The 121896-nt window shown below is 40.7% G+C and overlaps 1 protein-coding gene across 1 annotated transcript; it reads right to left on the bottom strand.

The window, feature by feature from the left end:
* Window positions 1-8446: 8446 nt before the first annotated feature.
* Window positions 8447-97604, bottom strand: MEOX2 (mesenchyme homeobox 2). The gene is made up of 3 exons (XM_084860454.1): window positions 96797-97604; window positions 28686-28858; window positions 8447-10276 (listed from the first exon to the last, which is right to left on the bottom strand). The coding sequence occupies exons 1-3, from the start codon at window positions 97332-97334 to the stop codon at window positions 10052-10054; spliced, it is 936 nt and encodes a 311-aa protein (XP_084716580.1). The 5' UTR covers window positions 97335-97604; the 3' UTR covers window positions 8447-10051.
* Window positions 97605-121896: the final 24292 nt, after the last annotated feature.

Raw genomic sequence — 121896 nt, 5'->3', positions numbered from 1 at the left:
CATTATTTGGCTAAGGGCACAATCCTATGCAGGTTTAGACAGAGAAAAGGCCTACAACTCCCAGCATTCCCCAGCCAGCATGGCTGGCTGGGGAAAGCTGGGAGTTGTAGGCCTTTTCTCTGTCTAAACCTGCATAGGATTGCGCCCTAAGGCAGTCTTTACAAAAAGTAATGGGGCTTGCCCCTCTGCCCCCTGTGGTTACAACAGTGGTCCAATTTAATAAGTCCAATTGGGCTTACTTTTGAGTAAAACATGTACAGGGAGATTTGCACTGTGATGCTATGCCTCTGAGCACACTTACACACTTATGTGATCATCACCTTATTTGCTCAGAATAATTATATTTTAATGCTGAGGATTACAGCCTTATTTAGAAGTATGATCTTTTGAAACTAGTAGGATGTACCTCCAAGGAAATGTGTTTAGAACTGCAATCCTATGGACACTTGTATAGATGGCAACCCCACTGAGCTCTGAACTCAATTAACGTTTCCGAATAAGCATGCATACAATTAGATAGGACGTCTGGATTATAAGACAAGGAATACCCTTACCTCCACATTCCTACACACCCATCTACATATATGCTCCAATGAATACACCAAGAGACTGTGCGAACAGCTTCGCCATTCACTTGCATGGCTGGGGTGCCTCTATGTGAACAACATCTCTCTGCAGCTCCCTCCATAGCAATTAATGGGTAACTGTTGAATATATGGGAGCTCTTTGCGTTTGTGCTATGTGTTCCTTCTCCTGAAAGGAATGGCAAGATAGGGGCAAATAAGCATAAACTCAAGTATCCCATTTGTGCCAGACTCAAAGTACTCTGAAGTCTATTTTGAATTGCAAATTCTTGCAAAGAAATACGTCTGGGAGTCTTGTGAGCATGGTACAATCAAACAGCTTAGGCAACTATGTTAGCGTAAAGCAATAAGAGTAATGTAATGTTTTGACTTCCAGCTGGAATGCTTTATGAATTAAAAGGTCATGCAAACATTTCCTCTCTAAATTGCTTATGTGTAAGCATTCATAAGAATCACAGAAATATCATATTCTGTTTCTTAGGGGTCATATTTAGGTTTGGCTTCTTTCCTCACTGGAATGCATGTACTCCTGTGCATTTTTTATGGAGGTAATTTGAAAGATAAAATATATCTTGGCAACCACATATTTCAATGTTTTGTCAGCTGCATGTGTGCAAATAAAGTTATATGTGTTTAGAAAGGTCCTTTAAAAAAGAGAAGAAAAAACAGCCCACAGGTAAACACAAATAAGAAATGATATAGTAAATTGTTTAACAGGTTTTTCACAGTAACACATGTGTTAATGCTGTGGTAAAAATGGCCAATGAAGATATATATTTATAGACGTTGAAAAATGTTTAGAACACCAATTATTGTTCAGCTAGAGTGCTTAGTACAGCATAAAAACGAAATGTTGAGAACTGGCCTCCAGGGGGCAGGTAAATCTCGCCAATGCATTTAATACTAAGAAAGCTTCATCCCCCCCCCCCAGAACTTTTACATACATAATTCTTATGCCTACTATAGCCCTTCAAAGTAGGCCATCACTATATTTTGAGGTATTCCCACCCACCAACCCAAAACTGGAAATCATAGTAGCTAATTATATTGCACAGAGTTAGGTTGTTGTCAGTAGTGATGGTGTCCTGAAAAAGAAAGACACTCAACCCTGTGTCCACAGATCTTTTTACTCATTTAAATGGAGAACATGCAAGAAAAGAGTTACGGGACGCACATACATCATTGTTGCCAAGTCTTTAAACCAAATTGTTATAATTAGGGTTGGCACAATAGAAAATGCTTGGATATCAAACTTATCGAACTCACACATGGCCGAGACTGGCTTGACTCTAATGCAGAAGGAAGTGACAGAGTGAAATACTGGCTCTGGACTTCCTAAAACAGTAATGCCATATTTTAACAGTTCGGCATGTCATTTGAGGTACTGTTTATTCATACAAAGGGGCCTCTCTTTTCTGCAACTAGCAAACACCAACACTATTTTTGAAAATATTACTAAGGCTGATATAATAGGTTATATCCAAAGTTCTTTGAGTGGAAGTCTGCTCATGCAAGTGGGCTTTTCTGCTCCTCCCCCTACAGCAGTCCTCTGAAATAGGAGACCCCCAGAAAGGCCTACTGACACAAACTGGCTCTTCCTGATTTTCACCGATTACCTCTTAAAACTGCAGCTTCCCATGCCACATTCCAGGTGTTTTCTGAGGGTCCCTGTATCTCATGAGATAATCTTGTGAGAAGGGGACTTGGGATGCAGTCAGGAGGAGGTAAAGATGGATGAATCTGTCAATTTCTGTTTCTTTCCATATTTCATTTTTCCAGTCTTAAGTTTGGTCTGTCCCAAACATTGAGAATGTGTTGTGTTTTGTTTTTGAGTTCACATGAACTTTTGAGAGCATTTTTGTGTGCAATTCTCCTAACACATGCATTGTTGTAAACAATTTTGCCTAATACATACTTTTTGCAAGTAATTTCCTAATACAATTCATTTTTTAGCATTAGTTTCACAAATATGGATTTTTGTGTGGAACTTTTCGTCTGACACAGAGTGGTAGGGGCAGTATTGCAACCGAAAGTCCCCACGACCTGAGTTCGATCCCAGCGGAAGCTGGGTCCCTGGTAGCTGGCTCAGGTCGACTCAGCCTTCCATCCTTCCGAGGTTGGTATAATGAGTACCCAGCTTGCTGGAGGAAAGGTAGTCACGACTGGGGAAGGCAATGGCAAACTACCCCACTACAGCCTGCCATGAAAATGCCAGCAAAAGCAGCGTCCCTCTAGGAGTCAGCAATGACTTAGTGCTTGCACAGGAGGAACCTTTCCTTTCCATAATGTACACATTTTGTATGAATGTTTGGATGGGACAACTCCATTGCCAAACGTGGAGAAGTGTGAATTTTGAAGGACAACTGAATTTCAGTTTGAACCTTGGTTTGAAAGAGCAAACTTAAATGAAAATCCCATCCCCTTTCCCTAGGACGAAGGGGTAGGAAACCCAATTGCACATACAGACTTCAACTTATAAAACTTTGGATACAACCCAATATTGCTAATGTACTATTATTTTGTATTTAGTAGCTTAAAACAAGGGTTAATGTTTGCTTGTTTATACAAAATATTTCTATCCCACTTCTCCACAATCCCATTTCCGAAGTGGCTATCATTACTTTTTAAATAAAACAATAACAATATTAAAAAAACGATGAAAAACCCTGGTAAATGGTTCTGGCTTTAACAGCTATATTAGAAAGAAAAAAAAATATATTAAGGCACTTTTGTAAATACTTATGTGACAGTAATTCTGTCTCCAGATGGAAAACTTCCTGTAAATAAGGAGACTTATCACCCATGGGGATGGATTTCTTTTTGTGGTTCTCCCTGAGATTGCAGTGAAGCACGTGGAGTTTGCCTATAAACTTAGTAGGTCCCCTGAGATGTACAAGGCAATTGAAGGAACAACAAAGGGGAAAGGTCATCCAGATGGAAGCCTTGTGCCTTTGTGCAGTAACTGTGTCTCGGATCACACCTTCCCTCCCCCCTCGCCTCATTCTCTGTTTTAAGTCCACTGGAAACATCCTTGCCAGGGCTTCTGAAATTAGTAGCTACTTTAAGGGCCTCGTTGTGTATTTATCCTCAGCAAAGCCTGGAAATGCATTTGTGTGTCAATACATATTAGTGCATTTACCATTTATGAACAGAATTCATCCAGAAGTGTTCCTTAAGTAAGTTACAGCAAAAAAGTGGTTAAACTTTATTCCCAGCATCTCGAGCTGATCCCAAATTCTATATACATGTTGTTTGCAGAGACCCAAAATACGCATCAACCCAAGAGAGAGAATTGGATAAAACCCAGGAAATCCAACACAAAGGCTGGGACTAATGTTTTGTTCTTAGCTTGTACTGTTTTTCTTCCTCACAAACACTGCATGAGTTCAAAGTCTAAATCCTGAAAAATCAAAGCAGTTTCAGCTCGTGATGGGGCAGAATTTATGTATGTATGTATGTATGTATTTATTTATTTTATTACATTTTTATCCTGCCCAATAGCCGAGGCTCTCTGGGCAGTGCACAATTAAAGCCATAAAATACAACTTGAAGAAACATAATATAAAACTGTTAAAAGTTTAAAAGTACCACATAAAACTAAAGTAAAACCTAGCAGCAGTTACAGCCCAGGGAAAGCCTGTGTAAAAAGGTGTTTTCAGGAGGCGTTTAAAAGATGTTACATTTTCTGCCTACCGAACTGCACGAAGGAGGGTTTTCCAGAGGGTTAGGGTGCCACTACAGAGAAGGCCTGCCGTCGAGGTTCTTCATGGCAATATTCTGTTCATTTTGAAATGACCAGCAAGGCCTCCTCTGAAGATTTTAAATGTCATCTGGGTATATATAAGGGAAAGCTGCTAGGTATCCTGGTCCCAAGTTGTTTATGGCTTTATATGGTAACAACATAACTTTGTATGTGGCTCAGTAGCTAATAGGCAGCCAGAATCCAAAATACATTTGGGTATCTGGTGCCCCTGGAATTCCTTCCCCACAATCCAATTAAGATTGGGCATAGACCCCTTTATCAAGGGGGTATCAAGGACTAATACTAATGGGATATATTTTGGCTGTCCCCTACTAATTCAGCACTCAAAATGAGCTCTCTCTCCCCCACTAATTTATCAAGGCAGTGGGAAGAGTTTGAGCCAGGTGCTGTGATAGGAACTAAACCTGCTCCAAACCCAATTTGGAGGCCAGATTACTTTGCTGCAGGGCTGGTGGACACGCAGGAAAATCATCTGGATTCTTCACATTATTTCATCACTAGTCTCAATTCAGTGTTCACCAAAGCCAATAAGAGACAAAGGACCAAAACAGACATGATATCATGCAATCAGATGTCATGCAATTAGGAACTGAGTGATTCTGCAGGGTGTCCATTTTGATTTAGAATGTGATGTGGGGAAGACGGGCTTTAGCCCTTTGCTGCAACTGTAGTCCCAATCTGCCCCCTCCCTGTAGCTGCTATTGGCATCATGTTATAACATAAGAAGATGCCTTACTGAGGCTGAATCTACACATAGTAGTTATACCGTTATCAGACCATTATCATAACTATTGGTACACATGACATCAATGGGCATCAATAGTTAGAATGGTGTGATCCGGTATAACTGCCATGTGTAGATTCAGCCTGAGTCAGACAAGTGGTCCATCAGGCCCAGCATTGTCAACAATATTGTCACTGACCGGCAGTGGCTCTCCAGGGTTTCAGGCAGGATTTTTTCCAGCTCTACCTGGAGATGCTGGGGATTGAACCTGGGACCTTCTGCATGCAAAGCAGGTGCTCTACCACTGAGCCACGGCCCCTCCCTTGAATGGGAGGCACCAATGGGAGCTTATTTCCTGATGCAAATACTGTGGTGGAGGCAAAGGATTGACTCCTTCCTTCCTCACACAATAGTCCTAGTCTGGATCAGCTCCCCTCCCCTCCACACACACACACAGCTATTTACTTTAAAAACAAACAATTATAGAATTGCTACTTGTGTGAATAATGACACATATGTCATATAATGTTAAAGAAATACTTTCCCAAATGAAAAGGAGTAAAGGATATAACCCAGGAAATGTCTTTCAACCCTGTTTAAAATAGCCCCCTCTCTCTTACCATGAGGCCAGCATGTTTAATTTTCAGAAGTTTAACTTTTGAGGATGGGAATGTTTTCTGTAAGGTATTAATAATTCCTTCTGAATGAGCATTTTTCATGGACAAAGGGATCATGCAACAATTCAGATAATTAACATTCAAGGCACAGGGAATTTTCCACCTTGACAGAATACAGCTGAATGTATATTAAAGTCACACTAAAGATCTTAAGACAATGTGACTCTCTCAATTAGTAACGGTTCAATAGGAGCCATTTGATATATTGGATCTCACCCTCCGAGGGCAGAGAGACCCACCTTCGGAGAGGAGACCCAACCTTAGATAAATGGAACTAGGAGACCCAACCTCTCAACCCTCATGGAAACATCCCTGTCCTTTCCTTCTTCAACGGCCAAACTCTGATGTTGGACATGGGGAACAGGGGGCCTGCTGGCAAGAGTGTCAGGGGGAGGCCTAGAAGAAGTTGTGGATCCAAAGGATTCAGAGCTTTCCTGGCCCCTGGCCATGCCCCCAAACTAGCCAGCAATCTACACCAACCCTGGAGCTGGTGTAGATGAATTCCCTCTTATGGGGAGGAAAGAAAGAAAACCTCTGCCTAGAGAGGTTTTTGTTGTTGTTGTTGTTGTTTAAAGCGCAAAAATGCTGCTCCTCTCTCACTTGTGCCCTGCTGGCATGAGCCTGGCAGGGCTTTGGGAAATCTCAGAGACTCTGACATTAGAGCTTTCTGAGATTAGGGTTAGGATTGCCTTGCCCGGTTATCTTGCAGTCTAGTGGTCTATGTATGTTATACTTTAGCAGTACAGAGCTCAGCTGGTAATGATGCTCTCACTAAAATCTATGCACTTCCATACCCCGAAAATACTATTTAACATCAGAGATCCCCATTAGTCTTAATCGGGTGGACTCTGATTTCCCATAAGGAGGCAATGCCATTTAAGGTTTAACTCCATTCTCCCTTACCTGTTGGTAGAGTGGCAGTGGATTTTTGTAGTAGAGAAGGCATGGGACTGATGGCTCAGTCATGCCATGAGTGGCATGGCCAGCCAGCCACTGAGGTGGGGCGGGGGGAGCAAGAAGCTGTCAAACAGCTGCTATTCCATCCCTTTTAAGCCTCAGTGTGAGACAGAGTAGTAACTCACCCACATGCTCTGGTGATTAATGACTTGGTCATCCGGTAGGCGGCAGTATTGCAACCAAAACTCTCCCCATGACCTGAGTTCGATCCCAGCGGAAGCTGGGTCCCAGGTAGCCGGCTCAGGTTGACTCAGCCTTCCATCCTTCCAAGGTCGGTAAAATGAGTACCCAGCTTACTGGGAGAAAGGTAGTCATGACTGGGGAAGGCAATGGCAAACCACCCCGCTACAGTCTGCCATGAAAATGCCAGCGAAAGCGGCGTCCCTCTAGGAGTCAGCAATGACTCGGTGCTTGCACAGGAGGAACCTTTCTTTCCTTTCCATCCTTGATGGGAACTAAGTAGGAATTGCTTCCACCCTGACTGGTCAATGTTGGGGTGGGTTTCCCCCTGCTATTTTGCACTGTTGGTCAAGGGTTGAGGGCTGAAATAGCTAAGAAATCCTGATGGTCACAACTGGCAGATACAGTGCTGGTAAGGGGAACAATAGCAGCAAGAGATTGGTGAGCACTGAGGTGAAGGGAAGAATACCCAGACCAATCTTAGAGGCTGACTACCATAAGAAAAGAGGAAGGGGGTGGGGCTCCTTAGAGCACAGATGGCCTTGTTGACCCCAAAGGCTGGATGACTTGAGGTTGTTGATGATGATGCCAATAGCTAATTCAAAAGCTTGAAGGGTTGGCTGTGATGAGCAAGGATCATCTAGTGGCTGATCTCAAACCTGGAGCCAAGGTGCAGCTGCCCAGCTAGGATGATGGACAGATCTTGGAGAAGTATCCACACTGTAAGGAATTTTCCCATTGCAGTTAAGTTGTATTGATAAACTTGTTCATTCCACATATTGCTTCTTGTCTCTTCATTTGGGTATGGGGGCAATGACTGTTCAGTGGAAGCGATATAACAAGGCAACTGGCCAAAGAATTTATGTATGTATGTATGTATGTATGTATGACATTTGTATCCCACCTTTCTTCCATCATGGAACCACAATACTCACTGGGTGACCTTAGACCAGTCACACACTTTCAGCTTGACCCTCATGGGGTTATTGTGTGCACAAAATGAGGTGGTGGTGGTGAGAACCTACTTGTTTTTCATATGGGCTTTTTCACATCTTTTTTTGTTACTCCTAGATCATGATGGAGCTAGGTCTTATTATTACAGCACTTTAAGGATATTAAGATGCTCTCTCAAATGGTAGAAATTGTTTCTTGTAAATCAAATGAATTATAATCCTATTTATCTCCAACCTACCTTATATTCCCAAGATATGTAGTTTATTTACCTAATATTAAAATAAGAACAAACTTTTCTTGGATGGAGTTAAAATTTTCTCCCAGGCAATTTGAGAAGGCTATCTTAAAGGCATCCCTAATCTAAGGGTAAAAAATTCTAAGGGCAGAATTTTTCTCTGTAATCTTATGTATATAGAAAACAGTATGCATTTTTTTCATCGGTGTAAGATTTATAATGATCTTCGAACTAAATACATCTTCCCATTGTTGGATCAGGTGAAGGGAAGATCCTCCTTTGAAAAACTGTATGGTTTACTGACTGGATGCCACCTCACTTTCCTTGGCAGGATATACATGTAGTAAAGAAACAAAGAAACAGAGAAATATTACCATTGCATAATGTATTTGTTTATTTAAATATATTTACCTTATCTTATACGTGTTAGATGGCTTAGGTATCTTAAATATCTTTAAATTGTGATAAGCTTAGCTTACAGCACATTTTATGAACACTTGCCATTTTCTTCTCCATTTCCACAAGGTAGGTGCAACAAAAATACCCATTAAATATTTGCCTGAGATCTGGGGAAACAGTTTAGTATGATTTTTGTTGTTCTTGGCTGAAGACTTTTTTAGCTGTGGGTTGCTTTTTCCTGCTAGAGGAAAGAATTTCCCCAATGTATCAAGGTAAAAGCCTCATCCAACACGGAAAACTCCATTTGTACTATCTAAAGCAACATGGATTCAGTTTTAGAGCTCGTTACATTTCTGACATTTTGAGTATGCCTATGCAAACGCCAAAAGAGAACAAGAATTATTTCAAAAGGATCATTTATTAAACATTTCCTTTACAAAGTACAATCCATGTTTTGTGTAAATTTTGGCTTTATTATTTCACTGTATGTACACAAAAGCTTGAAAGAGAGGGGGAAATGCCTAGACCCTGTGTTTTGTATTCAGAGCTATTTTTAATAAATGTTGACCATTAATGGAGACAACTCCACCTTATTCAGTTTTTAAACTTCTGGCATTAATACCTAATAATAAATGACATTACTGAAAATAAAAACAGTTTCCAATTTATAACACAAACTACTATTCACAACCCAACTGCGTTGAGGCAGCTTTACTGAACTTATCAGGGTTCCTGTGGAGTAAATGGATTGTGATTAGGAGCTAAAGTCATATGCATGTTAAATGTTCATGATAACAAATTCTAAATATGGATGGATAGTTGGCTTCTTTCTTGACAGGTATGATCCTATTTTTTTTTTTTAAATGTTGCTGTTATAAGGTAAGAAAATCTGAGGAGCAGGATTTAATAATTTCCTATTAGCAGCAGTTGATAGTAAATGCAACATAAGATTTGTTTTGTCTATGGTATAAGAATTTTCCCTAGCAGACCCTTCAGTATCATCAGCTTTCTGAACACAATTGTCTGCATGTATTATATATCTCTGGAACACAAAACAAAAATAGAGAGAGAGACAAAAAAAGCCATTTATTCTCACGAGTGACTATTGCCATCAGCTAATATGAATGCATTGCTAAAAATGAGTGAAAAGTAAAAAGGCTGTAAAGTAGATATATACAGAGTTAAAATACATTTCTTATCTGCTAGATAGTGTTTCTGTTGGCACTGTGTTGTGGTTTTGTTTTCTTCAAAATATTAAATTTGTTGAGAGCAATGGCATTTTTCAGTGCAAGCTAAAGCAAAAAAATACCTGCCCGTTGTCATTGAAATGACACACAAATCTGGAATGTTCAAAAGCAACTTTGTCTTCTACTTCTGCTCACAAGGCACGTTTAAAGTGAATACTGAATTCATGTATTAAAATAAAAATGAAAATCAAGAGTAGCAGAAGCCATAAGTCCAAGATATATTTTTTTTAATTGCCAGAGAGTCGCTTGCATACATGAGTGATGTCCGTGTAAGGCTTGCTATGTTAGCATGTCTTTCCTGAGAAAAGAACTGTGACTTCTTCATGTTTTATCATAAGTGTGCATGCTCGGAGCTGTGGTCACTGTCATGGCTGTCGTCATTTGCTAGTGAGTCCCCTGTGTGCTGGAGGCTGGCTGCACCAATACCAGAAAGCTCCGAGGGGAGCAGGGTGCCCTTTTTCACGTTCACCAGTTCCTTTTCTCGGGCCGCGGCTCCTTGCTGACCTCCTTTTACCCGCTTCCATTTCATCCGTCTGTTCTGGAACCAAACTTTGACCTTTGAATCAAAGCAAACAAACAATAAAACAGAGCTACTGGTGTCACAGTTCAATCAGTGGTTACAGAACACAACTAATAATGAGCCGCAGAGGACCACCACTCACAAGGAGAGAAAATAATGGCTGGTGGTCACTTCTCATATTTTAATTCATTTAAATATATCCCTTAATATTAAATATACATCTTAATATCAGAACACTGAATGTCAGTACAATTAGCAGAGACAAAAAACGGGGTCGGTTCCAAGTTTGGGGGCCCCTGTTGCAAAGTGCTCTCTATGTGGGCTGCCTCCTAACATTGGTGGGCTCCCAACGTTGGGCTTACCAGGCAGTGGTGCACAGCAGCCATTTTAATTTACCACAATGCCCCCTGACACAGTGTCACTCCATGGAACTGTGGTAAACTGAAATGGTGCCTGCTGCTATCATGACCAGGTAAGACCAAGTATACTGCTCAGGATCAGGGCCAACACCACCTGTCAAAGGTGCGGGATTCTATTGCTGGGCATGACGAAAGGGATGTGTATTTTTAATAGAATGAAGTGCTGAGAAGCAGGGCTTTGCCCCACCCCCTCATGAAGGCATTAACCACCTCCATCAATTTTCCATTCTCATTTTTTAAAAAAAGTTAACCCCCCTTTTGCTTGTGGAGGTGTACAGAAAAGTGTGCAGGCAGTATTCTATCAAACAGCTGATTAACAGGTCCAGCTAGTCCTGCCTTTCATTATTGTGGCTAGTGGGTTGGAACCAGATGTAGTCATACTTTGAGTAGACCCATTGAAATCAATGAAACTGAAGTTGGTCATGGCCAACTTAAGTCCCACTGATTTCAATGGGTCTAGTCTCTAAGTATGACTATGTTTGTCATCCAATCCAATGTTTGCAAAGGCATCGGGATAACTGATAAGGCCAAGGCTCTTGGCTTAAATGTTATATTTTGTTGTTAATATTTGATAAAATATTTGATACAATAACAAACATATCAGGCAACCTGTTTTTATGTTCCGATCCAAAACAGGACTGCGGAGATGTGAGAAAGGCTTATTCAAGAGAGAGGGGAGATCCAGTGCCAGGCCCAGACTTTGGGGAAGCTTTACACAAGAGGTTCTCAGTGCAGGCCCTTCCCTAAGTGAGTCCACCTTTTCCTATTCCTTGTTGCTCCCCAATTGCTTGCCACTCTTCTGGGCCCAAACTGCACCACCTTCCAGAGGGAGCAGAGAAGACATGTGGAGGATACTGCTCCTTCTCTCCTCTCCTCTCACTTCCTTGAAGAGGGCAGGTGAACAGGTAGCAGCAGGCCAAGAAGCTCAAGGGATTGGCAGTGAACCCTATCCTAGGGTAGGGGCCTCGACAAGTGCATGATAATGCCAACCCCTGATACCACCCCAAGGTTGATCATAAGCTGGGCCCCTGATATTCCAGTAGTACAGCCATTTTTTCCTTGTACGGAGCATCCAACATCAGAGGTAGCGTGAGAGAATTCTTAATCTGCATGTCTGACCTCTTCCACTGTGGCCCCACTGTGAGTATTTTGTCCCAAATCCTAGAGCTGGCACTGAAGACTGAATTGAGAATAAACCAATCTGAACAAATCTTTATGTGAATTTGTGTGGGCTTCCATTTGTATGTTTATAATTTCCAAGTGATTATCTGACGTTCTTTTTCTTCAACAGCAGATATTTAAAAAACACATGCGAGTCATTTTTAGACTTGAAAAAAAAAAGTTCCAAGAAGCTATAGAGCCTTCTGCCAGTGGTAACCAATGTGCCATTATTAATATTAGTTTCACCAATGTTCAGGAAGTGACATATTGGCTCACCAGTGCTATAAAGTCCTGGAACACAGACATTCATTTGCACAATTGAAAGGAGAGGATGTTGTTTTTCTTTAATACATATTATGCTTACTGTGGTCCTGGAATATCGAAAATGTGGCTTTCTAAAAGGAAAGCTGGATAGAGAAGTCTACATTGTGGAAAGCTGGGGAAAGGGGGAAGTTGCTGTCTCCTTGGCTATGGTTAATAATATTTGTTTCAGGGCTTTAAAAAGAAACAACATGATGCTGGCACAATACATTATACTGCATTAGTAACACAGCCATCATATTTCTGTATGCTTAACTTATATTGTACGTTCGTAAAACTTCATAGGGCAAGAAGAAGCTTTGGAAATTAAGTTAAATTCTACTGCAAATAGTGGTGTGTATTTTTTATTATTATTTAAACCTCCATTTTCAAACTCTATTCTTGCTCTGTGAGATTATACAAAGTTCAAACTGATGGCTTGTTTTGTTTTCATGTTGCTACTGTAACTAAACTAAACTTAAATATCTAGAAATAGGGACAAGGTGATTCCGGATTAGTTAGAAGCTTCTAAACCTTGCCCAGGACATCCTTTTTTTAGACAGCTCACTGAAGCCAAAGAAGGCGGCTAATAAAATAAACCTAATATAAGGAGGAAAGTATTTATTGGTAGTTGCTCTGATGTTAGGAAATACTGTTACGCCATCTGTCAAAAGCTTTCACAAAAACAATGTCAAAGGGCTCATATTGTTTGTATTCTTCATGCAGTTCCTTGTGGTAAATTATATATGTCACTTTTCACAATGAATTTCCCCTAGTAAAATAGTGATGTGTTGCTAATGACAAACACTGTACTAAGCTATAATGCTCGGGATAATCATTCTGATACAAATCCAGTGAGTTCAATGATTTTCAGACTGGTCTATCTGTCTGTAAAATATTATCACATTTTTTCCATGTAAGGATTATTTACCCACACATGCCCATGTATAAAACATAAGGGGAAAATGATGAGATTAAATGCTTTCTGTATATATATGAGAAGAGCTCATGGGAAAACATAGGACAAGCCTTTTAATCATCAGTTGATCAACATAGCACTGGACATATAATTGGAACCTGAGAGGAAGCTGGACCAGGAACCCTGTGAATGTATTCATTGCACCTTCCTAAAACCACATACATCTCTATCCAAACTGAGCTCTTGCATGCTTTATTCAAATTGTCTGGTATACAAACGATGCCATTTGAGATGTACATTAATTACAAACGGCTATCTCATTTAGCTCAGGTGTACATGAATGTATCCTCTTTAATCTTTGCAAAAACCCTGTGGAGACAGGCCGGTCAAGATTTACATTTTCATGTAACTATACCCTACTCTCATTATTGTAAATAACAACCTTATTACCTTGTTCAGGCCGAAGAAGCAAGTAAAGAGGAAGCAAGTAATGGGAAAAAACAGTGATTCTGAACAAAGTACAGCAGAGGGATTATCTACAATAGTTATGAAGGAAAGGAATAGGAGGAGTCAACCATTATGTCAATAATGATGGTAGGATATAGTAAGCTAAATGGAGTTTTCCCCTAGATCAATCAATCTAGGAGGAAAGTGCCCCAAACATGAGGGCCATAAAACCTTAGTAAAATTAAGTAGAAAGAAATCAAGGAGTGACCTAGACCAGCAAGGTTTAAGTATGCTGCACTGGAACTGAAATATACATGACAGGTAATATGCACCTATTTTTGGTGTGGTGAAGCTGGAGCCAGTGCAGATGGACAGGATGACTGGACTGATACCGATTTTGCTCTAACTACTTTAGGTGAACTGGTTTGTGAACTTCAGTTCAATAGTAGTTAGTCAGGATCTGTTTATAAAGACAAATGGAGGAGGCAAATGTGTTCCATTTGGCTTAAAAAAAATGACTTGGTGATGAGGGGACATCCATATATCTAAGAAGTGCAGTCACAAGATGAAGGAATAAAAATGATATAGGATAGCACGTGGAAATGGAACTAGCACGAGGAAACCAAAAATAATGCCAAAGAAAAAAATGAATTGAAACACGTAAAGTATCATGTGCTATTCACTTTTAATATGTACTTTTAACTTTCAGTGTAGGGTGCTGCTATAATGTCCAGGCTGATTTGTAATGCCTGGCAACCACAGAGTAGCTAAAGGTAGGATAGCTGAATTCATTCTGCAAGGCAAAAAAAAAAAAGCATCAACACAAAGAACCTCTAAGGATCTAAGGACAGGGAAATGGGATAGCAGTCTAGACAAATCTTTAGGAAAGATACGTTTGTGGAAATATCCTACAGAAGAAAAAACATTGGGCTGGTCAATTCTAATAACACTCTTATTTTCTTTCTGCCTATAAGAGTACAAATGTGTTTGAATAATTGTATTTTTATTTTAGATTGCAGAGGAATGGCAATGAGAATGGAAAAATAGATAAAACTGCTTGAAACATAATAGGCCCAAATTGCAAAGGTCATATGTAAAAAGAGGTGTAAATTGGCAAGTGCCTGTGAGTCTAAGGAAGTGAGTAAGCCTGAGGGAGTCTAAGTCAATCTAAGGGAATCTACATTGGCTAGCACATACATGCAAGGCCTGGACGAAAGCATAAGTTAAACCATCTGAGCCTCCCTCTAAATTTAGATGCCTTCTGGCAAAATTAAGAAGTGGCCTGTGCAAGATGAAACAACCCCTTTCTCCCTGAATCCTTCTCTTCACTTTTATTTCCACTAGGCCTCGGCTGTGAATAAGAGATGTCAGTTAGTCTATTTTTCCTTTACGGTAGCTTTCGGTACAGTAGGGTGAACTGAAGGCAACTTAAATGTAAGTGAACAGGCATCAAGAGTTTGAACAGGTTGTCCTGTTCATTTGATCCATTAGTGGATGGCTAAAACATAGTGATGGAAAGAGAAAAGCTATGGCTCACTAGTTGACCACATGCTCCACACGCATAAGGGTTCAGGATTCAAGTCCCAAATCTCAGGTAACAGGACTGGGAAAGATCTCTGCCTGGGATCTCAGAGAATTGCTGCCAGTCAAAGTAGACAACACTGGACTAGATAGATCAATAGTCTGGTTCAGTATAAGGCACGTTCATATGTACGTTCGAGGTAGCTGAATGATGTATGCTGATTCCTGGAAATGAATATACATCACTAAAGCACATATGAATCCTAATAATAGCCTTGCCAACTCAATTTGTATGTAGATAGGGTATTAAGAAATACATCAAGTTCACACAAACTTATTTACAGAATCAGACTAAATAAAGATGCATTTATTCTGCAGATCTGAAACAATTTTTCTTCAGTTCACTGAAATGGCCCTGTATGTGCAAATTGTGACCATACCCAATTGAGGCAAACTTAGAGACTAATCGTTCCAGGGTAGACTCTAAGCTAGCAGCTGTCATGTCAGTTGGGGCCATGAAAGAGGAGAAGGAAGCCGGCTTCTAGGCAGAATCCTATGAGAAGAAATTACCCCAGAGAGAAAGGATCAAAGCAACAGTCATGAGGAAAGCACTCCAGTAGCATGTTACAGGTACCAACCCACAGGTGGAAGGAACAGAAAAAAGGATCATAGGCAATAAACAACTCCAGTTGGTAAGGAAGACATGGGATGAAACTACAGCCAGGCCTCCTAGTCCAGTTCAAAGTGAATAGAAAAGCCCAAAATGAAGTCAACACTTAAATAATTCAGAGCCAGACTAGGGTCCTAAAAAAAGCAATGAGGTTCCCTTATGCATCTGAGAAGCTGCCTGGCCCCTATATTCGACAGAAGACTTTAAAGATGTTCTCCACAGGAACTTGAAGATGTTAGGCAGGACCTGGCATCTTTAACAGGTATAGTAACTACATGCTGATCTTCTGAACCACCTTCTTTAGCCACTGGCCCAAATATTTTCCATGATTTCTTATGGGTTTGAACTTCTTTAGCCCTATTAGTAAGGACTGGGCCCAATAATTTCCACAGAATCATTTCTTAAGGCAATTTAAAAAGTTGTATTTGGAAATCACTTTGTTATATCATTTTTTTTTTTACAATATGGAGGCATAACCATTTGAGACCATTGAAGTTTTGAGATCATTCAGCCCAACCTCCATTTATTATCATATTCCATGGGCTGCCCCCTAATTTTGTCCCATTATTTTAAACCATTTCGTGTATCTAATGTTAAAAAAGCATAATACTAAATTTAAAAGAAGCAGGGCAGGGACCTTTATGAAGTAAAGGGTGAAAAACCCATATTTTCCGTTGAGTTTCCTTTCTTTTACTTTTAGAGAGCAATCCTATGTCCCCTAGACAGTGTCTGGGGGAGATAGGATTTTTTGGTTTCTCAGCTCCAAGCTCGTAGACAACTGTGCTCCCCGCCCCCTTCCCCTCATAGCCGCGGCAGAGAGAACCATGGCAGCTGCCCCTCCATGCCTGTCTGCTCATAACACAGAGCACAGACAGGGCAAAAAGGGGGTGTTCCTGGGGAGGGGAGGAGATGGCAGAAGCTGTTTTAGACAGCTTCTCCAGCCCGGTTCCTGCCCCCTCCCCAAGCCATGCTCAGACACCCAAACTCAGGCATCTGAGGAAAACTGCACAGCAGCCAGAGCATGGAAGGAATCCTCTCCTCTGTGTTTCAGCCTTGCATTAGATAGGTGGTCACCTCCGACTTCAGAGGAAGTTGGAGGCAACCATCTATCTCAGTAGGACTGTGCCCTTAAAGTGCTGGTTAACAGGTTTTAAAATGCATATTTTAGTACAGATGGCTTAACCCACCCATTAAAAATCTAGCCTCCGTGTAGTTCAATTAGTACCATTAGACTGAAAATTCCTGCTGCTTGCTTCTTAATAAAGAACAACTTAAAGGGTTATACTTTGGAACAGTAATAGTATTGAACTGCATTTATCACATGTGCTAAATATAACAACCCGTGAAGGATGTTTCATGTGCTATTTCCTCCAGAGATCAAATTCGGAGAGATGAAATCTGAACTTCCTTTGGATTTCATGACGAGTCAATAATGGAACTGATACATGATCCTGTTACATTTTAGAAATAGGAAGGATGTGTGAATTCTGAAAATCAGTTCTCTTACATTCCTGTTAAGTCCACACTTTATAGAGTTCCTGTATAACTGAAACTGTTAAGTGGCTTGCTTGAATGTCAGAATATATGTTAAGAAAAATAATTGTCAGACTCTGAGAAATAAACAGTAGTTCTAGAAAAGCCAGAGTGGGGGCTTATTTTCAAGTCTCCAATCTACATATACGGTGGCTGGGGAATGCTGGGAATTGTAGGCCTTTTTCTGTTTAAACTTGCATAGGATTGCACCCTAAATCATACATTAGTTCCATTGAAATAATTGGGAATTGTTAGTTATGTCTAACTTGTCCCTTAGATTTCAATGGAACTAAAACATGACTAACTTACAGTGTAATCCTATGCATGTCTATTCATAAGTAAGTCCCACTGAGATCAATGGGGCTTACTCCTAGGTACATGTGTGCATAGGGTTGCAGCCTAAGTCTAGATCCAATCCATAATGACTGGGGGCAAGGAGGACCTAACATTGCTAATCTAACATTCTGATCCCCATATTAGCAAATAGAATCTTGACAACTCACATATTTATTTAAATGAACTGTTTTGTCTAAAACTGTTGTGACCAAAAGCAATTCACAGAAATATGAATCACAGCTGTTGTAGGACTTTTTTTCTGTCTAAACATGCATAGGATTGCACCCTAAAAAACTGTAGTTTTAATTGAGACTTAAATGCATGAAGTTCGGCTGTTTGACACTTCACAAATATTTCCAGACCAAACTGCCTGCATTGTCATATGCAATGAATCAGCACACCTGATATCACAAGCTGCACTTGGACTCTGCTGACGGATTGCTCTAAGTTTAAATGGGCCTGCAGGATCAAAATAGGCAGCATAATGGTGGTTGAGCCAAGCCAGATACTGCAGCGCCACCCTGAGGCTGGACGTCCCACGTTGTTGTGATACTTATTCATTAAGACCCTTCATCGTTCTAGATCCGCCTTCCCCATCCTGGTGCTCCCCAGATGTCTTGGACTTCAAGCCCCATCAGCCTCAGTCAGCATGCCCAATGGTCAAGAATGATGGGGGCGTATCTTCTGAAACATCTGGAGAGAACCAGGTTGGGGAAGGCGAACGTAGATGGTTTCCTTCCTGGGTTGGTGCTACTGTTGATCAGGGCAGCTGTGGCCTGAAAGTGCTCCAAGTCCAACACATTTTCTTGTGTTGGATTTCCCATTGTCCAAATCAATCCCATTGGACTTCCCATTGTCCAGATCAATCCCATTGATAAGTACATGTATTTATTCTACTACTTATGTATGGCTGGCTGCAACAAATGCACACACAGTACTGAGCTCATGATAAACCTGTGGTTCTAAAAGTTCATATACATCCCAGTTTGGCATGCTGAGACAAACCCTTCTAAAACAGGTTAAGTGTTGGGGTACCAAATTGGAATCTGTGTGTGGCAAATGATTCAGAGCACCACTTCATCACCATAGCCCCATTTCAGGAAGGAAGGAAGGAAGGAAGGAAGGAAGGAAGGAAGGAAGGAAGGCACAAAGCAATCATGGAACAGGTCTTTCATTTCCAAGTGAGAGCTAAAGTTCTGTACATAGCCAAGCATAACCTATTGACCTAACATGGTGCTGTATTGTGCAAATGCATTTTAGAACTCCATATAAGTTACACTAAATCCAAGTATTTCTGTGTAAGTGGTTTGTGGATTTGACAGAGAAGTAGGTGTTGGATAAATCTAGATATTTGATATACTGTCAGAGCAATCCTATGCCTGTTGGCTCAAAAGTAAGTTGCATTGAGTTCAGTGGGACTTACTCCCAAGTAAGTATGAATAGGGTTGCAGCTTGGAATCTACTTTTTCAAGTTATTTAAATGAGTAGGTGTTTTTATGTTGTTTCAAACATATCTATGTTCTACATAGTATAAGGAAAAAGGGGGCTATGTTAGAGGAGCTATTACAGCATCAGCAACTATTTCTACATCAGCAGTTATGGACGGATCTGTTAGGCACATCTGCTCACTGGTATGAAAGCACGGCTTCCTTTCCCTTAGTCGACAACTTGGTTAACTTAGTATTTAGGTCTCCCAGACTGATGAGTAAGCTGTTGCTTAAATAGGTTGAGGAATAAATGACTTCAGGTCGAACATCTCCTTGGGAGCAGGCACCAAAGAAAAAACTCTAGCCATGACTGTTTTATTCTGAGGAGAGAATAATCACAGTATTCAAAGGGCTAGGAATACAGGCATTGTTTCAACATGTACAGGGCAACAGTAGAAAATTAACAGCCCGATAAAAGCTTTTTCCTCCCACAGTCAAACTCTGCTTCAATGCAGGTGGATCCCTTAAAAATCAGTAAAGTTGCAAGAGATGTCAATCAGTTCAGAATTCACCTCAGTGCTTTAAAATCAAGTCTGACAGATTTTTTTTAAAAGGGAAAGAAATTATGGCAATTTTATTTTCCTCAGAATGATACCTTTCCTTTAGATCTAGAAAAATAATGTGTTTGTGTGTGTGAATATGCAGCTTAAACTGTATTTGACAGTCTCTCTTGCAGGCAGCTCCAGCAGACTTTTCCACCGGGACAAGATCTCACATTCCAAGGCCAGAACTGCAGGAAATGGACACCATTTCAGAAACCAAATAAAACATAAAAACCATACCCCATAATTTTTGTGATCAAATATGGTGGTTTCCTGACCCTCCCAACAACACATTATAAAAAACCTCCTATATAGATGAAGCAGGTGGAGTATCCACATGTTTACCAAAAGACAGGCCTTCCCATTCTAAAGTCCCATAAAATATCAGGTCAGGGATAAAAATGTAGCACTATAATGCTATTAGTTTCTGGGTGTTTTAAAAGTTCATTGCAACTTCATCTTAACTGAAAAACAGCTCTGTGAAATGTTGAAAGCCAATACATTATCCCCAACAGAAAGTGACTTGCACATCAACAAACTGAATAATCTATTGTGTTAATTCCATTATTTTGACCCATTAAAAATGTTTCTTCTCATTATGTCCAAACAGTCATTCTTAATATTCTCTCAGAACTGAACTAGATGCAGCACAGATCTGTGAACAAAATCTTTAGTGTATGTCTGTGGTTTGGGGGGTGTTTTTTTTAAAGAACAAAATTCTGGGGGATGGATGAAAAATTATTTAGATTGTGACTACTTCACTGGGGGTGGGATAATCCTTTTACCAATGCAGCCTTGCTGGTTAAAATGTCCTCCTATCCACCATTTGCGCCAACAAAGAAAATGGGATTGGGGAGGGAGTTTATTCCTGATTTATTAAGTGTCTAACTTAATTCCTTGGATAATGATGGTACTATTTTTGTCTAACAAACTGTGACATATATACATACTGATAATGCAATTTATTTTATTATTTTTTAGTGGTTATTATATGACATTTTCTGACAGGAAGGGCCATGAACAATGCAATCTTATACATGTCTACTCAGAAGCAAGCTCCACGGAACTTACTTCCAGGTAAGTGTGGCTAGCACTGCAGCCTAACAGCACAATCCTATGCATGTCTGCTCAGAAGCAAGCCCCACCATATTCAGTTGGTAAATGTGTCTAGGATTGCAGCCCAAAGGTCCTAGTTTTATAATCATTTTAATATTTTATGGCAGCCTTTGAAACAGGGCATAGTCTTGAATCATGTCAGGAAATTGGATTAATTCATAGAATTATTCTGTAGAAAAAGCACATATTTTTCAGCACCAAGCAGTTTTGCCTCTTTTCTTATTACCAGCTTCTTCCCTTTTATTCTTCCTCTTCTTCTGCTTGCACAGCATCATGGTCATTATCTGAATTGTCCCCTCTCCCCGTGGATGCTTTGATTTTTTTAAAAAGAAAATCCTGCAAGAGATCCTGTTTCTGGATATCCTTCATCACATTTTATTTGACCCTAAATAACTGATGGCTGTAGAATAGTGATAATTAGCATTCATACATAAATAAACTATCACTGCAATTTAATCTGACTAGGTATGATTTTCTGTTCATACCAAATTAAAGAATTATATATTACCTTAGCTAGTATGAAGAGCTGCAACTTTACAATTTTGTATTGACTTTCTTTCATAAAAGGTCTTGTGGACATTTGTCATCTTTCACTATATTTGGGTGGCTTAAATGTCTATTTTGTCATGCCCTTGGTACTCTACAGAAGCAGCTTCCTCTGTTTTTGTCACAATGTAGTACTAGAAGTTTAGATGGAGCTTTCTTTAAGTCTATCTGGGATCCTTACAGACAGATAGACAGTTCCTAGCATCACCAAAAGATATTGTGCGGCTATTCTGTCTTTGCTTCCATAGCAGATTTTCGTGCTAAGAAAAAAGTCGGAAGCAGCACTGGGAAAATACACGATGCTTACAATTGGAAGACAACAATGTTTGGATCTCCATAAAAGTCAATGAATGATTCAGGGCAACTGCACAATAAAAGCCTTGACTGGAAGCATCCATGGAAAAGTTAATAATGGGTATATCAAATTTACAAATGCCTTGGGAGAGTTGCTATTGGGTTGGTGCTGTTAGGTGTGTGCTGTTTCACACATAAAGGTGTGGCCAGCTGAGAAATAAACAACTTCTGCTCCGGTGCTGGAAGATGGACCTGGAACACAATGGACGCAACCCAGCACAAAGTAGTGCACTTAGGGCGTAATCCTAACTAGATAGGTGGCCGCCTCCAAATTCGGAGGTGACTGCCTATCCTAAGCAAGGCAGGAGAGGCGTGGGGAGGATCGTTCCCTCCACGACTCTCCTGCCTTGCTCTTTTTTGCTAGACAGCCATTTTTGGCTGTCTAGCAGCGGGGGGCCTGTCCTGGAGAAGAAGCTGTCATACGACACATAGTATGTGTCGTAGACGTAGCTCCGCTCTCCCCACCCCAGAACACCCCCCAGCCCTTTTCAGTTGCTCCACGCTCATCTTCTGAGCGTGGAGGAGGGGGCTTCTCTGCGCTGCCTCCGAGGCAGCGCAGACAAGGGAGGAAGTCAATTCCCGGAAAGGAGCATATCCTATGGCCCTCTAGACAGCGTCTAGAGACCATAGGATTGCTCCCTCCAGTACTTTGATTTCAGTGGCTTGGATACGGAATACTTACAGTAGACCCATTGAAATAAATGGGACTTAAGTTAGCAATGACTAATTTCAGTTCCACTGATTTCAATGAGTCTACTCTAAGCATGACTAATTCTGGATCCAACCCTGTGTCTTTAAGTATACTTAACTCTCTGTTGGGCTGTGGCCAACATGTAGGCACCTACTTTTCTGCAATCTGTAGCAAGTAATACTATCTTTAAATGTAATAATTCACATTGTCAATTTTTCCTTTCTTGCTGAACTCTAAATTTCTTCAGATAGTAAGCATTTTAGAAGTTTTTGTTGCTCCACTTTTATAGCTCTCAGTTGCTTTTAATTATCAACTAACAACTTGTACATAAAAGCTGAAAGGAAGAAAAAGGATATAGAAATGCTACACTGCACCTTTTTTTACTATATGGGTAGTACAAATCAAATGCCTATTTGTGATCAGGTTTGGAGATACAGAATAATGGCTACTATAGTGCCATCAAAATGGGAAAATGGTTCCTAGATTAAGGGCACAATTCTATGCATGTTTAGACAGAAAAAAGTCCTGCAACTCCCAGCATGTCCCAGCCAGCCATAAGATTGCACCATAAATTGTATTTATATATAGAAATCCACTCTGGAGTTTGGGGGCATTAAGGCGGAAGCAGTGGAGTAAAAGACAAGGAGAAAAGGATGGTAAGTAATAATTAAAGGTGTCCCCAACCAGTCGTGTCCGACTCTAGGGTGCGGTGCTCATCCCCGTTTCTAAGCCGAAGAGCCAGCGCTGTCCGAAGACGCTTCCGTGGTCATGTGGCCGGCATGACTGAACACTGAGGTGCACGGAACGCTGTTACCTTTCCCGCCGAGGCGGTACCTATTTATCTACTTGCAATTTCTTGCTTTCGAACTGCTAGGTTGGCAGGAGCTGGGACTGAAGACAGAAGCTCACTCCGTCACGCAGCACTCGGGTCTCGAACGGCTGTCCTGCCGACCTTCCAGTCTTCAGTTCAGCGTCTTAACCACTAAGCCACCGCGGCCCCTAAGTAATAATTAGGGATGGACAAATCTGTCCATTTCACTTTCTATAATGTTTGCATGTTTTCCAAGCACTAGTTTGCTCCATCCCATTTCCTATTAGTTTGCAAGTGTTTTTTTTCCCCCTCCAAAAAATCCACATGAAAATTCATACCTTTTTTTGTGCAAGCAATTTCCCCTAATATATGCCTTTTTGTGTGCTAGTTTCCCTAGTGTGCACATTTTTATATACTTTTTGTATCAGAGAACTCTGAATTGCAAAATTCAGAGAAGTGAGAAAACCAAAGGATAATTACGTTCTGGTTCATGTATTAGTTCAGGAAGTGCAAATTAGGTTGGTTCATAATAAAATGTGAACCAAACTCATTTCTCCCCCTTCCGTAGTAATAATAGCAGAGGAAGAATAATAGAAGCAGCAGGCAGGAATCAGGAATGTGGCTAGAGTTATACTTTTTTGAACAGATCATAGCAAATAAATACAATGGGGAATATTTGTAGGAATTATGAGAAGGATAAACCCAGATAGAGGACACACTTAGGGTCAAACGTCAAGTTACATTAATTCTATAGTGTGTAGCTGAGCCTGATTGCTTTCTTTAGTGTTACTTGGTGCAGTCCCAGTTAGGATCTGGACTAACATGCACTGAGAGGGGAAGATTAAACCTTCCCTCCCACCCATTATCTTCTTGGTGGCACAAGAGGCTTTCTTTCTTTCTGTCTTTCTTTCTGTCTTTCTGTCTGTCTTTCTTTCTTTTATTTACCCCTCGTGTGTGTGTTGCAGTATCAGTGCAGGTCACTACAATTTACTGCTCTCATTTTTTCTTGAAACCATTCAAAATGTGATCTGTGGAGCCAATTTGTCACTTTCTTCTTTCCCATGGATGGACAGATAGCAATAGCCATGATAAATATCCACATGGGCTATAACCATTTAAAAGTTGTATAAAACAACAAAGGGCCAATTTGCGCCATCACTATCTTTTCTTTTTCTGCTTACACTGTCTGCTTATTTTCTCAGCCCACATTACATTGTGTTTATATTCAGCCCATAATAAAGAGGTCAGGTCACATGAAAGTTCCATCATTGGATCATCCTGTGGTTTTGGTCAAGCTACTGGAAATGTTCCAAATGTCTCTTAAAAAACAGCAAGTCCCAGTGAGATCTAACTCTTCCTCTAGGCACACAAAAACGCATAGTTATGACAATTACACTACACTCACTTGGGATTTTTTAAAAATGGGCAAAACCAATTGGGAGATTTGGCACTGACCCTCAGGACCTATTCCTAGGACTACTTCAAAGCATAATGCCACAGGAAAATCACCACTAGATGCCTACAGTGTTTGGAAAACAATACCTTATTCACAACATGGTGTTATGAATAAGGTGTTGCTATTCATACAACACCCCCTTTCCATGTGTTGTTGCCTCTATTCAGTGCTCATTTAAACCAGATCATCTTGCCTGAAAAGCATTATAGAATGCCAGGGATATGTGGCCCAAAGAAACCAGGGTGGTGTGCCAATGTTCCACCCAGCTTGAGGGTCCACTTTAAACCTGAAGTGAAATGAATGATACTGTGGCTTTCAATACCATTGACCATGGTATCTTTCTGAGGCATCTGTCAGAAATAGGACTGGGAGGCCCTGTTATACAGTGGCTCTGGTCCTTGTTGGAGGTGCGATCTCAGAAGGTGGTGCTGGAGTATTCCTGTATTCTTGCACGCCTGGCTTAATTTTAGTACCAATATATATAGTCCCAATACATGCTGAACTCCAGATTTGCCCATAGTGGCAGGCTTGCATGACTAGCTCACCATGAGTTGAGAGCTACAATAGGAAGACTTTTGACGCAACCACCATGGCTTGAAATGGTCATGAGCCTAGATCCACAGCTTGAATCTAGAGCAGGGGTGGAGAGCCTCTTTCAGTCCTAAGGCCAAATTCCATTTCAGAGAAATTCTCAGGGGTGCATTCCAGTGGAGGCCAGGGCTGAAGGCAAAGGGCTGGGGCCAAAAATATCCCCCCAAAAAGCAAAAAAAAAAGCAGCACCTCACCAGGATATTTTAGCTTAAAGTTGTTCTTACTGCCAGTCACTAAACCTTAGGACACACGTTTTAACCTTTTGGAATGGGGAAAAACTGCACAAAAGCTGGGAAACCACCTAATGATCAATGGTTCGAGGAAAGAGGGCGGAGCCAGTGGAAGGGGGCATGACCCTCTGGGGAACCCCAGAGGGCTGGATTTGGACCCAGAGCCTGAGGTTCCCATCCCTGCCCTAGAGTAGTGATGGGAAGGCTTTAGAGATCTACTTTGGGGGTTTTCTTCTTGTTTTAACTAGAACCTTGAGGTTCACCAATCAGAGCCAGGTGCAAAATAGTGGCTCAAGTAGGGATGGCAGAGAATTCTGCCATGGATTCCAGGTAGACATATTTACCCCCTGTTTTGCCCATGCCCCCACCCCTTGCTACTTTCCCTTCTGCCAATCAGCACTGCTTCCACCAGCCTGTGCTGAAGCAGCTGTTCATGCAGACTCCCGAACAGCACTGAAGCCACTGTGGCCGGAAAATCCGACACAAAATGAGTCTGAAAAAAAAACCCACCCAGATTTAGGGCAAGAAATGCCGGGCTAGCTACGGAGAGCAGCGTGCGTCATCTGACACTATCGATTTGGGGTGGAGTAGAACTGGGGTAAAAGTCCCATGTAGATGTGGCCTATGTCTGCAGTCTTGCTAGGCATGTCCAAAACTCACTTAACTTTTCGCAGAATCTTTCGCGGTGGGGGGGGAGGCGCTCCCTCCCTCCCCCCGGAATCCTCGACGGGGGGGGGGGGGGAGGCGATCTGGTCCTCAAACTCATTTTTTTCAAACTCATTTTGTGTCGGATTTTCCGGCCACAGTGGCTTCAGTGCTGTTTGGGAGTCTGCATGACCCCAGCTACTTCAGCACAGGCTGGTGGAAGCAGCGCTGATTGGCGGAAGGGAAAGTAGCGAGGGGTGGGGGCATGGGCAAAGCAGGGGGTAAATATGTCTACCTGGAAGTAACTCATTGCCTTTAGTTCCATGTCGCTGCCTCTCACTTTAAACAGTCATTCAGCTTGGGAGTGGAGAAGGGACCGAGCCCTGCTGTTTTGAAACTGTGCAGTTACAAAGGAGCACAGCTGAGAAATGGTGGATGCCTGTTGATTTGAAGCTGCGCAGCTAAGAAAGGGCGGATGCCAGGCTGGATGATTTTCATGAACATATACTCAGAAGAACTACATTGAGGCCTTGTTTGGGGCGGGAGCAGATTGGGCAGTTAATATCCATCAAAGAGAACGTGCTAGTCACTCTCCCTCCTCGCCAGTTCCATGCTCTCTGCTCTCAGCATCTCTTGCACTCCTGCGCAGTCTGCTCAGTTTCCAGGAGGCAGTGGCTGCCTGCTTGCCTGCTCACCTCATAAATGTGTGTGTGTATGTGGGGTATACGGGGTTTGTCATGAACATCTACTGGTAAGCAACTCCTGCACTGCACTTCATTGAACACGCGAGGGAGGGGGAGCAAGCCTCCACTCATCGGCTGCCCCATACCTACGTAATTGCTGACGTTGACTTCTACTTGAGGTGGGACTTGCCCACCCCACCCCAACTGTGGCTTCAGTTCCCATATACACTTCAAAAGCGGAGGAATACAGCACCGCGTGTACTGTGGAAAGAGCTAATTTGATTCTGTGAAAATGCAGATTTTGCCCAAATCACTTCACAGTGTTTCCATTTAGCCCATAAATGGAATTCAGCTATTGGCCCATAGCTGAGAATTAAGGGATAGTGTGCCTCTGAGCACATGCTCAACCCAGGAGTTTGTGATCAGAACTAAGCTTATAGCTCCTTTCACACAAAACTCCACCCCTGTCCCCACCCCTGGGGGGGCGGACTACCTTTTTCAACTAACTAATTTAGGAGAGAGAAAAAATAACTGTTGCTTTTGTTATACAGCTGAGAGTCAGAAGCCTTTGCTGATCTACTGCATACCACCAAGAGATCTACCAGCAGATCATGATCTTCTTTCTGCCCACCCCTGCTCTGAGTTAGATGAACTAATGGTCTGGCTGAGTATAAGGTAGCTTCTTATGTTCCTACTGAAATCGTAACTAAAGAAGCTGCCTTAGTCAGACTATAAGTTCATCTAACTCAATATCATCTACTGAGCAGCAGCTCTGAGTGGTTTCACTTCAGGCAAGAATGTTTCCCATCCCTACTTGGAGATGACAGGGATTGAACCTGGGATATTCTCCATGTACCGCATGTGTTCTATCAACTGAGCTATGGCCCTTCCCCAAGTGGGAATCCATGCGCCTGTGTCAGAGTAAGTGGTTTGAGGTGAAACCACTGGAGAAAGAGCATGATTTCCAAGTTTATAGAAGAAATTAGAAAGAGCCATGTACAATAATTTAAACTAATTTAACACAACTCCTACCCCCTTTTTAAAAAAGAATAAAGGAAAATGAAGCAAGCCCTGCTCTTTGCATTCCAGGTTTCCCTGGGGGTTTCTATAGCTATACAGCAAAGAAAATTTGAGAAATATCTTGAGAGCTCTTACGGTTCTGATATATCTCAAATTATGCGGCAGCAGCATGATCAATTACTTCTGTGTCCGATGTATTGAATGAAACCCTTTTGAAGAATTGCCTTTGGGATACAAAAATCATCTCATCACACCATTGCTTCACTCTAGCCCCTAAAAAAAACAACAGACTTGAAGAAGCAACAACAATGTGCTGCATTCAGTGCCAAATCACTGTGGAATGTTCTTGTAATAACAGCAACAGACATGTTCCTTTTCTTGCCATCAGTCAACCAGGTAATTGCCAGATAGCAACTTTTAGTAATATTTCTTTTCGGTTAAAGTTCGGCAAATGTTATTTTTCTTCCTCAGATGAAGCCAGGGCTGTAGAGAGAAAAGGTTTCCCTAGCACTAGAGTAGTTTCCTCCTCCCAATTATTCATGTCCCAGAAGGGCTTATTCCCTGAACACAGACAGTGTGACTAGAGAAGGGAGGGGTTTATCATAAAAGGGATTGGAGAAAGTGATAAATGCATTCATATTGTAAATGCTTACAAAAAATTAGAAAGACACACACACAGAAGACAGCTGTGTTAAATGGACAATACGAAAATGTATTTGTTCTATTCTGGCCGACATGGCGCTGAGCTCATTAACTTTCCATGGCTGTTACAATGTGTGAACTGATTTTATAGTATCTGTTTCAAAGATAATATTGATGCTATCCAGTATATATACACACAATATAAATGTCATGTTAGAATTGTACTTTATTCCACACATTATCATGTTTACTTGTAAATGAGATAGATCTGGCATGAGGTAACTGCCTGCACTTAGAACTCCATGAATTTATTTTCCATTGATACCTGTCTTTCAGTAAGATCCAGGTTTACTGCTATCTCGTATCTCCGCAGTCTGGTGAGGTAGTTGTGGTGGGCAAATTCTGCTTCTAACTCTCTGATTTGTTCTTTGGTGAAAGCCGTTCTTTCCTTCCTTGGTTTACTGTTGACTTCAGATTTATAATTTCCCTCTTGAGAATCTGAAATAAACACAAGATCACATCAGGAGCCATGACAAGCCTATAATTTACTGGGAAGCAAACATTACAAAGAAAAATATCACTACAGATGGAAATATCAACCAAATAATAAGTGTCTTCTGTATTTTAAAAGTATTGCTGTAGACAGGAATCCTCATACAGGAGGTGTTGCACCATAATTATGGTTGCTAACTATAAACTTTTGAAGTCAATGGTGACAGTGCTGTTAACTTTAATGAATCAGGAATACATTCCATGTCTAAATACTGAGGACCTCATCTGGGGATACACATACGCAGCAGTGGGCTGCCTGCCTGGCTTCTCCTGCATGTGCTTATCTATGTTCACCTAGTCATGGAATTGTTAGAGCATCATATCTGCATACACTGTTTCCAAATACCAGAGAGCATTTATGCTCACTCATTTCAATGTGCTGCTCTCTGCACTGTTAAATGGACAAGGTAATAAGATCACGATGAACAAATGCCTACATACGTGAGGAACTGAAGTAATACAGGCTGTTGATCATATATTCCTGTATTGTAATTTGTGTAGAGATTGCAGAGAGAGGCTGATTCTCTTTCTACTAAGAACTCTCCTAGGACTATCTTCTGAAGAACTGGTATTGTTCTGCTTAAGAGATGATTCATCCTATATTACTGAGAAGGTTGCCAAAATGTTGTTGACTTCAATTCAAATTAGGGGAAAAAAGGTCCTTTTAAAACCCACTTGTTTTTATCTATATGTTCTCATTTAACTGTTTCTGTTCTTTGTACTAAAATTCTTATTGCTCTGTGACTGTAATAAATCATATCCACCTAGTCATCCCACACATGGACAGTGCAGTATGCATAGCTCTTATTTTTTACGTTCACTGATCACCAGTTTGAAGTAGTGCATTACCTGATCACTCCCAAACCCTGGAAAGGGGAGGGTTGAGTCCAGATTTTCCCAGAATATGAGTAACCATGAGTTGGATCCAGGCTTAGTCAAGCTTGGAGTAGACCCATTAAAATCAAGGGGACTCAAACTATTTGTGATGTACTTGTCCCATTGATTTCAGTGGGGTCTACTCTAAGCATAATTAAATCTGGATGCAACAGCAGATGTTTCGTTGAACATTGCATGGCTCCCTATGCAATGCTGGGAACTCCAGGTACAGCTTTGACTGCTGGAGGCACAGACCCAAACCTGGGAACCATATGGAAAATTACTTTTACAACTGTATCTCAAATAACCTTCATACAACCGTCATTCATTAATGCTGTCAGTTTCAGAAGTGAATGGTGCTTTTGGGGGGAGAGGCTATATGTTTACATGCCTGGATACTATTTTTCACATTATGCTATTTTATGTAAGCATTATTTGGGATATATCTGTAAGGGCTTTTCTTTTATGCTTACACCATTTTTAATGTAAAGCTTTTATTATTGTTTTTCCAAGAAGTCTTCCAAATGCTTTTTCCAAGCATTCTGAATTAATTTTCAGTGCAATGTTATAGCCTCTTTGTGCATCAATACAGTTACTCTGTACTATAAAATAATTTTCTCAGTGAATTGATAACATAAGACTGAGTCCTGTCTAGGATCCATTTCCCATATCAACATTTAAAATCTAGCTGATTGCTTTCTGATTATTACTTGATTCTTGTTTCTGTTTAAATGTCTCTGTTTGAATGTGTTCTTGCATTATTATTTTCCTTCACAGACATCACTTCCATGTTAGAAAAATGTGACATGGAGGAGACACACTCACCTATTTTGCTGCATTTATGGAATTTCTATCCATGTCAGAAAATCACGATGTGTAAAGTAGCCTTAAATTAAACGATGACCCACTTTAGGTATCAGATTACCCTGCCCAAATTTTATAGTCATTTGTTTCTAATCTTGGCATGTTGTATGCCGTAAATCCAAAATTAGCTAGCGTTCAGCATGAGAATTGCTAGTCAACTTTTGGCTTCATCAACCATCTTAAAAATGTCACAGATAAATTCACACTTCAGCTGCTGATTTAAATAGAAACCTGCATCAACTTCCAAGCAGACAAGCCCATAAGCAGTCTTTTTATGACTTTCGCTGAAGGATGAGTCACTGGCATGCCTGAGATTGCCTCGCTGGCCACAGAGCCCAATAACGACGGCTAGATCTATGAACAGACAATAAGAACTATTTGGATTCAAGTTTACCAGCTGCTTTGAGGGAACAGTCAAAAAGTTTTCATTTCCATTTTAACACTAACCACCGAGACCTTTCAGTCATCATTGCTACTAGCGCTAAAGTCGTTGGAAATGTCTTTGCTGGAAAGCTTGTGGGCCCATATACTTGTGTTGTAACATGTACATTTTTAAAAGAAAGTAATACATGAAGGGAAACAGCATAATAAACTTAGAAATCTAACATACAAAACGCTTAAGATGAAGCCTATAGAATCAAAGGAAGAAGAAAATCTAAAAATCCTTGCCCCCATGACACATACAATAGAAAGCTTACCATACTTTCAGGAAAATGTCTGGTCATAGCCTTTGACAGGCCACCAAGAAAGGCAGTGTAGATCAGCCTCCTCGAATGGCTCCCTATAGGCTTTTGGTGTATAGGTTTGCTTTAGGCATCCTGATCCTCTTCCATCCTGTAACAACTACTATGGCACTCTGTGCGAAACAAGGAAGGTGGAGCTGGAGTGCTCCATCCTTCTTGCTTCTGAAAAGAACCAGTACAAAGCTGTACTTAGCAGCTGACAAACACCTCTGTAGGTCTCAGGTGTTTGCAAAAGGAAAAAAGGTGAGATTTAAAAATAAAATTGAACATATTGACCTGGTTTGTGCAACATAACAACCCATGGTGGGTTGTCACCATTCTTTGTTTCAGGGTGGCTTGTTATGACATCTGAACCTGGGGAGGTTTCCTCAGCATGGTTTGTTAACCACACACAAGCCACCCTGAGAACCTATGGCTTGTTGTTGGGGTGGCTGTTTTTAGGTCAGCTTGTTATGACGTGTGAACCCGGCAGAGTAGCTTATGCATGGCTTGTCAAAAATGGCTACAGAGCCACCTGGCAAGAGTGACAAGAGACCCAGTCATTCCTTGTGATTTTGCTAGAGCCCCTCCGACTTCCATCATCCCTCGCCATCTGTCCTTCCTTCCATACATCGACAAGGAATGACACTTGTCAATTTACTCCTCCACTTTGTCGCCTCCCTAGTCAGCAACACCTTTTCCCCCCACCTTCGGGTAGAGTTGCACAAATGTAACATTATTTTTTTTAGCTTCTGGGAGATTTGTGCAAATTTTACATTTTTTCCACCTTTGGGAAGATTTGCGCAAATTTAACTTACTTTCTTAAAAAAAAAAAAAAAACAACCTTTGGGAAGATTTGTCCAGTAACTACTGGACTTATTCATAGTAACTACTCCACTTTAACAAATTTGTGCAAATCTTCCTGAAGGTGAAAAAAGAAATTCTACCAAAAAATCCCTCTAATCCACTAATTAGTGAAATAATGGAGTAGGCTACTGAGGTTATGCTGCAAAGGCCCACGGGATACATGCCAGGTGCAGCCAGGAGGATTAAGGGGCAAACCACAGATCATCTGTCCTGAGCAATGTGCGTTAGCGATTGAACAACCAACCCACCATGGCTTATTTTCAGTATAGTTTATTGTGACGTGGTCCACTGACTCAGATGGTCACTCCCTCTCAAAAAGGATATTGTAGAGCTGGAAAAACATGCAGAAACATACCATTGGCTATGCTGACTAGGGCTGATGGGAGTTGCTGTCCACCAACTTCTTGAGGGCCACAAGTTTCTCACCTCTGGGGTAGAGAAAGTGGATATAGGTAAATTTTTGTTCCCTCTCTCACAGTACTAGAACTTAGGGTCATCTACTTAAACTGGCTGGCAGGTGATTTGGGACACTCAAAAGGAAGTACTTCTTACCCAGTGTGCAATTAATTTATGGAATTTGCAACCACAAGATGTTGTGGTCCCAATGCCTCAGAGTGCCCTTTCTCAGTTTAGGCTGATATTCCAACTATGACCCTACTGTCAGAATTGGATCGTCCTTTCCTTTCACAATCAACACCACAATAGACAAAACTTCAGGCTAATACGACTTTATTTTGCTAGAGCGTAGTCTCTCTACAAATGCAGATTCAACGAAAGCTCTCAGGCTGCCCCCAAGCTCTAAACAACTAATCAACAAACTCTAAGCAGAGGAGACAAAGCAGAGGGAGAGAAAGTTGCCGGCAGTTTGGAGTATGAACCTCCTGACCAAGCTAGCTTCGCAGTGATGCCCCTCCCTTAGGGTGGCTCCTTCCTACATTGGCTTCCAAGAGTGGCTATCCAGGCAGAGTGTCTGAACCCTGCCCCTGACTTTCCCCATTTTGCTTTGCGTCATGCCCTAGCATCTCTCAAGTCATGCCCCTCTTCCTCCTCCTCCTCGGAAACTTGCCTTCTCACAGTAGAGGGGGGGCAGGAACTCATTCTGGGCCATCTATTAGTCATGGTCTTGAGAAGACTCTCTTCCAGCATTTTGGCTCACTAGAGACTAGAGGGTACCTCCCTCAGCCTCTGATCTAGCTGTTGCTCAAACTCTGATTCATAATTGGAGCTGTCAGACATCTCAAGGCACTTAGACTCATTCCTGACACCTACCTGTCAGGAAGGTGACAGTTATACAACAGTTATTCACACTCAGTTATTCACACATAACTGAGTTATGTGCAACAGTTATTCACACTCTGGTAACTTCGTTTGGATTATTGCAATGTGTTATATGTGAGACTCCAACTGTCCGGAAACTTCAGTAAGCCCAAAAGAGGGCAGTTAAGACTGCTACCTGGGACTGGCTGATATGTTGATATAATGCCAGTTCAAAGTGCTGGTTTTAACCTTTAAAGCCCTAAATTACTTGGGGCCAGCCAGGTTACCTGAAGGACTGTCTCCCCCCATATTTACCTACTCAGACATTAAGATCATTGTCTGAGGCCCTCCTCCTTCCCAAATGAGGAGAGGCAGGTGGCTACAAGAGAGAGGGTCTTTTCAGTGGTGGCACCCCATTTGTAGAACATGCTCTGCAGATAGGCTCACAAGGCACCTATGTTACGGTCCTTCTAGCCCCAGGTGAAGTCCTTTTTATTCTCAAAGGCATTTCAAGAACAATTTTTAGTGCTTTTAGTTAGTGCTGTGCTGAAGTTTTCTCCCCCCACACACACTTTTTTTTTTACCATTCTCATTCAGTGTGGTAGAAATTGCTTTTGAAAAGAGATAGATACAACAGTGAAGCAATTTCAGAGAAATTCTCATAGGTTGGGTTGGGTCTTTTGCACTTATCTTACTTAGGCGGTTGCCAAAGAGTGCGTGCAAGCATCCTGTTTTTCATTGTACAATCATCTCTCCAATAGCCTGTAGTAACCTCTTTGGCTGCCTGCACTTGAATGAAATCCCAAGGGAAGACATCATGAGGTAATTCTCCATTAGGGCTATTTCAGATCAGAAAGCACATGCAGCCTAAGAGGTTGCAGAGCAATGGAGAGATGTGTAATAGAAAGAAATCATGCACACAGCACCCTCAGCTACCTCACAGTGATGAGGTAAGCTCAAAAACATCACAAAATGAATGATAGGACACCCTAAGAATGATGCAGAACAATGGAAGCCTCTTTCATGGGGGGCGGGGACTTTCAGGAAATTGGAGAACAGATTTTGGGTCAGCACTAGCTCAATCTCCTCCATGGAGCTGTACACAACACCCCCACACACACATACACACACACCTGCATTCTGGTGATGCAAATGGCCAACAGAGCTGATGCAGTTGCAGCACAAAAGACCCCAAACCCCCCAGGAAAAAAGAAAGCTGAACTACAAGCCCTGCCAATGGCGAGCCCTACCTGTGAGAAACTGTCGTATATTTCTCCTCCCCCTGAAGGAATTGGATAAAATAAAATTGCCCCCAATTCCTCTGTCCGCAAATAGGGTGGGGAATTTTGAGAGGCCCTTTGTGCACAGCTCTACTTTTAGTGCTCTATTCTGCGGTTGATCTGAATTTGTTTTATGATTTTGTAATGGTTTTATTCTTTTCTGCTGGTTTTATATTGGTTTCATTCCGCACTGTTTTTACTTTGTGTTTTAATATTTCTACATATGGTTTTAATACGTTGTACACTGCCCAGAAAACTGTGGTTCTTGCGTGGTTTAAAAGAACAGTAAAATATAATAATAATAATAATAATAATAATAATAATAATAATAATAATGGCCACTAACTTGAATGGCTTTAAGAGGTGATTAGACAAGTTCATGGAGGATACGTTTATCAGATGGTTACTATCCAAGATGGTTATGGGGTAACGCCATGTTCAGAGGCAATAATCCACTTAATGCCAGTTTCTGGGGACCATGATCAGAAGATTGTTATTGTGCTCATGTCCTGCTTGTGAGCTTCACAGAGGCAGCTGGTTGGCCACTTTGGGATGCTGGCTCTTCTTATGTTCTGGCAGTATGTCAGATTCCTAGAATCTTCCCTAGTTCTTTAGCTGGAACAATTTGTCTCAAGACTGAGCTACTGTGTGACTACTCACCCACTTTATCTGATTTAGGGATATGTGAGAAGTTCATTTGGTTCATGTTTTGATCAGAACTTACCAAAATCCACATTTTTTCCATAAATGTCAGGGCAAAGATTTGAGATTAATATTTGAATGTGGGAGAAACCAAAACTGACATTCGTTCATCCAGGCAGAGCTCTTTAAAGTCTGCATTTGAATCCCTGTGTATTCAGCCACATTTGTGGTGATGCATTTAATAGGGTGGCCACCTCTTTTTTTTCTGACAGGCATCTCATCTTTTAACAGCTACATGGCAGGCAGATATTTTATTTATTTATTTATCGCATTTATCTCCGCCTTTTTTCCTCCAAGGAACCCAAGGTGACTTACATGGTCCTCCTCCTCTCCATTTTATCCTCACAACAGCAACCCTGTGAGGTAGGTTGGGCTGAGAGTGTGTGACTGACCCAAAGTCACCCAGTGAGCTTCCATGGCCGAGTGCAGACTAAAACCCGGATCTCCCAGCTCCCAGTCCGTCACTCTAACCACTACACCACACTGGCTCTATCTGTGTACCTACTGAATTTGGCAAGTGTAGATGGGTGAGAATTTTGTTTGGTTCATTGTTTGACAAGAACTTACCAACATTCACAAATGTCTTCATAAACAGGATAGAAAGAACTTGAGATTTTAAAAAATTCAAATGTGGGGGGAAAGTGCAATGACAGATTCATCCATTCCTAAGCTGCTTGCCCATACAGTATGTCCAATCTGTACCTGCCTTGTTCTACCCTGTGGGCTGCCTACTCAGTTACACCTGCCTTAACCATGTGTTCAGCTTGCCAGCCCTGACCCCTCCCAAGAAAAATGTTAACCAAAACAGTGCTGCGTGTTCTTCTGCATCTTGCACAAAGTGCTTGTTTAGGAAGTAAAGACTGATGACAAGCTTTGCAAGTTTTGAGCATATGCTCAATGATAGGCAGGCTGCTGTTGGACAGTTTCTTCTTTGGGTAGTTTGATTGTCAGTGAAAAATGCACGCCCCTCATTGCAAGCTAAGCTATGAAACTGAATGCATAGAGGGTCACATTTTGTCAGTTCAGAAAGATCCTGCCTGAAGCCTAAGCAACAGGGGAAGACTCACTATTTAGACATTCTTGCCATTACTGGATAGTAACTATGTGAACATTATGCTGTAAAAGTTTTTTTGGCAGCACTACTTCTGTCAGCAGCAGTCGGTTTCATTGGCAGGCTGGCATATGGGTAAAGTCTGGATTGCCATTTTATTGCATATCACTGAATATACGTGTGTCCAAAGGCATCTGTTCTTGGCAAAGACCTCCAGGCTGAACCATGCTGGGCCTGTTCAGCATGGTGCCTTCATCACCACATCGGTTTGTTGGCTTTCTGCTCTCTTTCTCGCCTGTTTATGTGGTGAATTTGAGACACAATGACATCTTTCTATATATAATGAAATATCTTTGCAGAAATCACCCCTTGAATATAGTGGTGGAATCCAAAAGTTATTCATTTTCATAAAATATTTCATCATTACATCGAGGCTGACTATTGCATCTTTTAAAGCTATACACACTCACACAGCAGGAGAGCATTCAATTCCTTTTTTGCAGTCCTTTTTCTAATTCCTTATGCTAGTTTATTTATAAAATAAAAATATTAATTAATTAATACTCATATTATTTTCTCATTACTGGTTTGTCTCAGAAAGTTCTAGGGGGTGGGGTGGGAAGGCCATGCTGGCTAGGGGTGGCATGAGTTGCATCCCAACACATCTGAAAACAACCAATTGGGGAAGGCTGAGATAGATAATTTTTCCATTATACAGTTTAGGAAACTGAGGGTGAAAGATAATGATTTGATGAAAATCACCCAATTTACTACTAAAACTGGGATATCTCTAACTGCTGATCACACTATAAAAAACATTGCTTTCTAAGCCGCTGAGAATTATAGCACACACTGGATGCCCAATTTATTATAACACTGAGCATCATGAACTATAATCTATGCCCCTATTGAAGTAAATCATTCTTACGAATGTTTGGGGTATTAAATTAATTAAAATGTTACACTATATTTGCTTTAATTTAATTTTAAATTTTCTGCCTATTTTAACACATCATAAAATTCAAGACAGCAAGAGAAGAAGGGTATATATAAGGCTAGTGCAAACAAAATAAATTCTAAAATTGGGAAGGTACATAGAAATTTTAGACACTAACCACAAAGTCCTGGTAAAAAGGCTTACGCAACAGATTTATAAAACTTTTAGTGACTGCTTCCACAAATATCTGGCTTGCAGTCAAGTTTCAGCTCCAAAGCTAACCTTCTATTGCTTTACTCAGAACTTCATAGACCTACAGTACTAACAAGGATATGCAAGTTGTCTGTTTCGGACTCACTTAGAGAACCCCAAGGCGCAATGTCTTGTTCCTCCTCTGCCCTGGGTAACCCAAAGGTCTCTGCCTTAAATGGCTCCATTTTGCTGCCCCTACAACTGGGCCCTTTCTGAACACCTACTTATTTATTTATTTATTTATTTATTTATTTAATCCTCACCTTTCTACCAAAAATGGCACTCAAGGCAGCTTACAAAAATGATTTAAAATAGTTTAAAACAATAAAACACATTAAAATCCATCAAAAACATAACAATTGCAGAATAAAACCAGCATCCAAACCAACAGAGCCACTTAACAGATCAAAGGATTTCTCGAATAAACTAGTCTTTGCTTGCCAGTGGAAGGACAGCAGTGAGGGAGTGAATCTAGCCTCCCTTGGGAGGGAGTTCCACAGCCTGGGAGCAGACACTGAAAAGATCCTTTCTTACATCGCCACCAAACGCGCCTCTGATGGTGGCGGTCTCAAAAGAAGAGTCCCTCCAGAAGATCTTAAAGACTGGGCAGGTTCGTATGGGAGAAGGTAGCCTGGTCCCAAGCCATGTAGGGCTTTATAGGTCAAAAGCAGCACTTTGAATTCTGCCCAGAAACAGACTGGTAGCCAGTGAAGCTGCTGTACAAGGGAGGCATGTAATACCTGTAACTGGCCCAGGTCAACGGTCTCGCTGCAGCATTCTGGACCAGCTGAGTTTCTGAACAGTTTTCAAAGGCAGCCCTATGTAGAGAGTGTTACAGTAGTCCAAACAGGATGTAACTAAGGCATGTGTGACCATGGCCGGATCAGACATCTCTAGATATGGGCGCAATTGGCACATGAGCCTCAGCTGTTCAAATGTACTCCTAGCCACTGCCAAAACCTGGGCATCTAGGTTCAGGGCAGAGTCCAAGAGTACACCCAAACTGCGAGCATGAATCTTCAGGGGGAATGTAACCCTGTCTGGCACAGGTTGAATCTCTACTCCCTCATCTGCCGTTTGACTGACCAGGAGCACTTCTGTCTTGTCTAGATTAAGTTTCAATTTGTTTGTCCTCATCCAGTCTATTACTGACATCAGGCACCAATTTAGAACCAGAACAGTTTCCTTGGATTGAGATGGAAAGGAGAGACAGAGTTGGGTGTCATCAGCTTATTGGTGACACTGAACCCTAAAACTGTGGACAATCTCTCCCAGCGGTTTCATGTATATGTTAGATAGCATGGAGGATAAGATGGAACCCTGAGGGACACCACAGGCCAACAGCCAGAGCATTGAACAGGAATACCCCAGCACCACCTTCGGAGATCGCACCTCCAACAAGGACCAGAGCCACTGTATATCAGTGCCTCCCAGTCCTATTTCTGACAGATGCCTCAGAAAGATACCATGGTCAATGGTATTGAAAGCCACTGAAAAGTCCAGCAGAACTAACAGAAACTCACTCCTCCTGTCAAGATCCTGATGTAGATTATCAATCAAAGTGACCAAAGCAATCTCTGTCCCGTAACTAGGCCTGAAGCCAGATTGAAATGGATCTAGATAATTCATCTCATCCAGAAATCCCTGGAGCTGAGAACCCACCACATGCTCCAATCCTTGCCCAAAAATCGAATATTGGAGACCAGCTGGAAATTTTCCAACACAGTGGGATTCAGGGAGGGTTTTTTTTTTTAAACAACGTTCTTACCACCACTTCCTTTAGGCAAGATGGAATTCACCACTGCCCTTACCCACTCAGCCAGTCCCCACCCCCTCAGCTGCTTTTATAAGCCAGGAAGGGGCAGGGTCCAGCACAAAAGTGGTAGGCCTCACTTCTCCAAGGATCCTGTCCACATTCTTGGGCTGTACGACTTGAAAAGTATCCATTGTAACTGGACAAGCCAGAGGCAAAGTTACATCCATCAGACCTGTATCAACTATGGCATTCATTCAAGTTGGCACGGCTATGGTAGATTTTTTCTGCAAAGTGTTGAACATATTGGTCACAGCAGGCTATCGAGTGGTCCACCACTTCTTCTTGTCAGCCAGAGTGTAATAGGCCTCTGACCACATAAAAATGCTCCACTGAGTGACTCTAAACAGACACAATGGTGGCAGAGAAGTACAATTTCTTTGCCACCCTCACTGCCATGGAGTAGGCTTTCAAATGAGCTCTAGCCCATGTTTGATTGGATTCCTTCCATATTTTCCACCAATATCGCTATAACTGATGTCCCACTTGTTTCATCACCTGCAGCATCCTGGAAAACAAGCACCTGGCTCCACTACATGGGAGAGAATGCTGAGGAGAGATCTTGTCAACTGCCTGGGCCATTTCTCCGTTCCAGAAATCAACCAGGGCTTTGACACAACTGCCTGCTGAGGTGACAGGAAAACCCCCAAGATTTTCAGTAAGCCATCCAGATCCATCAGTTTCTTAGAGCAGCTCATCTTAATCAGCCCCCTGACCCTGCAGAGGCTTTGAGTTCCAGAAAATCTAAACGCCACCAGACAGTTATCTGTTCACAACAACAGAACTATAGAAAGCTCCTCCACCCCCAGATCACTATCATTCCACCCTACACTGAAAACCAAATCCAAAGTGTGCCTTGCTGAATGAGTGGGGCCATTGGTATGGACCCATGTTTGCCATGGAGGCCATGAAGTCCCGAGCCACTCCCAACAACACCTACATAGTGCTCCCATTCTTTATTACTTCAGTTCCCTTCCCCAAAAGCTACCTTTTCTGTGAATCCTTTGCTTTAGGCCTTCCTTATGGGGCAGAGCCAAAATGGAGGAAATGTCATTCCATAAGCATTTTTTGTTTCCCTGCCTTTGGTCAATTTTTTTGCTGAAAAAAGAAGCAAACATGTTCACCTCCCAAACACCCTTTCGGAGTGAGGACAGTGCTTCAGTAGACTTTTGTGACATCATATAGCCAAGTCTGACTGACAAGGTAGTGTTATGATATCACCATTACACTGGCTATGTGATCCCTGTTTGTTCGGATCAGAAAGCCAGCAAGAAGTGGCAAAGCGAAAAACGGCACTGAAACAGCTACCAAGAGGGGCGATGAAGAAGCATAAAGAAGCAGAAATGATGTAAACATATGGGAGGGAGAACCCTGCAGTTCTCCTAGGAACCTTCCTTTCAAATCAAAAATGTTTGTTTACAAACATTCAACACAGTTCTGCCCTACTTCAGTCCTCACTCCCTACAGAAACTAAACCCAAATACCTGTTAATTTCATTTGTGCATATCCTCCCCCATTACCCTTGCCTTTTTTCTTTTTTGTACTCTCCCTCTGTTGTCCCTCTGTCTGTTAAAATTTAGATTATAAGCACTTTGGGCAGAGACCTGTCTTTTTTGCTTATGTTAATTTGTAAGGCACTTAGCAAATAAATGGCATAGCAATAACTATTAAGATAGTTATTGTAGAGAATTTCACTTGCATTCATAAATTTTAGTAGCTAAAATATAACCAATTGGGGGGAAGGTATTTAGCAGATGCAGAATTTTTCCCCCCTCATTCCTAATAAGCTACTTTGATTTTTGTGTATTTTAGACTTACTTCCCAGTGAAAATTTTCAGCTGTCCCTCTGGAGACCATGTGCTGTCCCAAGAGCCATTCTACTGGAGTACAGGTGCTATTCCACAGATGCAGATGCTCATCTGCCTAAAAGCCATTAGTGCACTTTGCATTATATGATGGATGTGATTAGTCTGGTCTCTATTCTCTTTGACCTGTCCAGCAGTCTAAGGTCTCACTGGCAAAATCTCTTGATTTTAGAGACTCAAACAGCCAGTTTCCACAATATGGTTCACTTCTCTGACAGAGATGATGGTGGTGGTGGTGATGATGACAACAGAATTTCACTTGCATTCATAGATCTTAGTAGCTAGCTAACAGCAAAGAATACTCTGAAGTTACAAACTATGAACAATATATGGATTTAGCAAACGCAGGCCTTTTAAGATGTCTACATCTGAGTGTTCCCCACCACCCACCCCTTGGTTTGCTGCCTTTTTTGTGCACAACTCTTTCTCTATTGTTTTCTATTAAAACCAAATTAGTTGGGATAGCCTTTAAATTTGCTGCGTCTAAAAGGATTGCTTGTTTTGATTTCTGAAGCAGTAAATTTTGTTTTACTGGAATTTCTTCTCCCCCCTCTCCCCAGCAATTCCTAACAGCCAGGATTAGGGGATTCCATCCCTTTTTGACCTCAGGATCTATATTCAGTATCACCTGAACTGTATTCTCTTTGGTGGAAAATGGGTGGAAAAGCTGGAGGAGAATTCTGGCAGGTTTCATGTCAGCTTCCCATCTGTTTTGCAGCTGTTGCAATTGAGGCAAAACCCCTCAGTTTTTCCTCTACTGCCTATATACTATGCCAAATGGTAGGTGTAGCTGCAGAAGAAGAAAACAAGTCTGCAAGGGCCCCATAATACACTCCCTTTCCCCACATAATACTTTAAGTATTAACATATGGTATATAACACCTGAGGTTAACGGGAAGCATTATGTATAGCATGTATTGTTCTCCACACTCACTCCAACTCATATATATTTTCATAAAATGTAGATGAGTGATCAGGTGATGGTTTGTTTGATAGCTTTTGTTCAGTAAAACTTTTGTTCCCTGTGATTAAGAAAACCCAAGTAGACAACAAATATCAGGAAACATACCAGCTTGCTTCCAAGTATTGTTTTCTCTTTAGACCTTAGAATGCTCAGAGGAGATCTTAAATTTAACTAGTATAGTGAAAGAAAAGATTGTAATTCTTTATAGAAGGACATAAGGCTTCTTTTAAAAAGGGACGTAAAGTCTCTCAATTCCTAGGGAAATATCTAACTTTTTTTTACAGATGACGCATTGAAGAATAGAGAAATTAGACAAATGGCCATGATTGTACTGGGTGACAGGATTCAACCAGAGTACCACAAGCATAATCAGCCCTTCCGCCATTTCAGTTTAGGTATCGAAGTCACAACTTTCACTGAGTCTTGATTCCGTTACCAGTACTTTTAATACAGGTTTCCTCAATTTGATGCCCTCCAGATGTTTTGGATTTCAACTTCCATCAGCCCCAGCTAGCATTGCCAGAGGTCCAGAATGCTGGGAACTGGAGGGCACCAGGTTGGGAAAGGCCTGTTTGGCTGTTTTATTGTCTCATATACCATCACCAGAGACAGCCCTACTACCTACTTTTATCATCTATGCCAGAGGGTGTTTCATCCTATTTCTATTAATACCTTGGATTGAAAACTGACTCCACCTCTGAAACTCTTTAAAACACTATACTCGACTGTTAGTTTAACAAGTAAGGTTAGACGGTATTTCACTTTGTTATTGCTGTTAATGGAATTATTAATCAATTGTTTTTATACTGATGTTTTATTATGCACGTCTTAGAAATTGTTCTGATTTTTCTTTAATATGTATAGGAATGTATATCTATATCTATACCGTTGTGAACTGCTTTGAACATACTGTATGGAAAAAATGGTATACAAATAAGTGATTGTTTGATTGATTTACCTCCATAAAATCAATTTACCTCCATAAAATTTACCTCACATGCATACCTCTCACGTAGAATATGTTACGTATGTGACTCCAGTCTGAAAATAATCTGCTACCTGCACATAGATCACTACACATGATAATACATGCATGAGTATCCTCTGGTGTGTTTCTGCTCCATAGACTGGTCTTCAAGAGCTCTACATTCTTTCCTGCAAGTTTTTCCAGGTCCACATACAAGGTCTCAACCTCTTTTTCCTCCTTGATTTCCTTTATCTAACTCTCTATAGGTTGTGTTCTGCCCTCTAATTTTCCTTCAATTATATCTTCAACTATTCCCCCATTTCTTAGAACCTGCCGTATCATACTTGATACCCCCCTCCACACACACACCCAAAGGGGATTCTTATATGTCACTAATAACTTTGTTTTATTCTAATAATTAAACCATAGCTCAATTCTGTCATATGTACACAATAGCAAAATCGAGACACGTTTCACTCACATAACAATATGTATCATTTTAACTAGCAATTCTTTTTTTATTTTGGTGAAGTTTTATCTATTTTGTTGTTTCTTACTTTGCATTTTGTTCTATTTACATCATTATTGTTAGTCACCTTGAGCACCATCTGGTGGAAAGGCAGGATACAAGTTTAACAAACAAACAAATAACAATATATAGGCTGTACTTTATAATCTAAAACAGAAGTACTTTTGCTTTCCATGCAAAAAATAATTATATATTATATAATTATCCTCAGTGTTGGGGATCAAGTAGTAAGATAACTTGCAAGATCAAACCTGACCAGTAGCCTGCCTAGACCAGCATTTAGTATTCAATCACAGCTACTTATCAGCTGCTCCAAAGAGACCCATGTACTGTCTAACTCCTCCCATATGTTAGTGGCCTGAGCATGGCATAGAAGAGGTATCCTTAGTACTTTCTAGGAAGGAGAGCCTTTTAAGAGGTTGGCAAGCTGCTGAATGAAAAGTTTTATGTGGGCTGAATCTACACATAGCAGTTATACCGTTATCATACTGTTATCATAACTATTGGTTCACATGACACCAATGGGCACCAATAGTTATGATAACAGTATGATAACGGTATAACTGCTATGTGTAGATTCAGCCGTGGTTTAGGAAATGAATGTGGCCCTCATTCCTCCCTGGAAGTAGCACCTAGTGGGGAGCAGCTTAAGTTCTATAAGAGCCTGTAGTCCTGTAGATGGAGGGAGTCAGATAGAATAAAGAAAGGGCAGAGGCAAACAAGTATCTCTAGCAACGGGTGTGGAATCTTCGTTTTGGCTTGGCTGCTATTGTGTCTAGGTTCTTTAGTAAATATGTGTAGAGTTTTCATTGAAAGAGTACAATAAACCCAATTTCTGACTTCTTAATTTCTTGCTGATTTCTGAGTCCATTATAATTGTTAGCCATCCACATTGGGATATAGAGAGAACTGGCCGATGACCTGCATTCACTGTGATCGATATTCATTTTTCTTCTCTCTCTCTCTCTCTCCCTCTCTCTGACAGTCTCGCTATCAACCTGAATACACAGTTGGCATTCACCACATGCTTTCAATAAGCTCCAACAGATAGGGATGGGTGAGAAATTTGTTTGGCTCATTTTTTGATAAGAACTTTAACAAAATGTGCACGAGATTTTTTTAAAAAATGAATGGGGGAGAAAGTGATACTGACAGATTGATCTCTCCAGGCAAATGGCTTTGAGTGCCTAGCTCTTCAAAGTCTGGCTCTGAATCCGCTGAATTAGGGTTGCCACCTCTTTTTTTCTGACGGGGTCCTCCTCTTTAACAGTTATATAGCAGGCAGGTACAACATCAGTTGTACTTTCATACTGAGAATAGCTGTATCTCTTAAACCTGGCTGGTGCAGATGGGTGAGAAATGTATTTTGTTTGGTTTGTTTTTTGATAAGAACTTACCAGAATTTGCAAACTTCTTCATAAAAGGGCCAGAAATGAACTTGAGATTTTTTTTAAAAAAAAAACAACAACAACAACACTACATATGGAAGAAAGCAAAACTGACAGAATTATCTATCCCCATGAAAAGGTGATCATTCAGCAAATAAGAAGTATTTTCTTCAGTGTAAATGAACCTACTCATTTCACCTTATAAAATGGGGAAAGGTAAATTTCATCCCACTATTCACAAGTTATTCAAATCAATAGTTTAAATTGTCTAATGACTGTAGAAGAAACTATGTTTCACAGTAAGTCATACAGCAATCAGCTAAACATCTTATTTTAATCTCTATTTTGATGCTGTATGAATGCAGTTAACTCCATTAAACATCACACCATATCTTTTTTAAAAAATTTATGGTTAATTGTTACACATTATTTATTTAGAATGGAAGAAGATCCACATTCATGTAACCAAGAGTGGAAAACAGTCTTCTAAATTGTCTGTGGGGCAATCCTGTGCATGTTTAGACAGAAAAAATTCCTACAACTCCTAGCATTCTGCAGCCTGCTAGCTGGGGAATGCTGGGAGTTGTAGGATTTTTTTTTTTGTCTAAACATGCATAGGATTGTGCCCTACATTAGCTAGGCCAAAATGCTCATTTCCGGAATTGTGTGTGTGTGTGTGTGTGTGTGTGTGTGTAACTTGCAAAAAGGAGTTCCAGTGACCTGTCCTGTTACGGAAATGAGCATTTTGACTCATTTCCAGGGTTATTTTAAGAAGTGCTTGCTTCCTGTTGCACTCATGATGGGTCCTGTGGGTGCAAGAGAAAGAGTAGAGGGTCAGTGGCAATATTGGATACTGTCCATAGGGTATAGGGCAGGAAGCCACTTCAGGAGATACTATGGAGTGGGGAGTTGTGCAGCTAGGAAAGATATAAGGGCTCAGCTCTCAATCTCTCCCTCATGTGGTAACTTATTTATTTATTTTTTTAAAAGGGCTCCCAGGCTCCCATCACACATTTGCAAGTAATGTATACTTTAGCCTTTGCCGCTATTGAACCAGCTTCTCTTCCAGGTCCTGTAGTTATGCCACTCATGGGACACTGCACAACTTTGGTGCTAACAGTAGCCCTTAGGAAGCACAGAAACGTCCTATGACTAGTTGAGGAAATTGCCCAGAAATGTTGGTTGACTTTGCCCCACTTCCCAGAAATTAGATCATGCTTTAGACAGAATGGTACATGCCACTACTAACATTGCTGCAACTTAAGCTGTTGCATCAAATCAAATAATGCCCCTGTATTCACCAATGAAGAATTCAGAATTCTTCACTGCCAATGGTATCAAAAAAGATTACCCTAGCCCATTCCCATCGACCAAGAAATGGGTTGGAGAAATGGGCAATACATTGGAAATTGTGCTAAAGAAAGTGGTAGGAGTGGTAAACAAAAAATCCCTTTTCCTTGTTGTCTACCCCAGGTAGATCACAAGTTGCACTTGGTTTTCAGGGGGCATATTCATAGCTGATGGGGCTGTTGATGCAGAGGAACTGTTCTATAGGTGAATATGGATGCCTTGCTTAATTTGATGCTTATGTGCCACCTGCTACCAAGCTTCTACAAACCACAAACTTTCAGAGCTGTAGGCATAGAGCTTCACAGGTTGAGGAATGAAGTAAAAATGTCGTAGCTCAACTAGAATACATTTGGTGCTTATACTTTGACATGGAATGAGAATGCACACACGGTTAAGAGGTTGTTCTAACTATTACTTTTATGTACATCCATATCTTTAAGTCCATCCATAAGAATAGTCCTGATTTTATTAACATGTTTCTATAGGCTGTTATGAAAAGTCCTGTCTCCCCCGACACACACACACACACACACACACACGAGTGTGCAAGTTAACTCAGACATTGCTGGCTTTCAAGTTTCTCTTTTTCCTTCCCAAATGCACAAACTCCCATCTGACCAAAAATAATAAATAGCTTGCATGTAAGCCAAGGAATGTAGGATTTAAGTTCTCCATACTTAGCAATAAAACTGAAACACAAAGTTTAAAGCAGGTTGAGTTTCTTTAGGGCGTCTTTATTGCTTTTTTTTCTTCTTCAGTAACTCAGTTCTTCAGGTAGCATTACATTTTTTTATCCATTTATTGATTAATTGAGTTGATTTATATCCGGCCTTTACCAAGAAAAATGGCACTCAAGAAGGCTTGAGGACGATGAAGGATAATGGCAGTTGGTATCAACAATTCAGCTGTGGCTAACAGAAGCAGTGTTTCTGCTTTTGGCCCATAAAGGATGGGATGAAACATTATTCAGGTCAACTCATTTCTGAGCAAGGTCAAACACTCAAAAAGGGAGCAGAAGAGCTGCAGCACCAGGGATTTGGTCTTGTGGCTTTTGTCCAAAGGACATAGAATTCTCTTACTCTTAAGCATTTGCTTAGCACCATTAGTATGTTTTGAAAAGGGGAAAAAAATAGGAAAAAGAAACAAATGAGCCTCATTCATTTCAACTGTAACAACAAATGGGAATGCATATTAATAAGTTCCATTTTCCATTCGGAACTCATTCAATTGAAATGGAACCCTGGAACATCCAGTTCAGGTCAGAAAGGTTAAAGGGAGAGGGCAAGAGTGAGTGAGAGTGAGAGCAATTAAACTGACAGATTGAGGAGTTGTGCAATCTGTACCAAAATCCTTTTAGCAACATCTCCCCCAAAATCTCCAATAAGCCTTTACCTCACTTAGAGCATTTCTTGTTGTTGTTTATTTGTTCAATCACTTCCGACTCTTTGTGACTTCATGGACCAGCCCACGCCAGAGCTTCCTGTCGGCTGTTGCCACCCCCAGCTCCCCCAAGGTCGAGTCCGTCACCTCCAGAATATCATCCATCCATCCTGCCCTTGGTCGGCCCCTCTTCCTTTTGCCTTCCACTTTCCCTAGCATCAGCATCTTCTCCAGAGCATTTCTACACCAGCCTAAAATCCTGCATTTAAAACGGGGCTTTCTGCTTCCATTTTAAATGCAGGATCACAGCTGACTCCCTTTACACGTGCTTCCCCACCCCCCAATTGAGTCTTCCATTATCTTTCATTGATCTCGCTCCTCTTCTTGCCGCTTTAACTCTTTTCACGGAGGAAACTGAAGTGGAACAAAATGGGGTAATTCGATAGCTCATTATCTGCAATCTATTTAAAAACGGAACAAAGGGCATTTAGTGCAGGAGGGTCATGGCAGGGTCATGGCGTCATGTAAAGAGCCCGCAAACTTCCGTGAAGGAGCAATCTCAATCGCAGGATAAAAGCTTCGTGGTATGATGAAGCCCTTAGAATCAGCCAATCACAGGAAATAGGAAGCTGGGGAAGGAAATCTATAAAAGAGAGTGACATGTGCTTAGGAGTGGCGGAGAAATCCACTGTGGACTCAAATAAGGCCGGATTCTCAAGTATCCAACCTGCAAAGTCTGCAGTGGATCAGCTCTACTCACCTCCAGGTCTGCTGGATTCCCCATGGGATGGCTCTCCCCCATTCTACATGTTGCTATAGGCTAATGACAGCTGCCATTAGCCAACCCCAGGGAAATTATGACCATAAATTGCATAGTATATGGCATTTGCGGCCATAAAGCACTTCCTTCTATTTAAATTGTGGCATAAACAGCCGATAGAACAGACTAATTCCTATGGAAATAGAAGCAAGCTTGACCATGAGATTAATTGCTCCTGAAGAAGAGACTTCGTCTTGAAATGCGCAGAGCTCAGCATTTTAGAGATGTGCACATTTTGGACATGTGCAGTCTGTATCTATACAACACTCTTTCTGTGCATGCGCTGAGTTGGTTGGATTAACCGTTTTCTTGCTTAAGGTAAACTGTGATGATGTCACATCTCTCTCTTATTCTCACCTGATCATTGTTGTCCATATAGTATTTGTACTTTACTTACTGCTGCTGGTGGGTGAAGGGTTCCTGTGAGAGTCCACATGAAAACAACCAATCAGGAAGGGGGTACATAATGTGGTGACACATGTTGTCATGACACACCATGCATTTCCAAACTACAGCTTGTAAGATGCACCTTGATATTGTGTGTGCACAAAAGCTCGTTTATGCAGAATGAGCGTTTGTTTTAAGGGACAACTCTCATCCAAGCTTACATAGGTGACTTCATTATTATCCAAGGAAATAATGAATTCACCTGGGATAAGTTCGCACATCACTAGTTCTGAATCAGTAGTGAAATAAATGTAATGCATGAATAATGAAATGAATGAAACTTTTAACAATGAAAATGAATGGAGTAACAAAACAAAAATGTTTTTTCTTGCACACACCTAAGTGCTGAACTTCCTTCTAGCAAAGGGCTCAAAAATAGTAGGAAAAGAGTGAGAAAGGTGATTCTGCTATACATACTATAGCAGAGGCTGTTTCTACATGAAGAAAGAGGTGCACGGTGGGAGTTTCCTATGTAAGCACAAAGTCTGAAAGAATCAACAACACACAGAATGCTCTACCAGCAATTAGGCATTAATGGGCTATTATCCAACATTTCCACATCATATTACTTTCTCCGTCCTTGTTTTAAGGTGACGTGTATTTTTAAAAGCTCATGTTACATGTTAGCAGCATACATAGTAAATAAATTAGGCTGCAATCCCAAAGACACTTCCTAGGAGTAAGTCACAGTGGAACTTACTTCCAAGTAAATATGCATAGGATTGCACTTCATACCATACATTCACAAACCATTTTCTGTTTCATAGTCTAGAGTCAATGTGTTTGCATCTTTACTTTCTTCTTTCACATGTTAATCTTCCTCTCAAATCTGCCTCCTCTCCCATTTATCATGTATGTGTGCATATGCACATACATGTTCTCTATTCACATACTTTAAGTATCTTACTACCCCTCGTAAAGCATTAAAGTAAAACCTAAAAGGGCCAGCTGTGCTCATAAATGTAAGTTAGTAAATACCCAGACGTAATCTGTTTTTTTCTTTTTTCAGAATCCACAGGGTTGCCAATGTGTGCGTATTCTACTATTTCATTCACAGTTTACTTTTACAGCATCGTCCTGAAGTGTAACACTCACCATAAAAGAAAAGGAATGGTGGAAAGTACTTTCCCACATGTAATTAAATGGAATTACCTGTCTTTTAGGAGAAGCCAAAATAAAAAGGGTTGTAAAATATTAATAGTTTAAACATCTGAAAAAGGTTTTATTGTCCAAATTCATGTCAAAGAGTAATACATTTGTTTTCCTCCCCAAAGCCTATTAAGTATCTAAGTATATGACAGATTATTTTCTAATGAACAGACTGGGAATCTAACAGCACAACCCTATAAGAGTCTACTCAAAAGTAAGTCCCACGGAGTGGGTAAAAGTGAGTATAGGATTACAGCCATAACTGCTTGTTTTTCTTTAACATTGAACAACTTGATACTTTAAAGCAAATTACCACTTCTTTGTCCCAAACTGGACAATAACATTCCAAAATTGTCCTTACATACAATGTAGGAGCAAAATAGCCCACTTCCCATGCCCAACCAAGAGGCACTAGCATGCCCAAATGCCTATGTGTGAGCATAATGTTTGAACAGGGTGCATGCTTGTAAAATGCATGATTCATGATCAGAACTGTAAGTGGAATATCATTAAAACCGCAAAGATTTATAGAAAAAAAGAAACAGTCTGTTTAGGACTGTCGCTAGGATTGGGGACTTCTTGGATGGAGGCTAAGCTGTATACGCTGTCTAGTATAATGTTACATTTTCTCCTCCTGGCTCTGCTTGCTCTGTCTCTACACAGGCCTCAAAGGCTTCCCTACCGTCTTCTACCTGGGACTGGGAGGCAGTGAAAGGAAGGTAAATGATCCATCTTTGGCTACGATTAAGGGATCCAAAGAATATTAGTAACTGATCAGTCTTAAATTAATCAATATTTTAAATAAGCAGAACGTTTATTCTGTTAACACTCTCATTTCTACTTTCCCCATAGGGACAGTATTTCAGCACTTTCTACAGCATTATTAAATCCAATCTTTTTTTTTTTTTACATAATATAATGTGACCCAGCAGCATCCCCCATCCTCTCCTTTTCCAGTTGGATAACTGTATAATCTATAGAACAAAGGCAATTTTAAAAATCCTTCCCAGTAACAAAAAGCAAACAAAAACCCTCATCAAGAAATTACACATTCCAATAAAATACAATCAAGCGGATCAGAACTTAAATGGAAAATTTTCTTCTGTACCTTAGTGTTCAATTAACAGTGAAATCCTATGCATGTCTACTCAGATGTATGTCCCAGGTAAGTATGTGGGTCTAGGACTGTGTGGCATCTTTTATATCAGTATATGATCACAAGATATAGAAAACGTAACTAGCATCAAATTCTGCTCACTGCAGACATGTACCAAACCGATCATGTAACAGAGTTGTCAATTTGGCTCTTATAGAATTTCTTAATCTGTTCCATAAAGAGTTTACCTTCTTCTGTAGTACAGGCATGGATGTATTTTTTTTTAATTAAAATACTCAGAGCCATCGGTGTCTTAAAAAAGTTACCTAAAAGCCAATAACAAAAACATTAAACAGAAATAATAGTTTGTGTCCAAGCAAGTGTTCCTTCAGATAAGTACTGTAAGGCTACAATCCTATACATGCTTACATGGAAGAAACGCCCATTGAATACAGTGGAATATACTTCCAAGTAAACATGCATAGGATTGCACTTTAAGCAAATAAGTAAACTGTATCCTGTCTTTCCTCCAAGGAGCTGATACTGGTGCTCATGGGTTTCGCAAATGGTCTCCCATTGTGGTATCGAGTAGTACCAGACTTACTTAGCTTCAAAGATGGACGGCCTTAGGTTCCTTTGTGCCACTTTATGGATGCATCACCATAAATCCCATTTCTAAAAATCCAAACTCTGAAGCCGATATTAATGAATGAGTCAGTCAATTGTACTTTTTAGTTTAGTATCTGTCCAATATCTGATGTTAGTCCAATATCTTGCATCTGTTGAAGTACCTTTAGAGTCCACAAAAGCTTTCACCACAATAAATCTGTTAGTCTTTAAAGTACCATAACACTCTTTGTTGTTTTTCCAATATCTGTGTAAATTTCAACTGTACAGTTTCCTGTTTGGTTAATTGAAAATTCTGTAACTTTAATCTGAGGACCATGCAGGGTTGGCATACCTTCGGTACAGATTTGCACAACGTCTTCTGCCCTTGACTGGCTGCTTTCTCTTTCACCCTAGATTGCACCTTTTATGTGGCAAATAGCTCATCGGAATCACTCATCACAAGCATAAATCATGATTTGGCATAGTACCAACGAACCCACATTAGGGTCATTCAACCCAGATCTTTCCCTTTTTAAACTCACTCCAGCCTTTGATTAAGTACTAAAATATGTCAGCAAATTAGAGCTGAGTGAGTTTTTAAAAGGTTATATCAGGATGACTGATCATGTAAATAAGTCATCAGGCCTGCTGGCCATCTCATTATGCTTGCCAAGAGCTTGCTTAATCTCCAGCCCCCACAGCTTTGCATGCTTAGAGCCTACAGCAAAACTGTCCAGGGTGTTCAAGAACAAGCCATATTACATAGCCTCAACAAGACATTTATTTGACACAGGCTACTCCTGAGTCATATGTAATCTTTAAGGGCCTCTGATCCAAAGGATATACCCTTTGTCTACATTGTAAATAATCAAGCATACCCATTGCCTACAAAATACTGTACCTCTGAATATTAATGCTGCCCTGTGCTTTAGTAGTTAACTAGTTTGGATGCTGGACAGGTTTTATTGATGGAAGGATACCGACATTATACAGGTTTCAATAGTCAAATATCTGATAAATTTATGAATCCTGAGATCAATCACCTGGATTGTATCCCTGGACAAACATGAAGTTGCACTGTTATATGGTGAGAACCGTGAGACACTCGATTTTTTTCCCCTGGTAACTCAAGCATTTATTTCTTACAATCCACTGGAAGGTCCAGGGTAAAAAACTTAGATGGATTAAAGAACAACTTAACTGGGATCGCCTCCAACTGCTGACTTTTCTGGGCCTAATACTGTTCGGGCCCTGAGGAGCTTGTATGTGTCCAATCACTGACATACTCTTGCTGCCAAACTCAAACTCTTTCACTCAGTTCTTTCACATGACCTGGTGTCATGCTGAAGCCTTCTGGGCTTTGCTGTTAAGGAGTCAGCACACAACAGTACTGTGTTCAAAAGTGCACCTTCACTCTGAATGATCCATCTGGCAACCTTGTTGCTGACTTTCTAGCCCCAACCATGCTCAGACCCAAAACACGCCCACTATGTTTTATTTGGATGAAACTCATGCTGCTGTGCTGCCAATCCTCACCCACGTATAAGCATCCATTGACCAAATGGCCTGGTCACAAAGCAGCCAAGACCCATTCTGCCTGAAGCCTGTGTAAAATAATGCAATGGGGTGCTAAGGCATGAGGCCAGATGTGGAATGAAGGAACAGCTTATATACATGCACATGTTCACACATACATTTCAAGGATTTCCTTTCTGTGAATACATATAGGAGCCTAGGAAACTGCCTTACACTGAGTCAGACCATTGGCCCATCTAGCCCAGAACTGTCAACGCTGGCTGGGACCAGCACTCCAGGGTTTCAAGTAGGAGGTCTTCCGGCCCTACCTGGAGATGCTGGGGATCGAACCTGGAACCTTCTGCATGCAAACTATGTGCTCTACCACTGAGCTATGGCCCTTCCCCTATAGGTGTAAATGTTTGTTTGTTTTATCTATATCCCATCTTTCTTCCATGATGGAACTATACCCTGAACTGCTTAGCTTCAGCAAGCTTGCTGCATGATAAATCATTATACCATGTCTTTGGGTCGGTATGCTGAGCTCACATAAGGGCTGTATTCAGAACATTAGACTTAAGCAGTAGCTAGTGCCATCAAGGAAGAAAAATGGGATATAAATATAACAAACAAACAGCCTGGTCAGTGGGCCTCTGTTACCCATGGTCTAATAACATCCAGATTAGACTACCAATGTGTTACTACATGGGGCTGCCTTTGAAGACTGTTGACTGGGACTGCTCAGATGGCACATAACTTCCAGTTTTAAAACAACTTCGCTAGTTTCTGGTCTATTTCCAAGGGCAATTGCAATTCATAGTGCTGGTTTTAACCATTAGAGTCCTATATTCCTTGGGACCTAGAATCATAGAATAATAGAATAGTAGGGTTGGAAGGGGCCTATAAGGCCATCGAGTCCAACCCCCTGCTCAGTGCAGGAATCCAAGTCAGAGCATCCCTGACAGATGGCTGTCCAGCGTCATCTTGAACGCCTCCAGTGTGGGAGAGCCCACCACCTCCCTAGGGAATTGGTTCCATTGTTGTATTGCTCTAACAGGCAGGAAGTTTTCCCTGATGTTCAGCCGGAATCTGGCTTCCTGTAACTTGAGCCCATTATTCTGTGTCCTGCACCCTGGGATGATTGAGAAGAGATCCTGGCCTTCCTCTCTGGGACAACCTTTCAAGTACTTGAAGAGCGCTATCATATCTCCCCTCAGTCTTCTCTTCTCAAGGCTAAACATGCCCAGTTCTTTCAGTCTCTCTTCAGAGGGCTTTGTTTCCAGTCCCCTGATCATCTTTGTTGCCCTCCTCTGAACCCTCTCCAGTTTGTCTGCATCCTTCTTACAGTGTGGTGCCCAGAACTGGACACAGTTCTCCAGATAAGGCCTAACCAGTGCTGAGTAGAGGGGAACTAGTATTTCCCGTGATTTTGAAGCTATGCTTCTATGAATGCAGCACAAAAGAGCATTTGTCTTTTTTGCAGCCACATCACATTGTTGGCTCATATTCAGCTTGTGATTGACAACAATTCCAAGATCCCTCTCGCTTGTAGTGTTGTTGAGCCATGTATCCCCCATCTTGTAACTGTCATTTGGTTTCTTTTTCCTAGGTGCAGAACTTGGCATTTATCCCTATTAAATGTCATTCTGTTGTTTTCTGCCCAGCACTCCAGTCTATCCAGATCACTTTGAATTTTGTTTCTGTCTTCCAAAGTATTAGCTATCCCGCCCAATTTTGTGTCATCTGCAAATCTGATCAGCATTCCCTGCACCTCCTCCTCCAAGTCATTAATACAAATGTTGAAGAGCACTGGGCCCAGGACTGAGCCCTGCGGTACCCCACTCGTTACCTCTCCCCAGTTTGACAAGGTCCCATTGATAAGCACTCTTTGAGTCCGATTCTGTAGCCAACTGTGGATCCACCAGATGGTTGTTTCATCTAGCCCACTTTGAGCTAGTTTGCTCATCAGGAGATCATGGGGCACTTTGTTGAAAGCGTTGCTGAAGTCGAGGTATATGATGTCTACAGCATTCCCACGGTCCACAAGGGAGGTTACTTGATCAAAAAATGAGGTCAGATTCGTCTGGCAGGACTTGTTTCTGACAAATCCATGTTGGCTTCGAGTAATCATGGCATTGTTGTCAAGGTGCTTCCAGATGGATTGCTTTATCATCTGCTCCAGAATTTTCCCAGGGATTGAGGTCAGACTGACTGGTCTGTAGTTCCCAGGTTCTTCCTTTTTACCCTTTTTGAAGATAGGGACAACATTAGCCCTCCTCCAGTCATCTGGCACTTCCCCCGTCCTCCATGATTTCTCAAAGAGAATAGACAGCGGTTCTGAGAGTTCTTCTGCCAGTTCCTTTATGACTCTAGGATGCAGTTCATCTGGCCCTGGAGATTTGAACTCATTCCAAGTCATTAGGTGTTCCTTGACCATATGCCTATCGATCTCAAGCTGCAGTCCTGCCCCTTCAGCCTGTACTTCACCTTTGCCAGGGGGCTCATAGACCCTCTTTTGGGAGAAGACTGAGCCAAAGTAGGAATTGAGCACCTCTGCCTTTTCTTTGTCACCTGTTATCGTTTTGCCATCCTTATTTAATAGCTGAACAACCATTTCTTTCCTCTACAACCATTTCTTTCCTCTGATATCTGAAGGATGAGCTGCTCCAATAGGAGCCTGTCCAATTGTTAAGATTTAAGGCTCTTGATTGGATGCCACACCATTGCAGTCTGTTCTGTTGCACTCTGTTCTACATCAGTCTGTTCTATTGTAATGCCTAGGACTTACACAGGGCATATTCTTAACAGCAGCATACCATGCTGCCTATGCACTACATTTAAACAGCAAGAACATATTGAAATGAGCTTCTCTTAGCTGTGAAACTGCCTTCTCTGGAATTTTATCAAAGCCTGGATTTCAACAGCTTCCAGAAGACCTACAAGAGCCATCTATTTTGATTGGCATTTGGTAACTGGGATAAACGTTAACTGGGATTAAAATATAAGGGACACCATTTATCATATTTCTATTTTATTTTATTTTATTTTATTTTAATAAAAACACATTATTTGCCTGCTCTGAAATAGCATAAACAACATAACATAAACAAAGAAATATACTTGTCTCCTAGGGTGACCTGGTGCCTTACTTTACAGAGGACAGTCCTCTATTTGAAGGTGCCCTCTATTTGATGGGCTGTCCAGTCCAAGTCAGGTTTAAAGTCAAGGAACTATAAGGATTGAGAGCCAGCAGGGGCTTTGAACTTTCCCATCCACAGGTAGTGCCTGGGCAGCAGACTGAGCAGGCACAGAGGTCACCTAGTCAGTCTTCTCCACTATGGTGAGATGTACTGTCTTTCTATTTAAATTACAGTTATAATTTCTAAATGTGTATATGCAAATTTTATCCAAATTAGTGCCCTATATTTTGGCTATACATTTTCTCCTTTTTGGCTTTGTGCAAGTAGCCACCCTATGTAAAACTAGAATGCAACCTGTGTTATGTTAGGTAAGTGTTGGAATTGTCCTGAACAGGTGATGTACCTTGAAATGGACATGAAGCTAAGTGTGGATTGATATTTCAGGTAAACGTGAACTTTCTCTGTATGGCTTCTTTAATTCAGTTGCCTATATTTATTGCCCTGTATTTTATGTTTTTTTAATTGTTGTGAACCACCCAGAGAGCTTTGGCTATTGGGCAGTATAGAAATATAACAAATAAATATAAAGAAATAAAATCTATTCAGAAGCAGACTATAGTCTCATTGTAGAGTATGCTCAAGTGAGGAAAAACTGTGGAGATTCTCTTTTCCTTCTCTCTGTCCCACACCAATCGAATTCAAAATTTTGTTTAGAGCTTTGGTTTTGATTCTAATACTACTTCCATAAAGCAGCTACTTGTTGAATGATTGTACTAGGTTGTTTTCCATTAGTTTTGTACATGATTTATAGGCCTCTAGGGCAATGACAATATGTAGCAACAACTCTTTTTGCAGATGTAAACAAGGCTATGAGTAAACAGATAATCTGTCTTGGTATTCCACCATATATGTGCAATAGTAAGCCAAAACCAACTTTTTGTATTTTTTTTTAGGAATGTTACTTTTTACCCCCATATAATCTCATATCTGTGGAAGAAAAATAAACCTAGATTTTAGTTCGTTCAAAACTGTTGAAAAAGGAAAAGTTAAGAAAGGGAGCTGTCAAATCGAAACCCACTAGTAAAGTCAATCTAAATACAGAAACTATTGTGCTTACAATGTTAAAGTTGTTCCTTGGTTGGGGTTAAGAGAAAAACACTCTTGCATCCAGCAGTGAGAATCCTTGTGAACAGAGATAAAATCTGTGCCTAACTCCCCTAACAGACAGTTGGTAGCCACCTTTGATACCACCAATAATTCTCAGAAACTTTTGCCCCTTTCCAGTAGAGACTGTCACATATTTCAGCCCAGGCTGTTCTTGTTAAATTGCCTAGTTTCTTTGAGAAAACATTGGCTTATTTTAATACATTAGCCACATTTGCACATAATGATAAGCCATGAACCCTGGTTGAATAAACTATGTGAATGAGCTGCATGCTGGTCCATGCAGCCTGTTTACTCCCACTTTGCTCCCCCCTTGATAAGCAAACCAGGAAGGGGAGAGCTTTATATTACAACTGAACCCAATTTATTTTGCTTATGTTTTTCAATGCGGCCTCTAGGAGAGTTGCTACTGAAAATGTATTAGAAGCAAAAGGTGAAGCATATATTGAAGTTCCTCCTCAAACATAACATCTGAGGAAGCCAAAAGTGTTTTGATGAGTCTAGTGCAACCTTTCCCAACCTGGTGCTCAGCAGATGTGCTGGACTACTAGCTAGCCATGTTGTGTGAGGTATGGTGGGAGTTGTAGTTCAACACATCTGGAAGACACCAAGTCGGAGAAGTCTGCTCTAGTGAAATTTCACCAGGGGGTTTCACACATTGAGCCACTACCTGATTTCATCCAGCCTTGAGCCACTACCTGATTTCGTCCAGTACAAATATTTTTATGTATGCGTGTGTTTTAAATTTAGTTTGAAAAATAAGGAATGTTTTAATGGTGGATACTGAACACAGAAAGCATGCATTCTCTTATATATAAATTGTAGCAAACATTGTAAAACAAGCCCTTGTGAAGTCGGAATGTGTGCGATATTCTTGCAAACTCTTGCTTCAGCTTGAAGATCATTCATATTTGATTAACCATGTTGATTAAAGAAAGGATATGAACAAAATAAATAAATGAATTTGGCAGGGTGTTTTTGTTTTTTGTTTAAGTTGTGTAACAATCCAGTACAGAATATTCCTTCTTGGCTTCATGTTCTGACAGTGCAGCTGTTTAAAGACAGAATAATATTCAATCACATGTTGATGATAAAAAGATGAAGAATTGATGTTTGTAGGCCTCAGAATGAGTCAAAAGCAAGCCAAAAAATTCATGTAAAATGTATAGCTATGCAACCTGCTCCATGAGGATTATTTACATAGCTAAGTATACTATGCAATGTGCTGCCCTTCCTCCTTTCCCTTGATACACTGACAAATAGGAATAATTATATTTTGATCCTGATGCTTGCTGAAAGAAGCAACAATTAAAATAAACTTAATTTTTGTTAATAAACTCTCTGTTGTAAGAATTATATTTACTCTATCAGTAAGTTCTGTCCTCAAGAGACATAAGCACAAACACAGAGACCAAACAGAATTCCATTTCAACAAATGGTAGTATGTATTCATGAAAAAAATGTGGCACAGATGTATATTAAGAGCACTTCCAGACAACAGCTTTTGCCAGTGAATCAGGATCAAACAGAGTATGGGGAAACAATTCTGCCTTCACTGAGAGCTGCTGCATCACACAGGCATATATGCACTACTTGTAGCGTCATCATCTCTTGAAGTATTCAACATTTTGGGATGATTCACTCATATATGTTCCATGTTTGATAAATGCAGCATAAGGTGGTGACTGGCATGTATTAATGAGCCATCACAAACAAAACATGCAAATGCAATTCACAGGAAGCTACATTTTGCAACCTTTATTTGTTAGTTGAAAAGACTAGAGTATTCTTTTGTAGAACTGACCAATCAAGTCAATTGAGCCACATATTTATTTCATACAGTATCATGCATAAGGCACAGACAGAGCAAGCCTTAGTGATGGGGAGGAGACGTTCCCAGGAAGAAGATTCGCAACTTCCCGAGGTTCACTGCAGCCAGAGCGGGAGATGAGGGGGAGTGCTTTCCCCTATTTTGTCCTGGCACTTCTGTCTTTTTAATTCCCCCACAATGGGAAACCAGTGATGTACATCAGCTCCAGGCTGATGTAGGTTAGGGGCCCAATTCGGGAGCCCCTAATCTAGCCCCCTTCGTGTTGGGAAGTGAGGAGGCTTCAGATCCAGCAGATCCAAGGCTGCCCTGATACAGCCCAAGCATGCCTCATTTTGGCCCCTACCACTGTGTACCACACGGGGTTTTCCGGGTTCTGCAGGATGGATGTGCCACCCTGCCTGCAGAGCTCCTCTCCACTGGTGGAGCAGCATTTCCACTCCATCCAAAGGCCCTTCAGCTCTTCTTTGGCTGCACTTGGGACCGGTCTTTCAAACAAGTAGTGTAGAATATTCTCATTTTTCTCATCCCCACAGTCACAATACCTTAAATTATCAGGGATATTCCAGTACTTTTCCTCTAAAACTGTGGAGGAGATTTGCTGGAATCAAAGGAAAGTAAAAGTTTCTCTTGGCATGAGCCTAGTCACATTAGTTAAATAATTTCCATAGGGAGGTCAATATTTAAACATGGTGAATCAAGGCTCTATACTAGTATTAGCCAATAGGCTTGTAAATTTTACACATATAATTAATATTTCTAGGCAGAATTTCTGCCCATAGGCCTTTAAAGAGCCAAGCAAAATGTAAATAATTAAAACATAAAACTTGCAATAAAATGCAAAAGTGTGTGTGTGTGTGTGTGTGTGTGTAAAATACCGGTTATATAGTAAAGAAATTAATGACATAAATATTGGGGAGGATATATCTAAATGGGAGGAAAAAGTCTAAAAATTGTCAGGTATTTTTTTCTTCAAGGAAGGTACTGTTCCTACATTTAAATGCCTTAGGAAAAAATTAATGTGCACAATATGAAGTGGAAAGAGATCTTGGGGTTGTGGTGGACAGCTTGATGAAAATTACGACCCAGTGTGCGGCTGCTGTAAAAAACGCAGACTCCATGTTAGGCATAACTAGAAAAGGAATTTAGGTTAAAAATCTCAGGCTGCTCTTAAACAAATCTATGGTGCGACCACACTTAGAATACTGTGTACAGTTCTGGTCACCGCACCTAAAAAAAGATATTGTAGAACTCAAAAAAGTGCAGAAGAGGGCAACTAAAATGATCAAGGGGCTGGTGCATCTCCCCTATGAGGGAAGGTTACAACAGCTGGGGTTTTTTAGCCTGGAAAAAGGGAGGGTAAGGGGAGACATGATAGATGTGTACAAAATTATGCATGGTGTGGAGAATGTGGATAGGGAGACATTTTTCTCCCTCTCTCAAAATAGTAGAACTTGAGGTCATTGCATGAAGCTGATTGGTGGGAGATTCAGGACAGATAAAAGGAAGTACTTCTTCATGCAGTGCATAGATAAACTATGGAATTTGATGCCTCAAGATATAGTGATGGCCATCAATTTGGATGGCTTTAAAAGGGGGGTTAGATACATTCCTGGAGGAGAAGGCTATCAATGGCTACTAGTCCTGATGGCTCTGTGCTACATCCAGTACCAAAGGCAGTAAGCCTCTGTTCACCAGTTGCTGGGGAACATGGCCGGGAGGGTACTGTTGCACTCATTTCCTGGTTATGGGCTCCTGGTCAATAGCTGGTTGGCCATTGTGTGAACAAAATGCTGGACTAGATGGACCCTTGGTCTGATCCAGCATGGCTTTTCTTTCCTATGTGATCAGTTTTTTAAAAAGTTCTCTTTTTTATGAGGAATTATTGTCCTTTCAGGGATTTAACACCAATTGAAAAAATGTTACTTTAACTTTTCTATTAAGGGATTGATAAGGAAAATGTATTATAAAGGAGTTATAGACAGAATGATCGCTAAATTTTCAAAGACCTGATTGCATGTAATGGCAAACCATGGTTTAATTGTGGGTTGTTGTTAAATGCAACAACGCACTGTTGGTTGTGGGAACTATTGGTTAACTATGGAATGTTGAACTATTGGTTAACTATGGTTTGTTAACCATGAACAACCCATGAAGATAACCCATGGTTTGTTGTTGGGTTATGAACTATGGGTTGTTTAAACCATGGGTTGTCATTGCATGCAAACCCAGAATCGTGTTTTGTTACTGGATTGTTTTGCCAGGCTACAGAGGCAGCAGGCAAGAGTGGTTAAAAAAATAAATAAAACAGCTTCTTTACATACTAGTACTGCAGTACCAAAGGCAGTTGGGATACAGGGGGGAGCAGATGAAGGAGAAGGGAAATGAACAACCCAGGGACTTACAAAACATACCATGGATTGTTAGATTGTCTACCACACAAACCCTAGGTAGGGCAAAACATCATGGTTTATATGCATTACATCCAAACCAGGCAAATGGAAGTGGGATAAAGATCTGGGATTGGAATTATCACTAGAAGTTTGGGAATGAATTAGAATTAGCAAAAATATTGCAAAACGTTGAATGAACCTGAAACATATTTTTTTAAAAAAATGTTACATCAGTTCTAACACCATATAAAATTAAGAAGATTTATAATTTAGAACATGATAAATGATGATGTGGCTTCCAAAGCACTTGATTATATGCATATATTTTGTTGTATGAAAATGAGACCTTATTGGAATTGAGTTTTATTTCACATTGAGCAGATAACAGGAGAGCCAGTGTGGTGTAGTGGCAAGAGTGTTGGACTAGGAGCTGGGAGATCCGGGTTCTTGTCCCCACTCGGCCATGGAAGCTCACTGGGTGACTTTGGGCCAGTCACAGACTCTCAGCCCAACCCACCTCACAGGGTTGTTGTTGTGAGGATAAAATGGAGAGGAGGAGGATAATGTAAGCCGCCTTGGGTTCCTTGCAAGAGGGAAAAAGGTGGGGTATGAATGCAATAAATAAATAAATAAATAAATAAATAAAACTTATGAAAGACCTTTTAAGGACCTTCTTAATTATTTAAAGGACTGTGTGGGAAAGAAGGACTTACATCTGGTTATTAATCTCTTCATGGCAGTAAAAATCTCCATTGCTTCATTTTGGAAAAAGGAAATAAACCCTCCCCTGTCTGATTGGTTTTTCAGGATCTGGGATGTTGCAATAATGATGAAACTATTATATAAAAGCAATGATGAAAAATATAAATGATGAAACTTATTATATAAAAGCAAGGAAAAAGGAAAGGTTCCTCCTGTGCAAGCACTGGGTCATTACTGACCCCTAGAGGGATGCCGCTTACGCTGACGTCTTCATGGCAGACTGTAGCGGGGTGGTTTGCCATTGCCTTCCTCAGTCATGACTACCTTTCCCCCAGCAAGCTGGGTACTCATTTTACCGACCTCGGAAGGATGGAGGGCTGAGTCGACCTGAGCTGGCTACCTGAGACCCAGCTTCCGCTGGGATCAAACACAGGTCGTGGGGAGATTTTCAGCTGCAATACTGCCACCTACCACTCTGCGCCACATGAGGCATGCTGGTCCGTGCAGCCTGTTTACTCCCGCTTTGCTCCTCCCTTGGTAAGCAAACCAGGAAGGGGAGAGCTTTATATTACAACTGAACCCAATTTATTTTCCTTAGGTTTTGCAATGCTGCCTCTAGGAAAGTTGCTACTGAAATGTGTTAGAAGCAAAAAGTGAAGCGTATATTGAAGTTCTTCCTCAAACAAAACATCTGAGGAAGCCACGTGTTTTGATGAGACTAGTGCAACCTTTCCCAACCTGGTGCTCAGCAGATGTGCTGGACTACTAGCTAGCCATGTTGTGTGAGATATGGTGGGAGTTGTAGTTCAACACATCTGGAAGACACCAAGTCAGAGAAGTCTGCTCTAGTGAGATTTCACCAAGAGAAGATCAAATATTTTAAAACAGGTTTATTAAGAGATGGAGTGTCCTTGGTTTTTTTTAATGATAAATTTGTGGGAAATGTCTGTCCTTATTCTTTGTTTTCTTTGATTTGAATTACTAGGGCTGTTTGCATAACATGACAGCCCATCGTAGATTATTTAATCCACGGTGAGGCTACAGCATGTGCAGGGTGCATGCGGCCACCATTTGGAATATGCAACCCCCGGTTCTTGTGTCATGCAAACTTGGTGAGTGTGGGTTCTGCGAGGATTAAACAACCCTCACATAACTCATGGTCCACTCTAGGGTTATGTAAGGGTCGTTTAACCCTTGCATAACCCATGCTTCCAGGTTCATATGACATGACTACCCCTGAGCAGGGATGTGTACTTAACCTGGCACCTGTGTTTGCTGCAGCTAGTTTTGGGTTAAATAAACCACAATGAGCTGTGGCATGTTGTCAGAATCCAGGCACTGTCAAAAGACAGGATACTGTGAAAGGGTATCTTTTTTTAATGTTGATCTCTAGTATAATGATGAACCATTTGTAAGTGCATTTATCTTCTGTTGAAATATTTTGCTTATATACATGTTTCTTTCCCACTTGTGTTTTGAGATATTCTGAGTTCTTATTTGCTTTGAAGAAACATAATACAGATTTAAATAAAACACACATAATGTGTTTCAATGTCTGAACCATCTTTCAGTTGCAACTGAGGACATGAACTGCCTCTACTGGAACGATTGTGTTTGAGATGGTGTTAGGTGACAAGAAAACTCTGTGATGTTCGAGTTGCAATGGCAGTTTCACATGCAAATCATAACTTCATGCTGCAGTCAATGGATGGTTCTGGCATCGCTGCAAGAAGATCAGAAGCCTCTGCTTCTATTTTCTATGAACCACAGTTTCTTATTATGTCTGAACCCTGACAAACTGTGGTTAACGTTAACTATGGGTAATGGTGTCAGTTGGAAGTGTGTTAATTATAGTTTCTTGAAACAAGATAACTTCGAACTGTGGTAAATTCTTATGGCCTGTTTCAATAAACTGTAGTTAATAGTAACCACAATTCCCAGTTTGGACAGAATGAGGAATCACAGTTTGTTGAAGAGGGAACGGAAAGCTTCCAGTCTCCCAGTTATGGCCATGGAGGAAAAGAGGGGAGGGGAACACATGTGACAGAGGCTTGTGTACATAATATTAAGCTACAGTTTAGCATTACATGCAAACCAGGCCATCAAGAGGTGAACATGCTTGTGTGAACTCAGCCATAGAGAAGCAGTTTTGTTACAGACATGGTGTTCTGAAACAGAATGTAGGAGTATGCTTTCAAGGAAATCCAGTGGAGAATTCTCCTCTGCTTTCTGTTTCATACTTCTAGGATACAGGAGGAAAGACTGAATTTGAAAATGTCATTCAGATCTGTTTCTTAATTTAGATTGTTTAAAAAAATCTTTATTGATTGCCATCTTTTAATGGCCAACAGCCAAGGTTCTTTTTTATCCAGATTCTGTCCAAGGAATAGTGAAAGAGACTTTGTAGTTCTACTGGATGAAGACCATCTGTATTTCTCCTTATCCCACTTCTTGTAGACACATACTGATCTCATCATTCCAAGAAGCTGCAGGATGAACAGACATATTTGGAAATGCCAAGTCCTTCCTCTCAAGTCTGTCCATGACGAAATTCTAGCTAGCTGAGTCTCACAAACCTTACTCTTCTTCGCCCAAGTTATTCCATTACTGAAGTGCTGGGGATAATTCCGTTGCTACTTAGTTCTTCGTGGCTTTTATATCAAATCCCAACGTGCTCCTGCTCTCAGATTTCTCAACTGGCAGAAATCAGGGGTGGGGGGTGTAGGGGAGGGAACAAGACTGAGAAATGAATGTGGAATCGAAGACTTGACTCTTTGTGCTCTTGAAGCATTCTGGGGTAACTCCAGATTGCTTGATAGTCATGGCATGAAAGAAGGCATTTCCCCCCCAAGCTACTGCACGCCATGCCTCTGGACATATGTCCAGCATCTGTAATTAGGATTTACTATGGGTTGGTTTCATTATTTAAACACACATCTGGAAATGAAGCCACAGATGCTGAAAAAAGTTCCTGCTGATAAAAAGAACAGCAGAGGTCTCTCTGGCAACACTACCAACTCTCAGGTCTGTTCTCTTTCGCCATTTTTCATTGAATGCAGGCTTTAGTTCTTAAGTATCTTGAGGGCCGAATCTGAGCCAGGGCTCATCAGGTCTTTAATTCTAGAACTAGGACTCAGCCCTCAATCATGTGAAGCTGTAATAACAAAGAAGGGAGTGCATTTCCTTCACTAATAAATAACCACATCCAACTTTTGTATATCTTGGATTTGACACAAAAAGACATCTAGATCAGAAAGAGGTTACTTTTCCAGGCACATCCAGACTTCTAGCAATTCCGTTTAGAAAATAAATTACACAGCTCTTCCATTCTTATCTGCATACCCATCATTCAAAGATTATGAGCCTTTGCTGAACAATATATTTGCATGTAATAATTGTGCTATGCACTCCCCGTTTTGCTCATTGTGAAAGGGGTGTGCAGGGTGGGGGCAGTGTTATACCAGCCCTGGAGGGAGGCAGGATGTGAAGAGAATGTGGAGATGAAGGTCATGTCTATGTGTTGGCTGTTGGGGGCAGGGCAAGCAGCTATTTAAGCTGAAGCAGGAGAGTCAATGGTGAGTGATCTGAGGTACTCTTATGATTATAAGAATTCCCTAGACTGGCCCCAGAGGGTTGTGGGAATCCAAGGACTGAGAAAAGGCCTTTTGAGGCTTACCTAGATCATACACCTAAAGCTTTGGGGCTTGGGAGCAGTGCTGGCTCCAGGTTTTTGAGGGCCCTTAGGCAAGACACCCTCAATGGGCTCTTTCCCTCAGTGAGTCTACCTTCTCACCGCCATTGTCACCAGTTGCTATTGTTCCTCATCCTCTTTCTCATCATTGAGATGAGAATCTACAGCTTGCTTGCTCAACAGGCAGAGAGCCAGTGAACAAGTAGGCAGTGGCCTCTCCTCCTCCTCCTTCTCACCACCACTGTTGTCTGGGCTGGAGTGAGAGATGGGTGAACAAGCAGGTTGCAGTGGTGAAATAGAGGAGCCAGTCCAGGGGATATTTCCTGCTGGTGCCCAACTGTGTCTACTCTTGACACCAGCCCTATTTAGGTAGGAAGAGTCTCTCTTGACATCTAAAGGTGTGGTCAGTGGAGCAAGGGACAGGTCATATACTCCCTGCGGTTCAGGAAAGGGCAGGCTCACCCCATTAAGTGGGCATGTGAAGGGGAGGTCGACAGCTGTCTTCTACTTCAGCCAGCTGTTGCACAGCTAGAGTTTGCTACAAATCTCATTTGTAAACTTAATAAAAGCCATGGCCTTAGTTATCCAATACAAAATACAGCAGGGGTGCACAAGTATTTTGGGGTGGAGGGAGCAGACTGCCCCACACCTCATAGGATGGATGACATCAGGGGGTGTGGCCCTGCCCCCAAGGTCACATTGGGGCCATGGCCCCACCCTCTGACATCATCCCTTTTTTTCTTTGTTGGTGGCAGGGGTTGGGACTCACCTGCATGGGGGGAAGAGTACCCGCTCATCCTCACAGGTAGGCTACTTCAAACCCCTGCCACTTCTCATCCCTGCTGCTACCTCCAATCTCAAATGTAGCAGCAGGGATTGCACAGGTAGTGGGAGTCACCCACATGGGGGAGGAGAGCAAGCACTCTTCCCCCTGCCCCATGGGCGGGCAAGTCATCCGAGATTGGAGATAGTGGGGATGAAAGGCAGTGGGACTTGCTTGTGCAGAAGGAAGCGCATCAGTAAGTTCCAACCACATGACTAGGCCTCCCGCTGCTATCTCCAATCTGATATCGGAGATAACAGCAGGGGAAATTTAAGTCCCCTCCCTAGAGGAACCCCAAGAGGCAGTGTGGGCAGTACTGGGGTGCCCCACAGGCCAGATTAGGTCCACAGGCCAGAGGTTCTCCATCCCTGCAAAACATCAGTACAGATCTTATCTCTTCTTTTCATCTGTGGATGCAATAAATTTGACTTCTCTGTGCATGATGAAGACAATATTTTCAAATTTGTATGCCTGATGTATTCATCATGCCTGTGGCTTGAGGGATCAGTAATCAATTTCAGGTATGGACCACAAGCCATAGAGAAAATGTCTTGGACTTTCGGTGATGGGTCATTACTTTGTGTTAAAGTACATGCTTTGCATGCAGAACGTCCATTTGATAGGATCAGGTAGTAGCAGGTAATAGGACAAGACCTCTGGCTGAGACACAGAGACTCACTGCCCATCAAATAGACAATAATGGGCTAGATAAACAGATAGTCCCACCTTGTATGAGACATGATAGGACTTGTAGGCAAAAAACTTCTAGAGTGAATACCTTTGTATACAAACATACCATATGATTTATCACTCAGAATGTTGTAATGTTTGCAGAATTATACAAACACACAAGCTCAAAGTTCGTATGTCCACAAACGTACAACCTCAAAGTTCGTATGTCCATCAATTGCTCTTAGTGAAAATAGGAGAGATACAGATGAACCGATACTTTTGTGAAGGTCCCAGAGAGCTTTGTCTACTGGGCAGTATAGTAACTAAGTGAATAAATAAATAGTAAATAAGAGGAGGCCTGGGACTAGATGTAGAGATGCTGTCCCTGGAAATCAAAGCACACTTTATATGGTTTTCAATCCAGCAATAGATGTGCATGTAGTTGCCTGTTTCTCTGTGTGAATCACCCTAACTGAATCAATGTCTGCAGTTGAAATCTACCAGACCTTAGTCTTGTGCAACATCTCTTCATTTAATTTAATTAAGGGAAGCATAGCCATGCAGTTAGAGTGCCTGGCAGGTTACTTACCCAGTTTATTTTGTTTGGTTCATTTAAACCAACCAGATATTACGTCTTAGACAAAGCCCTCTTCACATGTGTGGCATAGAAGTTGCTTCTGCAGAAGGTGATCCCAAGTGGCTGTGGGCCACATGTGAATGACATGAACATGTGGGCAGAGTGCTTGAAATGAATACATGGGTTGTTCCTACATGAATGATAGCATTGCTCCCAGTGGGGTGCCAGTCAGGAGTGGAAGACCCAAATAATCAGCTCTGCCCACATGGTTGCATCATCCATATGCAGAATCTGTGTAGAATTACAGCAAGTGGATATGGCTCCCACTATGCTCAGCTGTGTGTGTATGTGTCGGACGGCTTCTAGCTGCCTGATTTAGCCAAATTCCTAGCACCATTATTCTAAACATTGCTCTTGGGCTGCAGTCTTCATAATTTCTGAGAGATTGTAAAATAATTTTGTGCTTTGTGATCTACTGGCACAGCAGTGCCTACTCTAGCCCCATGTCATATCTTACACAGAAGCAAATTTGGTTTGCCCCCAGGTATACATTCAACTGGGAGCTGCAGTCCTTGATGACCATATCTAAATGATACCCCTGTTTGCAAAAACATGTTTATGCATTTGCAGTTTATATTTTTTTGGTAAAAATGTATAGCATTGTGCTGTGAAACATATTAAGTATACACTTAAAAATGCAATGTGTAAAATGTTGCTTAAATAGGACTGTGACTCTGAATGGGTCTAATGCCAAATGGCTTGAATGTCTACCCCCCAATACATATTTTTTTCCTTCTTAACATTAGTGCTCCAAGCATTTTTATTCTTATGGCTCATAATTGAAGAATAGCTTCACCTGTAGTATTTAATTATTCCAGTTCCAGCTTGGGAAATGTGATTTTATATATATTATATCTTTAAAGATACTAAGTTGTAAATAAGGGCTATTAAAACAGCTATTGTTCTCTAAGAATCCAGATGTAGCTTAATCATAGTAACAAAATACCCCAATAAGCAAATGAAAAGTTTGATTAAGGAAGTCAGACTTTTTTTCACAGCTGCCAGCTTACAACATTAAAGATGCTTTGCTAAGCACATCAATGGTAAAAAGAAACCACTTATACATTTGGTTTCGTGCAAAGTTGAAACTGTGACTGTCCCTTTGTTGTGGTCATGTGGCCAATACCTTGTGCAGTTCATAAAATGTAATGCTAAGTGTTTAATAGGCCTTACTTTTTCTTCCTTCCTGTAGTAAGGTATTTAAGCTGTTACACAAATAAATCATCCAAGGACATGGTTCAGAACCTTTAAAGGATCTTTTTCATACTTCCTGAGAAGTCCACCTGTGCTTATTTAGATTTCTTTGTTCCCTTTTCTACATTTATTTTCCAACCATTTTAAAGAGCTCTGGAAATATGCATTTAAATAATTTTATTTGTATTTGGAAATGCCCATAGCAATCCCAACAATGTTTAGTGGAAATAAAAATAAATGTAAAGGAACAAAAACTTGCAAACAGATACACTACATCATGCGCAAATGCCAGATCAATGACATCATAGGCATAAAACATTCAGCAACATCCTTCACCGACAGCACAGAAAGCCATATGAAAACAATGAGTATTTCTGTATTTACCTTTCCTAAAACGTCAGGTGAAACATTTATGCTTATGAAGTGTTTGGTTTCTCAATATCAAATGCTTTGGATTCTTTTAAACAAAGGAACATGAACATTTTTAATGATGTCTGTTTTAATTATGACTTCTAGGGGCCTGGGGGCCACTCCTACTGCTGCCATGCCGCCAAATTTGCCAATGGCAAAAATCAGATTTGCTGCCATTTTCGGTGACAAACTACCATGGACAGCTAAAATAAACTAAATTTGGCTGTTTTAGCCTTTCACAGTGGTTAGCCACCAACATTTGGCAGACAACCACAATTGTTGTTGTTGTTGTTATTGCTGATGCTGCTGTGAATTTTGGTGGTGTGACAGCAGTAGTGGTCAGTGGGGAGAGAGTGCACTGGAGGCCTGCAAGGGCTGCATGCGACCTGTGTGTTGCCCACCCCAATGTAGGTAATAAATTGCCATACATGGGTAAATGTATAGTATTCCCCTAACTTCTTTCCCATCTTCTTCCCACACTTCCTCTTCATACATGTTTGGACAGAACTAGGTTGAACCAAATGGCTTTGCTGCCCTCAAGTCTAGTTTTGCCCTAATATTCCATGAACTTGCGGAACTTCTTATAGGTTTATATAATCTTACTATTAAATCATTTTTACATAAACATTTGGAATGTCTTCTGGACCAGTGCATCCTACGTTGCATCGAATGCACTCTGAAATGTTTATCCCCACGCGCCCTCCCAAAGAGTACCCAACATTTTATTTTATCATCTAACAAGGCATTAATTATCTATCTTTCTTTCTGGAGATTTGCCAGGGCCTAACCAATCGATCTAAGTAGAAGGGATAGAATATTTGATGAACCCACAAAAACAACCACTAGTTGCCAGGCCCCTCTGTGCTTAAGGAGTTAAATAAATTGCTTACAAAAGGAAAGCTGCAAAGTCATGTAAGCAGAGATAGCTGTGCAAATAAAAGTGGCTGAAACTAGGAACACTAGCTTTAGTGATATGTGGCTATGCTCCACCCAGTGGACTTCAGTTTAAGGACAAATTCTACTAAACAGGAACATCTGGATGCATTTGCTTTATTTTCTAAATTCATTTCTGTTGAATACTCTAGGTTGTTACTAACTTTTTAATCAGATCATAGAGACCAAACCAAGGAGTAAGGCTTATATCAAAGTAGCAGAATGAAAGAGATTGCAAAAGAAGGACTGTGCATTCCCAGTACTGTGCAGAGTACAGTGTGCAGAGGAGAGCTCTAAAGTGAACAGAGGTCCTACCTCCTGGGCATTACAAACCCTAGTTTCTGAATTTTTACAAGGCTCTGCAGATGGCTAGAAATGCATCCATCAAAATACAAGCTCAGATGTCCTGGACTTTTGCTCATGTGCCTGTAATCTGGCACATATTTCACTAAAGAACTAGATACTATGCTGACTGGTTAAATTGTCAACAAGCAATTTTCAACATTCCCTGCTGTTTACCCTCTACAGCTGTGCAGACTTCGCATACATCTGGGAAGAAAAAGATCCTTCCAATTATTTTTCTGTTTTAGTATTGCATGTATCTGATGATGTATCACCACTAAGTCAATGGTGTTGTATCTTGTCTTTTGTCATGGATCACTGCCACACATTTATGAGATTATTAGCAAGGCTGGGCTGTGTATTCTCTGGATTAAAAAAATAAACTTCTGCATGAAGGTAACCATAATTCTAGGCCAAGAACATTAATTCTGCAACCTAAACAAATTAAGCCAGTTAAACACATTTCTGTTTATTTGCTTCCTTTGAAAAACCTAGTCTGCAAAATCCTCCAGGGAGTAAAGAACTACTGCAGTGCACAGAATACCCAATCTGGCCAGTGGAAGTCCTGTTCAGCTCCCCCAGTGGCTTCTGAGATTTCAGAAAGCACTGTCTTCCCTAAACTTTTTAAATTCTAATCGAACAACCCCAAGGACTAAAGACTTCCTCCTCTACCCCCTGTTAGGGCTGCAATCCAATTAAAGGAATTTTGGTCAATTAATCACTTGAGTTGTAGGATGTGATCCTATAATTACGTACCTGGGAGTGTGTCCCCTTGAACTCAATTGGATTTACTTCTGACTAGACACACTAGTTGCACTATCAATTAATCTACTGGCTACGTTTATCCATTTGCCTAGAGGCAAAAATACTACTTCAGAAGCAAATAAACAGCATATGTCTTTTATAGGAGTAGGCATAAATTTAGAAGAGACTTTCCCTCCTAAGAGAGAAAAAAGTGGAAATACCTCTTTTAAGATGGTGCTTGCCATCTGCAGTTTTTATAAGTACATAGTTTGGCTTTAATAATAGGACTCACTTCTGAATATACAGGCATATGGTTGCACTATAAGGGTCAAAACACACATTACTTGAAAGATGTAACTAGCAGCTTACTCTTTTTTACCCTAGAGTAAGCACAGGTGTTCTAATTTGGATTGGGACCCTTGCATGGTGGGATAGGGGGCTTAAAAAAATTACAGGATACTTATTGCACCATTTGCAACCCATTTTCATTGAGTCAATGGGCTAAATCCAACATTGCACAAGCAGACATCCTCTCATGCAATGAGAGTTCCCATTCCTCTACTTTCCCATGCATGCCCCCTAAATCTTCTCCAGAGGATCTCCCAAACTTCTCAAGCAGAAGGGGGGGGGGTTGCAGAAGGGAAGCAAAATTTAATCCACTAGCAATGTCTATTTTGCAGTTGGAAGGACACCATTGTATATAATCCCAATGATGGTACAGTTTAACCAAAACTGGCACTACTGAATTAATTAACTATACAGAAAACCTGTGTGCAATGTGATAATAACCAATGACAATGGAGATAAATGAAGTATTTAACTGCAGCAGATGTCTGGTAAAAGAGAAAGTGAAACTATCCTGGTTCACATGTAATGCTAACCCATGAGTTAAATGTCAAAGCATGGGTTAACTGATGGCTTGTTTAGCTCCTAAACAACCCAGTGCTTCAGGTTCACATGTCAGACTCAGCAGCCTATGAAAAGGCCAATAGTAGGTGGTTGATTAAAAGTGGAAGTGGCTGGAGCGCTGCAGGCAGCAGCACACCCACGCTTGCATGGCAGCCCTTATGTGAAGGCCCCTAGGAAATTGCCCCCATGCTATTATTATTATGCAGAGAGAACTGTGTACTGTTCTAATATGGGTGGCATAGAAATATATTTGGTGGCTCAAATACAGTTCACAGAAAGCAGCAACTAACTGAATAGAAGTGACAGGCCTAACTGGGTTTCCTTTTGGATTGCTTTCCATTTTCACATTTCCTATGGAACTGGCTTTATTTTAGTCATTTTGAAAGCCCTACAACTCATTCTTTTGGCTAGGCAACTTCACTTTCACCAAGTGCAATGATCTGAGGTCTGCTTGAATTCCTGCTGTGTGGAAATCTACTGTACTTTCCAGCAGGTGTGAGAACACTGAGACTCCTTCAGCTGCAGCTCATTTCCACTTACTGACTATTTTATCTCAATAGATGAAGCAAAAGTGACTTTTGTATTTCCTGGCCGTCTGCTGCTTCAAAGAGTCTAATAGTGATTTGTTTATTTCCAAGGAAATGGAGGCCAGTCAGTGATGACAGATTTATTGGTTATGTGGACATCATGCACACACACACACAAATCATGGAATATATAGGCTGTGTTCTAACCACAGTATAGGGAGCTCATAACAAAGGTGATCTTCTGCATTTCTGAAATCCAGCCATTCTCACTCTTTGCATTTACACAGTAATTTTCGTACTGTTCAGAATTTTATAAAAATGTATCATCCCAAATGCTGAAAAATCAGGGCAGATCCCAAACGCTGAAAAATCAGGGCGGATCTACACAAGCAGTTTATTTCATCATTGTGATGCTTGACTCACTTGCGTAATACACGGCACACACTTCAACATGATATTCTTATCTGTTTCTACCATTATATTCTTGATTACTTGACACTAATTTTATAACATTTTTATCTTCTTGCAGGTTTATTCTGGTATGTATTCAAGTGTGTGCTACCTTGGTATTGTAAATTTCCAGCTGGGAGTGGCCAACAGTGTGTGGAGAAAGGAGAGTGACCCTGGGGGTGTTCTGCAGAGAGGAAGTGATGTGTCCTCCATTTCACATTGTAGTGGCATTGAACATTTTTCCTTCCCTCAGTCTATTTTTTAACCTGTAATGGCCGCTTCACATCTCTGCTGCTGCGTACCGGCACATGTGCAACACCTTAAAAACACACACATGAAAACAGAGTCCTCCATGGGTATATGTGGCACTGCATCTAGCAACTTTGAAGACGAGAACCCTCACACATGGCCAAGCTTACTCCACCCATTTCTCATGCAATTGACACCATACGACTCTTTGAGTATGGCATGCAGTTGTGTAAAACAAATAAAAATCACATACCACATGTTGGCTCCTACAATGTGCCCTATGATTAACAATTGCATGAGTGAAATATAGCAGCAGAGTGATGCCCCGATAATGGAAAGGTGCCCACGGTAGATCTACCCCTGGTTAAGATCCCTTGGCTTTAGATCTCTTGAAGTTGAACTTGTAACACCATCAATAACAACAACAAATCAATAATAACAACAACAACTTTGTGATCCTCTCAGGAGATAAGGAAACTGCTAGGTGTTCTGATAAGTCAGAGGGCTCCTTCACATCGGACTTTTATCCTGCGATTGAGATTGCTCCCTCACGGAAGATTGTGGGCTCTTTACATGAGCTATCAAATTACCCCATTGTGTGCAGTTCCCTCCGTCAAAAGAGTTAAAGCCGCAAGAAGCAGAGCGAGTTCAATGACAGATGATGGAAGACTCAGTTACGGGGAGGGGGGAGAAGGGAGGGGGGGAAAGGAAGCACGTGTAAAGGGAATCAGTTGTGATCCTGCATTTAAAACAGAAGCAGAAAGTCCCGTTTTAAATGCAGGATTTTAGGCTGGTGTAGAGATGCCCTCAGGATGCAAGAACGGTTCTTTATTGTTGGCTAGAATCTTTTGAATATGGCATAACAAATAGTTCATATACTTAAAAGAACTAGAAAGTAGGGAATATTACATAGCAGCAATAAAGCATTAAAATTAATATGAAATCTCTTAGAGAGCCAAGATAAATTGTACACCATAGCTGATCAAATTTAGACTACAGAAAGTGAAGAGCAGAACTGTCAGCTGTTTTGAGGCGTTAAATGGGCAAAGGCCTATTAAAAGGGAGCATCACATTCCATGCATATAAATAACAAGAGTGAAGAAAATCTGCACAGGCATAGTAGTAGTATCTTATTATTACAGCATTCCAAGGAGAACAGAATAACTATTCTGCTAGTTGTATTACTTGAAAAAAACCAAAGAGTTTGCAGGAGCAATGGCCAGGCCTACAGTATTTGGTAACTGTGGGCTTCTGGTATATGTGAAATTGTTGGTTGGACCAGGCAATGAAATCCAGTCAGTGAAATAATCTTTGATCCAGATTAATTGTGTTTTAAAGTGTGGCTTCTCCAGAATGATCTGCAAAACTGGTCACTTGAAATGTATATGCTAGCTCTGTTTATGCAAAAAATCTACATCACATCTACAAAAATAGTTAACTAAATTCCACCAATAACTGATGTACATGGATTAGGATTCTAAGATAGACACAGCATTTTTCATCTGTATTCCTTTCCGACTCTGGGTAGTCTTTTGGGAACCAAAATGCTATGCTGATATCCCTGCTGAATTCAACTGGGACATGCTGCTGCTGGGGCACAAGCATCCATTTTTAGCACTCCAAGGGAGAGGATAAGGCCTACCAACTGAGCGTATAGCTGATTCTGTCGTAACACTGTTGATTCACAGAAGACTAACCAGAAAGGAATACCTATACGTTGTGACTGCCTTTGAGTTCCACCATACTTAGTGAGGACATGAAGGATGCTGCTTCTAGGGATGTCAGAGAATTTCGCCACAAATCTCAGGGAGGCCGAATGCCAGCGCATTTGGCCGCCAGAAATCGGTGGCGAAACGGTCTGACTCCCCCTGCGCCCCCTCCCCAGGACGGGACTTACCTTGGGCGAATCTCCCTGGCGGAGGCGGCGGCGGCCGATCTTCCGACTGGCCGCTGCCGCCACAATTTCCAAGTTTAAAAAAAACAACAACAACAACCATGATAGGCTACGTAAAGATTTACATAGCCTATCACGGCTAGATTTTAAAAAAATACCGTGATAGGCTATGTAAATGTTTACGTAGCCTATCAAGGCTGAGTTAAAAAAAAACAAAAAAAAACGTGCGTATGCAAATGGCAGCGCCCATGGGCACCGCCATTTGCCTTCCTTATTTTGGCACGTCTAGTCTACGCAAACTTTTACGTAGACTATGGCGAAAATAAGGGGAACGCAAATAGCATAGCGTCTACGCTATTTGCGTTCCCCTTATTTTCGCCGTAGTCTATGTAAATGTTTACTTAGACTAGATGTGCCAAAATAAGGAATGCAAATGGTGGCGCCCATGGGCGCCGCCATTTGCATACGGGCGTTTTTTTGGTTTTTTTTCCAACTCAGCCGTGATAGGCTACGTAAACATTTAAGTAGCCTATCACAGCTGACTGCAGGGACGCAAACGGCGGCAGCTATGGCCGCCGCCATTTGCAGACCCGGCCGGCCGGGATTTGCGGCGGGAGGGATGGGGCGCCTCCCCCCCGGCCAGAATTTCAGGGGGAGGGACAGAGCGCCTCCCCCCACCGTGAATCAAATTTCGTAAAAGGTAAGGGACTTTCGTACATCCCTAGCTGCTTCAGCTTTTGTGATGCAACAAGCCTGTATTTGCATCACGGCAGCTAAAGAAGAGGATAGGGCTAGGCTACTCAGCCCGAGTATGGGAAAGTGTTGCAACAACATTGTGACAGCACTGCTAGCTCTTAGGAACCAGGCTATGGTACCAGGGTGTTGCAACAACATTGTGACAGCACTGCTAGCTCTTAGGAACCAGGCTATGGTACCAGGGGCTGCTGGTAGCCCTACCAGTATGTAAAGGCCTACAGGGGCAGGAAACTTACAATGTTACCCCTGAGATCCTAGTTATGAATCCTAAGTCCTGCTTCAGTTGCAGAATGGGACAATAGTGAATTTCATTTCCAGTGCTTCAGCTTTACTGGTTTCTGGATTATCAAGGAAGGAACTGAGTAAATGGCATGGCAGGAGTGAAGTGCTTTTTAAACCTGGCAGAGATCCTTTCCATCTATAACAACCTGAATATTTAGGCTACTTGCTCATTTTCCACTGCTCCTCCATTTTTCTGCCAGCTCTTTCTAGCTTTTCAATTATTTAATATACTGAGGTGAATAAAAACATTATTTCAACAGCATGTCCTTTCAGATATTTCTTTACATTTACTGCTTCTAGCCTGTTAAGCAGACAGCAAGTTCAATAAGTACATAGGCACAGACAATTACAAGCCTTCCAAAATAAGTATTTAAGAGGTGTATAGACTGGTATAAAAAGTCTAAACCCACCTTACTTGGCAAATGACAGGATAAGAAAGTAGGAGGCTGGGTAGACTGAAAATCAACATGTAAGGAAAATGTCATACCTATGAGGCCAGTGAAAAGTCTGCTAACACTGCCAGATCAAAATGTGAAAAATAAGGGGCAGTATAGTTAAAATGTCTGAAATAAAGCCCATGTGGACTTGTGATGCTTTGGAAATATATGCGATAATCTTTTTAATTAAGGGGAAGTGGTCAACCATAAAGACACAATAAAGCCAAAAATGCAGTAATCTTTTAGACCAGATTGTCTTATGAAGGTACAAGGATTTATAGTTGCATGTTCAGCACCTATACATTTATTACAAGGCAAGGGGATCTCCAAAAGCTCTTTTTTAAAAAGGCTGGGGCTACTGTATCTCCTTCAAGCACCATGGAAGAGCACAATGAGAAAAGAAAGAAAGAAAGAGTGGGATGGGAATAAAAGGAAAAGCAAAGAACTGCAATCCTTTTCCCAGCAGGGTTGGGACCTCCAAAGAAGAGGTTCCAGGGTTCAAGGTTGCTAGGAAGCCAAGCCCTCTGGTCTGGGCTGACCTCAGGTATTGGGAAAGGGGAGGGATTTACAGGCAGGAAATCCATGTTTTTTAAGACTATTTTTCACTGTGCATCTATACAGCTGCATAGTTATGAATAACATAACATATTTTAAAACTTGCATTCATGCACAGTTGTGAAGGTGTGCATGTAGTTACCAGACTTTTCAAACAAGCAACCGGAAATGGCAACATAGCCTCCCGATTCTCCCTGCAATTGCAGCACTATACTGCGGTTTATGATATCTTCTCACACTATGGACACAAATGCTAAAACACGTGTGACCTTTCAAACTCCTCCTTCTTTTCCCATAATTACAACACTATGCACAGATGCATAGCACTTGAATGTGTTATAAACATGGTGGATACTGTACCATATTCATTAATGTGTGCCCTTGAAAGCAATTGCCCTTGAAAAAGGTACTGTCACAGCACTGCCTCATAAACAAAATGGGTTTCAATTTCTCTTGTTGAAATTAATTTAAGAAGTTGAATAAGTATGATTATGTAAACACAGGACCTTCCTAGCTAATAGTTACCTTTCAAAATGCTTCCATGTTCTTGCAAATTAGAGGTAATCTGTTCAATTGTGAAAACAAGGCCTAATTATTATTTTACTTACACATATTTTTGGTGTATTTGGACAAATGCCAATCATCATCATATCTGACAAACTTCCCAGTGGATTATACGTTGCATTTTTCTTGATGTTGCTCACTTATTTTCTAATTTTGGTTTAAATCTGTGCTCGTAGCAGGGTTTTGTTGTTCCTTTATTATTTTTAACAGTGCTGTGAGAACAAATAAGAAATGACTAATTTCGGTGTGATGGTGGTGTGGAAGTGTCTAATAAAGGGCAAATGTTCTACATTTTCAAGCAGTGTACTGATTCTAGTGATTGGTTTATATATTGCCTTCTTAATAAAGAAATTTAATAAAATGTTTATGGAGTGTGTGTATGTGTGCGTGCGTGAGAGAGGGAGAGAGAGAGGGAAAGAGAGAGAGAGAAAGAGAGAGAGAGAAAGAGAGTGCACAGACATATAAATGCCCTAATTCCTGCTTTGTGATTCTGAAGAAAAGAACTATTCTCTATTGAACAAATGGCAGGAAAAGGAGAGAACTGAAAGACTGGTTTACGCTGTCCTTCCTCCATGCTTTTAGAGTGGAGAAAGAAGGAGCTTCCTTCACCCCACATGAACCTATTCTTGTCTTCAGCAGCAGCAACGATGGGGCTTTTTAAAGGTAATTTTACTTTTGCTTCCTCCAGCAGCTGCTGCCTTGCTTAGTCAGGGTAGAACATTGTGTGAAATCATCTCCATTAGATTTTTTTTGTACACTGTACAGCTGTTTAAAAGCACAGATGTAAGATAACAGGCAAGAGATAAGATAGTTGATGAGATTCATAACTGATTTGGCAGTAAATCAATTATCACCCAAGATGTGTCTGCTCTGAGTAAGGTTATCCTTGAGTTCTTTCCTTTCTTAGTCCCTCTCGTATGGACAAGGTGCCTATCAGTGCAGGCCTTAACATCTGTGAAATCCTTTTATTGTCTTTTGATAATGTCTTGATTTACTATCTTAGACTGATCCCCATAAGATTATTATTTTACTTCACAAAGGTACCCTGAAGTTTGGCTTTTTATAAGTAAGATTAATTTAGCATTATAAAAATTAGGTGATTTATTCCTGGCTAGAGCCAGGTGTAGCTGAGACAAAAAGCTGTAAAAATGTCTCTGAAAGAACTGTGCAAATACATCTCAATCCTGACACTCAGTTCTCCCTGCTATTTCTGTCCTGGAACAGAAGCCTCTTCAGCTGAGCCTTTAGTTTGTGCCAAACTGTGTAGTGGGTTTGTGAGATGGAAAAATAAGTCCTCTGGGGAGTGGCATTAGACTAGCCAATTTATAACTCATATGATCTCATTCTCATTTCAGTTACACTCTTCAGAGTTGAGACTCTAATACCCTGATCCTAAACAAATTGTCTACCTAAGTCTCATTGAAATCAATGTTGTATATGTATAACTCTGTGCTGGCTTTTGGCCACAAGGTGTAATCTAGAGAAAATTAGGCATGCCTAAATTCTATTGAAATGAATTGGAGTTACAGCCCAGTCTAAATCATGTTTACTTGAAAGTAAGTCCCATCAAACAATGAGACTTACTTCTGAATAAAACTGACAGGATTTGGCTGTTAAGTAGTTTACCCTGGACAACAGTCCTATTAATTTCTATGCCAATCTTGAGAAAGTAAAGCAGATTTATTTGCATTTTGCTGTCTGGAATTCATGCATTACATGGAAGTTACGTTCCATTGATTTCTATGGCACATGCTACACTTAATTAGAATGGAATGACTTAGAATTCAAGTTTACAGATTCTGTCCACCCTACCACCCAGCCCATTCCAAACCTGGCCCAAGAATGGCTTTCCTGCCTCCACATGGACTCCCCTGGCACCATCCCTCGCTCCCTCCCTCTCTCCCATCCTGCTGTCACTGAAACTGCCCCCTTTACCATTTAGATTTCTTATGTAAGTGGCAGTTGTTGCAGCAATGGAGAGGTCTATTAGACCTGGGCCACTGGTCTAGAAGCATCTGGGTGCTAGGATCACTAGGAAATGCACTTCCCAGGGCTCCTGGTCATTATTAGACCAGTTGAGACCCCACAAAACTTCATTTCCAGAAATCCTGTCATTAGCACCTTTTTCGAATATCATGGAGGCCATGTCAGGAGGTCTCCCCCCCCCCTTTGCTAACAGGTATGCTTTGCAGGATGGAAGGGATAGCAGGTTCAGCGGGGGTGAGGACTCATTGGAGGGATGGAGACACACAAGGTTCATTGAACTGCTGACAGTATCCTTGATGATGATGCTTGGAAATAAAAAAATTTTTTTTCCTGGTTTGGCAAGAAATACTTTGTTTTAGCTGAGCCTGTCCTGAACTGAAATGTAGAGGCTCACCTGTCACTATATATACGTTTACAGTGATTAGTATTTTTCTAAATAAGTACAGTACACCTCCAGTAGTTATTCATTCGTAGCTATGTTTATAGCACCATTCATTCCAAAGCTTCTGAAACAGTGTTATTGCAATGAAATGGCTTGCAATAATTAAAGTAGAAGGGATTTATGTATTTAAAGTAGAAGGAACATCTAAATCATATTTGCACTTTTCTCTGTACCCATATACTTAAGTGCTTACTATTAAGTACTCAACCTACTACTTAAGTAGGATCTGAAATGTTAATTACACTGTATTGGAACAGGAAAAAAATGCTTCCAATACAAGAGATTTTATGAGCAATTACACTGAAGTGTTTTCACTCAGAACAGTCTTATCTTTTTGTTGGTAATGAAGAAACCATTATAAATCAAATAGGAATGAAGGCTACATTCTGTGAGGATATCTACAACCCTTCTGCAGTCTGCTAAAGCTGGGGAGACCTTTTCCTATATCTCATACAGTACTATGAAAATTAATGAGGCATCATGGAACTGAAACCATAATTAAGCATTAGGATGCCATTTAATCCAATAGGATTTAGGCAGCTGAACTGTATGCAAGTTGGCAGGCAAAGATTTCTTGCATTCCTATTTTAATTATTGCTATTTTAATGGAATGCTATGCTGATCTATCCATAGTTCATTTCCAGGATGCTTCCTAGAAAAGTGATTCCCAATCATGAGTTGATAGAGTTGGATTACCAGTCACTGTGGCACAAAGGAGGAAAGTGATTTCTAGATCAAGGTACAGGAATGACAAGTGAGGACGGCATAAAGACTATTGCCGCATATCTCTTTACTAAAATGTGTGGGCATCATTAGTTTTGACGTTCACTCAATAAACAAATATAATAGTCCCCTTGAAATTAAAATGTGTGATTATTTTATCTGTCATTTTACAGTGGTCTTCCACTTGCTGTTATAAAAAGGTACCACATGTAACTCCCACGGTTTAGCTGAGAAATGTCATTTACTTTTACATTTAAATAACTGATTGAGATCCATAAATACAGAGATCTCTCCTGAACTTAATTAAAACGTTTGATGGTTCAGCATGTGAAAACATATGCTAATTTGAATACACAACTAATATAAATTAACAATAGTAATCTTAATTTCTGCTGCATTTTCATTGCACAAAGTCTTCATTGTTCATCCACACAACAGCACTGTGCGGTACAACACTGTAATTTCCTGTTTACAGATGGAGAGACAAGATGAGTCAAGGTATGGCTTCAATATATTTCTCTGACTAACTGTCCAATGGACTGCTGTACTGGCTCTCATGGGAAAGAGAGGCAGTTATACTTTTCCTAGTTTTATACAACGTCTAAGTTATGTTATTAAAATTCACTGTTGGGATAACCCCATAATTACTTATGTCAAACAAAGGAAAACAAACTGAATCGTAAATTGGTTTATATACTGTCAGATTGAATTTCTGTGGCATATATGCTGTACTACAGACCCAAAGTGAAGAACCTTGCTTAAAAGCCATAACAATACAAGAGGGAGGAAGAGTGACATTAGGAAAACAACCCAGAATCATTTGCCTTATGTCTGCTTAATGTATTGTTCCCTCCATATCAGGCCAGTCATGTAAGCCAATGTATAACAAAGCTATGTTGGCATTTTTTTTATTTATTCATTCCAATATTTGCTCTCTTTCTATATAAGTAATCAAGGTGGCTAACAAAGCAATGAGATGGATTCATATTTTAGTCATACTTAGAGTACATCCAGTGAAATCAATGGGACTTAAGTTAGTCATGACTAAGATAAGTCCCATTGATTTCAGTGTGTCTAAGTACAACTATAAAATAATGATAAAAACAACGTCAATAAAATAATATTAATTTACAATTCAGCAGCAGCTGTCAAATAACTAGAAAAGCTTGCTGGGAAAGAAAGGTTTTCATAGTTCTTAAAAAAGCAAGCAGCTATATGGTGCCAGAGAAATCACTCTTTCGAGGCTGTTCTAAATTATGTGCACCATGTCCTATTTCTTCTAACCACTCCTGTACATCCAACAGCAGGGGCACATGGAGAAGGGCCTCAAAGGTAGACTGAAGTACTTGGGCAGGTTCATATGGGGAAAGGCAATTCTTGAGATCCTATGGCCCCAGTCATTTAGGCCTTTCAAGGTAAAAATCAGCAACTTGAATTGGATCCAGAAATAAACTGGTAGCCAATGTAAATTGTAACTATGATTCACTCTGCTGGATTGTGCAATCCTGTCAGGCACATTTTGAATCAACTGGAGTCTTCAAGGGCAGCCCCAGGTAGAGTACATTACAGTAATCTAACCTGGAAGTGACTAGAGTATGAATGACTAAGGCAAGTTTTGATCATTCTTGCCCTAGTCCAGGAGTGGGCAACTTGCCACCCTCCAGATGTTTTGTCCTAAAATTCTCATAAGCCCTAGCCACCATAGCCAATAGTGGGGGATGATGGGAGTTGTAGTCCAAGCCCACCCCTAGTCCTTTCCAGGTTAGATTACTGTGATGGAGAAAAGACAAGAGAAACCAAAGGAGGAAAGGAACCAATAACAGGAAAAAGAAGATGTGTAGGTGAAATTTCAAGGGTGCACAAAAGTAAAGATTTTATTAGCTCAACATATTTTGAAATATACTTCTTTTTCAAGGGTGCTTAAAATGCACATCTCTGTCTTCACTCATATGATCTGTAACCAAAAGATCTGGTCAAACAGCACACTTCAAAACAAAAGGATGTATTTCAAAATCTGTTGGGCCAATAAGACCTTTATTTTTGTACATCCTTGAGATTTCATCTCCCCTGCCCTTTTTCCCCTTTATATTAGTATATTGGCTCTAAATGGGGCTGCCTTTGAAGATGTTTCAGGAATTTCAACTAGGAGTATGAAGAGAAAACAGGTCATTGATGAAGTCCTCTTTGTTTAATTGGAGTTGGTTAATATATTATATTTTTTGTTTCCAAAAAATAATATATTTGTGCTTGATGAATATAAAAATATTATATTTAAAACTACATTTAAATATGTGTAAATATAGCGTTATAGTGAAATCTGCATTCACTTTCTCATTAATCCACCTGTGTAAAACCATTTCATTTAGAGGCAAGTAAACCTGCAGCTTTTATTAAGCTTTTATAAGTGCTACAGAATTCAAAAATAATAAATAAACTGATAGATTATTGAATGCAAATAATACATCATGGCTGGAATTCTATACTATACAATGGGAGTAAGTCCCATTGAACTCAATGTGATTTATTTCTGAGTAGACTTATTGCACTGTCTATGTAATTTCCTTTAGCTTTTTATCCTACTGGTTTACCCAAACAGTATCGGAGATTGTGATATAGATGTAATTTGGTGATTTCAATAGAAATTATTCCCAAGCAAGTAAGTGTTGAGAAGGTAAGCTTTAATTTTTGAGTAAATATAATTAATTTATTTAACTTTAGCATTTACTGGCACATTTATTGTAAAACTGCAGTGCACAAGAAAATGTATTCCTTTTGGTTCATGCTAATGGGTTGTTTATAGGATCAGGCTGGCCATAAAATGATAAGCTGTTCTATAAATGAATCCCGCAACCTGGTCCTTTACTGGTTTACTCAGAAGTAAATTCCACTATATTCAGGATTGCAGCCTTAGTTCTTCAGAAATAATCCCTTACAGACACATGATAATTTTTTCCAGAAAATGCAAAAGGCCCTAATTCCTGCAGTCCTGGATAAAGCAAAATTAATTAACTTCAAAGCCTGCCCAAGTACTGAAAGAAAATACTCCTAACTACAAAGCCAAATGTTTCCTTATCCAAGAAAAATATACAATCACAATACATTGATTAATCAACCTATTTAAATTTTGTCATACTATTCCTATCATTCCAGAATTTCCAGTGTTCTTCATTTGCACGCATGGATAGTTCTTTATTTTAACAGTCAGAAACATTGTATAAATAGATGGAAAAATACTTTAATTCACATCATGTTTTATTTCATATAAGAATGTATGTCACCTATCCAGTTTTCCTTTGTACTTTTTACTTATACAGAGCAATCTTAGTATTTGGTATCCAAGATCTCCAAGTTGTTTGAATCATCAGAAGGAGGATGCAGAATAAAGGAGGTTGCATTATATATTTGACTAGATAGGGGTCTAGAGGTGGTTCCAGATGAGGTTTTTATTGCTCAATCACAGTGCCTCATTAACAGAATTTTATTGGGGGTCTAAACAATGTCATCTTCAATTTGTAATCTTCCCATGTTTTTCCACGATTTCTGTCATTTTTCTTGCCAGAAAAAAATCCGTTAAGGAAAAAAAGATGGAACAGCTGTACAATGCCTTTTGACTATTAGCACTAAGAGCCCTCTATCTTGAAACAGCCTAGGTAAACCTGTTTGTTTTTTTTTTGCTGTGAGTAAACCCACCATAATACTGGGAATGTGTGAGAAATTTGATGGGTCAAGATTTTTTTTTTTAAATGGATTTATCCAATTTGCACTAGCCAGACCCAGACGTGGACCTGCACGCAAGTTGTGGTCAGAAATCTTAACATTTCCAAGCTTGTGATGCATTGTGCAGACCAAATCAAAACGTGTTTGACAATATGTCCACATTTCAAAAATGCACAAAGAAAAATGCATTCATTTCCAAACACAAACATGCTTTAGTCAATGGGTGCATTCACCCCAAAGTACATACGTTTAAAAATGTGCACAAAAATGCATGCATTATGAAAAATGCATACAGATTTCCATAGGGTGTTTTTTTAACAAAAGCAGATGCAGAAATGAGACAGAATGAGCATGACCTAAACCCCCCCAACAATCTTGGTGAGACCAAAATTGACAGGTCCATCCATCCCTAATACACACTCAGTGGTAGTTCCTCCATCTCACCTACATGAATGATAAAGCAGTAGGACTTAAGTCTATGAATAAACACAGCAGTTTAGAAATCAAAGTGGGTTACCACTGAGCTATAACTCTGCCATACTCCAGTCTCTAACCATCCAAAAGGTTATTGCACTTTTTCTTATTAACTTGGCCCAAAAGACAAAGGTATATATGGTGAATTAAACTATAAGAATCACTCGTCTCAGATTATAACGCACAGGTTTATTTAAGTATGAGGTTGTGGTTACTTTTAACATACACAAAACTGGAATCAAAGAAATAAAAAGTAAAATGTTATTTTATGTCCTTATGTTCCTAGGTGACATAACCAGGTGTTCATAGCTTACGTGGTTACAAGAGACCAATAGCAAAGAGCAATTAGAAATCAAAGTTCTTCAGCGTCTTTTTTGCAGAAAGCAGATCATTTCAGACAGAAGATAAGTAAACAACAGTCCTAGCTAGATGGTTATAGAAAATCTTGTCTGGGAACTAGTCCGAGGATACAAAGTGATGCAGGAGGAATAATATTATGTCAGAGAGAATGAAATGGTTCTCCCATTGAAAGCTCTTACATAGATATTACCCTAACAATGCACCCTAAAGCTGAGCAGATCCTTCTTCTCCCCCTCCATATATCATTTCATGTAATACATAAAATGAATAAATGAAATGTGCTCTGCTCAACATCTGAAGTTCAGATCTGGGTGACTTTCTAGACTGAAGTTCTTTCACCAATGGTACCAACTTTATGGAATACCATCCACAATGAGGTCAGCCTAGCCCCAACACTGTATGCCTTCAGGTGTCAGGTGAAAACTTAGCTTTTTAGGAAGGCATGTAGAACCAGTTGATATTGAATTGGTTTGTGTGTGTTTTTGCTGTTAATTTAGTGTTTTGTTTATTCTATTTCTTGTGTTTTGCTTTACAAAATGTGTTTGTATAAACATTTTTTATATTTGGTATTTTGTTTTATTTGTATGTTAGCTTGTCCTAGTAGGACAAATAGTTATTTGCATGATTTGCTAGTCTGTCAGCAAACAACAGCTAAATGCAGTCTGGGTTCTTAGTAATGGAGGCAGACTTGCCCATGCCCAGATACAAACTTAACAGAGGTTAATATGCAACTATGGAATTTAATGCAGTAAATTCCTACATGTACATGACAAAGGTATATCTTGTTGGAGGAATGGGCAGCTCCTTCTTCCTAGCCTGATTTCATTAAGCTCTAGTAAAGACTGTAAAAGGGATACCACAAGGGTTAATCAACTGTATCAACCACAAGAATCAGCCACATGGCAGCATCACCTCTGGGGCATGGAAAAAGAACCCACAGACACTCCTGAAGTAGTATGAGACTGGACCATGAGGAAATGGCTCCCAGGCCAGTCTGGGAACATATGAATCAGGACTTAAGTAGAGGTTTCCAAGATAGCTATATATATGGAAAACCCCGACTACATATGAGACAAACTCTTTCTGAAACAGCTTCTTTAGTATATTACAGAACATAATATTTCATGAGTGTCATAAGAAAATACACTAGTACCAATTTTCTGGATTAGGAAGATTTATGCCCAGTTCACATGTCACAATAACTCAGAGTTGTTTTTTAACCCTGGATTATAGTGAATGACTGAGAACAAGCTGGCTCCCACCACCCAATCACTCCCTCTGCAAGTGGAAGGTGTTAAACAACCCAGGGATGCACAGGAGCTGTGATTTATTGGGGGAGAGACAACCCAGAGTTGAAACTCAGGATTTAACTCTGGGGTCCAACTCGGAGTTACCTTTTCCCAACAACCCAGGGTTCCCAGTTTGAACACAAAGCTAAACAACCCAAAGACAAAGTCTACCTGGGTTGTTTATCCCCTCCTGCTAAGTGCTTGCTTGTTCACAACAACCCAGAGTTTTTTTAAAAAAATCCTTAAGTCATTGTGACATGCAAACCAGGCTTTAGTTTTTATGAGTTAGTTGGAAACATGGGCCATGCATCATAGGTCATGTCTCCAGTCTCATGCAAAAGCATATTCTTGATGTTTTTGAGAATGACAGAACATAAGGAGAACACTCTCACTCACTGCTTCTGACAATGAATATTTTCAATCTCATTATTCATGAAAACCAGGATATTATATTCCCGTAAGGATGCTCATGCCAAGACTATTTTAGACTGGCCCATCTTGGGGGACTTCATTAGTGTCTCATTGGAAGTACACAGTATTTTAAAATTTCATATGTTAATTATATGTGTAGATGCATATGTAGAAATAATTACTATAATTTAAATAGAAATGCATCTCACTCTAGTGGCCAGGTGACTTGTGTGCTTGCTCAGTCTACTGTCCAGGGACTAACAGTTCTTATGGGTCTTTATCTTTAAACTGGACATGGACTGGACAGACCTTCAACCAGAGGACGCCTTCAAAATGGAGGGCAGTCCTCTGAAAGCCCTTCAAACAGAGAACTGCACTCCGTAAAAGAGGGCACATGGCCACCCTACTGAAATTATAGCACCATCATGACTACAGGAGTAGTATAGAATCTGTTTCTGCTTCCTTAATGACAGGCACATTTACACAATTCAATGGGACTTATTCCTGGCTAAGTGGGTGTGGGATTGCAGCCCTTCTTAAACCAATTCACATATCTGGAGCTTCTTGCTATTGCTCATCTATTATAAAGAGTTTCTATCTGCAAGTTCCCCGAAACTTAAGTAAATGCCACTCCTGTGATGAAAGACTGAACGATAGCAGAGAGGGACAGGCCCTGTTCTGTGGCCCGGCTCATGGGTTATTGTGTTATATAGATTCATTAGGAATACACAAATATTATACTTCTGATTTAAAGGAATTGTCTTTGTGCTGTTGCCCCTACATAATTGCTAGCACATTTAAAAAAAAAGTTCTTCTGTCACATCAGTAAATAAAATAAGTGCTACAAAAGCTCTCCATAGTTATTCTTCTGGTTCACCTTAACTCCTGCCAGTTATCCATCCATTGTTGAAACCCATCTGCACCCAAGGCTGCAAACCTAAGTTCGATTACTTGGAAGTAAGAAAATGGGACTTGCATCTAAATGAACGTGCTAATCAAGACTGAGTTTTCTTGCAGAAGAAAGACCTATTATATGTTTTCCACATTTTTATAACCCACCCCATCCACAGATATGTCCCTGGGTCTCACAACTTAGTTCCTAATTGAAAGCCAACCTAACCTCTTTTGAAATGTCAGGGTTTTTCTAACTTTCAAATGGTTAGGGCTTCAATCCTATACCCACTTACTTTAGAGTAAGTTTGAATTCAGTGGGTATTACTTCTGAGTAGGCATGTATAGGATTGCAATGTACATCAGTTTCAAATGGATTATGATTAAGAGCTAAATCAAACATATTTTTAATTCTATGTGTACAATAAATCCAGAATCTGGTATTTTTATCCGGTAGACTTGCAAATAATTAATGGTGCCTTTTTAAAGTACCTGTTCATGATGACAGTTCAGAAGACTAGTAGCCTGTGCATAGCCACTGGGGAGGAGCAGACCCACCCTCCCTGTCACTGCAACACCAACTGCTTTTGCGGATCCGTTCTCTGATTGCTGTGCAAATCTCACTCATGTCAGTTGGTTTGCTCAAGGCAACATCCTAGTAGCCTTTGTTTGAAGTGGTGCAGCTCGGGCTGGACCTCGGGACTGAAGACCAAGACCCTGCAGCGCAGAAGGCCCCCAAATGACCACCCAAAGAGCAGCAGGTAATGGGGAGGGGGAGTGGCAAACAGACCTGACATCAGTACCTCAGTCAGCGTAGGTAGGCCAGGGCTCACCAGGGCTAATGCTGCTGGCTGCAACATCCTATCTTATTTTTAAAAACACTTTATACTCAGCCAGGCATGTTCAAGGTTATAGATACTCATTTTATTATTTTTGCTTTAAAGATATATTCTCCTTTTCTAAAACAAAATGGTGCTTATTTCCAAGTAAATGTGTTTAGCATCAGGATAGTGGAAGCAAACCCAGTTTTATGGAGAAAGAGAAATGTTAGTTCTGTGCGTGCTTTGGAATTGTGTTTCTTAATCCACAGTTCAATGTACATGGGGCATGGATGTCTACTGCTTGGAATTAAAAAACAAAAAACAAAAATCTGAGCTCATGCAAGCTCTAGTGCATGCCTAAAGTTTCTCTCTAAAATATCTACTAGCACATAGCAAATATTATCAGTCATACAGCATAATCATATGCATATTTACCCAGAAGTACTTCCAACAGTGCTGAAAGACAATGTATGTGTGCATAAGAGTGCGACCGTAATTACAAGCCTGAGTGTAACTGGTACACTAATTCTAAAAAATGTGTAATCACAGTATTTGTGAACACTATTAGAAAATATACTATAAATGTCTTATTTAGAAACATATTAAAATGCATTTTTTCATACTTTTCATATTAAGAATGCTAAAAGTATTAGCTGATGCCGGGTACTTCAATTATAAGTATATTTAATTAGAAGTACAGTTCATGGATTTCAGGACAAAATACTTACAAGTTAATGTGTTTTGGCTCACATACGACTACACCAATTCTAAACACACCCAGCCTAATCCAGAGGTTTCTGGGAATTTGGATACGCACACGAGATTTGAGAAGGTATGCAGTTTTCTCATTCAGTGCAGCGTCTCAGGAGCTCCACACATGAGATTGCACCCACTGAGCTGTACTAAATGGTACAGTATTAGTACACTTCCCATGTACACTTAGTATATTTCCCAAGTACTAAATGGGAAAGCCCTTGCATGTATTAGAGTTCCATGTCCATAACAGAGCACCTGCATATAATGGAAGCCACTGGAAATATATCCTGTTAAATTAGTAGGATTTATTTTCATGGCATGAGTTTAGGATTTGGTTAGCAGGCCCAGCCCAAGACATTTAGGTTACTGAGGTGGAACAACAAATTATGCCCACCTGGGTGCACAGTACCCAAAGCTGATCAAGTTATTTTGGCACCTGAGACAGAAAACCCCACAAGTGCCTTTCTTCCTCCCTGACAGTAAAAATACAACAGCAGTAATAAAGTAAATAAAGTAAATCATGCTTTTTCATGACACCTAAAATCAGCTGCCTGAGAAGGCTACTTCACTCTGCCTAATGTGGATCTGTTCATGTGGGTTAGATTTAATTCCTTTGAAGTACATCTGTAATTGCCTAAGGGTGCAATTCTATGCATTTTATACAGAAAAAGGTCCTACAGCTCCCAGCATTCCCCAAGCCCTAAATAGTAAACTGATTAATCTACTGATTAAACCAAAGTTTCAGTCCTAATCAAGACATATCCCACTACATATAATATTGTCAGATCAGTTTAGAGCATGCAAACTAACTCCAATATGCAGTAAGGCATGTGTCTCTCTTTTTAGTGGATCTATGGGCCAGGATCCAAAGAACCGTGCAAGTAGGAAGCTTTGAGTTTATGTATGTTGAAAATCAGCTCCCAAGGCCACACAGAAAACTGCTTTTTAATCTGGGGAGGCTTTCAAAAGCAGCTTGAAAATGGCATGGGAGTCTGCTGTTCAAGGAGAAAAGGAAAAAATACTGCTGGACACACCCAACACTTTGGCCAGGATCCAAAGGGCTAATTTAGGTGTGCCTGAATGGCTTAGAAATGCCTTGTGGGATTCCTCCCTTCCCCCTTTCAACAACAGGTACCCACATACACACACACTTGCCATATTAAAAAATACACACACACCTCTTTTAAAAGTCCCCTTAGTTTAAAAAATGATTTGCCATGTGGCATGGGGAGTTGCTGTTTGCAAAATATAAACCCAAAGTCCCCATGCGACCTAGTTGCATTGTTTTTTGAATTTGTACCTATTGGATGCACTTAAAGTAGCTTTTTGGATCTGGCCTATATGAATTGACATTTCTATTTATGATAAATAATATTTTGATAATAAATTAACTCTGTCCAGGAAAACAATTCATAGCAAATACATTTTACTTGTGTCCTAGCAGTATGCTGAAAGGCTTAAGAACTTTGTTGAATCAGTTCCACTGTTCCTTTTGAATATATATACGGATCATTTTTCTTATTGAAATGTTTTGAAGAGTAATCAGAAGTAATTAAAAGTGATGAATGCATTCAATTAACACACACTATCAAATCATTTTCTCAGAAATGATATTTTTAATAAGTACACTGGTGAATGTATATGTTTTTTAAAAAGGAGTTTCTTGGAATATACACCAAATATTTACAAAGTAATCCATCAAATACTACTGCTGGACAGCCCCTGATTTATGGGAGCTGATTTGTGCAGGACCCTAATGTAACCTCAAGTTCAATGAAGGAAGATTCTGCAAAAGCATTTCTTAGACATTATTACAAAAGTATAACTCATTGATTTCAGTGGGTTTTTAACAAGTCTATCTTTGTGTTAGATTATAGCCTTTTAAGATCAGGATACCAAGAAGCAATTTATGTTGGAACTCAGGATTTCAAAATAGTTTCAACTTCATGATTTAAAACAAAAATAAATAACAGAAGCCCTTCCTAAATGTGTGTTCTGGGTGACAAATCCTAATGATACCAATGGAAACTACAAAGACAGTGTATTAATTAAGAAGTTAGAAAAGTCTAGCATCAAAGTATAAGAAACCTATCACTAAAACTCTTCATATGTAAAGTATATTTTATAAGTCCACTTTAAATACAAACTAAACTTCCTTTTTGTCATCTATTAACTTTTGGAATTAATATATTTAATATGAATTTAAAGATGAATTTCTACATCTATATAAGATGCATTATCCCTTCTCAGCATAACTTGCAGTAGCCTCAGCATTCAACAGTTTGTATGTGGCTAATTTCACTCTCAATAGTAAATATGAATGCTAAGAGCAGTGTATGTGGCTATTCAGTTACACAGCTTCTTGGAATGTTTTTTAAAAAAATTAACCACAAAAAGTCAAAATGCAGACTCTTAAATATGCACTCATTATTAATTCAAAATGCTACAAAATAATTTGATTTTTTAATCTCCATCTCATTACATGGATGCAAGATCCACTGAATTCAATAGGCCTTGCAGCCTTACAAAATGTTCAGAATGGAGTGTTATCCACTGTAAGAGCTCTGAGACAGTTAACTGCTTGTGCTCCTCTGTAGTCATAAACTATAGTTTCATTACCAATGAAATAAAGATGGTAGCAGATAAAAAGCTCAAGAAGATAATTAGGTAAGGATTCATGTTGCATGAAATAGCAAATATTTAGGAATGTGAATACTAAAAAGAAAAAAATCTTCTATCTGGACATCATTATCACCAGAAACCACACTAATTGGTGAATTAACTTTACCAGATTTAAACTTGTTTGCAACATATGTCAAGATTGTAATAATACAAATACTTAGTACTATTTTGGAATTCAGAGTTTTTGATGTAAAAGAAGTGTCATGATGGGCACTACTGATCATTTAAAAAGAAAGAAGTTTCATTGTTTAACAGTGGTTGTTTTTCTCATGCTAGGTTACCCTACAAAAAGTGGATATACTTTGTAAGTGAGAGATACTAACTAGAGAGAGCTACTGCAGACACATGGAGGAACTGTCAGCAGTTGTCTGCTAGTTTTGATGACTGTATTTCCCATCGTGATATCATACACAGATCGTGTTGGAAACAGATGACAGTTTCCCTGTGATTCTGCTGCAGTCAGTCATACATAAAGAAGTCCTCTTAACCTGTTGAAAGGCAGTACAGAACAAGGGCAAAAATTTAATTTGTTCATCTATCTGCAAATGTCTGTCCTACCTAGTTCGTAAGCTATGACTTACAAACCACAACTCATTACAAATCGCAACTCATTAAAAAACACAAACTCATTTTTGTTGTTATTTATTGCTACAATTCACTGTCTTTCGAATGCAAGTAGGCCCACAGATTTCTACAACAATTATGCCAGATGAGGAACACTACTTATAATTGTTCATTGTCAGGACCACTGTGAAGTCTCAATCATACTTTTGTGAAATTCTCTGCTGATTTCTTTGGGGGTACTCAAGTAGTCTAGTTCATAATTCTCATGGTTTTGAACCCTGGACATTTTTCAAATTTCTTTATATGTTGTTGTTGTTGTTGTTGTTGTTGTTCAATCATTAAGTTATGTCCAACTCTTCATGACCCCATGGACCATACAAATTGCTAAAGCAGAAGTGTGATAGACATATGTGTAGGTACGTATCAATACACAGGTATATAAGTTTCAGAGGAAATGAAATAGTACTTTAAAGCCTACTCGCTATTTCCATGGGAAACTGATCTCCCATTCTTTTATTTAAATTATGTCAAAAATATAGTAATTTGAACAGGAAAACAAAACATATATAACTTACATATTTTAATAAAATCCTGCATTTGGCATGTGCAAAAGTATGGCACTGGTGACTTAAAATTGAGTTTTGCTATCTATTGTTACACTAGTATTAAATATACTGTTCAGAACCATACAGTAGCCTCCCCTGAAGTAAATATTTTATATAATAAGGACTGAAAATGTGAACAATCTGCATTTAATAGAATTTAGATCCACTTATGCCAACAAGATTAATAACCCAATCTTGTACAGATTACTGGGATGTCATTTACACTAAATTGCTTCTTCTAGGTAATGTTTATAAAATATGGGTGTTTGGCTGTTATCTGAAAAACAACAGGAGCCATGTCCCTATGGATGCGTTTAGAATTGTGTTTTTCTCTGGTGAATTAAGTTGTGGATTACAAACTCACTGTAATTCACTTTTAAATATTTAAAGTTTCTGAGCTTCAAAAAAAAAAGTTAAAGGAGATTAATATTTAAAAGGAGATTAATACATCTCTGGAACTGTTATGCCGCACTTTTCTTCACATTCTACATTGTACAGATTTACTATACTTACTCCTCTGCGGAATAACATTATTTCCCCTAAAAATAATAATTAACAAACACTTTGTTCACACATATCATATGATAAAAACAGCTTAATTAATCATAGAGTATATCAATTTACTGTGTTTTCAAATAGGCAAAACCATATATTTTTTTGTAAATCACTGGGAACAAACCACTAGAAACATTCAGGTTTCCTGACATAATTGACTCAGAACATAGACAATATGGAAAGTAAAGTAATTTTCTACTATTTAAAAATATATATTTGATGTGAAACAAGGTAATTGCTTCATCTGTAATTTTTTTAGTAGTATCTAGAACATCCTGTTGCTTTCTCTTTCTAAGCAGCTTCATTTACCTTCCTCTTGCATGTATGTGTGCATCTTTAGCAGTTTTATTATGGGACCAACATCTTTCATATGTTTATATGGCTACTTGGAATTTTGGCAGCACATTTAAATTCTTTTACAAAAGCATCTATTTTGTTCCAAAATATCTGCAATATAGCTGAAATACACATCTCAAATTTACCTCCAAAATTATAGGGAAAATAATGGTACCATAAACTTTGAAGGGAATTGAACTTTTGTATAAATGTGTTTCACACCAGAATGCCAAGGAACTAAAAGTGATTGAATGTACATCAGTCTTAAGAGTTCAAGTGTCATTGGACAATTTTACACTTAAATTAGTTTACACTTGTGTTATTTACTTGATCAGAATTTGGAATTCACATCTATTTCTTTCAAAATATGTTTTGTACACTGTATCCACACCCATGTAGAGTATAAATAATGGATTTTATAATAAGCATTTAAATAGTATACATACGAGTTTACATCTTCCCTACCTGAAGATGATATATAGAGAGCTGTATGTTATTTCACATCTATATGCATTACACAGTATTACACATGAGCAACACACACGTGTAACAGATTAATTTATATGCTTTTCAGGGGCAGGGATCCTTTTCTTCCATTATCTCTTTTTAAATATAAAACTGTTCACATATTTGTATAACCTGTCTTACAGGGCAATTCTGTAGATGTATTACTCAGAAGTCCCACTGAATTCAATGGAGTTTACTCCTAAGTAAGTAGGCAGAGGATTAATCTATAAAACTAACGGAAATATAATAATTAATACAAACTTCTCATACAGTTAGAACGTATCTCCAATTGAGCAACGGTTCAAAAATACATTAGGCAGTCCTAAACAGAAATTGGACTGGCTCTTTGACTGCTGATGGAACTTCTTCCAAGTGCCTCTCTGATCAGAGGGAAGCTTGAAAAGGAAGACGGAAGGGAAATCCAAGTGTCAGAAATACCCACACTAATCCAGACTCCAAAAGCAGTTTCCCTTCTGGACGGTAGGAAAGTCTGGACAAGTGATGTCACGGTCCATCACATGGCCCCTGCAGCTCGCTGCCCGTGATACAAGGTCCCCACCACTAAAAGGCGACGAGCCGTCAAGCGCTCGGACGCCCAGCGTCTCCCACGAAGGGCCTGAACACACCAAAGGCACAGAGACACCCACAAGATCAGCTTCTTCGGAAGCAGCCCGGCCCGCCCAGCCCGGGCTTCTTTCCGCTTCCCTCCCCACCCGAGCACTCGTCACCCTCTCCCGGAGAGAAGAAGAGCGCGAGAGGCGCGTTTACCTGAGCTGTCGCTTTTACGCTTGCCCGCCCGCTTCTCGGTTTCCACCGGGGACAGCGCCTGCCTGCCATAATCCCCCGGCGCGCACGGCGCCCCCGTCGGGGTGCTGCTCCCCAAGCTAGATGAGTTCGAGCACAGTCCCGGGGGGCTGCTGCCCAGCTCCGGGGGTCCTCCCGAGTCGGGCTGCAGGCACAGGCTGTGTCTGGCCGAGGCGGAGGGCGGCGGGGGAGGCGGCGGCGGCGGCGGGGAAGCCATCTGCGGAATGTGCCAGTTCGTCTGCAAAGACTGGTGCTGCTGCTGCGGCTGCTGGTGGTGGTGGTGGTGGTGGTGGTGGTGCCCCCTGTGATGCTGGCTGCCGAACATGCCCTCCTCGTTGGGGTATCCCGCTATGATGCAAGAGGAGGACGAAGCGGAGAGCTCCGGGTAGGACATGTGATCGGAGCGGCCGTGCAGGGCGAGCGCGGACTGCGAGAAGGGGTGCAAGCCCTGGCCGGGGGCATGGTGAGGGCTGCGCAGGCAGCCGAAGAGCGTGTGATCCATAGCATGCAACAAGGCTCCGCGCGGCCGCCCCGCTCCTGCTGCTGCGGCGGCGGCGGCGGCGAAAGAAGCCCCGCCGCGGGTCAAGAAGAGGCGCCTCGCTCCGCCGCGCTCCTCCCAGCCACCCCCAAAGTAAGCGGCGGCGGCCCGCTCAGATGTAATCCAGGTCTCCTGAGCGCAGCTGGCCCCGGCCGTGGCCTCGCTCGGACGGTCGGACAAGCGGGCGCGGTGCTCGCCGCCGGCAGAAAGGAGGTGGTCCCGCGCGAGTGCGCCGAGGGGGAAGCGGCTCGCCGAGGTTATAAATACAGGAGTGTGTAATGTGAGCCGGGGGCTGGCTTAGCTGCACGGCACTGACCACAGGCGAGCTGCCTCCCAGCGCCAGCCAGCCAGCAGCCACACCGCCAGCGACCCGCAGCTCCCCTCGCCCTGACCCCGGCTCAGCCTCGCCGCGCCGCGCCGCGCCCTGGCCCCGCTGGGCTCCCCCTGGCAGCCGGAGAGGCAGGGCGCGGGCCAGGGGGCCGGAAGAGCTTGGCAACCCGCGTCTGGTGGGGCCGGCCGGCCCGCTTGGCCTCCCTCCCGGTGGACCCAGCCCTCCCACCTGGCCTCTCGGACACGAGTGGGCAGGCAGAGGCAGTGGCTCCTGCCTCCCACAAGCCCCCACCGCCCTGCTGCACAGAGAGAAGGAGAGAGAGGGCGAGGACAGGTGAGCAAGTGAGGGGGGGCAGCAGCGGCACATCGGCCACCTCCCAGCCGCTCTCACCTGGCCTCTCCCTCTCTGTCTGTGGTGCAGAGGGGAGGATCGGACCCAGCAGGGCCGTCCAGAAAGAGCAAGCAAGTGCGAGGGAGGAAAAAGCAGCAGCTCCTCGACTTGCTTGCGTGGCTGTGATTGATTTCCCTCTGGCCAGCCCCAGGATGGAGACTGGGCAAAGTGGGATTGGGCTTTTGCAGGAGCAACTGCTGCCTTGCCCATTTACTCTTACGTCTCTTTCTGGACAGCAGGGAGAGAAGATTGGACCTGCTGGCTGGTGAGCAAGGAGCGGCAGGGGCCCCCTCTTGCTCCCTCTGTCTGGGAGATCCTCTTGGGCCCAGGCTTCCTCGCTATGCCACACAGGGACCAAGTGAGCAAGCAAGGAGCAGCCTCCTCTTGCCCACTTGCATGCCTTCTCTCATTTGCTCACCTGCACTCTTCCTTTGATTAGTGCAATGGTGGGAATGGGCCCAGTGGTCCTGGCTATGCCACCCGGAAAAAAGGGTGGTTGAGCAAGGAGGCAGAGGTGGTGACTGGTCCTGCAAGGAGTAGCCGCTGTCTCCTCTTGTTCATTCGTCTGCACTTGCCTTCTGGATAGGAGTGGTAGGGACCCACTGGGTTCAGTCTTTCCCACCACAGTGCCCAAAGCTTACATTCCTGTTGATTGAGGACTCTTCACATGTCACAATACTTCTATAGAGAAATTAATTTAGTGCCAGAAATGAATTGGAATCTCCATATGGATCAGTACCTGGGATGATAGGACATGCCCATTTATTGCAATACGAATATTCACAGAGGGAAGGCTTGGTATGCATAGTTAAAAACCTACATTCATAGTAATCAAATGAGAAAACCTACACATGGTTTAAAAATTTACACTGTGGAACTAGATATGTTCCCAAGGGATGTCAGACTTGTGCTTTTGGAATAAACCACAACATGACCTACCACCAGCAGCACCCCCCCCCACACACACACACACACGTATTCTGTATGGGATGCTGCTTTTGAAACTGAGGGGATGTTCAAAGCAAGCTTGTTAAGGTTGAAGGTTGAAGTTGCAAGAAGGTTGAAGTTGCAAAAACGTTGAAGTTGCAAAAAGGGTCCTTTAAAAATCCCACTGATTGTATGGAAGCCCTTAAGCTTGCCTAAAGTATATTTTTGGATCTTGGTTTTCTTTTCCTAGTACCTCCAGTGTATGATTTTTTTTTTTTTTATGTATAACATGGCTCTATGCATTATCCATGTTTCAAGCTGGGAGCAAGCCTAGGATTTCCTTGTCCATGTTGAATACTGGATCCACTGGAGCCCAGGAGCTCAGTCCTGTACATCCTTACATATATTCAGGGCCAGCCCTAGGATAAAGAGCACCCTTGGCGAGGACGAGGAGTGCCCACCCTCATGGTCAGTTTTGCAGGGCCACCCAGAGAATTTAGGGGGCCTGGTGGAGGTGTCATTTGCATTGAGAACGACGTTGCTCAAAACCTTAATCTCTCAGCCACTGTGCTTCAGTTTGCACAAGTTTGAAAAGCTGGATTCTGAGCAGTAGCAGTGCACTATGGAACACAGCAGAACCATCACAGGTTTTACACACACACACACACACACAAACATACATATATATATATATATATATATATATATATATATATATATATATATGTAACAGTTCCTATCTTTTGGTAAGCATTCTTCATTTTAGAATGTCTATTATTTTTATCTTTTAAAAGATTTTTACCTAGCTTGAATGACATCAAAGTGGAAATTGAAAAAAGAAACATACCTAAACCTAACTGAAGGAAGATCATTTTTGTAGTTAGTACCCAAACAACTTGTAGAATCTTGAAAGAAAGGTTACAGACACGTGCTTTTCACCACCCTAGTTCACTGCAGACAGTACATTAAAAAACCCACAACCATTGAGCTCAACTTGGCGTCCCTCTCAGCTCAGTTTGGTGCCCTGGGCAACCACCCAGCTTGCCCACCCGTAAGGCCATCCCTACATCTATTTCCAGAGTGGGGGGGGGGAGGGGATTCTACATGAATATATTACATTACAGCTATCATGATTTTCTTCATTGACAAGTAAAATTTGTCCTGCCTCATCCTCAACAGGATTAAAAAAATATATCGTTTCCCTGGGTGTAGTATATTGGCTAAAGCTGCAGTCCAACACTTATTAGGGGGTCAGCCTCACTGAATGCAATGAGACTTACTTCTCCATAAACCAGCAGAGGATTTTGCTGCAAGAGTTTGAGCTGCCTGTGAGCTAAGAAGTTCCATGATTCAAAACTCCCTTCAGCCTTGAACTTACAAGATGACCCTAGGTCAGCCGCTATATCTGGACTAAGCTCTCTCCCCATTTGCATTATTGGAATAATACCATGACCTGAGTTTATTAATGGATTATAAGAATTGCTGAGGTAATATGTGATGTGCTATAAAAACATTAAGTTTTTTTCCTGTTTAAATATTAGATTTCTCACTCCCTGTCACTCAGATGGAGGGGTGTATAGTGGTGGAAGTGTCACTCCTTTTTCAGTCTTTATCTATTACGGAGATATCAACAAAGTAGGTTGCAATTTAGCTAGTACTGAGAAGAGGTCTCTTCTGCGGATTGTTTACCTAGAAGCTGAATAACTTGGGCTCATTGATTTTAGGATATGTGAAAGTAGATTGTAGAGAACAAGTGAAATCAGAATGCCTTTCAAACTTGAGTCTCTCTCTAGAAATGCTTGAACAATGATCAGCAGAAGCAAATGTGCACTAGACCCAAATCCAAATGGATTAGCGTTGACATTTCCTGGAGAAACCAATGCAGCTTTCTTTTCTTTTTTTAAATCTTTCAGTTTCTCATTTAGGACACTTTCTACAAAGCTGAAGCTCTCTCTGGCCCAACGTGGGGCCTGGCCTGAGGCCTATTTCAGTGAATATATTTCAATATGGCAAACAGCTGGTGAGCACTTGTGTAATTACAAGTGTGGACAATTCATTTTACAGCATGGCTACCCACACCTGCCAATTACTTGATTACCATCTTGACAGATATTGATAGGTATCAGCTTTGTCATTAAAGAATACACGTGGTACAAAATAATACTAATGCCTATAAGCAAGTTTCTTATTTATTTATTTAAGAATATTTATATACAGCTTCGCATTTTCTCTGGAGCAAATTTTCTCGCTGTGAAAGGATCTCAAACATTAAGAGTCAGTCTTAACCCTCCAGATGTTGTTTGGCTGTCAAGCCATATAGACTAGTGAATATTAACAAGGTCTAGAATTAGATAAATCCACCTTTCCCCTATGAATTCAAGTTAGCCTGCCAGAAATCATTGCCACCCTGCCCAACCCAGGTAAAATCATAACCAAAGGTTCAGTTTTCTGCCACGCCTATCTATTCAATTCTTTTGAACAGTTATTTTGGTGGTCACCACAGAAATGTGGAGTTGCCTTTCCCAGAGACCTTTAAGGGAAAGGGGAACAAAACATTTGCTTTGTGCAGACCACCCTTAAGCGCGAAGGAAGTTTAGGATCAGAGCGCTTATTATGCTTTAGCTTGATGTGAAAAGCAAGTCCGTAGAATGAGATAGAAAACATAAAACAAATACGGAATGAGCAACTGGGGGAAAGTGACGTTGTGTGGTGGAAAGCAAATATAAACGGGGAAAGCTTTCGGGGTTCGCCTTTCAGGCGGAAACCAAGGGGAATTGGCTGTGAGGTACTACGAAGAGCGCGGGAGCCACAGAGGACAAAAGGCGCTCGAGGCGCTTCCCGCCTTCAGTGCCAGCAGGCGACGTTCCCTCACCTGCGCAGCGAGGCGGCCGTGCAGCGGTCGCGCGCCACCAGCGTCCCTTGTGTGCGACGCGATTGGCCGCTTCCCGGCTTTTTCCCGCCTGACAGGAGTCGGGCCGTCTAGTGCACAACGGCGGGGGCAAAAGCCTCCAGAATCCCGCGTCTCTCCTCACTCTCCTCGAGGACTATTTACCCGGGGAGCTGAGGGAGAGGGGCGGGTGAGGGGAGAGATCCTCGCGGCGAGGCATGTCCCACTGCAAATTCTCACGCCGCTGAGTCTGAGTCACTTGACAGCACCCGACGTGAGGAACTGACAATAATTTCGGCACCCGAGCTCCGACCGAGGGAGCAAAATCGCCACACACACTGACGCGACCTTAGTAGCACGCGGCTGACTTGACTGTTTTGGGGGTCCCACCCATCCTCTCAAGAAAACAAAGCCATTCACTAGGCGCACGAAGATGTCACAGATTCTTGTCCTTTCCAAACAACGTATCCCGCCCTTGGTCCTTCTACACACGCGCGCACATCCATTCGGGAAGGCTTTGTGGTTTTTTTTTTTGGTTCCCTTTGGTCGTGCTGTTTGTATTGTCTCAGGTGTCTCTGGGGAGACGTCGAAGACGCCTCGAAAAAACAAACGCTGACAAGGCAGAGCGAGTTTACATTAGGAGCAAGTGCTGCTGATAAACAAACGATCACTGGGGACAAGAGGGATTCCCCTCTTCCCCCACCCTCGATTTTGTTTTGTTTTCTTAAGATTATTAATACAATCCCGGATATTTTGTCCCATCCAACGAAATTCTAAATTCTCTGTGCGAAAACACACACACACACACACACTTTCATCTGCCACTGGGAAAAGGGGGATTGTATGAGATTTGCAAGAGGTAGTTGGTTAAACGGAAATTGGGTCCTATTTTGTGGGAAATTAGTTTTGCAGACTTTCTTTAAAAAAAAAAAATCTAAAAGTTTAGTTCAGCAGCTGCTTCAGTTCGCCTCACAGTTTCAGACTGGACTGGAACCTACAGTCCTCAATGGCTGGTAAGAGTTTCTCCCACTTTTTGAGATCTATTTCTTCTGATCGTGTTTAATTATCTTAAACAATTCTGTAGATTCATATTTCTGGACGACCTCCTGGAAAGGCTAGCGATGGCCATACTTGCTGGGCCATCGTTCCCTGCAGGAAGAAAAACCTGTACTTACAATCTTGATGAAATATTTTGTGCCTTGTGTTTATCGTTTCAATATGTGCTCTAATGTATATATGAACGTAAAGAAAATACAATGGCTGAATTCCCCCCCCCCCAATTTTAGCCACTTGGAACCACTGTTTCTGAGGAAGAAGCCTTTGCCCACCTCATGAAACATTTACTGATCACATGTCGATATCTAAAATAGCTATACAGACAGATCTGTAGGTATAACATAACTCTGATCATCTGTAGGTATAACATAACTAATAGAAGTTAGGTAGAATGACAAAACTAATTTAGGCTGTAATCCTATATACATTTACCTGCTTATAAGCTCCATTGAAAACAATAAGACTTACTTTTGAGTAGGATTGTATAGGATTGTACTGTCAATCTGTAACACTGATGTCACCTGATAAAATTAAAAACTTTACCAGAGTCGTTTTAGATTCCATTAGGATGGCTTTCCACTGAGCCAAACAACAGGGAACCACAAACTCAAAAGAGCACACTTGGCATTTCAGGTGAACTATAAATAGTGGCTAGCTTTCATCTCTAATAGGTGCGACTTCCCTTAATGTGGCCATTGGGCTAAGTTCTCTTCCCCCAGTGTCAGTTGTTAATGTGCCCTGAAAGTTCTTCCCAACCTGTTGTTGTCAATCATTGTTGACATGGGACAAGGAACCCTGAAAGGGGGGGGGGGGCGGGGAGGAAAGGCAAAGAAGGAGGCAACTCAGTTTGAGCCATAAAGTGTTTCAAGCAGCTAAGTAAAAGGGTTAGAATAGCTAATGTTCCAGATCAAAGACAACATGAAATATGGTGCTTTAATTCTATAAATGGGAAGGATGCTGTCACAATATATCCTTAATTTATTCTTAAGGCAACATGAAGGGGGAGTCCACAAATTATATATCAGAGAAAACCAACTGAAAGAACCAAACCTTTTAGTGTGTGTGTGTGTGTGTGAGAGAGAGAGAGAGAGAGAGAGAACACTGTGGGAAGGAAATAAAAGACCAAATAGTTGAAGGCTATAAAGATTTAAATGAAGTGCACATAATCAGAAGTTGTCTTATTTTACTTTCTTTTTACTATACATCACATAAGTTATATATAGAGTTTTCTGTCCCTCTTTCCCCTCTCTGTTTCTTCTTAGAAACAAAATATTCTTGTTTAAATATAAATATATTTGCTAGTGCATCAAATAAGTGATACAGACAACAAATAATTCAAAATAATTATTTTATGAAACAAAACCAGATCCATATATATGAAGAAATTATTATCTAATTTCATCATGGGGTCACTTGCACTATTTTCCAAATTAGATCAATTAATTATTAGATTTTTTAAAAGTTGATAGATATTTTAAATATTCTAGATCATGGTTAAACTTAAACATTATTGATTAAAGCAAGTCATCAGGTATGTTTCTGGACATATTTGATCAGACCCAGTGTATTTGATCATATTTGATCGGACTCAAAACCAGTGTCAGGTATTTTGCTCCAAATACATAATCATGTATCATTCAAATGAGTAAGAAAAAATCTGCTAAATTTTATAAAGTTTTTCATACTGCTTGTTGTTTCAAAAGTGGATTAATTTTTGTGTGTCACTTTTGTAAAATTTCACTTTAGGTTTCCTAAATCTGAGATTAATGAAAATGTATCTAACAAATAAACATAATTCTTTCACTGAATCAAGAGAACTTATTCCAAACAGCAATCTAAAAATATCCATACAACATTTCCCAAAATTCAAGCATATATTTCATGGCTTCTTCTTATGTTAAGTTGCAACACTTCTTTCTGTTTAACATAGCTGCTTGCTATATTGTCTAAAATTATTACCAACCAAAATTACAGTAATTTTATTGTGCTCTCCATGTTTAAGCATGGCTAGTGTTTAATGTTCATGGCTAGGTGGTGACTGCTGTTTACATATCATTCTCAAGACTGTGGCATTAAAAAAATCATAAAGCTGGGGTGGATTTCATGAAATTCACCTGCTGTCACACGCCTATTCACCTACATTGATTTAATTAAGCTTTTATTGTGCTGAATTGTGAAATATGCACGTTTTTGGCCTAATGCCAGGATATAGGCAAATGTTATTGCATTATTAACTGCTTGCCTGGACTTTTTTTCTTCTTCTTCTGTATAACATCCTGATTCTAAATACATGTACCATGTTCTGTTGATTTCAGTAGAGCTCAATTTAGATAAGCGTGCTTTGATTCACTGCCTTTCACCCTGATCGTATGATCTACTGTGCAGGGCAAAAAGAGGATGGACTCAAACGTGAGGTCAGATGAGGTAATGCATCAAGATAACACTGTAAACTTGGTGTTGTATTCGTGTGTAGCAAAATATACAAATATTGCACTGTTACAAAAATAATGGAACTGTGGAAGGTGTTATATGAATGAAATGTGGGCAAAAAGGAATCGTGGTGGGATCAAGATGGATAAGTTGAAACAGCAAGCACTATCCTGTCTACACTGATACGGTGAGGAACTCCTTGTACTAGAAAAAAAAAAAAGATTAAAAACATATATATTAATCCATACATATAAGTATACCTACGGTCCATAGCCAAACAGCACATTCTTACATGGCATCAGTTGTGCATAGGATGCAGGTAGCTTCTGCTACAGCAAATGTTTGTGCATTAATAGCTTTCTACAAGCATTCACAGGATGCAGCTACAAATTTCTTATTCCTAGCCTCGATCAAACACACGAATCCTCTCATGCACACTTGTGTGTGTGTGTGTGTGTGTGTATGCGCCAATATACAATGTGGGAGATTTTTCATTAACAACTAACATTACAGGAAGCTTTGTTGGTAGTTTCATCCCCTAAAGGAATATGTTTTAAAATAATAAGCCACCTTGAATCAAGTCATTATGCAAAATTAGATGGGTGTTTTGTTTTAGAATTAATTAAACTGTATGAACAATATGTTCAAAAGGAAAACCAATGTCTGTCTGTCTGTCTGTCTGTCTATCTATCTACATGCACACACATGCACACACACATGCATATATACCAACAAAGCTTCCTGTAATGCTAGTTGTTAATGAAAAATCTCTGAATGAAATGATCTCTGCCCTATGCGACTGTGGAGACTTGTAGACAACAACACATATGTATACTTGTCCTTTGTGCCCTGACCAATGTACACATGAGGATCTAATGACAGCGTGACAGAACAGAACGCAATTAATGTTGCTAGTTTGGGGGCAAGATTTGTCTAATTTCTATATATTTAAACTTCTACATTTTATATTTTAAATGTTATGTGTTATAGTATGTTTTTTAATTGTTATGCTTCTGACATGAATAAATAATAAATGAAAAATAGCTCACATTGTGTATTGGCTTTGTTCTAGTTTTCATGAGAGCAACAATCTACCATGCACTTCTGTTGTACAAGCACTATTAATTCAAATAGAGCTCTTTTGTATGAAATTAATGGTTTTAATGCAAAAGTAGTGCTTTGCTACTGTGATCTCAATAGGCACCACTTGATCCCCATAAGTATAAATTGGTACAAGAACCATAGTAATGGATAGGATTTATAGAGTACTTTTAGAACAAAAGTTATTTTTTAAAAGTACAATTTTGTTTGATAGTTGAAATATAAAGTATTCAATAAAATCCATATGGCACACACACACACACACACACACACACACACACATTTTGCTTCATTCAGACAAAAAATTGTGATGGCTCTGTAATAACATAGAATTTTGTTTTGATAAGGATGTAGGATCTTCCACATTATGAACTAGAGTAGAATGAAAGATCCATTGGCAAAACTTTTCCATATTCACCAGCTCCATCTGAGTTTTTTCTGCATGCATGCAGCAGGGCTCTGAGATGCCTTCCAAGCACAGCTGCTCATAACCCCAAAAACCATTCTGAAAAGTTGAGAGACCTTCTGGAGCAACTCCAATACATCATAAGAGGTATCAATCAGAAGGGAACAAGACTCTTAAAAAAACAAAAAAATAAAAATTGCCCATTGTATTGTGATGTTAAGTCTGAATTATTAGATTAGGTTTGGGATATATATATATAGATATAGATATAGATATATATATATATATATATATATTGGTGGGTTGGGCCCACAACTGGGCTGCACTCACATAGGGTGGGTGACAGCAGCATCATACATGTCTTTAATAATAATAATAATAATAAGTAGTAGTAGTAGTAGTATCGGGTCCCATAATTCATGTTTGAACTAAAAATGGTCCTGAACTTGGAAAAGTGGAAGACTAGTAGGTTATAGATACTTCCAAAATAACTAGATTAGTGGCACATGGTATATTTTAACTTCTTTTAAGATCAAGAAGAAACTTCAAATTATATTAGATTTTTTTCATAATTTTAAAAAGTGTTTTACTTTGTATTTTTGTATAATGATTTCTACTTAGTTATGTAAGTCCTGTGTTTATTTTGTTTTAATACCACAAGTTTCATTTGCCATATGCAATTAATAAATCAAATATCTGTTTATGTGCTCTCTAACTATATATGCATTAAGTTTTCTGTTTCAGACATCTCTTTAGACTTTATGTAATTGTGCATATGCTGGTAAGGGGTGAAGAATAACAACTGAAGAGAACAATTGCTAAACAAAACTGTTTCATACCATGCAATCCTAAGCATGTTTACTCACAAGTAACTCCTGAGGATGGGGTACTCCTGTTGAACTCAATGGGGTTTACTCCTTTGTAAGTGTGATTAGCTTTACATTCTTGCAACATAACCCTAAGCATGTTTACTCAGAAGTAAATCCCACTTTGTTCAATGAGATTAATTCCCAAGTAAGTATGCATAAGATAGCACACATGCAGTTCAATTCTATATGCATGTCTATTCAGAAGTAAGTTCTATTGAGCTCAGTGGAACTTACTCCTGGATAAAAGTGTACAGGATTGTAGCCTTAGTTAATTTTCTTCAGAGCTATGTTTTACACTATGTAGTCCTATTTAGTCTTTTTTTATCTATATTATGAACAAAATATTGCTAAAATGTCTAATGTTCGTTATGTTCAGCATATCTGTAGATATAAATGAATTACTATATATTTTAAATTTTACATGTTCTGTACAACTACCTTCCAAGATCTGCAGGTACTTCAATGCACACACAAGCTCTTGGAAAGCATAGGTCTCTAATCTTATCTGACTTCAGTAAACAGGGCAGCCCTGCATACACAATGGCAAGGAGGAACTGTCCTTGACTTTGAACCAAAGAAATAAGCCTTTGTGCTTATGAAGGCTCAATGTTTCTGTCAGGTCATCCACATATGCAGGATTTTGGGAATGCTGTTTACTTGGACAACAGTACCATGCATTTTGGTATTTGTATACCATTTAGCATTGGACTGCAAGGCAATTTTAAGTTAACACTTCTTAACAATCCTTAACAGCATCTCTCTTCTAAACATGTTTGCAAGTCCAATTCTGTTCAATACTTCCATGTAAATGTGCTTAAGAGCACAGCCTAGGGCAGATGTGTTTTCTTTTTCAGCTTGTTATTATATGACAACTACCTAGGTTTAGATTGTTACATTTTGGACATGTCTTTTTAATAAATTTTTGTATGAACTGTCAAGAGGCACTAGATGGGTATTATAACTAAGCAGCTATATTACTGATTTTTTTGTATAAATACTTTGAACCCTCTCCAACCTCCATTAAAATCAAAAGAAAAATTCCTAGTAACTTTAACAATGCCAAAATGAGTCTTCATTCAAAAGCCATCTTGGGATCTTGTGCAGCAGGCCCCAAAGCAGACATTTAAAAATATTTAAGGTCCTTTTTTCCGTTAGAAAATAATACAGTGATTCTAGGGTCAGTATCTTATTCCTCACATCTCTCCGAATTCATGTTTACCCTTAGAAGTGATATTTGATTTCAATCTCTTTTGGAATGTTGGTAATAATAATTAAATTGCTTGCTTTAATGTGGTAATCAAAAGACTCTACTTGAGTTCAAAATGTGATGCCACCTTCCAGAACTGTGGTAAAATTTCATTTTAGTCACAACATCAAATACAATGCCCACAATCCAAACAGCCCTTTTAGGCCTGCACCTTTCTCCCCCTCCACACAAAATGGCTCCTTACGCTGTATTGAAAAACAGTTCTGGGGCAATTTTTGTTAGGCAATGTAGAGGTGGCTACTGAAAGGAGGGCATTAAAAAGTATCAGTATACACATGGCTTATTGTAAGGCTTTCTATGCTTTAAGGCCTGCACAGTATGTAGGGGTGTGGTCCAATTCAAGGATGGAAAGAGGGGTTCCAGAACCCTTACTGTGGGTTGGATTTCATAGGCCACATCTCAGGGCTGGAAAGAAGAAGGCAAGTACATAGAGTGCAGAAGAACTGGATACTACATCCAACATGAGGAATATGCTGTATTTGTAAGGCTGATCATGGTATGAGCAGTTGGTTTCTCATTTGGGAAGTGCAGAGGGTCCTGCCATGGATATGTCACAGATTGCTGTAGGGAAAGCAATGACATGAAAAGAGGGAGCTCCATGCCCACAGAGTGCTGGTGGCCTGATATATTTGTGTCCAGGCCTGTAATAAAGAAGTGAAATACTTATCATTCGGCCACATAGAGCCACAACTTTATTAATACTTAACAGAGCAGATATGCAAGTAATGCTGTAAGCTGTGTGGGAACACTTGGCTAAAGCAAGCACTTGTGATCTCCCCAGACCTCTGCTCTGCCTACTTCTCCCCTATCTTGCCACACCTTTCTGGTGTTTGCAAGTCGGGCTTCCTGAGTCACTATCCCTGAGTCACTCAAGTGAATCCCGAAAAGTCCCAAAGGGAAAGGAACTCATTTTCCTACCTCTGGGTCCCAAAGCCCTGAGTGGCAAGTCTAGGGAATCCCCTTTCACCATATCATTGGTTCTAGGTACTGCTCACTAGTGACTCTGCTTGTATTGCCCTGCTGCTGTGACCATGGCACCATGTTGTTGTTCAGTCGTTAAGTCGTGTCCGACTCTTTGTGACCCCATGGACCATAGCACGCCAGGCCTTCCTGTCCTGTGCTCTCTCCCGGAGTGTGCTCAAGTTCATATTCATTGCATCGGTGATGCTATCTAGCCATCTCATCCTCTGCCGTTCCCTTCTCCTTTTGCCTTCAGTCTTTCCCAGCATCAGGGTCTTTTCCAGGGAGTTTTCTCTTCGCATTAGGTGGCCAAAATATTGGAGCTTCAGCTTCAGTATCTGTCCTTCCAATGAGCAGTCAGGGTTGATTTCCTTTAGGATGGACTGATTTGACCTCCTTGCAGTCCAGGGGACTCGTAAGAGTCCTCTCCAGCATAGGGGTGAATGAAAGTCACTTACCTTTTCTCGCAGCTTTTTCGCGGTGGGGGGGAGCGCTTCGCTGCTCCCCCCGCGAAGTTCAGGCCGGGGGGGGAGGCTTCCCGCCTCGCCCGGCCGAAATTCAGGCCGGGGGGGGAGGCTTCCCGCCTCGCCCGGCCGAAATTCAGGCCGGGGAGGAGGCTTCCCGCCTCGCCCGGCCGCGAACACGAAAGTAAAAAAAAAAAAAACGTCCCCTGATAGGCTACGTGACGATTCACGTAGCCTATCACGGCTAGATCTGGAAAGTCAGCCGTGATAGGCTACGTGAATCGTCACGTAGCCTATCACGGGTGACTTTAAAAAAAAAAAAAAAAAGTGCGTACGCGAATGGCGGCCCCCATAGGGAGCCGCCATTCGCGTTCCTTATTTAGTTGCTGTAGTCTACGTCAATGTTTACCTAGACTACGGCGAAAATAAGGGCAACGCAAATAGCGTTGCCCTTATTTTCGCCGTAGTCTATGTAAACATTGACGTAGACTACAGCGACCAAATAAGGAAGGGGAATGGCGGCTCCCTATGGGGGCCGCCATTATCCGTACACACTTTTTTTTTTTAAAGTCACCCGTGATAGGCTACGTGACGATTCACGTAGCCTATCACGGCTGACTTTGCAAATCTTGCCGTGATAGGCTACGTGAATCGTCACGTAGCCTATCAGGGGACTTTTTTTTTTTTTTTCTTTCATTGCAATGGCGGGGGCGGCAGCCGGTCGAAAGACCGGCTGCCGCTCCCGCCCCGCTCGAACACCGGACGAACCGCCAGCCGGACTCGCCGCCGGGAGGGACATTCAGGGAAGGTAAGTCCCGTCCCGGGGGGGGGCGGGGGGGCAGAGGATTTCTCCCCGAAACTTGTTCGGGGGGCCGAACACGTTGGCGCTCGGCCCCCCGAAGTTTCGGGGAGAAATTCTCCGCCATCCCTACTCCAGCACCACAGTTCGAAAGCATCAATTCTTTGGCACTCAGCCTTCCTTATAATCCAGCTCTCACAGCCATACGTTACTACTGGGGAAACCATAGCTTTGATTAGACGGACCTTTGTCGGCAAGGTGATGTCTCTGCTTCTTACTATGTTGTCTAGGTTTGCCATAGCTTTCCTCCCAAGGAGCAAGTGTCTTTTAATTTCATGTCTACAGTCACCGTCTGCGGTGATCTTGGAGCCCAAGAAAGTAAAATCTGTCACTGCTTCCATTTCTTCCCCTTCTATATGCCAGGAAGTGATGGGGCCAGATGCCATGATCTTCATTTTTTTAATCTTGAGTTTCAAACCAGCTTTTGCACACTCCTCTTTCACCCGCAACAAGAGGCTGTTTAGATCCTCTTCACTTTCTGCCATTAGGATGGTATTGTCTGCGTATCGGAGGTTGTTGATAATTCTCCCAACAATCTTAATTCCGACCTGTGATTCATCCAACCCAGCGTTTCTCATGATTAGGGATGGCGGAGAATTTCTCCCCGAAACTTCGGGGGGCCGAGCGCCAACGTGTTCGGCCCCCCGAACAAGTTTCGGGGAGAAATCCTCCGCACCCCCCCGCACCCCGCACCCCCCCTGGGATGGGACTTACCTTCCCTGAATGTCCCTCCCGGCGGCGGGTCCGGCTGGCGGTTCGTCCGGTGTTCGAGCGGGGCGGGAGCGGCAGCCGGTCTTTCGACCAGCTGCCGCCCCCGCCATTGCAATGAATGAAAAAAAAAACAACACGTCCCCTGATAGGCTACGTGACGATTCACGTAGCCTATCACGGCAAGATTTGCAAAGTCAGCCGTGATAGGCTACGTGAATCGTATCACGGGTGACTTTAAAAAAAAAAAAGCGCGTACGCGAATGGCGGCCCCCATAGGGAGCCGCCATTCCCCTTCCTTATTTGGTCGCTGTAGTCTATGTCAATGTTTACGTAGACTACGGCGAAAATAAGCATTTTCGATGCTTAAAATAAACATTTACGTAGACTACAGCAACTAAATAAGGAACGCGAATGGCGGCTCCCTATGGGGGCCGCCATTCGCGTACGCGCTTTTTTTTTTTTTTTTTTTAAGTTACCCGTGATAGGCTACGTGACGATTCACGTAGCCTATCACGGCTGACTTTCCAGATCTAGCCGTGATAGGCTACGTGAATCGTCACGTAGCCTATCAGGGGACGTTGTTTGTTTTTTTTTTTACTTTCGTGTTCGCGGCCGGGCGAGGCGGGAAGCCTCCTCCCCGGCCTGAATTTCGGCCGGGCGAGGCAGGAAGCCTCCCCCCCCCGGCCTGAACTTCGCGGGGGGAGCAGCGAAGCGCTCCCCCCCACCGCGAACAAGCTGCGAGAAAAGGTAAGTGACTTTCGTCCACCCCTACTCATGATGTACTCTGCATATAAGTTAAATAAGCAGGGCGACAATATGTAGCCTTGTTGTTTTGAACCAATCGGTTGTTCCATGTCTGGTTCTTACTGTTGCTTCTTGATCCTCGTACAGGTTTCTCAGGAGAAAGGTAAGGCGGTCTGGTAGTCCCATCTCTTTAAGAATTTGCCACAGTTTGTTGTGATCCACACAATCAAAGGCTTTAGTGTAGTCAATGAAACAGAAATAGGCGTTTTTCTGGAATTCTCTTGCTTTCTCCATGATGCAGCGAATGTTGGCGATTTGATCTCTAGTTCCTCTGCCTCTTCGAAACCCAGCTTGTACTTCCGGTAGTTCTTGGTTCACATACTGCTGAAGCCTAGCTTGTAGGATATTGAGCATAACCTTGCTGGCATGTGAAATGAGTGCAATTGTACGGTAGTTTGAACACTCTTTGGCATTGCCCTTCTTTGGAATTGGAATGTAAACTGACCTTTTCCAGTCTTGTGGCCACTGTTGAGTGTTCCACATTTGTTGCCATATTTAGTGCAGCACTTTAACAGCATTATCTTTTAGGATCTTAAGTAGCTCAGCTGGAATACTGTCATCTCCACTAGCTTTGTTGTTAGTAATGCTTCCTAAGGCCCACTTGACTTCACTCTCTAGGATGTCCAGCTCAAGTTCAGTGACCGCACTATCATGGCTATCAGGGACATTCAGATCTTTCCTGTATAGTTCTTCTGTGTAATCTTTCCACCTCTTCTTAATCTCAGCTGCTTCTGTTAGGTTCTTTGTCCTTTATCATGCCCGTCTTTGCACAAAACGTTCCCTTGAGATCTCCCATTTTCTTGAAAAGATCTCTAGTCTTTCCCATTCTATTGTTTTCCTCGATTTCTTTGCATTGTTCATTTAAGAAGGTCTTCTTGTCTCTCCTTGCTATTCTCTGGAACTCTGCATTCAGTTGGATATATCTTCCCCTTTCTCCCTTGCTTTTCGCTTCCCTTCTTTCCTCAGCTACTTGTAAAGCCTCATTACACAGCCACTTGGCTTTCTTGCATTTCTTTTTCTTTGGGATGGATTTCGTTGCTGCCTCCTGAACAATGTTACAGACTTCCGTCCATAGTTCCTCAGGCACTCTGTCTATCAGGTCTAATCCCTTAAATCGATTCCTCACCTCCACTGTATATTCATAAGGGATATGATTTAGGTCATACCTGAATGGTTTAGAGGTTTTCCCTACGTTCTTCAATTTAAGCTGAAATTTTGCAACAAGAAGCTCATGATCTGAGCCACAGTCAGCTCCAGGTCTTGTTTTGACTGACTGTATAGAGCTTCTCCATCTTTGACTGCAAAGGACATAATCAGTCTGATTTCGATATTGACCATCTGGTGATGTCCATGTGTAGAGTCGCCTCTTGTGCTGTTGGAAAAGAGTGTTTGCTCTGATCAGCGTGTTCTCTTGGCAAAACTCTATTAGCTTTTGTCCTGCTTCATTTTGTACACCAAGGCCATGCTTGCTTGTTATCCCAGTTATTTCTTGACTTCCTGCTTTGGCATTCCAATCCCCTATGATGAAGAGGACATCTTTTTTTGGTGTTAGTTCTAGAAGGTGTTGTAGGTCTTCATAGAACCAATCAACCTCAGCTTCTTCAGCCTCAGTGGTTGGGGCATAGACTTGAATCACTGTGATGTTGAATGGTTTGCCTTGGATTCGTACTGAGATCATTCTATCGTTTTTGAGATTGTTCCCCAGTACTGCTTTTCCCATCCTTTTGTTGACTATGCATGCTACTCCATTTCTTCTAAGGGATTCTTGCCCACAGTAGTAGATATAATGGTCACCTGAATTAAATTTGCCCGTGCTTGTCCATTTTAATTCGCTGATTCCCAAGATGTCGATGTCCAGTATTGCTATCTCATGTTTGACCACCTCCAGCTTACCTTGATTCATTGATCTTACATTCCAGGTTCCTAAACAATATTGTTCTTTACAGCATCGGATTTTCTTTTCACCACCAGACACATCCACAGCTGAGTGTCCTTTTGGCTTTGGCCCAGCCGCTTCACTCTTTCTGGCACTATTTGGAAATTCTCTCTGCTCTTCCCCAGTAGTATATTGGACACCTTCTGACCTGAGGAGCTCATCTTCCGGCATCATATCTTTTAGCCTTGTGATACGTTCCATGGGGTTTTCTTGGCAAGAATAACATGGGATAACTGGCAAGAATACTGGTGTGGGTTGCCATTTCCTTCTCCAGTGGACCACATTTTGTCAGAACTCTCTGCCATGATCTGTCCATCTTGGGTGGCCCTGCACAGCATAGCTTATGGCTTCACTGAGTTACGCAAGTCCCTTCGCCACAAGGCCGTGATCCATGAAGGGGATGGCACCATACCCTGCATTAATTGCCATTCAACCTTTTTGTTCTGTATGGCTTTTTAGCATTTTACATTTCTTAGCTCTGCACTCTGCAAGATTCTCTCCTGCTATCAATTTCTGCTGGTGGTACTATTTTAAAGTTTTAAAACTGTTTTAACATTTTCAAATGTTTTGAAAGTTTTAATTTTTAAAAGCATTTTTAATTTTTTGCAAGTTTAACTGTATGTTGCCTTGGGGCCCTATTTGGGACCCTACATTTACAAACAACTAAAAAAAATCAAAATCCCCTAGAGTAAACAGTGCAGTAATAGGCAAATTAAATAATCAAGAGGCAAAAATATTCTGCTCAGTCCCTAAACAACCAGCTGCTCCTACACTGAGAGATCCCAGTGTGGACACACTGAGACAGTTTCAAATGCATTGTTGAAGGGTTGGCACTGGGCTTGCACAATGGTTGGCACTGGGCTTGCACAATGCTCCATCCCGGCCCCACTTTCCACTGGTCAACTTGTGTATGTGATACGTGTCTGCATGCTGATAGCCATGTTTTTCACCTCTTGCCAAGACTGAATGCAATGCTGTTCCCACACACACCTGCTTGCACTTTGGAGAGAGGAACAGAAATCATGTCAGTTTGTGTCAGTGATGGTCTTCACATCTAGGTCTCTATGTGTGGGATTAGGTACAGATTTAACAGAAACTGTAATAAGGCGTACAAACTTGTTATTTGATTCTAAGCAGATCCAGTGGTTCCTCTCCTAAGTTCTTAAATCAATTGAACTTTTCTGTAAACAAACATGTAGAATACCCATTTAATTGTCACTGCAGTAGATAGCTTTGGTATCCATATAAAGGGCAACAATTGCTCCCTCCCAGTATGTACATTGAGTATTGGCGTCGATTAGGACATTTCGAGGTATATAACAAGAAATAAAAACTGTATGGCCCAATTCAGTGCTTGGATGTATTGCTGAAGGCAGGTACTGCCCTTGGGTGTTACTGTTCCAATATTTTAATTGCAGTTACGTGTATACATCTGTGGATTTTTATATTTCATGTCAGAGATAGTGAAATACTTCCATATGAGCAACAAATGAAGCAAATGAAAAATTTTCCATTCCTCTAACTATTTCAAAATGGCAATCTTGAAAAGCACAACCAAATGGAATTAACTTGTAACATGTGCCATTCTTGATCAAGCAAAGTAGTATATATCAATCCCTAAAGCAAAACGGTGGCCAATGGCACTCATCTAACAAAAACAAAGCAATTCTGATGATGCACAAACAATTAAGCTCTTTAAGCTTTTAAAGCTTTAAGCTCCAGTCACTAAACACTATCATTTCTTCCAAAATGTAAAATGGAACAGTTGATGATGGATGTTTTGATTGTTTGTTTGTTTATTACATTTCTGTACCACCCAATAGCTGAAGCTCTCTGGGCGATTTTTAGGGAAAGTCATTTGAATATATACTTATTATTAACAAGTAATAGAAAATGTCTATGAAAGAACAAGTACATTATGTTCAGTAGAAATGACTCATCCAAATTTATAATATGAAACTGTTTTATTGAAAATGGATTTGAGTAATCCTTAATTCATATACAATTCCATTGTTTTGTGGATTTTGCTGTCAAATTAGAATATATAATTCTGAGGGAATTTATATTTTCTATTTGTCCCTGGATATAGCTGTGCTAAGTAGTTGTTCAAGTAACTATAGATTTCCTGAATAATCTACATAGCTATAATATCAGAGATATGTGTTTAAATCAGCTAAACACATTTACTAATCTGCTGTTTTGAATACGAATTGTTTGTAAATAGTATTTAACAATAAATGTGCACTTAAATGCATACTGACTATGTTTATTTACTTAGGGTCTGAACGGTCAGTGTTAGATTTTTTTAGAACTCAGAATTTTTTAAAAATGCTACATAAACCAAGTTTGGTCTGTTTTTTAATTTGTTCTTAATTTAAATTGACACACTGTACTGATAGAACAAAGCCTGTAAAACTAAACAGTATGGAAAGTGAGGGTAATTGTGTGGGTGGGTGTGAGGCTGTGAATTCTATTTAAGAAACCTTCATAATCCCAAGAATAATGTTTTTATCTCCATTTATAATCCAGTTTAAATCAAGTATTTGGATTTATACTGGTATAGCCTGTGTTAAGCAATATGTGGATCAGACTATGGAGCATCTAAGCTGAAAAATATACTGCAGGTAAACAAAAATATTTCCATATGAACATATTGTGATCAGGATTTATAACAGAAGACGTATGATATGGATTAAAATTCTCACATATTAAATACTATGTCTCATGTATAGACAGTGAACATTTAGGTAAACTATGCTTTAGTACTAATACATTTGCATAGCCTTATTGTAGGAAGGGGGAAAATAAGATTATCAACATGTATCATATTTGTAAATGTTAAAGAATAGGTGACAAAATAAATCATTATCCAGGCAAATCAAATCATTCACTAAAAAAAAAATTGTGCTGGACGTAAGCATTTCATCTACCCTCTGTGATGCTACAGCAGCAGTCTAGCACAATAGTAAGTTGTATCCAATGTCAGTCCTACTTAAAGTAGACCCATTGAAATGAATGGGACTTAAATTAGGCTAACTTGGATGCAACCCATTGATTCCTACATTATCTTGGTCATGTAGATTTCTGTTTAATCATAAAAACTTAAGATATATGGTTCCAAGATTCCAAATTGCCATAAGAAGGAAAATAAAAACAGTTATTGTTTTACTTTAGCCATTCCAAAGACTTTTTATATTTAGTCTTTTCAAATGTATGAGCAGTTCTTTCATTAAAAACCATTCTGCAGCTGTGGTAACCAGATTCTTTGTTTAAAATATACCTTGACTTGATGATGATAATATTTGGCTCCAAAAATAGGACATACATTTCACTGATGATATGTCAGAAATGGCATGGGTCCAGAGATGGGGGCAAAACATTTGTAGTTAACCAAACATTTCCACCTAGATCCCATAAACATAAGCAGGCATAGCTTGTTTGTTTTATATTAAAGTAAATGTTTCCTCTATTGATATTTGCAACACTTCATTCCAAATATAAGGAAATAAAACTATATCACATTAAATGTAGCAACATGCTTTCAGGCATTTATTGTGTATAGTTAGTAAACATTTCCTGGCAAACAATTTTGAGCGTCCATAAATTCCACCCTAACACTACTTCCGCAGCTACATGCATGCACCATAATACACGAGGGTATTAGCTCAGTCTCTCATCCGGAATGGGTGGATTGGAACTGAAAATTCTTCTCCACCTCCTTTTTGCACCACATGCCATGAAAACTTATCCTTTCCCAGAACAAACTGCACCTTCTCAGATCCGCTTTGTGTATCGCAAAGAATGCTGCTGCCCTCAAGAATTCAATCTAGCAGGATTTTAAAGTATCTGCTAACATAGCACAACACAGCCTGTATCCCACTGGATTAGCACACGCTGCATGAACATAAACAGGGGGGGACTGGAATGCCAGAGTCAAGACCTATTATGCCAGGCAAATTTTGTGGAGAAAATTTTACTCTGAGGTCATGGGTGGGAAGGGAAGGAAGGAAAGGGTAAAGCTCTCACAGCATCCTGATTCCCTGGATGATTACTTAGACAGTTAATGTTTAATATTCAGCCAACTCAAAAACATCTTCTTGCATTTAAGACTTGGTTGAATTACATTTAAAATATTTCTAATATTTTCCTAGCTTACTAAGAGTATTGAAGAAATGAATTCCACACATTAAAAATTATCCTTCCCACCTAGTGCTAAATGTCAATAAAAATGCAACATGGAATGTTTTGTTTTAATTATAGTATTATCTAAATCCAAGACCTCAAATATGGTTGGCGTACATATTGTTGTATAACCTTGTGGGCTTCTTCCAGAGCCAGCCCTACCATTAAGAAAAGTGAGGCATTTGCCTCATGTAGCCGATTCTGGGAGGCGGCAGCAAGCTGTTGGAAGCAAAAGCTGTGTATGTCTGCCTTGAACCCCCTAACTTAGCCTGTTGCCTTCAGGTGCAGTGGAGGTTGCTCCCATTACTGTTGAAGAAAGATACAAGTACCAGCCTGCTGGGGTTTGTGCATGGCAAGGGAGGAGGCACTATCTTCGACTCCTCAGGCAGCAAAATGTGTTGTGCTGGCCCTGGCTTCTTTAGCAGCTCAACTTGGCAGATTCTTTCTGCAGAAGTCAAAGGGATAAGGATTGTGAAAACAGAAAAGGCTTTCTTTTTCAATAAATACAAGGCTACTTTAAATCTCTAACCATTGTTACAGATATGCAGACTTGGTGTGGTGCAGTAAGTAAAGTTTTGGATATTAGGGTGCCATCATTAGTTGACTGACTGATCTCCCACAGTGGCTTCCTGATTTCTTTTGTGTTTTCAGTTTTCTCCTGGGATATTTCCTCATCCCCAGCATTTAGGGGATGAGGAAATAAGAGAAAATTCCACAGCTTGATGCCAAATATGTAGGTTCTAAACATAAATTTGCAATTCAAAACAGGAAGGCATCTTCCTTTAGTGAGGATGACATTAAATGTTTCACATTATTATTATTATTATTATTATTATTATAAACCCATTTGCACCATTCTTTTCAGTCTTTGTACAATTTCCTCTAAAAGGCACTCATAGTACTATCAAATAAAGTACATAATAAATTTTATTATAATAAAGTACATAATAAATTTTCTCTCAAAGCTTTCTTGATACCATCCTGAATCAAAATCTGTCGAAAGGGAAGGCTCCATGAATATTCTGTGAGTCCTTAATCATCCTGAAACAACATGGACCTTAGTCGTCTAGTTGTTAAACTGGATCATAGGATAACATTATTATATTTCTAAGTTGTGCCCTCAGTTCAACCATTTCTTAATTCTCCCATCTATATTAGAATCACAGGCAGAACAAACCTATAGTAGGGGTTGAGAGATTCTGTGCCAGAACTACTGCTACTTCCTAAGACCTGTCACCTGCCAGCTCACTGAAGCACTAACCCTTCCCTCGACTCCAACAGGAGGGAAATTACTATGCCAGCCCCTAGGCTAGTGTAGTTTTAGGCCCTTTTCAAGGGTGTGCTGGACTAATGAGGAGGCTTAGGATCCTGCAGATTTTTAGCTTCTCCTGAAACACTCCTGAAACATCTCCACACATACCAGTGGAACATCACTAGTAGGAAATTCATGCCTGTAGAGCTTTCTGGAGGCATAATAGGGTGTACATGCTGTACCAAAGTCTCCCTCTTTGGCAATAGAGTGGCACTTATTCCACTTCATACAGTTGTTCAACTGGCTGAATACTGGCTGTAGGATAACAGCCCTATCTTATAATTATAGTAGCAAAAGTTTAAGGATGAAAAGTTTAGGCTTAATATCTGTTTACATTTTTTAAGACCAAGAAAATAGGTGGTATACATATATTTTACGTCAACAGCCTTAAATCCTTATTCTGATCATGTCACATAGTGACCCGGTTCACATGATCATGGTATGGTTAATAAGCCACAGTGGCTTGTTAACCCTGCCGCACATGCCGGTTGTGTGCTACCTGGATTTCCTTAATTTCCCTCATGGCTTGCCATGTGATCTGAACCTGGGTGGCATGGCTTGTTTGAGGGGGCAGCAACTGTGGCTTATTCCCCTTGCTGCAATTGTATGAACCAGCCTAGTGTGTTCTATTTATTTACTTGTGTGCATGCTTATGACACTTATATGCTACTCCTTAACCAGAGTTCTCTGGGTGGCTTACAGTGAAAATATTAACATACAATCCAAAGGTATTTTAAAGGTATTACAAAGTTAGCTTGCTCCATTTTACATGAAGCAGATTTTTAAGCCACTCTGGGCTGCTGTATAATATTTCACATTAGGTAGTTTAATTTCATCCTGGCTGTAAGGCTTGTGCAATGTAGAAGATGCTATCCTAGCATGTTTTTCAGACCATATGAATTTTTTACATAGCTGTTGCCATGCTTGTAAAATTGATTTAAACAAGTGGACTGTCTATCCTAAAGTGGCCTATCATTTCCAATAGACTTGCTTCTCTGCAATGTAGGCAGTTTCATGTCATGTCCGTGCCAATCTTGCTTGGGATTTCAACTTTGCTTTGATTGAAATTCTCTTCTGGTTTTCTGGAGTTTGTTCCAGGATTGTTATCCCTGTGCCTGAACTCTATGTCTGTCTGTCTGTCTGTCTGTCTGTCTGTCTGTATTTTTACTCCAGTCTTCAGCCAAAAAGGCTCACTGACAGTCCCTATCCACGGGCTTACAATCTAAAAGACATGACACAAAAGGAAAAGGGATTGGGAGGGAGGAGGAGAAAAAACCAAACCCAGGTATTAGCTCTCATTTACACAGTTCAGTAGGTAGTAATTCAGCAGGTCATGGAGCTGGAGAGAGGGAAGTTCTCAGAGCTGAATCCAAGCACAATAAAAGGTGCCTGACCGCTGCTTCTTCCCCTTCTGATAGCATCAGCAGTGGCAGCTGGTGTGAGGAGAGCTCTTGGCTAGAGCTTTATCCAGGCACAATGGAGCATGCCTGATTTTTGCTTTCCTATCAAATAGCATCAGCAGTGGATTCAGAAGCAAGCACATGTTATCCTTTTTGAAAAAAACTGATGTTGGTTTCACCATTCAATATACATGTGCACAACTTTTTCCAGAGAGCAGTGTCACTTTCCTCAAA

The sequence above is a fragment of the Heloderma suspectum genome, chromosome 5 (genome assembly GCF_057233095.1).
Source record: "Heloderma suspectum isolate Gila_16-S chromosome 5, 16-S_ref, whole genome shotgun sequence".
Taxonomy (NCBI): Eukaryota; Metazoa; Chordata; class Lepidosauria; order Squamata; family Helodermatidae; genus Heloderma; species Heloderma suspectum.
This window is presented reverse-complemented; position numbering and strand designations above follow the sequence as displayed.

Bases quoted from the DNA above. Each gene is read 5' to 3' on its own strand.
- MEOX2 (XM_084860454.1), bottom strand. From the start codon at position 97,334: ATGGATCACACGCTCTTCGGCTGCCTGCGCAGCCCTCACCATGCCCCC. The intron at 28,859-96,796 runs GTAAACGCGCCT...TGTTTATTTCAG, and splicing joins GCGTAAAAGCGACAGCTCAG to ATTCTCAAGAGGGAAATTAT. The intron at 10,277-28,685 runs GTATCAATGGAA...TTTGATTCAAAG, and splicing joins TGGATCTTACTGAAAGACAG to GTCAAAGTTTGGTTCCAGAA.